The 121,135-nt window shown below is 40.4% G+C and overlaps 3 protein-coding genes and 3 pseudogenes across 4 annotated transcripts; 2 read left to right on the top strand and 4 right to left on the bottom strand.

Annotated features, from left to right (window-relative positions):
* The first annotated feature begins 713 nt into the window (after positions 1 to 713).
* On the top strand, positions 714 to 47,594 carry LOC139452271 (uncharacterized). Its single transcript, XM_071233672.1, has 23 exons — positions 714 to 834; positions 3,212 to 3,301; positions 13,951 to 14,004; positions 15,092 to 15,305; positions 25,309 to 25,465; positions 26,235 to 26,298; positions 29,652 to 29,757; positions 30,250 to 30,347; positions 31,782 to 31,896; positions 32,286 to 32,417; positions 33,753 to 33,862; positions 34,789 to 34,901; positions 35,877 to 35,995; positions 37,511 to 37,646; positions 39,004 to 39,131; positions 39,839 to 39,967; positions 40,579 to 40,752; positions 42,570 to 42,692; positions 43,391 to 43,579; positions 43,786 to 43,981; positions 44,637 to 44,916; positions 46,748 to 46,789; positions 47,509 to 47,594. Exons 1-23 carry the CDS (start codon positions 751 to 753, stop codon positions 47,515 to 47,517), a joined length of 2,862 nt encoding a protein of 953 aa, XP_071089773.1. The 5' UTR covers positions 714 to 750; the 3' UTR covers positions 47,518 to 47,594.
* Positions 47,595 to 56,994: 9,400 nt separating this feature from the next.
* LOC139452519 (uncharacterized) lies at positions 56,995 to 62,234 on the bottom strand. The gene is made up of 2 exons (XM_071234027.1): positions 62,198 to 62,234; positions 56,995 to 60,581 (listed from the first exon to the last, which is right to left on the bottom strand). The coding sequence occupies exon 2, from the start codon at positions 60,538 to 60,540 to the stop codon at positions 59,317 to 59,319; it is 1,224 nt and encodes a 407-aa protein (XP_071090128.1). The 5' UTR covers positions 60,541 to 60,581; positions 62,198 to 62,234; the 3' UTR covers positions 56,995 to 59,316.
* Positions 61,197 to 71,817, top strand: LOC139451725 (uncharacterized; annotated as a pseudogene).
* Positions 71,818 to 74,650: 2,833 nt separating this feature from the next.
* On the bottom strand, positions 74,651 to 75,982 carry LOC139451726 (uncharacterized; annotated as a pseudogene).
* Positions 75,983 to 86,054: 10,072 nt separating this feature from the next.
* Positions 86,055 to 99,544, bottom strand: LOC139451727 (piggyBac transposable element-derived protein 3-like; annotated as a pseudogene).
* A 3,725-nt stretch (positions 99,545 to 103,269) lies between these two features.
* Positions 103,270 to 119,921, bottom strand: LOC139452715 (uncharacterized). Of its 2 annotated transcripts, none has more exons than XM_071234287.1 (2): positions 119,857 to 119,921; positions 103,270 to 105,281 (listed from the first exon to the last, which is right to left on the bottom strand). In XM_071234287.1, exon 2 carries the CDS (start codon positions 105,230 to 105,232, stop codon positions 104,009 to 104,011), a length of 1,224 nt encoding a protein of 407 aa, XP_071090388.1. In that variant the 5' UTR covers positions 105,233 to 105,281; positions 119,857 to 119,921; the 3' UTR covers positions 103,270 to 104,008. The 2 variants fall into 2 exon arrangements, with proteins under 2 accessions (XP_071090388.1, XP_071090389.1); XM_071234288.1 differs by lacking the exon at positions 119,857 to 119,921 and adding an exon at positions 119,615 to 119,685.
* Between the last annotated feature and the right edge of the window lie 1,214 nt (positions 119,922 to 121,135).

A 121,135-nucleotide genomic window follows, 5' to 3' on the forward strand; every position in this document is an offset into this window, starting at 1 on the left:
TAATCTTGGACGCGACGTAAAACCCAATCTCACCTCACCTTTTCAACAAGGCATGTATTGTAAAATGTATTTGATGCAGTCTGAGTGGTTTGAAAAAAGATAAATGTGATTTGATTCCGGTAATATGCGCATGAAGACCATCACGACGAGTAAAATCTGTTCTTACTCAATCCCAACTTTCCAACGAGTCATTCGGTTAACGAAGTGGACACCGCAGTAAATGCAATTGTCCAACTCGAATTTTTCTAATTCATAACCAAACTGACTGAATCAGTTGTCATCCACAAAGTCGTCGTTTTTAAAGCTGAATTAACGGGCAACACATTCTCAAGAATACAGGCAAATCTGAAATCACATAATGTGCTGATGAATGTCCTAATAAAAATATGAAATGCATATATATCTAAAAAAACAAATACATCAATACCTTAGCAGCAGTTAAAATGGAAAGACAAATACAAAAAGCTACAGATATGGGTACAATAGGTATTTTGAAAAAAAACTGGCAAAGGTCGTATGGGGGAGGTATGACAAGATGACAAATAAAATCGACAAAACCCTTTCCACGCTAAGAAATCTGACTAAAAGCATTGAACATTGTATGATTCTGACTATATCATAAGTCATTGATCGCCCCCTTTGCACGTAGGAGGCCGCAAAGTGTATTGTCATATTACACTGATTGATTGTTCAACACCTTGTATACTCGACGGGTTGTTCCCATATTGCATTCCCTCTCGTCGCGTGAAGATGTGGTTGAACGTGGCTCTGATTGCCTGTGGTATTCTGCTGGTGAAATGCGGCACACCCGTGAAGACCGTCCAACTCAAGCCGGTGAGTCACTCAATCACGACGATGTTCACTTATGATTATGTTAAAAAAATAAAATCATAACTCTAAGATAATAAGCCTTCTGCTTGTATATTACTGTCAACTGAAAATTTGTTTACTTCTGAGGGACTGGTATTTCTTTTATGGAGACTTGACATTTATTCTGCTACAGCTGACTGACAACATAAATGTTTTAGATATTATGACTGAGGGATAAGATTGGGTTTGTCAAGTTCATCGTGGCTGACAGCATTATTGTATTTCTATCATATGTTTACTAATAAAAGCATGGATATGCTTTAACTAAAATTGAATTGAAATGTCGTAAAAACTAGAGTTTGCGTTCCAAATTAATTGTGAAAGAGTGTCAATGGCTCGGTTAAAATAACGACACTGTTAAAATAGAGTTCCCTTGTAAACACCTTGTTCATTACTGAACCGCATGACACTTGTTGCTTTTGTTAGCTGCCTCTGCCACATAATTCTTTTGCAAAGATCTAACATTATAACATGACGTTTGGACAGGGGGCACGGGTGGCCCAATCGTCTAAGGCGCCGCGATTCGCTGTGCAGAGTTGCGTCCCTTGGACGCGCCACAAACCTATGATTGTGGGTTCGAATCTCGGTTCGCCCCAATTATGTTTCTAGGTTTGTCAGCACCATACCCGTTGGGTTCACCTAAGTGGGAAACGTCTGAGATCTGCATCACTTCGGGCTTTCCTCCCACATTAAGCTGACACGCCGTCATATAACTGGGATACTGTTAAAAGCGGTGTTAAACCCAACTCGCTCACTCACTTTAACGGCAAACATGGGTTGCTGAAGACAAGTTTTAACTCTGGTCTCGGGAACATATTGGTGATCATAGCATTTTGAGACGTACATTGTAGTATAGTACCGGGGCTGGATGTTTAACCCAATTTGACGTGATTGTAATGGATTGGGAAGAAAAACTATCAATCACAAGAGTCACGTGTGTAAAGAGTTATGTGTTAATTTTAATCGAACAGGATATAATATTGCTCTTTATTGCGTTAAATTCAAGGTCCCCTCTTTGAATACGAAGTTGTATAACCTTTTACGGATAGGGTGACAACAATATCGAAAAGTACACAACAGGTATGTTTACATGTCTAGTAGACCCGTGACGATCAGGGGGAGAATAGGTCTTCAGCAACCCATGCTTGCCGTAAAAGGCGACTCTGCTTGTCGTAAGAGGCGACTAACGGGATCGGGTAATCAGGCTCGGTGACTTGGTTGGTTCATGGTTACCCAATTGGGGTGAGTGAGTGAGTTGTGTTTAACGCCGCTTTTAACAGTATTCCAGTTATATCACGGCGTGTCAGCTTAATGTGGGAGGAAAGCCCGAAGTGATAAAGGTTTCAGACGTGCCCCCCGTTACCCAATTGCTTGGATCGATGTTCATGATGTCAATGACTGGACTGTCTGGTTCAGACTCGATTATTTACAGAACGCCGAAATATAGCTGGAATATTGCTGAGTGCGGCGATAAACAATAAACACACACACACACACACACACACACACACACACACACACACACACACGAACACTGTTACCATCAAGTATGCAACATGTTAATTATTAAATTTAAAATTTTCTTGTACCAAAGGCCGTAGACCTAATCCTGAAATAATATTACATGAATGAATGACAAAGGATTCACTTTAGTTGGCAATGGACTTTATGTAGACACGAAGTGGTATGGTATCTACTCCTCGAGAAAAAATATAGCACCATTCAATACGCAAGTTACATTAATCATCCAACTCAATATAATTCGAAATCCATACACGAATTAAGATACGCAGCCCATGCTTGCCGTAAAAGGCGACTATGCTATGCGACTAACGGGGTCGGGTGGTCAGGCTCGCAGACTTGATTGATGCATGTCATCGTATCCCAATTGCGTTGATCGATGCTCAAGATATAGATCCCTGACTGTCTGGTCTAGACTCGATAATTTACAGAGCGCCGTCATATAGCTGGAATATTGCTGAGTGCGGTGTTAAAACACAAACAATGCAGATTAACCAGTGAATTGGGGTCATGCGCTTTAGACCCGTGAAGGTCCGGGGTAGAACAGGTCTTCAGCAACCCATGCTTGCCGTAAAAGGCGACTAACGGGATCGGGTGGCCAGGCTTGCTGACTTGGTTGATGCATGTCATCATGTTCTAATTGATGCATGTCATTGTGTTCAGCTGTTACGAATGTTGGAAATGGACATGGATATATTACAGTTGGTGTGTTATTTTCCACGATACAAACTAACCATATTTACATTCCGGGAAATGGTTGTATAGCAAATTCATAATTTGTTTTGGAACTGTACATACACGTTATCTCTCTGTATCCCAGGTGCCTCTGAAGACTTTAAAGGATGCCACCCCTCCGAAAATGGCGCCTCATTTCATGTTCGACGGCGTTGACGATGCCTATTTCAACGCGGTAAGTTTACATATCTAGAGAATACGAGCGTCGCCATTTCCGTAATCATTAAGAAAAAGGACAAAATCCTTTCCATATTTAAAAGAAATCTCTGCTCAAAGTAGAGCCCATTGTTCTATTTCGACTGTGTCATGAGCAAACACTTCGCCGCAATTGTTTGTTCTGCAGTAAAATTGAGAATAATCCGATAAGTTGCAAATAATTCGCGAATAAGTTACAAGTAATTCGCGAATAAAAACTATTGTATTGCTTTACGGGACTAAGGGTTTTATGTGACTATCACGCCATCAACGCGTGGGGGGCCATGGCAATAGTATCCATACGTACAATGTATACAATGATGCTACACTGTGAATGAATTGCCGGCAATGTTTGATATATACATCATGATGTAAAATATTCTTGCTATAATAATGCTGTCACTAAATATCCTTCCTGACATGTATATGTGATTGCATCGTGTACCTTTTCTGGTACAAATCTACATGTATACATATATGTACTAGCATATTCTTATGTAGTGGTTTGATGACTACCACTTTAACACTGGTTGTATCACAGTTGAGTTATGAATTGTATTTTTGTTGGTTAAGCAATATTCCAGTTGTATGACGACGTTCTGTAAATAATCGAGTCTGGGCCAGACAATCCAGTGATTGCTATCACGAGCATCGATCCATGCAATTGGGATACGATTACATGCATCGACCAAGTCAGCGAGCCTGACCACCCGATCCCGTTTGTTGCCTCTTAAGACAAACACAGTCGCCATTTACGGGAAGCATGGTTTGCTGAAGACCTGTTCAATACATGTAATTGTATTTGGGTAAAACAACACATACAAAATGAATGTACATATATGGAGGATTACCTGATTAGTGTGGCCACACAGTTAACATTGATAACAAAACTGATTATCATTTACGCATTTGCATTAGACGCATATACTTGAATTCCTATGTTATTTAAATACAAAAACAACTAAACTATAACATATGGATCTGTCTGCGTGTAACGTATGCTAAGTGATATAGTGATGTAACAGTAGAGTGAGTGATGTTGGGTTTAGCGCCGCCTTTAACAGTATTGCAGTTATATCACGGCGTGTCAGCCTATTGTGGGAGGAAAGCCCGAAGTGATGCAGGTCTTAGATGTTTACCACTTTCGTGAAACCCACGAGCACGAGGATGGTGCTGACAAACCTAGAAACAAAATCGGGGCAACTGACTGGTCTACCTTGTGTTACCTAAGTATTAGAATGGAGTGATCTAAGAAAAGTAGAAAAGTAATCCTGTACTTTATTAGAATTAGGATATGAATAGTGAAAAACAGTCACCATATTGGATGTACACGTATAACTTGTCTTCCAATACCACGGTTGAGCCGACGCCCTGGGTCATAAAATTAATTGGTCCCATGAAAGGGGCAATTTGTTTCGCGTAGTGTTTGCGTAGCTACGCAAAACTTTTGCAAACATTTTACGTAAAATGTTTACAAAGATTCTGCGGAAAGTTTTTTTGCTTTTGCTTTGTAGTGTATGTCAAGGAGGCACTATCAAATAGCAATGATGCCAGGTATTCGCGATAGGGTGAGCGCATCCTGCCCCACCGATGCCACCCATCTGAAACACATGCAAAGGCAAGTCAATTCTTCTCCTGAAAAGACACGGAAGCATATGTTTCATATAAGTGAAAACAGGGAATTGCATCAGACAGTTTTGATCCGGGTGATCATGGAGGTATGATGATACTTAGCATTAAAGTAGTTTGATGTTTAACGCCGCACTCGGCAATATTCCAGCTGTATGACGGCGGTCTGTAAATAATCGAATATGAAGCAGACAAACCAGTGATGATAACACGAGCATCGATCGACGCCATTAGGATGCGATGATAGCAAAGAGCAACCAAGCCAGGGAGCCTGACCACCCGATCTCGTCACTCGCCTCTAACGACAATCATGGGTTGCTGAAGACCTATTCTAACCCGGATCTATTGCTGGGCTTTCCCTATCAACTGTGCTTCACAATGCGACATTTGAGAACGGAGCGTATCGGAATTTGAAACTCTTGTCTCTTTAAGTATCTCTAATTCCCCAGCAGGTATTGACTGGAGTTCACGAAATCAATTCCATATAAGCTGTGGCAGCCTACCTGTTTCTGGGATGTTCTTTAAAAGACCTTCCACGTGCTGATACATGTTGATGATTTCACTGACTCATCAAAATCTTCCTATCATTTGGGATTAGGATTTTGAAAACAGAGACTTCTACTTGCTCCTGCATCTGTTTGACATTAGACTGAACCTACTGTAAACGTTATTATTCACACATGAAGAGGTATCCCGTTTAATAACAATAAAGCTTTATTAAACAGTGTTTAATAACATGACATGCGGATAGGACGTTTTTTAACATTAACTGATTATTCAATTAGGGGCGCCGGTAGCACTGGCTGGTTTGTTGGTTGGTTTGTTGTTTAACGCTGCACTCAGCAATATTCCAGCTATATGATGGAAGTCTGTAAATTTTCGAGTCTGGGCCAGACAATCCAGTGATTTGTTATCATAAGCATCGATCCACGCAATTGGGATCAATGCCATGCATCAACCAAGACAGCGAGCCTGACCACCCGATCCCGTTAGTCGCCTTTAACGACAAGCATAGTCGTCTTTTTACGGCAAGCATAGGTTGCTGAAGACCTATTCAACCCCGGAATCTTCACGGGTCTCGGTAGCACTGGGCAACTGTACTCTGAAGGTCTACTCTACTCCTAGACGGATAATCTACTCCCGATTGAAACTACTTTTTTCTCAAAACAACAAAGAAGCAAAGACACTCTAAATAATTATCATGCTTTTATTTAATATATTAAAACTGTATTAATGATTTTTACTTGTATATAAACTTATAAAGTGGGTGCTGATGTTTCTAGCTGGGTGAAGTTCTGAAATATAAGGAATTCATGAATCGGCGTTTTATCGTTTCTTATAAAAGCGGCGCATTTATTGCCAGGTTGAACCTAGAGAAAACAGTCTGTAGTCGACTTAGCTACTAATGTTGTATTCGGGCGCCACACGTATACCAACAACTGATGAAGCGTTTGGTTTAGATAATGTGCGCAGTTTGAGAAATAAAAATGTTTCGGTCGCTAGATACCTTTTGAAATACAAACGCAACGTCAATAGTATTTGACGATGATTCGTTCAGTAATTCATATCACGCACTATTTGCTTTCATATTGTACTTGATACTATGCGTTATATAATCAATACTATTACGGACATCATTATCGATTCTGGTCGGTTTCATGAAAACTGTTGCCGTGTCATATCACACGTTACAGTAATATTCAAGGACAATTAGGATAGACAATGTGGTAACACCTGCATATGATTGATCTATTACTTCAGATACAAAAATATGTAAGTGTCAATAATCAATTTGTGTACTTTGTGTACAGCTACGTTCTTTTCTTCTTTTGGATAAAAAGGTTGCTGATTACGTGTCGTTTTTTGCCTGTTTAACCCACACTCAGCAATAGTTCAACTAAACTTCTGCGGCCTGTAAATAATCGAGCCTGCACCAGACAAACTCGTCATTGATATTATGATAATAGCGCAACAAAACACTTGACATAATCATAAGAAATTTCTGCTAAGAGCAGTCTATTGTACTATTCGGACTATCATAAGCATGTGTTTTTTAATCACTCGTCATGAATCCCGATTTTTCGCGAAAAGGTAGGTGTATCCTGTTCACCGGTAGTACCCGTCATAAACACTTGCAAAGGTCAAGTGTTGACATGAAACCAAACACAATAATACATGGTAAAAGTCACACGAGAGAATTGCGATGGACATAATTTTATTCACAAATGCGTCAAATTTCCTCCAAAAGAACCATGTTTAATAGTTCAATGCTTCATGTGTATCGATGATCCGATATCTTTCAGGGGGCACGGGTGGCCCAGTCGACTAAGGCGCCGCGATTCGCTGCGCAGAGTTGCGCCTCTTGGGCACGCCAGAAACCTATGATTGTGGGTTCGAATACGAGTTCGCCCCGATTATGTTTCTAGGTTTGTCAGCACCATACCCGTGCTCGTGGGTTTCACCTAAGTGGTAAACGCCTGAGACCTGCAACACTTCGGGCTTTCCTCCCACATTAAGCTGACACGCCGTGATATAACTGGAATACTGTTAAAACGGCGTTAAACCCAACTCACTCACGCTGATATCTTTCACTATTGATCAAATAGTCAATTCCTTCAACTGGTTTACCCACCTGAACTAGAAATAACAAAAGACACCAGTGAAACAAACTCATCTGTTTCATGTTTAGATTCGTGCATAAAGATTCATAGTGACAAAAAGAACCAATAAACTGTATGACAAGATGTACATGTGTGAGTAATGTCTCATGTTCACAAATAGTTCAATGAGCCTTATATGATTCTTGCTCAAAGGGTGTTTGATCAGCAGTCCAACATTCTAGGTTTTCGAAAAGCTTTCAAAACTTTTAGGAGGAAATTTGACGCATTGAATAAACTGATGTCCAATGCAATGTCCATTTTTATGTGAACAGTTGACTTAGCTTTGCAAGTGTTTATGACGGCCACTAATGAATTACTAGGCCTTAATTGTTACATCTTCTTACATGCATTGGTTATGGGGGGCACGGGTGGCCCAGTCGTCTAAGGCGCCGTGATTCGCTGTGCAGAGTTGCGTACCCTGGACACGCCAGAAACCTATGATTGTGGGTTCGAATCCCGGTTCACCCCAATTATGTTTCTAGGTTTGTCAGCACCATACCCGTGCTCGTGGGTTTCACCGAAGTGGTAAACGTCTTAGACCTGCATCACTTCGGGCTTTCCCCACACATTAAGCTGACACGCCGCGATATAACTGGAATACTGTTAAAAGCGGCGTTAAACACAACTCACTCACTCACTCACTCACTGCATTGGTTATGTTCGGTGATGCCGCCGTTAGGAGTTTTCAGCTGTTGTCATCTTACTGCTGGAGGAGCTCCCGACACGACGCATGTTGTTGATGCATCCCTAGTTGGTGAAACACTACAAAGTAACGATCATTATCAAGGCAAATCTCGGCTTCGAACAGTTTTTATAGTACAGCTAATGAGGCTTAATCCACTGGACCACCAATGTGCCCTTAGTAACACAGGCCTCTGTTCCAACAATGTACCCTTAAATTAGTGGGACAGAGAGAGGCATGTGATCAGGTAGGATGCGTTTGTTGGATGTTACAGGAGGTTAACCACTGTGAGGGCTGTTTTTATTTGTTATCCGACGTATTCATTCTCAAAACCTTGGGTGGGTGGTCTAATGAAAGAATAAATTGGATCCTGCAAATAAAGTTGGATTTATGAAAACTGAAGGATTGGGAGAAAGTAGTTTCAAAATCTGTCTCTTTCATTTTATTAGCTTTTTGGGGATTTACAGGATTGTTGAATCTATGGATTTTAAGTCAGGAAATAGGCATCACCATGGGCACAAATTGTAGAACCCTCCTTGCCGATCTGTCTTTTATGCACACGTCTCAAACTTTGCTCGGTTTGGCAAAATCAAAACAAGATGATTTGAACAAGAACCACAAAAGAAACGCAAGTTGTACAAAAGGTAAAGGCTATGAACGGTATGCAGATAATACTGAGAAATGATAACAGAGAAAACATTTTAAAACAAACGGGCGTTGATTGCTTGATGAAAATCATACGTGTTCATTGAAAAATACCCCCCAAAGAGAAAAATGACAAGTGTCAGTAATGTCCATCAATAGTGTGTGTGACTGCGATACAGGCAGCACATTGCCGTCTCATTGAGTCTTTGGAAGAGGGCTTGAGTAATCCCGTTCCCTTACCGAACCAAAAAGGCTTCCAGTTCCTGAAGTTCCTGCCTCGCAGCCCGAAGACGTCTCCCAATCTTGTCCCAGACATGATCACTTGGCGCCATGTTCGGTGCCAAAGACGGCAAGGGCATCACAGGAATGTTATTCCCTCTGAGGAATCCATAGAGACCTGGGCTGTTTTGGGGACGAGCGTTGTCCTGCTGAAAGACTTGGAGTTGAGGTTGACCCAAGAAGAGAGGTCTGACTTGATTACGAAGAACATCATCCCTGACGGGACACGTATGGAGGGGTCCTGTGACGATACAAATAGTCTCCCAATACCATGAGGCTCTCTCCTCCCCACCGGTCGGCCTGTAAGACACAGCAGTTAGCGTAACGCTCATTTCGTCGTCTCCACACTCTGAGTCGGCCTTCGGCGTGCGAAAGGTTGAATCTTGATTCGTCCGAGAAGACAACTTGTTGCCACTGCTGACGTCTCAAACACAGGTGCTGTTGGGCCCACTGCAGACGTTGTTGGCGGTGACGTGGAGTCAGTATAGGCCCGACCTATGGACGACGACATGTGATTCTCGCCGGTCTTTGACGACGACGAACTGTGTCGGCTGACACCGGATGACGTCAACTTTGAACGGTTGCAGCTGACTGTGTCGCTCGTCGCTGTCGGTCACGCAGATGTGTCACCCGGATGTAACGGTCCTGCCCTGGAGTAGTGACCCTCGGCCGCCCAGAACGAGGCCGGTCTTGGACACTGCCTGTCTGGTGATGCCTAGGTGATGGAGGTGAGGTGAAATGGGGTTTAACGTCGCGTCAAAGATTATTGCACTTATATAGCGACGTGCATGTACGTGTGTGTGTTTGTGTGGCTGCTTGCACTAGTCCGGACTGATGCCGATTTATAGTGCTAGCTCACTGAGATACCATGCCGCAGTTTAACATGAATATCCCACTCAGACACAGAATACTGACTCCGAGCCGACCAGTCCTTGATTTAGCCCCTTAATGCCGAGCGCCAGACAGGGTAACAACAAGTACCATCTTTTAACGTCTTTTGGTATGACGCGGCCGGGGATCGAACCGCGGACCTTCCGCTCTCCGGGCGGACGCTCTACCACTAGACCACGGAGACGGTCCCCAGTGGATGGAAGTCACATGACATACAAAGTGCCTCGCCACTGCAGTTGACATCGATCCGGCCTGTAGCAACGAGACGAAACGACTGTGTTCCAGCGGCGTGTTCAAAATGAATCATGTAGATAGTGAACATTGTTTTTTGAATGTTTCTCTTTACGTTTGTAAACATTTCCTTTCACAAATTACTTTTTGTGCATTTCATAAACAAAACATTGACTTACGTTTCTTTTACGGATGAGCATATTATATGCTTAGATGCCATCGAGTGAGTGAGTGAGTGAGTGAGTTGGGTTTAACGCCGCTTTTAACATTATTCCAGTTATATCACGGCGTGTCAGCTTAATGTGGGAGGAAAGCCCGAAGTGATGCAGGTCTTAGACGTTTACCACTTCGGTGAAACCCACGAGCACGGGTATGGTGCTGACAAACCTAGAAACATAATTGGGGCGAACCGGGATTCGAACCCACAATCATAGGTTTCTGGCGTGTTCAAGGGACGCAACTCTGCACAGCGAATCGCGGCGCCTTAGACGACTCGGACACCCGTGCCCCCTTGATGCCATCGAGATATCACAGTGACACGACTTGAACAAGTAAAATATGAACTTTACTCATTTAAAAACATATAAACTTGACTAGACCAACCAACAATTTAAGCTATACTTAAATACAAGTAAGTAAATACAAATACGATTTACACAAGTACAACCTTCTACATTTAATTCCCAAACAGAAATGCCAAACTTTACATCACTTCATAAACATACCTTTAAATATATGTTATGCACATTACCAAACAAATGAATGAATAAACTTCAAACCTTAAACATACCACTGACAAGTACCCTATTCAAATGTAATTAACTAATTAAAACGCAACATGTGACCACAGCAGAAACGTCTCTGGAGACTCTGACAAATGGATGTACTCAATTGGAGAGTAAAGCAGAGTGATTAAGAGGTCACAGTATCAAACTATATTTTAACTCTGCCACCCAATCAAATGAACACGTCAAAAAACCTTGTGAAAGGCGTGCTTTTTGTGTTCATGAGATACACTTCATTTCCAGAAACATTGCCAAAGTTGTGTTTATGAGATCTGTTCAACGTTAAACATTAGCAAGAAACCTGAAATACATGGATGTCTGAACATAAAAAAGAACAAAACAATTGACTGCTTTTGTGACTCCGCTACTCGTACATTAAACATTATTAATATCCAAAACTGCCTAACTAATAGTGAGTGAGTTGGGTTTAACGCCGCTTTTAACAGTATTCCAGTTATATCGCGGCGTGTCAGCTTAATGTGGGAGGAAAGCCCGAAGTGATGCAGGTCTCAGACGTTTCCAACTTCGGTGAAACCCACGAGCACGGATATGGTGCTGACAAACCGAGACACATAATCGGGGCGAACCGGGATTCGAACCCACAATCATAGGTTTCTGGCGTGCCAAAAGGGACGCAACTCTGCACAGCGAATCGCGGCGCCTCAGACAACTGGGCCACCCGTGTCCCCTTCTATCTCATGAAACCCAATAGCACAAGTAGGAAGATAAAGAAGCATCGTTGATAATAGTAAGTCAGTGAGTTGGGTTTTAACGCCGCTTTGAACAGTATTCTAGTTATATCACGGCGTGTAAGCTTAATGTGAAGGAAAGCCCAAAGTGATGCAGGTCTCAGACGTTTACCACTTTGGTAAAACCCACAAATACTGGCATGGTGCTGACAAACCTAGAAATATAACCAATGCAAATCTGCGATTCGACTCGCGATCATCGCTTTTTGACAGGTTTTTTGGACGCAACATCAGTGCGAATATGAGATTCGACCCGCGATCATCGCTTTTTGACAGGCTTCAGGGACGCAACTCCAGTGAGAATAGTCGATTCGACCCGCGATCATCGCTTTTTGACAGGCTTCAGGGACGCAACTCCAGTGCGAATATGCAATTCGACCCGCGATCATCGTTTTATGACAGTCTGTAGGGACGCAACTCTACAACACATGTACTAGGACGCGTTTCTTCATTTACCATTCCACGCCTTGTCAATGAGTGAGAAATATGTCATACAGTATAATGCCTCCAAGTCCTGTTTCTGACGTTTGTGTCTAGACGAGAGAAACAATGGATTGTGACCTTTCGCTGACAGAAAGTGTCACCAATGTACACATGAATACGCGTTCAATAGGCTCTCATCACTGTCCTCACTGCAAGCTGTTCATGTTATAACACCATTCAGTCATCGCGCTGTTTGTCTGTATACGACTATTGACGGACAACACGTGGTGTTTGAAAAGTATACATCTCTGATATGGTCTTTCGTTGGCTGTAGCACAATCAATGCATACATTTTAACACGTATTGGCATTTAAGGTCATTCATTGACCTGTGTCCATCATGGTCTTTAGAGGAAAACTTTGAAGAGCCAGGTTGCAAAATAGTGGCATCTATTATTTTCTATTAGTAGTTGTAGGATGGATTAATATAGGGACTATAATATCGATCTGAATTAAGGTTAACATCGATAAAAGCCTTTAAAGAAAGTTTGGTGCTCACAAAAACATTGCTAAAATGGTAGGAGTCATATGATTGCAAATTCATTTTCTTCTTTGAACCAATGTATTTTACTCAACAAACTGTTGCAAGAATGAGAGTTGGTTAAACAAACGTAACCAAACAAAACAGTTCTTTCAATTTTCAATTACCGTACTCGACGTAATAAGCGCCAATGGCGATATTTGCCAATGTAATGGCTTGTGAACAATCCAAATTAGCACCCCTTCCGATTGATCAATGTACACAAGACTTATTTGTTCGTGTACGATACGCACTCGTGTGTTATATGCACCCTTAATTATGGGCAATTAAATTCTGGAAAAATATATCTGTCGTATGTAAACATCTCATGCTTTCAGCATAAACCACGAGATAAACCATCTTTCAACTCTGTTTTTTTCACCAAAATAATCTTCGAATAAGAGCCCCTTGTTTCTAATTTTGAGAGCGCCCTGGGCGCTTATTACGTCGAATAAAAAACAAACTCGATGTACTATCTGTTGTCCTTCAGTCTATATGGTATGCCCGCCTCCGTGGTCTAGTGGTAAAGCGTCCACCCGAAGACTGGAAGGTCGGGGTTCGATTCCCGGCCTCTTCATACTAAAAGATTGTACTTGATGTTACCCTCTGCATAAAGGGTCTCAAACAAGGACTTGTCGGCACAGTATACAGTGTCAGAGTAGGGTTGTATCTTAAACTGCGGCATGGTATCTCAGCTAGCCTGCACAATAAGATCGACATTAATTCGGACTAGTACAAGCAACCACATTCACACGTGCGTGCACGTCGCTATATGATTTGTTTGTTTGTTTGTTGTTTAACGCCTCACTCAGCAATATTCCAACTATATGACGGTGGTCTGTAAATAATCGAGTCTGGACTAGACAATCCAGTGGTTGACATCATGAGCATCGATCCACGAATTTGGGATACGATGACATGCATCAACCAAGTCAGCATCAACCAAGTTAATCGCATCTTACGACAATCATGGTCGCCTTTTACAGCAATCATTTGGACATGAAAAGCAAACTACACGGCTATAATATACGGATCAAGACAAACAACTAAATAATGAACTTGTCTTTGTTTTGTAGATAGACGATCTTCACAAAGGCCATGGTGACGTTGAAGCTAAAATCCAGAAGGAGGTATGTAGATAGCCTTGTAACTTCCCTACAACGAACACAAAGGGACCACCAATTTTAGTTCGTAATAACCAAAGTTCGTTATAAACATATATACAGCATATATACAATAAATGGCCGGGACTAAAATTAAGTTCGTTATAGCGGTCTGTTCGTAACAAGCGTGTTCGTTATAAACGTAGTTTACTGTATATATAGTTGGATAATCAGCTAGCTAATCATTTGAACATTACATTATTAATTTGAGATAGCATTGTTTAGTCGATTGCAGCGTTCACAAAATTCGGATATATCGAAGCCATTCCACTTTAAAAACGACCCCAAAATACCGTAGCACGTAAACCTTGTCAGTCAACATTGCTTATTACGAACTCATGAAACCTAAGAATCAGTTCTTTCAATACGAAGTTTGCTATTAACGCAAGCATGTGCGTTTATTCCCACTAATTCGAGATGAGATAGTTTCAGACTATTCGCTATATCGGATTTCTATATATATTAAGGACAAGATATAATGTCCGCGTTGGTCCACATAATTGGCCTATCAGTTTTAAAAAAAATATTAAAAATTGTTATATTCACATGAATGAAAACTAGTTTTGGTACTTATAACAACACTAAATGTTCCGTATGACTTTGACCAAAAGAGATGGAGTGACTGAGTGAGTATGGTTTTGCGCCGCTTTTAGCAAAATTCCAGCAATATCACGGCGGGGGACACCAGAAAGTGGCTTCACACATTGTACCCATGTGGGGAATCAAACTCGGGTCTTCGACATTACGGGCGAATGCTTTAACCACTAGCTATAGGCTACCAAATCGCCTCATAAATATTTTCAGTTAACGATAAAATATGTGGAAAAAGAAATCATCCGAGGTCACAGATTATAATTAGTCCCTAGTTTAATTGTCTCTTGTGGAAAAATCAGCCTTTCTGTGTGTCTTCCTTACTTATAAATTTGTCATCGTACAAGATGAGATCTCGTATGAACAATACATGCTTACAATACTCATTGACATGAATAAAGAAAGTTGTAAAAATTCAATAACATTTATATAAATACTAACACCATCGTAACATCTTTCAAAGGAATTGGACGAGTTCCTGGCTAAGTTTAACTTCAGAAAGAAAGAGCGGGCCAGCCATAAACGGACCAATGAACGTGCATCGGACAGCAGCACCAAGCGGGACAAACGCTCAGCAAGCCTTGAAGTTCCCCACGGCAACATTCGTCGCAAGAGATTCTACGGGACATGGATGCTTTGGGAAAAAGGGATTGTGCCTTATACATGGGGAAACAGCAGTATGTATTTTGATAACGTTGATCCAGAGCATCAAAGTTCCCCTCCATCTGATTCCCTCAGAAATGCATAATTATGATATTCCTTAAGAATTGACTTTCACTTTGTGTGAGTTCATTGGACGTTCATACAATGTTTGGCCCTCACTCTATGAAGGTTCATACTCCAATGAACTCAAAGTGAAAGTCAATTCTTAATTCTTGTAATGTTTATCGCAAAAGATCCTCAAAAAGGTGACATGAACTTATGGATGCACAACTTGCCCTTCAGAAACATCTTGCGCAAAACATGTGTTCAAATAATATCAACATTAGATGGGAAAGGTAAGAACTACCTCAGTAAGTCAGTCACTATGAGAGCGCGTCGTAATACATTTACATCAAGTACACGACGTCAAAATGGCCGACACGATAAACGTGACGGGAGAGATTTCGGAAGTTGCTAATGAACCTATGGCGGTTACATGTTTTAGTCATCATTGATCAATTGGACGATCATTGAAAGGTGATTAAAGATTTGTCAAATAGATACTAAGGTAGATTGCTGTCGACTGTCACTGTCAGCCTGGACACGGATCGAGTCGATACTACCATAGTTTGGATAATTTCTATGCATTTCTTCGTTTTCTTCACTATGATGGGTCGTAGCGGGCATATTTGTGAACGATCGTGCAGTCAAATTATCTAACATTTATCAGTGTATAATACTAAAACGCTGCGTTCAAGATTAAAGGGTCTAAATGATCAGAAAGAACGCTTCTCTATGTATTCGTTGTAGGGAATTCCCTGGGGTTTCCCAAGGAACGTGGAAGTAGTCCGACAGTGTTTACCTCATTTTAAGAACACGGTCTCGTCGAATTTTGGCGATTTCGCGGTCAGGTGACCGACCTCTCGTCCAATTGAAAGGCCGTATATCGTGTAAACTTCAAATCAAAAAAATATTAGCAATTAAACTTTAAAGCGTGGCTAATAAAACGGGGGAAAATGTAACTTGAATATACTACACGGACTCCTTTTGCATATCAGACGTTAAAGACATGAGGCTGCTTAATTATATTGGCCACAAATGGGAGAAGGTTGGTATGCATAAAAAAATAATTAATATTACGAGTCAATACAGTTGCTCCATTTGCACAGGGTAGCTTTATTGTTCGAGTAAATGTATGAGTAAATCGTATGACATGGGAGCACAAACTCGGTAAACTTTCTTTCCCCCCTCAATTTATATCAAGCGCTCCGTGTTTCGATACAAGTGAATTGTTGATATAAGACCGTAATTTCAATAAAATATATATTGTGGGAACAAAGAAACGTCGGCTTAAAATCGAGTTGTGTAAATTGGAATTAAGTTTCTTTGTGTGTATACTCTCCAAAAAGAAACGCAAAGCTGAAAACTTCAACCGTTCATGGGCCTATACCAAAGCATGATAGGGAATGAACAACTGTTCTGTGAAACACGAAATATCACATAACCGGAGCAACAGACTTTGTCTGTGTGATATTCCGGATTTCATAACTCACGGATGTTGTGCAGATGGTCAGTGGTCAGTGGTCAAGTTCTTTATCTGTAATGACCACCACGTGCATGCACAACCGCACGGTAATGTCTCGGCATTGATTGTATCATGTCGGAAAATCTCACGTTGGACGTCAATGGCAGGAAGGTGTTGCTGCAAAATGTCGTCCCTGTAACGTAAAGCCGTTAGATTACTCTGCACGTGATTCGTACGTTGTGTGTTGGATACACATCATGCCACCTCCTCCGCCAAATTTGTCCCCTTGACGTACACAATAACGAGCAAAAAGTTCGTTAACACGTCTTTACACGAGAATTCGGCCATCACGTCTTTGTAAGAGAAAACGCTATTCATCACTAAACCATATTCGTCTCCAACATCGCAGCTTCCAGATCTGAACGTTAGTACACCAACGAACGCGTTGAAGGCGGTCATGATGTCGTAAGAAGAGCCAAAGTGAGGTCTCCTGGCTCTCAATCCAACCTGGCTGAGGCGATCCCGTGCAGTCTGGCCGAATATTCTTCGTAGTCCTGGCACGTTGGAAGCTGTGTGTTCTGCCGTGACAGTCCGATCACGTAAATGCAGACGTGGACGTGGAGGGTCATCGGCTGACCCAGAATGATGAAATCGTACAACGAGAGGTGAAATTGTACTCTGGTTGACATTTAGACGACGGGCAACTGAAATCCGAGACTCTCCAGTTTCAAGTCGTCTATGGCGATAATTCGTGATGCAGAGTCCAATCTTGGCTTTGTGAAGTTCCTGCAATATTGCAAAACCACGAAACACATTTATAGGCAGATGTTTTCTTTTTATAGCCAAGTAGAACCTGTACATTTTCCATGATTTGCGTTGTGAAACGTGTAAGGTGGCGTTTGGGCATATTTTAGAAACGTTTGAACAAGGCACCCGTAGTGAAAAATTCAAAACCAAATGGCAAAATTTCCTATACTAAATACTGACATACGTATATGCCTTGGCGTATTTCAACAATTGTGAAGCCGTTTGGGCACTTAGCCTTAATGACATCAGTTATCCAGAGAGTATTCTCCTTGTCTGTGCACGTCGCCTTAATGACATCAGTTATCCAGAGAGTATTCTCCTTGTCTGTGCACGTCACCTTAATGACATCAGTTATCCAGAGAGTATTCCCCTTGTCTGAGCACTTAGCCTTAATGACATCAGTTATCCAGACAGCATTGGTGTCCTTGTCTGCGCACTTAATCTACCGGACCTCAGCCATACAGACAATATTGCCCTTGACTATTCACTTACCCTAATGACATCAGTTATCCAGACATCACAGTCCTTATTTTGATCACTTAACCTGCCTGACATTGGTTTTCCATACAGGATCGTCCGTGTCTGAAAGTGCCCTTAGCCTGATTGACATGTTATCCATGCAGCACTGTCCTAGTCTGAGTAAACCTTAGTCGTAATGACCTCATTTATCCAGACAGTATTGTCCTCGTTCATTCACCTAACCTACCTGACCTCAGTTATCCAGATAGTAGAGCCGTTTGTCTTATACATACCTTTGTGTGCAGGTCCTTTACTGGAGTTATCCACCCCTAGTGTGCAATACAGACCTCTGTATGCAGGTCCTTTACTGGAGTTATCCACCCCTAGTGTAAAAGCTGAACAAAGTCGTTCTCTGGGTCCATGTATTTTATTAATACTGAAGATGGTAGACCTAAACAATAATATACAAACTTTTAATATACTTGGTAACATCATGTATGGCCTTTCATAGATGATAATGCTGTATTGTATCTGCATATTACACATGTATATAATAATCATATATGGCTGAAAGTATCCGTTATCATACATTTATATTTCATCATCGTAATACACACAGTGTAGTTCTTTTCAATGAACACAATGCATAAAAGTACAATATAAACATCTGCATGGTAGAAAGTATCTTTTACATACAATACACCTTTATAACAGTTTATATACTAAATAATCTAACTAATTACAAAGTAACTAACATAAAGAAAGTATAGACAAACAAATGACAATGTACCCGTTGAGGTTTATAGACTTACCCCCAACTACCTGTAACATCTGTAAACGACTGGAATGGGCTTCCAGGCCTAGTAGGACGTAACTACAATACAATATACAAAACTGACAATTCCATTCAATTACAGTCTTAGTAATTAACAACTTATCAATGCCTAATTCTAGAAACCACTCTGAGATTCGAGCCTTATTTAAGTCCCTCGCTTGCACGTGGCATTGAAACGTAAACAAAACGGAACAAAAGAAAAACAATTGAGTAGAAGTGTATAATTACAGTACAAGGGAAATTCGCGTCTCATGCAGTACAGCATGACCAACGGGAGATAACTGCTTATGGGATAGATAGCTATAACAGTAGTCACTACAACTAAAACCCGTAGTTTATTTGTTAATCTCATAACACAATTTACATATTATGCACTTTGTGCTCACACAATCATTGATACTTAACACAGTTTCTACAAAATTTAACTTTGCCACTAAAACCATCACAGACAAATGTACTTCTATAGCATCAAAAAACAATATATCAGCTAAAGGGGTGTACTTACTCATTGATAAGATAGCTACTTAGAGCTGGTCCAAAACAATGTGCTCTGTGTTGAAACAACGTGCTCGGCTGGCTGGCTAAAACAATGGAATTGGCCTGAGCGCGAGATGGAGTGATAAGCAGAGCATTTTGGGATATCCCACAGTAATTAACTAAGGCCAGATACGTATTTTTGAACTTGTAGGAAATAAACAAATCTTTAAAGGATATGGTTACATTAATGTGACATATAAAATAACTTCTTAATCAGGAATGTTTACAAACATTTCCGAGCACAGTCGGAAACTGCCGAAGATAATGTAAGCTAAAGTGCGTGTCTGATAGCTACTTTACACTCCCCTGCTTCCTAGTTGACTCCTGGCAACTAGACGCTTAACAAAACTAACTACTTTTCTACCATGATATACACAAGATGGTCCCGAGAAAAGGTATTTCGTCAAAGACATTGTGGTACTCATCTACCAGTATCAAGACCAGATACCTTATGACAACATGATACACTGCAAGGACATTGTGAATCTCAAACTAACATACAAAATAATGTTCCTTTAAAAATATACATAGAAAAAGATATTTGGATATAACAGTAATAATGTGCACCACAATTGAAATACTGTTTTGGTAAATACTGTTTGTCAACTGAAATTTCATCTCAGATGTCTTTTGTCACTTCTGGACGGAGTTTGATAGCAGTTGAACCAGAAGTAACTGGGTCCTTGTGATGTCAGCGATCACAGATGGATCCAACTGCATCGTCGTGTTTTTGGTCGCTTCTTGTTGGAGGACTGATCTCGGGAAATTAAGGGGGTTCGGGTGTTTTCCAGCTGTGCTCCTGGTGGACCTACGTGGTGGTGTTGTCTCCAACACAGAAGGTTCTGCCACTAGCTCCCCTGCTTTGGGTGAAGTTGTGCTCTTCTCCTCCCCTGCTTCATATGAAGCAGTACCCTCGGACTCATCTTGAGGTCCCACTGGTGTGTCTTCTTCACTAAGAATTTCCATAGCTGAAGCTTCATCCGGACCCACAGATTCTGCAGTATCTGTGTCCTGTGGCACTTTTCCGACCTTGGTCCCGGCTTCCACTGTTTCCACACTAGGAATTTCACCGATGATATAGAAATCATTTTCACCCCCAATATCATCGTCTTCTTCGCTGCTCAGCTCCACCCGATTAGGTAATTCAGTTAGTAACACTGTCTTCCCGAGAAGACTTTCTGTGGATGTCCTCTACTAATGTTCTTTAGTCTAGAAGCTCCTTTCTGTGTACAGTTTTCCTATTTTCCTCCCCTTGTAGTGCCTGAATGACATATTGATTCAACATTTTCTTTTCCACTACTTTGTATGGTGCCAGGCTCCATACATCTTGAATCTTGTTCCGGCCTTTGGGGTGGCTTCGTAGGAAGACTCTTGCTCCTATGGAGATTTCTTTGTCCTTGGCATCTTTGTTGACTCTATTTCTTCTCTTTAAGGCTTCATGCTCTGTTCTCTCAGATACCATGCGATAAACATCTTGCAGTTTCTTCTGGTGTTCTGCAGTCCATTCTTCTTGCTCTTCGCCACTTACACCAATCAACATGTCAATTTGAACCCTAGGTTCCCTGCCAAAGAACAAATAGTGAGGCGAGTATACAGTGGTCGCATGGGGAGTTGAGTTGTTTGCATACATGAGCTATGGTAGTAACTCAGGCCAATGGTTCTTCTTCTCTGAGGGTAGGGTTCGAAGTAAATTGTGCAGTGTTCGGTTAAATCGTTCACATGTTTCCCTCTGGATGGTAAGGCGTTGTTTTAGTTTTCAGGATGCCATAGATGTTACACAGCTCGTGAATGACTCTACTTTCAAAGTTCCTACCCTGGTCGCTTTGCAGCCGAAGTGGAACTCCATAGTGCACAAACCGTTCCTTGACCAATGTACGTGCAACCCTCTTTGCTTTCTGGTCTCTCAGGGGTATGGCTTGGGTGAACTTGGTATACACATCTGTCATGACAAGCACATTCTCAACTTTGTTGGTTCCTGGTTCGAGGACTGTGAAATCGATTGCCAGGATTTCCAATGGTTTCTTTGCAACAATGGATCCAATGGTTGGCTTGACTACCTCCCCATGTTTTCTCAACATGCACCTGGAGCATTTTGTGCAGTAGTCTTTTACATCTTTTGACATGTATGGCCACATAAACCTACTCTGCAACAAGGAAAATGTCCTTGAAGAACACTGATGTCCATGGTCATCATGTACCGACTTCAACACCTTTGTCTTCAAGCAATCTGGTAGTAAGAATTGCTTGATTACTGTTCCATTTGTCTGTATCTGTCGGTACAGGACATCTTTATCCTCCACTATCTGCTTCCAGTACTGGAACAATCGCCTGGTCCTAGGGTGTTCTCGGAGGAGTTGACGAATAGATGGCTTTTTATCCTTGTCCCACTAATTTCTAAATTTACCAATGTATGGATCCTCCATCTGTAATTTTGACATATCTTCCAATGACAGTGAGGGCATGTGAGTGACCATCATAGGAACTTGTCTCTTTGCGGTCGTCTGGAATTCTTCTACCCACACCATCTCTGTGAGAGCTTGTGCAGAGGACCTTAACTCTCCCGGAAGTTGTGAGGAGGTTTCCATTCGGAGGAATGGGGACTGAATAAATACTACCTCTAAGCGAGCAGATTCTGGGGAATGATGAGATTTTCTACTCAGGGAGTCTGCATTCTTGTTTTGTTTGCCAGAACGATGGCAGATGGTGAGGTTGAATTGTGCAAGCTCCCCAACCCATCTCATCTCTGTAGCTCCAAGTTTGGCAGTTGTCTCTATGTAGCTGAGAGGGTCATTGTCTGTTAGCACCAGGCACTCTGTTTCGAGCAAGAGATCTCTGTATTTTTCTGTAACTGCCCATTTTAGCGCCAATAATTCCAACTTCATGCTGCTGTAATTTTCCATGTTCTTTTCATTGGGCCTCAGGGATCGGCTGGCATAACTCAGTACAACTTTCCCTTGGTCTTGTTCCTGTGACAGGACTGCTCCTAATCCCATAAAGCTGGCGTCCACCTCCAAAATATATGGCTTTGTGAAGTCGGGGAATCCTAAGACTGGTGCTGTGGTGAGTTTTGTCTTCAGTTCTTGAAAGGCTTTGTCGCAGGAGGCATCCCATGTACTGATTCCAAGTCCTTTGTTCGATTTTCTCCTTCTTCCCTGTCTCTTGGGGTTGGTACCTTGCAGGAGTGCATGAAGTGGGGCAGCTATTTTTGCAAAATCCCGGACAAACCTCCTGTAATAACCTGCCAGTCCTAGGAATCCTCTCACTTCTGTTTCAGTTCTTGGAGTTTCCCAATCCAACACAGCTTTGGTTTTATCTGGGTCTGGAAGAATGCCCTCCTGGGATATCTGGTGCCCCAGGTATCTCAGCTTTTCCTTGAAGAGTTGGCACTTTTCTGGGCAAACTTTGAGATTGTAAGATGCCAGTCGGGTCAAAACCCTGTCGAGTCGTTCAAGGACCTCTTCTTCTGTTGAACCGAATACTAAGATATCATCCATGAAGACAGTGAGGGTTTGAAAATTTTGGTCCCCGAAGATCTTGTCCATGAGGCGCATGAATGTTGCTGGTGCACCGGTTAGTCCAAAGGGCATCCTGGTATATTCATAAAGTCCACCAGTACCTATCCTGAAGGCAGTCTTTTCGATGTCTCCCTCAGCAACTGGAATTTGGTTGAAGCCATGCGCCAGGTCCAGGCTGCAAAAGTACTTAGCACCCTTCAAAACATTTTAATGCTTCTTCAATCCTGGGCAGAGGATACGCATCTTTGCATGTTTTCGCATTTAAAGCACGGTAGTCACAGCAAATCCTAAGCTTTCCATTACTCTTGCGGACCAGAACCACTGGTGATGCATAAGGACTTGAAGATTCCCTTATGATGCCAGTATCTAGTGCTTTTGCGATATATTCCCGGACTTCTTCCCATTGCTGGGGTGGGATCCGTCTATGAGGGGCCTTGACTGGGACTTCATCCAGGGTTATGATCTTGTGCTGAACTGCATTACAAAATCCGATGTCTTCATCGCATGAGCTAAACGTTTTGTGGTGTTGGAAAATAACTTCAGACAACTTTTCATGACACTGGTCACTGCTGTTCTTTCCAAGATCCATCTTTTCAATGAGATTTCTGGAAATTTCCTTTGCGACCAGGTCCTCCTTGACATTCCTGACTTGAATCTCATTGTTGCTGATGTTGACAATTTCGAACTGTGGCTCCAAAGAAGCATGCTTCAGTGTGGCTATTGGGGTTCTTAGCTTGAGATACAAGTCACTGTTGCTGAAGTTGGCGACTTGCACTGGGATGCAACCTGAGCTTGATACTTTAGCAAATGATGGGCCGATTGCTAAACCTTACTGCAGTGGAAATGAGTCCGCATCAAGTTCCTCCACAATAGCTGTACAAGACTCTTTAATCTGCCAACAGCTCCCCTCGATGATGTGGATGGATTGTGCTGGAATTAGTACATGTGCTCTGTCCGCTACCCTGACTCTACCTATATCATTTTTCTTTCTCTCTGCACAGACTTCTTCGTAGAGGGCCAAAATGGTCTGCCAGTCTTTAGGGAAGTTTTCTGTAGGAGTGCTTAATTTCATATCCCTGAAGACATTAGAACCCAAAACTCCTGGAACTTCTTGCTTTCTTAATCTTGTACTTTCATCCTTTGGGTCCCTAACTACCAAAAATCCTAAGTTTTTGAATTCAAGGCCAAAAACTTGTAAAGAGAACTCCACCTAGCCCAGGATGGGGATGTCCAGTCCATTAGCCGCCTTCACATGAATGTAGCTTGAAACATCCCTCAAATCCTCTAGCAGAAAGTGTTTCTGAAAAAAGGATTCCGTGATTGTTGACACTTGTGCTCCAGTATCAACCAAGCATTTTGTTTCAATGTTATTCAATGTTACAATATTTCAATGTCTAAATAAGAATGAGCCTTTGTCGTCCTCGCCTGCTGTGAGACTCTCCACTGCAGACTCTAGGCATTTCCCTGTGGTTTGTGCTCCTTCTTGTTGTACCACCAACGTGGGCATTCCCTCTTGAAGTGATCCGGAGATCTGCAGATCCAACAACATCGATCATTTTGTGCTTGTACTTGTTGCTTTGGCTGGTACCCTTTCATCGGCCTTATTGACTGGTTTACGTCAAGAGCTTTAAGTAGGCTGTGAATTTGCATTTGTCAATTCGATACTTAACACAGTTTCTACAAAATTAAACTTTGCCACTAAAACCATCACAGACAAATGTACTTCTATAGCATCAAAAAACAATATATCATCTAAAGGGGTGTACTTACTCATTGATAAGATAGCTAATTAGAGCTGGTCCAAAACAATGTGCTCTGTGTTGAAACAACGTGCTCGGCTGGCTGGCTAAAACAATGGAATTGGCCTGAGCGCGAGATGGAGTGATAAGCAGTGCATTTTGGGATATCCCACAGTAATTAACTAAGGCCAGATACGTATTTTTGAACTTGTAGGAAATAAACAAATCTTTAAAGGATATGGTTACATTAATGTGACATATAAAATAACTTCTTAATCAGGAATGTTTACAAACATTTCCGAGCACAGTCGGAAACTGCCGAAGATAATGTAAGCAAAAGTGCGTGTCTGATAGCTACTTTACACTAGTGCGCAATACAGACCTCTGTATGCAGGTCCTTTACTCGAGTTATCCACCCCTAGTGTGCAATACAGACCTCTGTGTGCAAGTCACATACTAGAGTTGTCCACCCCTGTGCGTGTCTTACACTGGACTTCACCACCCATAATGGGATATAGGACCTGCACAAAGGGGCATGTATTGTGCGCTAGGGGTGGTGATACCCGTTAAACTGGAGTTCAAAAATAACAACACTATTATACAAGAATAATAATGTTTCAGCGGCCGAGGAGCAAAAGTCTGCAACAGGAGCTATGGATATTCTTCATAAGTATACCTGTCTTCGGTTCGTCTTGAGTGACGGTTCTCCTGATTTCAACAGAAAACTGGGACTTTCTCATACCACCACTCTAAACTTCATCCAGCAAGGAACCCAGGGGTAATTTCCTTTACGTTGAAATCTCCTCCGATCTACACATGTCACAAAGTCACAGTGAATTACTGGCTAACATGGGATCTCCATACTAATCAAGACATCATCCATACATGTACATTGTATGTGGGTTGTTTAACCCAATAGGTGAATAGGTCTTCAGCAACCCATCCTTGCTGTAAAAGACTACCATGCTTGTCGTAAGAGGCAACTAACGGGATCGGGTGCTCAGGCTCGCTGACTTGGTTGATGCATGTCATCGTATCCCAATTGCGTGGATCGATGCTCATTATGTAAATCACTATATTGTCTGGTCCAGACTCGATTATTTACAGACCACCGTCATATAGCTGGAATATTGTTGAGTGTGGCGTTAAACAACAACAGCAATGAAGTATTGACTATCATATTGTGGAATCTCCTCCGATATGCACGTTAGACAAAGAGGTTATGCAGCAAGTGTCACATTGTGTAACGTCTACGTGACGTATCATAACGTTCCGAAATTTGCCATGCACTCAGATATCCCAGACGGAGAGAAAAGGAAACAAGGTAACATTTCGGAAATATGTCGACCAAACTTAACTGTTCTAAATGCGGACAGGCAGCAATCCAAATACGCAGAGGCCTAGAAGCTATGGAAAAATGAGGTCATCTTCAGCTCAATTAAACCAATGCAGCCTACATTCTAAATTTTCTAGATTTTGAGTTATGTTTGGCTACAGATACCTTTGTCAGCCAGATGTCAAATAAACACGGTCATGTATAATTCCAGGTGCTGGTCACGTGTCGGAATGAAACCGAGCGGCGTTCAGGACATCAGTGGATGCAGTATACTTGTAAGTCTATAAGTGAGTGTGAGTGAGTGAGTTGCGTTTAACGCCGCTTTTAACATTATTCCAGTTATATCACGGCGTAGCAGCTTAATGTGGGAGGAAAGCCCGAAGTGATGCAGGTCTCAGACGTTTACCACTTCGGTGAAACCCACGAGCACGGGTATGGTGCTGACAAACCTAGAAACATAATCGGGGTGAACCGGGGTTCGAACCCACAATGATAGGTTTCTGGCGTGTCCAGGGGACGCAACTCTGCACAGCGAATCGCGGCGCCTTAGACGGCTGGGCCACCCGTGCCCCCGTAAGTCTATAGGTATTGAATAACCTATTAGTTCGCATGTGGTACGGATTATCTGCCCCGAGTGAATTGATTTTGTAACAAAAATCGGAACTTTCAACATTTGATTCTAGATTCTCCTTAATTCCTTGTTCTGGGTTGGTTATTCTTTATATTACCCTGACGGGATTGCGAGAACGACGTCACATAAACTCGTTGTGACGTCATGAATAATGGATGTCATCTTCAATTCTTTGCGACAATGCGTTCATATGACATCACGTTGCAAAGGGTTTCTTCGCAACCAATACAAACAATGGTCCAATTGGAACTAGCCAATCGATATGAAGCATAAATAAATATGCTCAGTGAGAATTACTGGAAATTATTACCCAGGTGTAGAGAGATGGGGGTAATTAAATTTTCGGTAATTTCTCGGTGAGAAAATATAACTCTATAGCAATGTGATTGGCTCAAAAACTTTGTGACAGGCTGAAAAGTTAGACGGCACTACACTTCATTCATTCGTTAATCTATACCCGGCCGCACGATCACTATTCCTACTGCAATTACAAGTTTAATGTAATGACACCAAAACACACTCTGTGTTTGATCGAATGTCTATTTATGCTTCAGCTTAGATTTGAAATGAAGCACAAACATTATTGTTTTATTCCTCGTTTTTCATACGTTCGATTACAAACTATATATATGTGTTATTGATATAGACATCGCCGGAATGTAAGTCCCGGTAATCCGAAATGGTTGGTTGCATATGATTATGTCGGATTAACGAGTATATCGGATAAACGTTATCAAGTAGTATCAACGTTCGTGGTCGAAAATCGGACAACTACACGATAGATAACGATACAAACACTAATTGTTCATGAATTGTTAATTATTAAGCAAGTTTATCTCTGCAGCCGTTGTAATATGCAGCTACCAGCCGATTCGTCTCGCATCAAAACACGGGCTGTGGAATCGCGGGCAGATGACCACGGAGTACGCTGATCGATGTGTCGGATTAATGAAACTGATTGATGAGTGATTTCGGCAATTCGTTGCAAATTAGGTGTGTCGGAGTCGGAGTGTGAGACTGTCGGATCACACAACCCAGGATAACTACACTAGTCTCCCTCATGACGTGCAAAAAGACGCCGGTTTTGACGATGCAACTGGCCGCGCAAGTGGTTTTCAGTTTTCGGAATAAAAGTTCATGCTTGGCATGTTCATATGCACATTCCTTACCATTTAATGTCCTAAAATATATATGCCATGGAAACTGGCACCATTGCAAACAAGCCACACTGCTACGAGTACCGATCAACTGTTTTCGTGACTCTTTGGGATGAAAAGAAAATTCAGATGATTGAATTGTCAAAAAATTATTGCAGCGGATAATTCAAAATGTGACGACGATCTTCGAATTATATAGAGAATCTCACCCGAGTGTCTTTTGATATCAAATATATCAACACGAGTTGATAAAAGTGGGAAAACTCCGAGGCTTGCCGAGGATTTTTTCCCACTTTTATCAACGAGTGTTGATATATTTGATATCAAAAGACACGAGGGTGAGATTTAATTTATCATCCAACATCATTCTTCCAACTTTTTCAGTTTGTAAAAAGTAACAAGCAGTGTCTTAAGTGTAAAAGGTACTGCTAACAGCTTCAGTAGCAGAGCCATTGGTGATGTCATTTGATTGTGACGTCATGGTAACCAATGACATCACAATGGTCTGCAAAGCATTGTGATGCAATTTCATTGCAGCGATATCTACAGTATAGATATCGCTTGATCTCACCCAAGCAATATCTCCTGTGGGAGCCAGTTTTGGATGATAAATTATTTTAAACAAATATTTTTTGACAAAACATACTTAATAATGCTCCAGTGCAAACATGCCGGTTGTGACTGATCAGCTGTTAGGGTGCCTAAACAAGGTCCGGCCACTTTCATGCGAAAGACGAAAATGAACCTATTCAGGTCCAAAACTCGCTACCTCGGACGAAAATTGAAGTTGAATACCACTGATATGATTACTGGTTGGTTGGTTGGTTTGTTGTTTAACACCGCACACAGCAATATTCCAGCTTTATGACGGCGGTCTGTAAATAATCGACTCTGGACCAGGCAATCCAGTGATTAATGTCATTAGCATCGATCCACGCAATTGGGATCGATGACAGTGAGCCTGACCACCCGATCCCGTTAGTCGCATTTTACGACAAGCATAGTCACCTTTTACGGCAAGCATGGGTTGCTGAAGACCTATTCTACCCCGGAATCTTCACGGGTCGATATGATTATTGATTGTTCGCCTTACTTCCTGGAGTTGACCAAATTTAGAAGATAGATTCTTCAAATTTGATATGACTTTTGAGTGACATTAAATGTCGGATATCTAGCTGGAGACAAGATAGTGTGTGTCACTTGCTTAATGACGGCGTTATTATTTGAACTGCTGTCTTAACTCGCTACTAAAACATAAGTTTTCAATGTTGCCTACGAATAAGTAGAGTTTAACTCCGCTTTTGAAAGTATTGTGCGGTTTACCATGCAATAAATTTGTTTAAAAAACTGAAGTGATGCAGATCTTAAAGGTGTACCACTTTCGCTGACCAGTAGTGAACCATATAAGGTGAGGTGAAATGGGGTTTATCGTCGCGTCCAAGATTATTTCACTTATATAGCGACATGCATGCACATGTGTGTGTGTGTGTGTGTGTGTGTGTGTGTGTGTGTGTGTGTGTGTGTTTGTGTGTGTGTGTGTGTGGCTGCTTGTACTAGTCCAGACTGATGCCACTTTATAGTGCTAGCACACTGAGATACCATGCCGCAGTTTAACATGAATACCCCGCTCAGACACAGTATACTGACTCCGAGCCGACCAGTACTTGTTTAGCCCCTATGCCGAGAGCCAGACAGGGTAACAACAGGTACTATATTTTCACGTCTTTTGGTATGACGCGGCCAGGGATCGAAAGCCGGACCTTCCGCTCTCCGTGCCGACGCTCTACCACTAGACCACGGAGGTCCATATACACTAAAGTAAATGTTTAATGTGTTTAAGCTGACATCTCTCCACGAAATATGCCACGCGTTGGGCGCCTTCCATGAACACATCAGCTACAATAGAAATGGTAACGTTGAGGAGAACCCCCAAAATATACAGAAGGGTAGGTACTCTTTGACGCCATGCACTTAAAGTGTGAGTGCCATTTTCGATCCTTACTATCCGATCAATCGATCCTTATGTTTCATTGAATAGTGAGTTAGTATGGTTTTACGCCTCTGTTAGCAATATTCCAGCAATATCACGGCGGGGGACACAAGAAATGGGCTTCACACATAGTACCCATGTCCGGAATCGAGCCCGGGTCTTCGACATGACGAGCGAAAGCTTTAACCACTACCCGACCGCCCCGTTTCACTGAAGAATGTGTTTTGGCTACCGATATAAGCGGAGTCATTTGACACATAGTCAGTCCCTTAGAAAGTTAAAGAGATAAAATATCATACATCATACAAAACTGAGATGAAAAAAACAACATTGAAATAAGTAAAATGAAAATCAATAAAATACAAGTTGAGATAAGGTGTATGTATTTGACAGCGCTGAAAGTATAAGAAATATAAAGGAGCTGCAAGATGATATTCTTCATTTCCAGGTGCGGAGAACAACTTTGAGAAACGCGATCCCGCTTACAAGAGCTTATTCAACACAGACACGTACGATCTGCAGTCGCTGATGCACTACGAACCCCACGTAAGTCGCTCTCACTACTGCAAAGCTGACATTTGGAAGGTTACACTGCACATCGAAGAGTCGATCATGCACTGACGAGTAGTCTTAAAGTGCAATTAATGCTCTGATAAGCTTGAAAACATACATGTATACCCCGTTGGCTATTGAAACAAAATCTATACCCACGCCTAGGACACAAACACCTTTACTTTTGCCATTATCAGCTGTGGACATGTCTTCGTTATAGAGTTACCCGGGCAATACAACATCTCGTGGCCATCACACCAAAGTCCGATATTACAGATAGATATTGTAGCTGGAGGCCATCAGGCCAAACTCCAGTAACGCAGACAGCTATTATAGCTGGAGGCCATCACGTCAAACCCCAGTAACGCAGACAGCTATTATAACTGGAGGCTATTACGCCAAACCCCGATAACACATATAGCTATTATAGCGGGAGGCCATCACGCCAAACTCCAGTAACACAGATACCTATTATAGCTGGAGGACATCACGCCAAACCCCAGTAACACAGATACCCTGGTAACATAGATAGCTATTGTATATCGGGGACATCACGCTAAACCCTGCTAACACAGACTACTGAATGGGCAATTTTTATCCCTGTACCCCGCTAACATCTCCTCTGGGAGATGCCGAATTTCTTACCAAGGCGAATACAATTATATGAATAGACAACTTCGAAACTGGACACTTATCAAATATAGTTTAACGAACTTATTTGAACAGGGCATGTTCATTTGTAATGTAAGGGCGATAACTCTTGATCAGTAAAACGTTTTGAGATACACGGGCGAAACTAAAGTAGGGGTGTCACGACACATCAAAATATCGATATATTGCTATTGGTAAGCACTTAAAGTCAATAAATCGATCGTTAATTCAGTTTCCGATCAATAGCATTGATTTCATTTATGAATATCGATAGTTTCGATTGTATTTACCATATCAATTGAATACATGCAATGCTGTTCAAAGTCGCAATAGTTTCTTTCAATATCAATATTTATCGCAACAGTGATTTCCAGACCAATAGTCACCCCTAATGTAAAGTACATTCTTATGTTCCCCGCTTCAATTGCCAAACTGTTGGCATTACATTTGCAAAATACCAACCGCAAGTTTGAATCTCGAATTAATAAATGCAAGACGCATTTCTCCGGATATTTACGATATTTTCCGTATGCAATAGGTCTAAGGGGAATAACTCAAAATATCTGCTATAAATGCCTAACTGTGGTATTCTTATCAATTCGGACCATATCATGCATAAAACATACCTGCAATATAATTAGTTGTGCGGTAAGACACATTCGGGGTCGGGGATCACGAAATAACAGAGAGGGTACATCAACCAAAGTCCATCGAGAAACAGTGGAGAAGTTATAATTTTTCCCCTCGAGACTGGCGACAGCTATTTTTTCGCTCTAGGACTTCTCTTCCAATGGGCTGCCGACCTTGGACCCTCTGTACCGAGACTTTGCTGAGCCTGCCGATGACTACTGGCTTCTGATGAAGGAGACCTCTAAAGTGTACAAGTGTGTAGGTAAGACCACACACATGAAAACGCTGTTCATTCGTATACACAACTGGCAACTGGTAATGATCATATAATTTGAAATGAAATTTGAAAATTAATGCTTAAAGATGTCTCAGCAGTGAAATGTCATGAATGTAATAACTTTGACTTTGCTGGGTAAAAGGAAGCGTGCACAAACATTTGATGTTGGTTATATTTGTGTGATTTTATGTAAGCTTATTGTAAACTTCTAAATATCGGACTTTCTAAGCTCACTTTGTTGTTGTTTTTGTTCAAACAAAACTTATTTCACATAATACTCCGTGAATCTCCCACCGTGGCATTGTAGAAATATTGCTAAAAGACAAAACATATTTCTGACCTAATCACGCTGTTGCGAATGTCTGTATTTTCAGAAACGAAATGTTCTTCAGTCACTCTGAATTGCGCTAACGAAGGTTATGTCGCGTACTACGAGGATAAATGCCAGTGTGTCTGCCCAGCCGGACTGGACCCCACAACCCAGTGCACAACAGTGAAACCTGGAGGTCAGTGTCCCATTAAACATTTACCCACCGCCAAAAGAAACGCGAATACCATACATGTTGGTTAATATATAAAGACTTACTCATATTCAAGAGATCTTAGATTGGTTCGATGCACAAACGCACATACTGGTGCTTGAGATGCACCATTCGTCTCGTGCAGGATTAGCCTGTAAAGTTAGGAAATCACATGCAGCGTATCGTGATAAGAAAAAAACACTCTGTGGTAACACTTGACTGATTGTTAGTTTTGACATTAATTGGCACACATCTCTTCTTAACGTACATACTTCTCTATATATTTCTATGGTTCGCGTTTCTTGTGGCGGTGAGTATATTACCCATGTTACAATGAAGCTGGAAAATGCGCCATTCCGATGGAAGTATGCGATCAGAAGTTTCGAACAACTACCTCTGATTGCAACAGCTGATGCGACGGCCTCACACGTTACGTACCAGTCATTTTTGGCATGTGATTGAACACTCGCCAGTACAGCACGGAAAGGAAGTAACGGTCTCCCAGGGATACGTAATAACAATGCCTTTGTTGCAACAGTAATTCGGCCAAACATTTACTACCTAGAAGAAATGGACGGTTACCGGATGCTCGAGAACCGGTGTAGCAGATGTCACAGTCTAACAAACTCTGTCCGACGGACATTTTATCTTAAGATCAGTAGTTCCGGACAATGAAAACCTAGTGTACTGGAGCAGTTTGCAACGTCCAAGGATTATTCTTCCAAAGGAATCAATGTTCTGGAATAAGACAAGATCTCCCATCAGAGTCGTTGTCTGCTCTATGTTCTGATACACAAGTTCCTACTCGTTACATCTCGAGGTTTGACCTATTCTCGAGTCAGCCAGTGGCATACCTGTCAGCCAAACAGCATATGGTTCCACATCTACAATCGTATTTATGAATGGTGCCTTTTTCTGAATGCACATAAAGTCCTGGGATCTTGGTGTTTTAAGCATCACATTGCATATGGTGGGATTATGCTGCAAGAATGTTTACCAATTACATTTACAGCAAACTACGGTTATAATGAACTCAAAGGGACCACTACTTTAAGTTCGTAAAAACCGTAGTTCGTTATATGCATATATTCAACAAATGACCGGGACTACAAAATAAGTTCGTTATATCGGTCAGTTCGTTATAAGCGTAGTTTACTGTACACTGAAATCATTCGTAAGTACAGTACTTTACAAAAGTCTTCTACACTGGTTACTGGTTATCCTATTACTTTTTTTTATTCCAGCATAATTACGTATTTTAATAGCCATTGCTTAAACTTAATATATAATTATGATTAATTTGTTTCTGGTGAATCTTAGATTGCGGGGGGGTCATAGAGCTATCCAGTGACAAGCCGAGGGAAACCATCCAGTCTCCAGGCTATAATTTCCCCGCCCCATCCTCGTCAGTATGTACCTGGATTATCAAGGTAAGTGGATTGTTTGTTGTTTACCTGAATTCGTGTCCAATCATATTTGTTACCTTCATCTTTGGACTCTCATCTTGTTCACATCTGGTCCTGATTTAAATGGGTAGTAGAATCTGTAGTACAAGAAAATCCGTTTAGCCCTTGTCAGTAACACGCGGTCGGTGCATTATGTGTTATCAACCGATCTCGAGGAGTAAAAATTGTGATGTACCCTGTGTGTGAGCCCATGTACCCAAGGGTACATCACACCATATGCCCCGAGGGATCGGTGGACAACGAATGTATCTCATTCATACAAACCCGGATTATACATTAATACATACTGTATGTATGTCTGAAGTTTCACTGAGTAAAACGCTTTGATTCGGCTATTTTGAAAGCGAGCAGCCGACGGAAATTAACAGAGTTACTTCCCTTTACTCGATGAATTCGCAGAAACATCCTTCATTTCACTTCAACCATTCGTGACCAACTGGTGTTATTCCGGGACAAGCCGAATAGCGACTCCTGTCCCTCTCATGGCCATTTTTGCGACCGGGTTCCGTCTTAACGCAAAGGGGCATACCTAAAACAATTGTCAACGCGTTGCGTAATGGTTCACATTTATATCCCCACATATCATATATATTTCAGATGCAAGTTAAAGCATATCTGGACATGCGGAATTATACAGTATGATTGAACACATCGATAGGAGAGGGAGTCTTTTTGCAGGTTACGGAAAGGGTCGAATGGTGACGAATGCACCTCAACGATACTAATGCGAGATAAGAAGGTATCTAAGGTGTGTTCCGATTGATCGGGGTACATGAGCGGGCTGCACGGAAAATTATTGCCCGCACCTTAACCAATAGGAAGCCAGTATTTTAATGTAAGGTGAGATGGGTATGAATGTAGATCCTTACAATAATGTCTTTCTACATCAGTCGCCCGGAAAAGTGATGCTGAAAATCCAAGACATGAACCTGGCTGGATCCACAGACAGGTGTGAAGCTACCCTGCGAATCCGCCGAAATCTTCTTGGTCAGTCGGGCACAACGTGAGTATACAGCTCAACTCGTATTGCTGTTGTCTTACAGAAAGTGTATACATTTGTGTACAGCTCATCTCAAGTTGGTGTTATCTTACAGAAAGTGTATACATCTGTGTACAGGTCGTCTCAATATGGTGTTACCTTACAGAAAGTGTAAACATCTGTTTACAGCTCATCTCAATATGGTGTTACCTTACAGAAAGTGTATACATCTGTGTACAGCTCATCTCAATATGGTGTTACCTTACAGAAAGTGTATACATCTGTGTACAGCTCATCTCAATATGGTGTTACCTTACAGAAAGTGTATACATCTGTGTACAGCTCATCTCAATATGGTGTTACCTTACAGAAAGTGTATACATCTGTGTACAGCTCATCTCAATATGGTGTTACCTTACAGAAAGTGTATACATCTGTGTACAGCTCATCTCAATATGGTGTTACCTTACAGAAAGTGTATACATCTGTGTACAGCTCATCTCAATATGGTGTTACCTTACAGAAAGTGTATACATCTGTGTACAGCTCATCTCAATTTGGTGTTACCTTACAGAAAGTGTAAACATGGGTATGAAGCTAATCTGGTCTTGATATAATCTTGCAGAAAGTGTATACATTTGTGTACAGCGAAACCCTTTAAACACCCCTAAAATACCGTTCGGCTTGAATGAGTCATAACTTATCTGGGTCTAGGAAATTACGAGTCAAGAGGATGTTGTATTTCATTCTTAACTTTCTTCCATCTCATTGATGAAACCTTTGTTCGCCGGCATGGGTAATTAAAATTTGGCTCAGAAAAAAGAAACGAATTTCACGCTTCATATATCGTCCCTGTCTGTTATCTACAAGGAAAAACTCTGAAAAAATTCAATTCTCGTAAACTTGGTGTCCCAACTTCGATACCGCAACCATTGCACTACGGACATCTTTTTAGTGTGTATGAACTTTTTATGAAATGTGTTCCCATCACCTCTGCAGGTACTGTGGCAAAGGTTTTGAGAGGTCTATTTTTTCCACCGGCAACTATATGGCAGTTACTCTATCCACTGAACAGACGTTGACCAGCCTGTTTGTAGCTGCAGCCGAGGCTCTGTTCCGTAAGTTACCTTTCAGACAAGGTTCATGTACATTGAGGTGTCATATAAGTCATACTCTGAGCGATGACGTTGTCACAGTTCCAACTTAGCCTGTATTGTGTAGTGTAACAAGATGAGGTGAGGTGGGTGAGGTGAGGTGTGTGTGTGTGTGCGTGCGTGCGTGCGTGCGTGCGTGCGTGTGTGTGTGATGCTTGTACTAGTCCGAACTGATACCGATTTATAGTGCCAGCACTGATCATTAGATACGATGCCGAAGTTTAATTCCCCACTCCGACACTGTACACTGACTCCGAGCCGACCAGTCCTTGTTTTAGCCCCTTAATGGCGAGCGCTTGACAGGGTAACACCAAGTATCATCTTTTAACGTCTTTTGGTATGACGCCGCCGGGGATCGAACCCTGGACCTTCCGAAAATTAAGGATACGAGTTAACACAACAGAACTTTGGTCTGTGATATGATATTGAATAAGCAAAATCATCGTCTATGATCTGGAATTACCAAAGTACCACCGCAATCGGTGAAATGAGGTTGTCACATTAAAACACCTTCGTCTGTAATATGACGCCACAGCTAGTTTGTGATCTCGATTGCTACATCGAGTCCGCTATATATCCTTCACTTGTACGACGACATTGAAATATATCCTTTTACTTATACGTGTCCCCTGCACCCTTCTCCTTGTTTAGCGATACCGCTATACATCCTTCTACTTGTACAACATGTTGGCTAAATATCCTTCTACTTGTACAACAGGTCCTCTATATATCCTTCTTCTTGTACGACGAGTCCGCTATATATCCTTCTTCTTGTACGACGAGTCCGCTATATATCCTTCTACTTGTACAACGGGTCCTCTATATATCCTTCTTCCTGACAACGAGTCCGCTATACATCCTTCTGCTTGTACAACGAGTCCGCTGTATACCCTTCTTGTACAAATAGTCCGCAATTCATCCTTCTACTTGTACAATGTGTCCACAATTCATCCTCCTACTTGTACAGCGATTTTGCTATGTATCCTCCTACTTGTAAATTACAACCGGTCCTCTATATATCCTTCTACTTGTACAACGTGTCCGCCATACCCTTCTGCTTGTTAACTAGTTCGCTATACATCTTTCTACTTGTACAACTATATCCGCTATATATCCTTCTAATTGTATAACTAGTCGGCTATATATCATCATAGTTGTACAACCTGTCCGCTATACCCTTCTACGTGTACAGCGAGTCCACTGTTTATCCTTCTACTTGTACAGCAAGTCAACAAAATATCCTTCTACTTGTACAACGAGTCCGCTATATATCCTTCTACTTGTAAACTAGTCTGCTATATATCCTTCTACTTGTACAACGAGTCCAATTTATATCCTTCTACTTGTACAGCGGGTCCGCTATTTATCCTTCTACTTGTACAGCGGGTCCGCTATTTATCCTTCTACTTGTACAACGGGTCCGCTATTAACCCTTCTACTTGTACAACGGGTCCGCTATATATCCTTCTCCTTCTCCAGCCGAGGACAGCTGCTACAACTGGGATGATAGGGGAGAGACCTACAACGCTGATCTCCAGTTCTCCGAGAAGTACTACAAGTGTGTTAATTGGTCAGAAGCCACGGCCTGTAACCATAGCCCGTTCACAATGACTGCGTGAGTTACATCATAATTCAATTATCAGCCTTCAATTCCGAATCAGGATGTCCATGTACATGTGCAACTAGGCCAGTGTTGTTTAATTCCACCGTCATCATTGTCCGTGCTTTCTCCATTACGACCTGAAGAAGGTCGAGTCAGGGCCAGTTTTTTAGGATCAGCGTACCACGCTGCCGGGATATGAATAAATGTAGCTCACCGAATCAGATCACCCGATCAGAAATAGTCACCTCTTCCGAAAGGATTTGTTTGTTTAACGCCGCACTCTGTTCTGTGTTCTCTGTTCTGTTCAGTTCTGTTCTGTTCCCTGTTCTGTTCTCTGTTCTGTGTTCTCTGTTCTGTTCTCTGTTCTCTGTTCTCTCTTCTGTTCTCTGTTCCGTTCTGCTCAGCCCTGTTCTAATCTGTTCTGTGTTCTCTGTTGCGTTCTTCTCAGTCCTGTTCTGTTCCCAGTTCTGATCTGTGCTCTTCTGTTCTATGTTCTTTGTTCTTTGTTCTGTTCTCTGTTCCTTTCTGCTCAGCCCTGTTCTAATCTGTTCTGTGTTCTCTGTTCCGTTCTGCTCAGCCCTGTTCTCTGTTCCGTTCTGCTCAGTCCTGTTCTGATCTGTTCTTTTCTGTTCTATGTTCTCTGTTCTGTTCTCTGTTCCCTTCTGCTCAGCCCTGTTCTAATCTGTTCTGTGTTCTCTGTTCTGTTCTGAGAGTGATGGAATCAGTTCTATCCCGGGTATAAGTGTGTGACGGTTTTATCCGAGGCATTAAGGTAACGTTTAAATTATATGTGAATATAAGGAGAATTATGGCTCACAAGATAGATACCACATGTCCCACTGAACCTGAAGCGTAACTTAAAGTAAATTTGTGAGTTGGGTTTAATAAAACTTTGACGTAGGTCTAAGACATGCATCACTTTAATATCATATTTGATAAAGTATGCGTCCCTTAGGCGTGTTAAGGTCGAAGTTTCGCATCCGAGCACCTTAGCTGCCCTCATGATTCTCACAAAAGTGGTAAACGGCTATAGCTAAAATGTGGGTCACACCCGGCTTTCCTCCCACATTAAGTCATTATAGGACTAAGATAATGTTCACAGCGACGGTATCACCCAACTCACTTACCTACCATATTCATAGACATCGGTCATATACTAAACAAAATATGTTAGGAATCATGAATATTTTTGGGATATTTATTTTGTAGCGAAGACTGAACACACGATTTCAAAAACATTCCAGTTCAAAATTTTCACGATTTCAAAAATTATGCCCCAAAATATTCATGATAACTAACAATTACTGTTCAGTATATGTGGTGATCTCCCAGCTGTCTGTGTCTCTGAGACCATGTTCCTGTGTTTCAGTGACCTGAAGGCTGACTATACCGGTAACAGCTGCCGCAATCCCGGTGGGGTCCTCCACAGACCCTGGTGCTACACCGACGTCAAGCCATCAAGCTGTACCATCAGATACTGCGAGCCGTGCCAGAAAGGTAGGGTAGACATGGAGACAGGTGTCAGCTGGAGTATTTCGAAACTGTGACAGCAACAATAATTTATTTCCAAACGGTATGGTAAGGTGAGGTGCATGAGGTGAGGTGAAAATGGGTTTAACGTCGCGTCCAAGGTCATTGCACTTACGGAGCGATGTGTATACGTGTCCGGACTGAGGCTGTTTTTATAGTGCCAGCCAATTGAGATACCATGGTGCAGTGTAACATAGATATCCCACTCAGACACATTATACAAGATCCAAACCGACCATTCCTTATTTAATCCCCATAATGAGGAACGCTAGGCAGGATAACATGTACCATCTTTTAACGTATTTTGGTATGACGCGGCCGGGATCGAACAACCGACTCTCGGCTCTCCGGGATATGGTCTATCCACTACACCATAGAGTCGGTCTCCATCAGTTAGGAGTGAGTGAGTGAGTATGGTTTTACGCCGCTTTTAGCAATATTCCAGCAATATCACGGCGGGGGACACCAGAAATGGGCTTCACACATTGTACCCATGTCGGGAATCGAACCCGGGTATTCGGCGTGACGAGCGAACGCTTTAACCACTAGGCTACCCGACCGTCCCCCATCTGTTAGGACTGACATGGTGTCACATCAATTGTTATGTTATCTGCACTTTATCATGTGCCAAATATCACATACATTGCTGGTACCAGTGATGCTTCTCTCAACAGGCGACGTCTATGACGTCTACGACAACTGCGGCGATATCTTAAGACGACATCCCAAGTTCTGTGACGACGAAGAAGCTGAACACGGCTGCAGGAAGACGTGTGGTATTCTGGCGCCAAAGATTGAGACAGGCAAGTGGATAAATGAACCGACTGTAGCATCTTCCTGATGCAAGGGAGTTAACTGACATTAAAAGTCTAGTCGCCACCCTTGCCGAACTAGGCTGGAATTCCGGAGTTAAATTGTGGCTGGACTTACATGCATGGTCCATTCAAATTCGCGTAACGAACTAGACATCCGGTTCGTAAATAGCATGCATACTCTGCAAACTGAACTGGACAGGAAGAAAGTAGCTTATTAGGGAAGTACTGACACGTGTTTTCGGTGTGTACTGACATACAAACCATGCATGCACGACGCACACAATCATTATGCGTGTATGATCGCGACGCCAATCGTTTTTACAGTCACAATCACAAACTGTCGATGACATGAAAACTGCGCCATCCCACAACAAAACAGCCAGACTCAGTCTTTGGCAGTACTTTCTCGTTTGTGTCAGTGTGGTAAGGTCTAAGAACCGAATCACTTCGAGCTTCCTTCCAACATCAGTGAATTAGAATGAAATTCGAACCAACAATTATCAGATCCCGACATGGCAAAGGGAGGCAATACTGCACAGTGAATTGAGGCTCCTCCAAATTTGTTTTAACTAAAATCACACTAAATGATTTATTTCCAGCTAAATGTGGTCCTCCCCCTCCAATCAATGGCGCTCGACTGACAGGGACACCCGGGGTCAGCTACAACACCAACGACGTCGTCATATACCAGTGCCTTGGCGACAGCTCCATGATGTCATCCAGATGGTGTCTCTCAACTGGTGTGTGGTCCGACCTTCAAGGAGTTTGTGGAGGTAAGGTTACGATGCCATTGAATCATTCTGACTTCCAAAGACTATCATTGACTCCCACCCAGTCCCTATTGTTATACCGACGGGGACCGCCTCCGTGGTCTAGTGGTAGAGCGTCCGCCCGGAGAGCGGAAGGTCCGGGGTTCGATCCCGGGCCGCGTCATACAAAAAGACGTTAAAAGATGGTACTTGTTGTTACCCTGTCTGGCGCTCGGCATTAAGGGTCTAAAACAAGGACTGGTCGGCTCGGAGTCAGTATACTGTGTCTGAGTGGTGTATTCATGTTAAACTGCGGCATGGTATCTCAGTGAGCTAGCACTATAAATCGGCATCAGTTCGGACTAGTACAAGCAGCCACACACACACATACACGTGCATGCACGTCGCTATATAAGTGCAATAATCTTGGACGCGACGTTAAACCCAATTTCACTTCACCTCACCTCACCTTATACCGACGGAAGGAAATGATGGATCATGACATGGCAACCTTAATGAACCCTTAAAATTGCGTGATAATTCAATATGTTATATTTTTGGTGTTTATACTGAATAGGTCAGTGCCATGCACTGTGCTAAATAGTCATCTATATCATTCTTTATTCAAACGAGTGTTATGACCGGGCACAATTTGATGTAAAAACTGTAAGAGCACATATGTGTTCGTGTATATGTCGCTACGGTGTTTGGAATTGGAACGTCTGTGGTTACCTGACCGAATTTACCACCAGCCCCAACAAATAACAGGTAGCATGGATTACTGACGGCCGATTATATAGCTCACACAAAATATGCTTTGTGATTTTATGTGAGCCATTAATCAATTATTTCATAGGTCAAGGTCATTTTTTAGGTCATGCCCTAGGTAGTAGATAGGTCACTTTGACCAACCTTCAACGAGTAGCATACGCAATAACTGATTTCCTATTCATCAATATACCGCTTATCTCTATCGGATATTCTTAAAATATATGAAACTGATATTTAAGGTCATAATCAAAGAAAGGTCATACGCGCTATAACTAAAATAAGGAATGATATTTTCATGTTACAGGGTGCCGTTGTACAAAGCGATCTTAGCTCCAAGGTGATCGTAACTCCCATACCTTAACATAGACGTAGCGCTAAGGTTGTTTTTAAAACGGTACCCTGGGCAATTCAGGAAGTGTTTATAGTAAAAAGATTAAACTTAGTCCATATAAACCTCAGCGTAAGTCACTGAAATACAGTAAAGTACGGTTATAACGAACTCAAAGGGACTACTAATTTTAGTTCGTTATAACCGTAGTTCGTTATAAGTATATATACAGCATAACTACAGCAAATAGTCGGGACCAAAAAAGTAAGTTCGTTATATCCGTCAGTTCGTTATAAGCGTGTTCGTTATAACCGTAGTTTACTGTAGTTAGGTTTAGACAGACCTCGATTGACGGTCAAAGTTACATCTCCTTAAAGTAGATGCATACTGAAGCAACCTTCTGGGTAGGGATGAATTAGGTTTCATGTTTGTAAATTGAATTTCTAGCACGTGATTGACCTCAATTTGAGGGTCAAGGTCAAAAGACCAGAATTACACATATTTTTCTTATTAGGACGCTGGAGCCATATGACTTTCTGATTAAAATTGGACTATTTCAGTTATGTGGGTTTTTTTCAATTCTGGAAATACATGTATGGCAGTGAAGGAGTGAATGAGTTGCTTATGATTTGATTCGCAAATTCGTTACCTTTTACTTTTTGTAGAAAACATGCTTTGTCCACGTGGGCCTTTCCAATGCAGGCAATACAGTATATGATGTGTACTCATGTGTGTTTTCCAGAGTGTGCTGATCAGAAAACCACTTGTCAAAACCTGCTGAAGAACAACCGCACAATGTGTTCCAAATCCCAAACTTACAGCAACAAATACTGTGCTGCAACCTGCGGGAAGTGCGCAGGGTCGAGTGAGTTAGGAACATCATTTGTATATTTATATTTGTCATTTGTTCTTTAAAGTAATATGTCAAGACGAAAGGGCACGGCATGATGAGGACCTTTTGGGCCCACTAAAATTGTGAATCTGAAATGTTCAGGAAACTTTGAAATATTGGTCATGAAATTGTCAGACATGGTTAAAGTACTACCACAGTGTAAAAGGCTAAAATTCCATTGTTCTTGTTTTATGTAGTACTGAAAAGTATGTCAGTTATATCACGACGTGTCAGCTTGTTGTGGGTACGTAAATGATGCAGGATTTTGACAATTATCTGTTAACTGCTCCCTTTACTTGTTTGTTATTGTTTTGTTTTTGTTTGTTTGTTTGTTGTTTAACCCCGCCGCACCCATCAATTTACCAGCCGTATGGCGGCGGTCTGTACAAAATAGAGTCTGCCCCAAACAATCCAGTGATTGACACCATGAGCATTAAATGGTATTGGTATTAAATGACCCAAGTCAGCGAGCTTAACCACCCGATCCCGTTACGACAAATATGGGTTGCTGAAGACCAATTCCAACTCGGTTCTTCACGGGGAGACTCTGATGTAGACGATGATTTTGTGGATGTTACGGTTACGGGTATAGAGAACAACCCATGGTTACAGTACGTCCCAACGTTGATGTAATTTGTGTCGATATTATTGATCTGTGTTCTCTATCTCAGAGGCTACATGCACTGTGAAATCTCCCAAGTCATCTTCAAGGGCTGTGTTGGTCACAAAAGATCCGACCGTTAGCCAAGGACAATTTGTTCAATATGAGTGCAGCACAGGATTCTTCAAAGAGTCCGGCGATACGGAACTCGCATGTTTGATGGATGGGACCTTATTCGGTGAAATGCTTGTCTGTGGAGGTAAATGAACGATAAAGTTCCTGCTCGATTGATTGGTTGGTTGTCGATAATCAAGACATGGCGATATTAATTACCCCTTTACGACACTCGCTATGTAAACATTCACTCATGAAAAAATGTAATTCAACTTCATTTGTGAAATATTACGGGAATATTCTTCCATTTTTTGTGTAGAAACACATTACAGTCCTTTACCTTTTTGACAGGTGAAAACAAGGAGACACTTCCGGTGAGTGACCTTGAAGTGAAACAGTACCAGCTCAGCTTCATGTCAGGCTGGGCGTTCATTGCTAACAACCCTAACACTAACATCACAAGGGCCGGAGCTCTGAAAACCTGGTACTTCTACTGTGTCAAGGCTGGTCCGGTCAAGTTGGCAGTGTTTCGAGATACGTCAGATGGGTAATTGGAGATATTTTGTTAACTTGGGTACCTAGTGGTAAAAGACCTGGACCCCGTTCCACAAAGTGAGTGAGTGAGTGAGTTGGATTTAACGTTGCTTTTAACAGTATTCCAGTTATCGCGGCGCCTCAGACGAATGGGCCACCCATGTCCCCCGTTCGAGTCTGGACCAGACAATCTAGTTATTGACATCATGAGCATCGATCCACGCAATTGGGACACGATGACATGCATCAACCAAGTCAGCAAGACTGACCCCTCGATCCCGTTAGTCGCCTCTTACGACAAGCATGGGTTGCATATTCTACCCCGGATCTTCATGGCACCTGTCCCTTAAGAATATGCGGGGCTTGTGGTGCATTATTGCACTGAACGATGACATCGATTTCATTCATTGTCTTTTTATGTTATTTTTTAAAGAAACAGTCTGGGTACTCAGCATTGTTTCGATGCTGTACATTGTGAGCACACCTTATTTTTCGTCTATACCCCGTAACGCAAAACACCATTGAAGTCCTGAAGTTCACTAGGAGAATATTCAGACGTATATAATTAGATTTTAATAATAAATTTATACTCATTTGTCACAAGGAGAACATGTGTGTTTCATGTATTCGAGAGGAACTTAAGTGTGATATCGTTCATTGCCTTTCAGAACCTTCGTAGTAGGGGTGACAGAAACAGAATGCGACGCGGACAGGGTCAACGTGGTGCAGCTGAGCGGCCTGAGTGAGATCTTTGTGGAGGTGAACGACTACATAGGGGCGCTTGACATCAACGGGGGAGCCCTGACCTACTCAATGTGCAATGACCAGTCGTCCATGTCTAACGTTGTCTTCCTCTTTGACAAAAGCGTGCTGAGCACAAACAATACGGTCACATTCCTTTCCTTCCCTGTATGTGCCTATGTAGCTCTAAACGCCGATGTTGGGCTGGTAAGTCCTGCCCAAATATCAGGGTGCATTCATCTATCTGCTTCTTTCTCTGTTAATGGGACATGCCAGGGATGCACACATCTGTTTTTCTCTTTCTCAGTTAATGGAACATGCCAGAAATGCACTCATCTTTCTTTTACTTTTTCTATTAACGGGACATGCCAGGGTGCACACATCTGTCTGCGTCTTTCTCTATTAATGGGACATGCCAGGGTGCACACATCTGTCTGCGTCTTTCTCTGTTAATGGGACATGCCAGGGTGCACACACCTGTCTGCGTCTTTCTCTATTAATGGGACATGCCAGGGTGCACACATCTGTCTAGTTCTTTCTCTGTTAATGGGACATGCCAGGGTGTACACATCTGTCTGCTTCTTTCTCTATTAATGGGAAATGCCAGGGTGCACACATGTGTCTGCGTCTTTCTCTATTAACGGGACATGCCAGGGTGCACACACCTATCTGCGTCTTTCTCTGTTAATGGGACATGCCAGGGTGCACACATCTGTCTGCGTCTTTCTCTGTTAATGGGACATGCCAGGGTGCACACATCTGTCTGCGTCTTTCTCTGTTAATGGGACATGCCAGGGTGCACACACCTGTCTGCGTCTTTCTCTATTAATGGGACATGCCAGGGTGCACACATCTGTCTAGTTCTTTCTCTGTTAATGGGACATGCCAGGGTGTACACATCTGTCTGCTTCTTTCTCTATTAATGGGAAATGCCAGGGTGCACACATGTGTCTGCGTCTTTCTCTATTAACGGGACATGCCAGGGTGCACACACCTATCTGCGTCTTTCTCTGTTAATGGGACATGCCAGGGTGCACACATCTGTCTGCGTCTTTCTCTGTTAATGGGACATGCCAGGGTGCACACATCTGTCTGCGTCTTTCTCTGTTACTGGGACATGCCAGGGTGCACACACCTGTCTGCGTCTTTCTCTATTAATGGGACATGTCAGGGTGCACACATCTGTCTAGTTCTTTCTCTATTAACGGGACATGCCAGGGTGCACACATCTGTCTGCGTCTTTCTCTATTAATGGGACATGTCAGGGTGCACACATCTGTCTGCGTCTTTCTCTATTAATGGGACATGCCAGGGTGCACACATCTGTCTAGTTCTTTCTCTGTTAATGGGACATGCCAGGGTGCACACACCTGTCTGCGTCTTTCTCTATTAATGGGACATGCCAGGGTGCACACATCTGTCTGCGTCTTTCTCAGTTAATTGGACATGCCAGGGTGCACACACCTATCTGCTTCTTTCTCCGTTAAGCGGACATGCCAGGGTGTACACATCTGTCTGCGTCTTTCTCTATTAATGGGACATGCCAGGGTGCACACATCTGTCTTTTTCTTTCTCTGTTAATGGAACATGCCAGAAATGCACTCATCTTTCTTTTACTTTTTCTATTAATGGGACATGTAAGGGTGCACACACCTGTCTGCGTCTTTCTCAGTTAATAGGACATGCAACAGTGCACACATCTGTCTAGTTCTTTCTCTGTTAATGGGACATGCAAGGGTGCACTCATCTGTCTGCTTCTATCTCTGTTAATGGGACATGCAAGGGTGCACTCATCTGTCTGCTTCTATCTCTGTTAATGGGACATTACAATCAAACTAATACCTTTGTTTTAGCATGTGTATGTAAACTTCATATACCAACAGTCGCCCTCGATTTCTATTCACACTTTGAGCTGTGACGTCGTGGTTCTTATAAAAAGTGTTAAACGTAACTTACTCTCTCTTATCCTGACTGCTACATTTACCTGTTACTATTTCTCTTTCCTTCGAAAGTACTTCTTGTTTTGTTTCTGTTTCAGATAACTTCGTCAGGCTACAGGATAATAAATTACAAATATCAGGTAATTTTTGTTGAAATATAGCTTCAGAGGCCAGACGTATACCGAGAACCCATGTTCTTCCAGACCCTCTAATCTGGAAACCACTTCTGACGGACGAAGGGCCGGTCGGGTAGCCTAGTGGTTAAAGCGTTCGCTCGTCACGCCGAAGACCCGGGTTCGATTCCCGACATGGGTACAATGTGTGAAGCCCATTTCTGGTGTCCCCCGCCGTGATATTGCTGGAATATTGCTAAAAGCGGCGTAAAACCACACTCACTCACTCACTCTGTCGGACGACCATGTTGAAAACATTTGTATTAAAATTAAGTGACATAATCTAAGCCAACTACCTAAAGGAGCATCCATAGGCGGTGGAAGGGACGGGGTTAGTGGTGCTGAGGTGTAAGATAACTTCTATTTATAAAATACCCAATTTATTGTGTTAATAGTGAAAATGAATAGATTGTTTGATTGTTCTCAGTAAATACATACTTTGTTGGTTACAGCTGGGAATTGTTCTCAAATCCCCATACAAATAAAAAAGAAGCCCTATTAGTCTTCTTGTACAATCAAAATCAGTGTACATTTCAATTAATGTTATTTCAATTTAACAAATAAATAAAAGCAATAGTCACCTGCACATCTTTAAATGACTAATGATAACCCCTGGACAAGGTTACTTGGTGTTCAAATTGCAATATTATTTCACTATTATGTTTGGTTTTTCTCTTTTCTTGTAGATTGGATAACCCAATCTGTGCGATGGCTGTCTGGTGGCTGATAGTTACTCCCTCAAGTTAATGTATCATCACAAGGAAATAAAACACCATTGGGTATAAACACACATTTTGTCATTTTTGATTAAAATCCATGTGAGCTTTGGCATCCCATGCTGTGGCGCACCCGTCCCTTCACTGCCTTCTAATGTCCAACACTTCTCTGAAGAGATGAGCTAGAATCTGTAGGGGGGTGTCTAGCATCATGATATATCCAAATTTGTTCGCAACGTTAAAATAAACAATGACATGAAAACAAATACATTTTTGAAAAATATTGAACAATACATGAAGCACACGAAGGAAATATACCTTGAATGTCTTCTTGAAGTGATCCAGTGCTCTCGGAATTGCTTGGCTCAATGCTCACACATGGATCACCTTGGACCCCGTAAAACCATTACAAGCAAATCAACATCTGGAACTAACTTCCACTGAACCCAACACCAGATCTGACTGCAAACCACCCCAATGGACAGGCGCACAAGGAACCCCTCCAGTACCCTCTAATAATACATCTGAGTTAGCGAAAGACAAAATGGCAGGCCGCGCTCTAGCATTAAAACCGGAGAACCTGTAGCCCTCAGAATACCAATGGGTTGTAATATTGAATTATCCCACATAAATGTTGGATAAAACATATAACTCTGAACATATAACCGGGCTGGACAACTTGTAACTAAACTGAAACGTCGACACAGCCAGGGGCGGCCGGGTAGCCTAGTGGTTAAAGCATTCGCTCGTCATGCTGAAGACCCGGGTTCGATTCCCGACATGGGTACAATATGTGAAGCCCATTTCTGGTGTCCCCCGCCGTGATATTGCTGGAATATTGCTAAAAGCGGCGTAAAACCATACTCACTCACTCACTCGACACAGCCAACCGTTCATTATCCGGATAAGATTACATGTCTTATACAGACAGGTTGCATCTGAACAGCTGCAAAAAAAGCATAAAACGGTCAACCTACCTTGATATGCCTCACTCAAATTAATATTGGAATTCAAGGAGACCAAATCAACGACACAAAACATCGTTTAGAGAAAGTAAGCCCGGAGAATGTAACTTTCAGATTATATAATCCAATGAATGAAGTATGTGTTCAGCTTTTTTTCCAATCGTACATGGGCTTGATCTGATATAGTAGTGGTGACAATTCATTATTAGTCCATCAACATCAGTATACATGAAACCATATTTGTATAAACTTACATTACAAGACGTTATTTCTTACAGCATAACTACACCAAATGAGCACAACCATACATCGCTATCACTGAGCACATTTAAGCTGTCCCACCGAGATGACAGTCTTTCAAACAACCTTCAAACGTGCCACGCAACACGATCTATATATTCAAGGGGCCGAAAGTAGAACGGGCCCCAATTTGGAACGGAAAGCAAGAGCACGTTCTTTGTGAGACTGACATATACGATGATGCGTGTATAGCGAGAACCAATTAAAACAGTATCCGATTACACGAATTACACGATACAACCAAGTCAACAAGGTAAAGTACTTTAACCGCCCGTTCTATTACGACATATAAGGGAAACGAGTCATCTATTTTGCCCTGTGAGTCCGATATTGGCATTGTTGGGTTTGGTGACACACCAATAAAATCCCTTCCCATAATCTAAAGAAAATACCAACTGGTTCTTCTGTCCGCTATGATAACAAAATATCATAGCAATGAGGCCTTATGAGTTCATATATAATCTTTTGTGCACTGAGTGGAACTCTTGTTTATGCCTTTGTCGATTCCCAAATTGAAACAATATGTTAACCCTGAAATATGTACGTAAAAGAAAACAAATATACAGTGGTGATAAAAAAAGTCAGCTATGAATTATATATATTCCCCCAGCGGCGACAGTGGTCAAGCCACCGGGATGGGATAGGCAGGGAATGATGAGCGATCCTCACACGAAGGCTGATCAAAATGCGTGAAAGATACGCAAACATGCTTTTGTGTCCTTATATAGTCTAACTAGCTTATGGAAAGTTCCTCACGGTGCCCTCACGACATAGACAATAATATAAACTTCGGTAACATCCTTTACACACCACACCAGCTTCTACATATTGCAAATTCCTGACAACTAATCACTATCCAAACACAATACAATGAGCGTCTATCGAATCTCAACAGAAACAATGTAACACAGTTACAATCATTGTTAAACATTTACATACTCCGCCATGTATCACCTTTTTTATATTTCTGCCAGTTTGATGCTGACATTGGCTTTTTGAGAACCAATTCAAAAATGTAAAGCTGGAAACGTATACTTGGGGGGATGGGGGGGGGGGGGGGGGCTGACTATGATTTATACAAAATTGTGTAAATGTTACTATTTTATTCAAAATGTCAACATAATATTTGGTCAATTGTTTGATCAATGTTTTATCATAACAAATCCATCGCCAAAACCCACACGTGGTAGCAAGGAACGGAGCGACACGCCCTAGAAATGGGGTACTTTAAAAACTCAATTAGTAATGTCAGTAACGGGTGTGACCACCATTTGCGTTGATACAGACGAGCCAGCGGCGGCGCATTGACGTCACCAGAATGTTGAAAACATTCTGAGAATGTTCTTCCAAATGTTAACCAAAGATTGGTTGACATATCTATTATTATTGGATTTAAAACTTTTCTTAAAAATTAAAAAATAAATCAATAATAAATAACCGCTGATGATTATATCAGGCATCTTATCAGTACATTTGCCTTTTTCGGCACACATTAACATTTCAACCATAGTAGAGGTCATGTGGTTAGAAATAACATTTCTTTCAGTTTATGAAATAAGAAAATCGGTACCATTTCTTTTGCCCCTATCGAGTTATCCGTGATTCGAATCAAGCGAAATGCTTATTCAAGACCATACCTTGGATAATTTAGATGTCGTGACAATGAAGACATATAGGCTTAAAATCGGTTTGAGTTAATTGAAAATACATATATATTACGTTTTCCAAGTATGTACACAGATAGAGCGGTATCGCCTTAAAGAAGGTGCCTTTGTATAAGTTGGACAATATGATTGCCTCTACCTAACCCCACTTATCCAGACAGCATAGTCCTTGTCTGGGTGTGTTCTTAGTCCAACTGACTTATATATTCAATATTGCCCTTGTCTTTGAACTGAACTTTAATGACCTCAGATATCCCGACAGCTTTGTTCTTATGCTGTGGCTTGCCTGAGTTATATCTATGGTCATTCTCAGTTCACTTACTCTGCTTGTATTTGTATGTGGTTTTTTTTACCCAAGTACATGTACAAGTATTGAATAGGTCTTCAGCAACCCATGCTTGCCGCAAAAGGCGACTATGCTTGTCGTAAGAGGCGACTATCAGGAGGATCGGGTGGTCAGACTCGCTGACTTGGTTGATACATGTCATCGTATCCCAACTGCATGGGTCGATCCTCATGTTATCGGTCACTGGATTGTCTGGTCCAGACTCAATTATTTACAGACTCAGGAATATTGCTGAGTGCGGCGTTAAACAACAAACAGACAAAGAAACAATAGTCTGCTTGTAGGTATATGTCAGTGTCCTGGCGTGCTCTATTTGGACTGTCATCGTGGTCTACTGGGCGGAGCGTCTAGCCGGAGAATGGAAGGTCGATGGGTCGATCCACTGGCTGCGTCATAACAAAAGACGTTAAAAGATGGTACTTGTTGACCCTGACTGACATGGCATAAAGATAAAACAAAGACTGTTCGTCTCGGGGTCAGTATTACGTGTCTAAGTTGATTGTCCATGTTTAACTGCGACATGGTGTCCCCGTGACCTAACGCCTTAAAGTCGGTTTTAAAGTAAAGTCGGGATTGCTAATAAAGCTTTTCTGGTTTTATTTAATAAATATGTGCCATAGAGCTATGAAAACAGTATACTGTATATCAAAATAACGCAAATCTACCCAATGTAGACTTAAACTGTGATGAGCCTAAAAGGGTACTTTCACAGTGAAAATGATTATAAATATTCGTGTGTCATCATGCATGTATGAAACGGCCTTTCACCTAAGGTAATTACCTAACATCAGTCCCGAGGTCATGACACAAATGTCACCTGAATTGGGGGTGGTCTCAAAATATTGCTGTTATTGTACCTATTTGAAATATGCGTTGACGGGGGTAGCAGTTAAGATATGTCCTGCATCACACATGTATGTACTGATTGGAAAAATGATGGAATACTGTAAACTACGGTTAAAACGAACTCAAAGGGGTGGCTAATTTTAGTTCGTTATACCCGTAGTTCGTTATAAGCATATATATACAACATATATACAGCAAATGGTCGGGACTGAAAATATATTCGTTATATCTGTCAGTTCGTAATAAGCGTGTTCGTTATAACCGTAGTTTACTGTAGTTAAAAGATGTGGAACGGGATGAGTATTGGAAGGGTTTGGGCTTTGCCGAACAGTGTCCGCAACCTGATAATTAAAGCGGGGGGAGCGGTGCAGGCACTAGATTGTGACTATAACTAGTTTTACGACCATGTGACACCCACTCTGAGTGTGTTAGATCGATGACTTTGTGTGCTCATAAAAACACATAAAAACACAACTTATGGCAACTTTAATGGCGTATGCTGCCGGGACCACATCGTTCGAGATCATGCTCGGCCCTTCTTGCTGCATCAACAATTGCAAATCGCATTAAAACTATTATGAGTACAATAAATAATGAAGATCAACAAAGTTTAATAATAAGGTAGGCATATAATGAAACTGTATGACAGGTTTGTGATAAAATGAATACTACCCAGAATAAAAATATTGTTGGGAGACCTGTGTTTTTTATATATAATACTGGTATGGATTCCACATGTCACGGGTATGGCAAGTATGATCGTGTCAAATAACCTTGATTTAAAGTGAATTATATGATTTTAACATCGTAAGATATTATCCTTCTCAATTTAGGGATGCGGGTTCCACACTCAACCACACCCTCAAACCGTGCTGTTATAGGGATGGACATTTATTGATCTGTGTAGCTAATTAGTGATAACAAACCAGAATGGTATTTTTCTCACCTACAGTCACTCATCTCACAACATGTAACAGCAGTAGATTATTGTATAATGTATGTCAGCAGTCAGTCCAGGTATCTTAAAACACTCAGCCATGTGTATAGGGTACTGTAACACGTTTGCAAGTGACACGGACATGTCGCTTCATCTTTGCAGTGCTATTTCAAGTCTACAACCGTGTATTGTGACGTGGAGAAAAAATAAAATATACTAAACAAAGGAACCAATCTGTGTTTTGCAATCACTTGTTATCCATGCGTCTAAGATTGGGATAATTGTTCTCACTATTGTCAGTCACAGGTAGGGGTTCACCCGTGCTTCTTCCGAAATCACATCCTCATCCTCCGAGAAACATTCACTCGATGATAACTCGAAAACTAGTGTCACTGTCAGGGTCGGACATATCGGCAAGTTGGGATCACGATACAGCGAAAAAGGAACGAAGTAAGTACGATCGATGCGTCATCATTTTATACACGTATCAGCAAATATTTTAAACACAGAAAATGTCTCACAACAAAATATATGCAAGTACCGAAACGCAAAAATTAAACGAAATTGTTGAAAGAAAAAGGAAAATAAAAAATTCAGTGCTTTAATCCCACTCATACATATGCCTGTTAGAGTGGGAAAGGAGGGGCGGGCTTGTTGTGCGATCAAGCGCGTAAATTCCTCCAACAAGACCATATATGGAGCTTCTGTATATAAAGGCTCCGCCTCCGCTGTATTTTCGTTCCAGACTTGGAAATTGATAGACAGGAAACAAAATGCAAATGAACAATATTCACGCGCCGCTTTCGATGTTTTGAAAACGATATTTGCATTTACGATGTTAAGATCTATCCAAATCTGCAGCATTGTATGGACCATGAGATTTGCACTACAAGTTGACAAGTTTCTGAAGCGTTGTTTCTACAATGTCAAAATATATGACATTTATGTTAAAGGACCTCAATTTAAACCTACCAATTTAGGAATATGGATCAGTGAAATTAATTGTTTGCAAATAATATGAAAATATATTTTGGGCAGATGTGCTCTTAGTGTGGAACATTTTTTAAAAGATTTAAGTTATACCGACCAACTTGATATGTATCACAAAGTTTATGGTACATTGATCAAATAATACCCCAAGAAAGGTAACGGGACCACTGAAGACATTTAGTTTGATCTTGTTGACTGAATATGAAAAGGGCTGAAAAACGTTTTATGATAAATTCATTGAAAATAAATATAGTATATCTAAATGTGAAGAAAAAAGGGCTGATGAACCAGGAACACATTTTACTGCTAAATATTGGAATGCTATATGTTTGATGCTATTTAAATATACACATAGTACCAAATGATGATGGTTTCAGTCCAGAATACAACCAAGAATTATAGCAACAAATAAATATTTGAAAATGATAATAAGAAACTGATGATTCGTGGGTTTTTTTGTCACTCTTCCGTTGAAACTATACACTTTTTTATCATGGTCATGTAATAAGTAATTTCTGGAAATACTTTCTAAGCTACATTTCTAATAAAACAATAAGTAATCGTACATAACATCTTATACTTCCTAGGGTGCCATATATATAAATTACGTACATGTACCAAATTTGATATTAATTAGCACTGACGTTTTATATATACTCATGTAAGATTAAATGACGCCCGCCAAACGTGACGCCTGTTTCAGATTATGAATGGTGGAATATTCAACAGAAAATGTAATGCTTATACAATTTATCAGGGAGTAAATTTGAAGAAACGATGGGAAACTGCTATTTTCTTTGTTCCAGGATGAATTAAAGTAATGCTGCAATGTATATGCATCTATCTAATGTAGTGCATGCCAGCTGTTTTTGCTACACTACCATGATCAGTCATACTTGGTGGACATTTGGAACAATATCACCCAGGCTGTTTTCAATCATCTGGTGTCTTCAATACACCACTGGCTGCCTCGCATGTATCAACGAAGATGGTGGTCACACCAGATATTGACATTGTTAATTGAGTTGTTACACTACCCCTCTTTTAGGGCGTGTCTCTCTATCGCCTGTAACCAGTTACTGGTTTTGTCAATGAATTTATTATAATTAAAAAAAACTTATCAAACGAATGACCAAATGATGTGCTGTTATTTTCAGTGACATAACATTTGCACCACTTTATATGAAGCACAGAAACAAAAGAAAACCAAGATGGTATGAAAGATCTGGAGTCGCATGATCATGTTCCTCCGGATAAAGTGACGTATATCAGTAACACTCTTCTACGCATTCGAGTAAAATAAGGATGCTTATTGTGAACACTTATGGTAAATGTTTGAAATAGGTCTGCAAGATATTCAACATCAATATTTTTAATGGAAAATTGTCTGATGGATCTGATGATTTTACTTATATCGGATCAAATGGTTTTGGTACACAGATTAATATGTGCGCTTTTAAATTTAGTCTTTAAAAAAAGTAGGGTCTAATCGGAAAAAGCTTTACAATTTAAAAGTTGTAAGAGATAATAGTATCAAGTAATATTTGTAGGATGATAATGAACGAATTGGGAATACATTACAACCGGTAGTGAAGTATGACAGTAGGTGTCATGGCCGCCAGCCATCTTGAAGGACAAAAGGTGTAAGATGGGAAACTTCAACGTTAACGCTTTTGAATCAGCAGTGCTTGATGCCGCCACTATTTGTCAAACATTTATTTAGTCGACGAGGCATCCTGCGTATGAGTCTCCCAATAGCGATTTGAGGGAGTCGGTTCCACTCCTCCTGCAGCGCCCGTCCATGTTCAACCAACGTGGTCAGCGACCTATGACGTTGACACCCACTTCTCCTATCAAGTTCTAGACGTATTCAGTGGGGGAAGATCTGGACTCATTGCTGACGATTGCATGCTATGGATGCTGTGCTGCTGGAGGTGAGCATTGACGATTCGTGCACGGTGAGCACGAGCGTTGTCGTCCTGAAACAAAACGTCGACTCACACGCCTTGCAAACTGGGAAAACTAAGGATGTTATCTAAGTATGTTGTCCCTATAGTACTGTTGAGTGCCCCTACCTTGCACCATATGGAGTGGGGTTCGCTCAGTTATGCTTATGCCATCCAACTACCATAAACGACCCGCAGCCAAATCTGCCATGAGGACTCAGGTTGACATTGGCTTGACGTTCATTTCAACGTCGCCTGCCACGACCACGCCTATTAAAGAAGTGCAAAGTGAAAGATGACGATTTGTAAGGGCGCAACACATGGCCGTCAAATATGGAGATAGTGAGTGAGTTGAGTTTAACGCCGCTTATAACATTATTCCAGTTATATCACGGCGTGTCAGCTTAATGTGGGAGGAAAGCCCGAAGTGATGCAGGTCTCAGACGTGTCCCACTTCGGTGAAACCCACGAGCACAGGTATGGTGCTGACAAACCTAGAAACATAATCGGGCTGAACCGGGGTGAACCGGGATTTGAAGCCACCCGTGCCAACCAAACATAGACATAAGCTGCATGTCGAGTCAAGCATATAGTAAGCAAAATCAATAAGATTGACAGAAATGTTGGTCCAGAGTGATTTATTAATCGACCTCCCTCGAAAGTGTAAAAATCAGGAATGACACCCTACGCACGTATACGGGGCTACTGAGTGCGGCTCGTGTAAACTATAGTATGTGTAATGGTATTTTACAGACATAAACGTTCCTGCACAGGATGTTTGTCATCAACACTTGTTTCTTGTAATACTTAGTATTAACATTTATATTTCATGAGGCCCTGCTTTTGTTAAGAGTATATATTAAGAAAGTCAAGATTGAATCACGTACAGGGTCGGACCATTTTCCATTTGCTATTACACTACTATGTTTGCTGAGTTTGCTGATAGTTCCATATACAGACAGCAAGAATAACCAGTGAGTGAGTGAGTTGGATTTAACGCGAACCGGGATTCGAACCCACAATCATAAGTTTCTGGCGTGGCCAAGGGCAACCGTGGCAATACAGACATATGAATGACGTTTATGAAAATGTTCATTCAGATCAGCAGTCAGCTTTAGGATTTGAAAACATGATATGATATTATATATTGTACAGATATATTTTTTAAAAACTGTGGATCCTGATATTATTACAAAATGTTAAAAATAACCATAATATTTATCTTTTACAACTGAAATGGTTTACTATTGAATGTTACTACAGAAAGAGAGAAAAATAGCATAATTGCTTTCAAAGGCTTGTCAACAAAAGAACATTTTTAAAGATATAGAAATTGTAGTCTATGCTAACAGTCTGCTTATCAATATCAAACAGGATCTATGTAGCAATTTGCAACGTGTGCAGAATTCTGCTGCCAGATTGATATGTAGACGAAATAAGCGTGCACATGTCACTCCTTTATTAAAATCTTTATACTGGCCTCCAACAAGATCTAGGATTGAATACAAAGTCGTGTGCATTGCATACCAGTGCTACTATAGTACAGCACCTTCCTATCTGAGTGAACTTCTTACCCTACACCAGCCAGCACGAGATCTCTTATCAGCACATAAACTCCATTTTAGTGTCCCTATGGTCTCACTCAAAGCATTCGGCAACAGAACTTTTGCTCACACTGCATCTGTGCTCTGGAATTCCCTTCCAAAAGAATGCACAACAGCCGCTATTGTTCCTATGAACAAGAAAGATGATACAGAAGATGTCAATAGTACATGGATATCTGTTATTGAATACAATGAGCATGAATGTTTCATCCATTCTGAATAAAAGACAAGACACCTTTGTGGAAACCGAACAAAATTTTAGGCAATATCAAAGGGTTGTTTCAGAAAGCATCACAATAGCTGATAGGTTTTATTTATTTTACACGCTCTGGTACAAAAACTATAAGAAGAAGACTGGGGACATTTTACTGGATCTTTATGGATTGTTAAAAAGTGTTCGATACGGTTGACACATTTTACACAATTTTTTTTGTTTTAATATTTTTTAATTCAGTATATGTGATTACGGAGTTATACATTGAGTAGCACGTCTTGTGGTATACTTTCTAGGTATAGGATACATACCTATACAGCAGACAGCAAGTCACCAATTGCCTACAGATGTACAGCAATGTTTACAAATGGTGAAACGGGCAGGCTACATTTGCCATGTTTATTAACTAAGTGTGAAGCTAAATCCTTACAGTACATGAGTGGAAATTGTTTAAGTTAAAAAAACAAAAAACTAGAGACGTAATAACTAAACAATTCATTTGCCAAATCTTTCCATTTTCTTATTGTATTGTTTTTGTGTGCAATTGATTTCTCTATCCGAAATATATCAATTGAAGTCTTCAGAAACTTTTCAAGTGACAATTTGTTTTTCTTAATACTTGATACATGTATATATTTTTTGCATGCAAATATAATGTGATTTAACAGAATGTTAGAGTTGTACCCAAATAAAACAGAGCATTTTGTAAATGTAAATTGTTTTGAACATTTTGCATTCAGAAAACATTCAACTTTAGCCCAAAACTCTTTAACATGCTTACAATCCCAATATACATGAAGTAAGGATTCAGTATCAGTTTCACAAAAGGAGCACAGAACATCATCGAGAATTATTTTAAACAATTCTTTCTTGGTATAGATGATGCGATATACAGAGAATATCACGCGAGTGTGTTTAGGGGATGGTAAATATCCTGCATTAGGAATAAACATTGTATTTAGCGAGCCTTGGGTTACGGAATTTCTCTGTGAGTCTTATTCAGGACTGACTCTATTGGGTTTCATTGCCACAAGACAATTCAATAATATGATACGATGCAACAAACCTGCAATAGAACATATCCAAATTGGGCTACTCTGCCTTTCTTATGGTTTGCTCAATACGTCGGGGACAAATCTGTCTATTTATATTTGCACATATGACATAGATGTAATTATCAATCTGGAAGTTGGTATAATGCATTGGACATTCAGAAACTATGGAAACGTTGAACTACTGTACATATTAAGGATACTCTTTGTATTAAATGCTCTGTTTTAGAAGATGAGGAGCATGTAATCCTGCTCTGTCCTCAATGAAATGATATACACTCTTCATATTTTCCTCTAATGTTATTCATTGTAATGACATAAGATATAATGATTATGGTATTTGAGACCTTTGCTGTGGGACCAACTGCAAACATTTCATATAGGGAGGGCAACCAGACTTTGGATGACATCTGGTTGGAACAGAATATATTACTCCAGTTCTGGTTCCCATTTTTCAATTTCATTCTCCCAGTGACAACATCACGTACTGACCTAACACACTCTGAAAGACAGGTTCCTCTGCTCTCGGCAATGATGAGTTGGCAGATTCTTTGACAGTATCCATAATTATTTAAAAGTTGTAATCCTTACGATATGTTGATTCACATTTGAATAACTGACGAAGGTTGTCAATATTAGAGAAGTCACCAGTTTGTATGCATGACCAACGTGTTGGCAGCCACAAGTAGTGGAATTACATCACAAGATGCCAAATCCATATCCTAAAGTTCCTAAAGTTAAACAACTTGGGTGAAATGGTGTTCGTGTAGGAAACTGAAACGTGCTTCTTGAAATTTCAAGTATTGTGGGACATTAAAGAATTAAAATCGATAGCACAGTATTAGTTATTATGCATATATGTATGTATGCGGACATGATACAAAGTCTTGCTTTTCTTGAGGATTGTAAGCTGGCTATTCTTTTCTGATCACAAGATATGTGTATCGCAAATCATCCTTGAATTCTTTGGGGCTGAGCTTTGAAATTCGTTTTTCAACACTGTCATACAATTCATCCACTATCTTCTTCTTCTCCTCCTGTAAGCGGGAGTCTGAGAGGCCGTTCATGAAGGTGCTATTGCTCCAGTTCCTATGTGCCGATGTGTACATCCGAGCAAACTCCTCCCTGTCATCAATCCCTTCCTTGTCTTTCTTTTCCCTCCATGTTGTGTAAAATATGTCAGGGTTGATAACCGTTTCAGCTGACAAGAGACAGAGTCCGGATTTGGAAACTGCTGACATTTTGTCATCGAATGGTTTTCTCAGCTGAGACATGCTGCGTTGGCAAAATGAAAAATTTGTATTCAAAAATTCTTCTTTTGAGATTTTCCCAGATTCTCTATATTCCTGCCAAACCTTCGTGAGTAACGTTATGAACGTCTCAAGAGCATACTTGATTTTTCCACTGTTCTTCTCTACAGTCTCACATGAGGCACCAAGAACAAGCAGGCCTCCCTTTTTCATTTCTCGACTTCTCAAAAGTAAGAAGGTCTCGAAGTCGATCTCAGACTGTTTTTCTAAAGCCATCTTCTCCTCAGCACTGCCCTCAGGGTATTTGTAAATTGAGTCCTTAAAGTTTGTTGGAGTCTTCGACAGCCAGTGAACAGCGACCATACTCATGATGAAATGCATTGAATTTGAAGGTACACATTGTTTGTAGAAGTTTGTCCCAGCAGCGAGAACATAGACGTTGTCCATTTCCAGAAAGTATGAAGGAGGTTCAGGAATGATTCCTGACATACGTTTAAAAAGGGAATTGAAATCATTCACTTCCGAGTCTTCATAGATGACCTGGAATTGTGCCTCAGGACCGTGCTGATCTTTCAGAGTTGCCAACATCTTCCCAATGATAACCATGGAAGCAGAGCCATCAGCTGCGCCATAGTCGCCTATGTTGAACACCAAGTCTTTGGCAGTGAATGGAATGGATTTGACCCAGTTAAGGATCTTGTCTCGTACCGGTTCCACGCAGCCAGCATTCTGCTTTCCGAGTGTTGATCCATAATTTCCGTCTCCTGTTTTTCCATAGGGCACATATGCTCTTAGACGACCTGCATAGTATCTCACAGATACAACTGCATGTATTTTGTGAATATGTAAATGTGTTCGTATCGCTGAAGAGAGTATATGGACGGACATCCTTGAGATGCAGGTCTTACGTCAGTCTTCTTTTGTTATATCTGTAAAAATATAGACACATATAGCGCACAATTAGCCTGTATTTATGTTACCAAACAAAGACATACAGTCCTTCATGAGTATGAATTTGAGGATAATTATTGATAAGAAGTATTATGCATATCGCCACACGACTGTCCCTTCTTAGATGAGGAATAAGCAATTACTTGTACTGAAGATCACTGGTTAGTCTTAGTGATCTCGTTAAGGACGATTGTAGATACTGAATATTGATATACATAGTACTATTTGATTGGATATTAGTTACCAAATTTAGGTGTTGCTAAATGTATTTTGATCTGATTTCATTTTCAGATTTCTGATAGTTCGACATTGACTCTACATGATTGTATACTGGCTTCCTGACGTTTTGTTCAATAATGGTCAAATACATCATTCCCTTCCACTGTTTTACCCATCTGACCTGGAAGTGAGAGAGATCTGTGTAGCAGTGACGTTTTCACGTTGTATTTCATTTTACATAAATAGTCAATAGTTTTCTTGAACTTCGGCGTTCTAGCTGTCACATCTGCATCATATTTATCATTGTAAGAAGTAACGTAAACTCCCCTCCCGACAAGACTGTATGACAAGATGGATGACTTTATCTTTCCAAAATGCCTATATTTCGACTGTTGTTCAAGAACCTCAAGATTCTCCAGCCTTTAATATTGAGGTAAAGCGTGCTCTTGTACGAAGATTTTAAAGAGCACCATACAACTCTTGCTCTTAATCATGATAACATTCAATGCCTTAGTAAGGCTTCCACAAAGTTCTATGGTAAACATAAGGAGGACATTTCCATATTTAAAGCAACCCGGATAAAAATGTCCGATCCAATTCCCTATTTTGCTTATATGCTTCCGTGTTGTTGTTTTTTCAGGTGAACAGTTCCCTTGGCTTTGCATGTGTTTGTGACGGGTGCTACCACTGGGACAGGATACGCTCCCATTTTTTGCAGACACCTGGCATCATCACTATTTAACAACAATTCATGAACACAGGTTTATGGTAAAGACGGAATCGTACAATTGACTTACACTTATGTTAAGATTTTTTTCTGATTTTGGAAAATATGTTTAGCCTATATTTATTATTAACATGTTTTCTAAAACTACAATAAAGATTCATAAACTGAAATTCGAAACTGAATTAGCAAATCAGCCAATTTGGAGAAACAAATTTGAAATGAAATTATTTGACAAGTTACACCTTGAAATGTATAACTGCGACACAACACAGCTATAATGTCTGAAATATTCCTAGTGGTACCTTTTCTAAACACTTCATGTGAAGTCTCAACATATAATTGTGCTCTATAACATGTAACTGAATTGAAACATGTATATAGGCAACCGTTCATTATAGTGATATGTCACATGAAAAAAAAGAAAGATCGCACCAGAACAGCTGCAAATGAAACATAAAGCAGGCAACACATCTTCATATGACACACTCAAATAAAAATTGGAATACAATGAGGCTTTATTAAAGATACAAGACATCGTGTTCGTGAATATGTCCGCTCGAAAATGAGTTTGATATGATAGTAGTGGTGACAATTCATCATTAGTCTATCAACATCAGTATGCATGAACACACATTCGTATACACTTACATTCAAAGGCGTTATATCTATAAGTGTAGCTCCTCCAAATGCACACAAACAGACTGAAAAAACAAGCAGTCTGACCGACTTAACAGTCTTTCAAACAACCTTCAAACGTGCGTCGTATCAATATCAAAATATTCAACGGGCCGGGACGAAAGTTGATCCGAACAGAAAGCAGGACGAGACTCGTCCTTTCGTAAAAGTGGCAATTCAACAATGGTGCAGGTATAGCGAGAAAACATCTGAGTATCACGTACAACATGCCCGCATCCGGGTCAGATAACACACCGTCAACAAGGTCAACAATTGTAAAAGCCTGTTCTATTTCGACAAGCAAGCGGTAGTATCATATCACTGAAAAGCCTGTGCGCCAGTTAGATTTCATTTTTAATCTTTCGTGTACTGTGTGAATTTCTTGTAAATACGTATTTTCTCTATTTCTACACGTTTGACGCTAACATTGTATGTCTGCGTACTAGCTTTCTGAGAATAATTCTAAACTTTAAAGCTTGAAACATATACTGGTGGAAAAAAGTAACTGTGCTTTATATAAGGTAGTGTAGATGTTATGTTATTGAAAGTAGCAACACATTATTTGGTAATTCGTCTGATCAATGTGTTATCATTTCAGATCCATTGACAAAAACCAATACCTGGTAACAGGAGACACGCCCTAAAGACACGCCCTAACGAGGGGTGGTGTAACAACTCAGTTAACCATGTCAATATCGGGGTGATGCAGGTGAGGCAGCCGCGGCACATTGAAGACTCCAGATAATTGAAAACAGGCCGTGGGTTGTTGTTCTCAAGGACAACCAACAATGGGCCAACTCAGCCCATCGTTCCCGGCTGGTTCTGGACCTGTCGTAGGCGTCTAACTATCTCATCCCAGACATGTTCTGTGGGGGAGGAGTGTGGAGATACAATCCACCGTGGCAGTACAGCAATGTTATGCTGCCTTGAAAGAGTCTGTTACAATTCTGCAACGTGTGGGCGGGCATTATCCTGCTGCAATGTGACGTTACGTCCGTGCATTAGCACAAAGGGTAGAACATGATCTCGAACGATGTCTTCTCGAAAAATTCTCTTGGACGAGTGTAGACAATTCTCCTGGACTCAAAATTAGGCGTATTACTGGACGTCATTGTCGGAAGTTGTCAACCGGTTGCTTACGGTTCTGCCACAAATTGGTCTTAACCCAGGACTTGCCCGAGATGTTAGTTAACGTGCCAGTTTGGTTTTGATTCCGTAGATGCATCAACTGAAAATGGCATTAGATGCATCAACCGAATATGGCATTTATGTAGTGGAGAAGTCTTCATGCATATGTATTAAAAGATGAATTGTTTAATTTCAGAATAACTATATGTATTTGTAGACTTCTTAATTTATGTCTTTATGCATAAAGTCAAGATATTTCCTTGTTATGTATACGTTTAACTTCATGTCCTACAGATGACTCACCAAATGTGTGATATTTTTACATTGTTATAGATTAACTTTATGTGATCATAACTGTCAGCCAAAAACACTTGGGATATACACATTTACAGCCTGCATTTTATCGGTTCAAAATAATGAGAATCGTTATGCAAATTAATTGATGTTTCCGAAACAAGTACGGTATTTAGAAAGTGGAAAAAGATGTGCTTTCGTACATATTTTAAGGCAAAGGGTGATTTTTGTTGATCCATAAACAAACCATATGTGTTACAACTGGCAAGCAATCGCTGTTACACAGTGATGACACCAGCTTTTCGCGACTCGAGCTGACCTTTATTCTCATGTCTCATTTGTACCATATCTATCGGGTGATCTCGTTCTACGTGACACTGACAAACTGGACAAATAGTATCGCAGTCAGAGACAAATATGTGCGCATATGTGAGTGTTGTTCAATGGTTTGTGGATTAACTAAAGCTATAGTAGTAATGCGTATTTTTATGTCTCTTTTGCTATTGGCGTTAATAGATTGTGATAGATCGATTCTACCATTATTATATATGATCCACTCCAAGAGCCATTGGAGATACTCCAAAATCTGGACATATCATGTAATGGACTGTCAACTCAGATGCATCAAAGTTTTCTTGTTTGTTATGGGGGCAATGGGGATGAGTAATCGTTGGAAAGTTGTAACCAAAACGTTTAAAAGAAACTATATATTTGTATCACATGTGTAAAAAGATATGCGTACATACGAAATACAAAAATAAATAATTCTGAAAATATTTTCTAAAACATTCCTAACTATAAATTATTACACGAAACATGTTTAGGTTATTCGGCAGCATTCATAACAGGGAGCCACGTCCTGTCCTCTACTGGTTTACCTGCACTAGAGCGTTTGCGATCCTCGCCTGCAGCCGCTAGAAGGCGAAATGCAGGGAACCAGCCTGGCGCATCCGACCTTTTTCCCCATACAGCATTTCGCTACTGTCAAACGTTGACCCATTTCCGTGAAGCGGGTCTAACTGTCTAGAGGAACGGGGACAGGCCAAGGGCATATCGATATGCGGGAAACGTTGATCCATTCCCATGTAGCAAGGTCTGCCTGATGAGAGAGTCATGAACAGTCCAATCGCTATGCGGGTAACGTTGAGCCAGTTTCCATGTAGCGAGATATTAGCACTTTTGTACAGTGTGAATAATTGGTGCGTCAGGCTACAGGAGTACACATATTACCATCAGGGAGGTCACTCTCATAGACAGGTATGGTCTATGGTTATAAATCACATACGAACTCACAACGTTGTGTGTTTCAATTTTAACAATATCTGCATGTCTCCATGTGCAGAGCTGCTTTATCATAAAACAATATTACAACATTGTTACTTTGAAAAGATTTATTATGAAAAACTATTAAGAACTTTACCACTGTAGACCTATCAATGTCAACAGTATCATGTATACCACTATGATTGTGTCAACTTAATTCCCCATGTTCCTTAAAAACAATAACAAACGTTTCAGGAAGTCATTGTTGTGAAAACATTTTACAAGTATTCTTTTCATAATATGTTTGTTTTCTACTTTTATATTACATACATATTTCAACTGAAATGTGCTATCTTCTCATTCCTGATTCTGAAGGTACCCGTGCAAATTACAATATATGGGGGAAAGATGGAAACTGTCATATATACTTTTTAAAAAGTATATATTTGAGATGAAACCTGACATATATCTTAGGTTTTCAGTGCTGTAATGTATTTTATAAAAGTGAATAGAACCCATTAGAATTTAGATGTGGAGATTATTTGAGGAATAAGAAGGGTGCTTTTCGTGATATCACCAAACCCTACACTGCCAACACCTTACTCACAAGGTGCACTAGATGTCTTTTACTACACACCTGTGTGTGAGAAACCCATTTGATATAACTTAAATGACCCTGCTCTTCAACAATTACGCACACTAATACACTTCTCCGCTTTGAATTTTGTATGAAATTTACTCGAAGAATTGAATTGATGGAATTAAAAATTTGTACATTACAATGATTAGGTAAGTCAACAGAAGTCGTAAACGTTTCCGTTCTCTGTGATGCCATGACTGACGCAAAATAACCCATAACGATGTTATCTGCATTTTGTACTGATTCTCTTGTTTACATTGGAAAACAAATAACCGGATGCAGATTGTCAGATTGTTTCCTATGACAATCCCTACGCCAGCGAAAATCCTCCTCTGAAAATGCCACGATAAAGCCACCTCCCCGAGGCAAAGGAGTTGTCTGACTATAAAAGGCTTGTTTTCACCCTCTCCGAACTTGGCTGCAATTTCGTGGTTCGATCGTAGCGCCACAAGTGGCGATTACGGGTTATGTTCCTTCTATGTCCCTCCTTTTGACCAATCAGATACCACCTCTCACGTCACGTCACATTTGATTCATGCAAAATGGCGGTGCCCAGTCAAGACAATCCGATCGATAATCAAGATCCTTTTTGTAATAAAATGGGTCTTACCCCGTGAAGGACATCAAATCACTTGAGCACCTAAAGAAATAACATGAAAGGCTTTTGGAAACATCTGTCGACGCCGATTTGACAGTACACATGCTCTGCAAATCCTGCAATCAACACGGCAGTCGCGATGTTGTTTATGAACCGAATGTCGATTTCGATGCGCGATTTTGATTGGACAATGCATAGACTCGTTAGTCCAGCCAAAATGTAACTCCATAATTCCCGCAAAGTTCGAAGGCCGCTTAAGAGAACATATGTTCTTGCTACTCCCCGGGGAGCCTACAGGAGATATCGTTGTCATATTCTTCCAGATCGGTCACTTAACAGGACAACAGGCGAAAACAAGTTGCCTGTCCCAGCAACCCCTACCAAGCCAGCCAAGCCCAACACCCCAACTTCAGTGGTTACTTCAGGGCTTAACCCCACTGATACCAGCTCTACTGAGACACTAACAACCAGATCATGTTGATTCATCAGTGCATCAAAGCATGTTGCTGAATGAGTGTGATATTACTGATGGACAGGGACATTATGAGGAAATACCTTTCAGTTGTTACGTTGAGTTCTAAACAACATTTGATTGTGTTGAAGTAAAATTGAGATGTGTTGGGAAAGTTCTTTACTCTTTTACAGGCAGTGATATGATAAATTGAGCGACAGTAAAAGATTTAATTCACAATTTTCATAAGTTTTAGGGATTATTTGGAATTACCTGATGATCATGTGAACATGGTGTAAGATTTAATAATCTCTAAAAAAAGGGAGATATGTTATGTACTGGCAACATTATTGAGCGCTTCTCCATTCCGAGTTATACCGCCTACCGACTGGTATGGGTTGGGAGAGCCAAGCACATGGGCATGACTGCTAAATGTGTGAACAGCCATGTACTTATTTCAAGCATAATGTTGGTTGAATGGAGGACAACGGCCTCGTTATATGACAAACCTATTTGTGTCTGGTTACATTATTATGAGTAGTACGTCGTGTGATGTTGTTCTCGGTGTTGGACAGCTTTGACCTATCGCAGCGGTCCACAACAGTAATTTGTGCTTGCACCTGAAATCATAGACTGTGACGCGAGATCGGATTTCCATTGTTAGCAGTCTCGTTGTTGTCTCTTGTCAAGTAAAGGTCTTGTGTTCGTACCTCTGTGGTGCATCTTATGTGGGCCTGAAGACCTGTGTCAGAAACCGATTACTGCATTCGTGCCTGTCAGATACAATTTCGCTCTTAATTTATTAATCGCCTTGCATCACATGCTTGTCGTAAGAGGAACGTGCGGTTACAATTAAAAATCGACCTTGTTGACTGTGTGTTGACCCATAGACTATTGTTCGTGTAATAAGACACTGTTTTGCCTTGACCTGGATGTATCCGCAACGTTGCTGATATATCACTATTACGAAAGGGCAGGTTTTATCCTGCTTTCCGTTCGACACGGGGGCTTTCGTTTGTCTCGTTGAATATTTAGAAATTGTTGTGTTTTTTTTGTGTTTTTTTGTTGTTTAACGCCGCACCAAAGGCTGGATCCGCTTGAATTTTATCCGACATAAAACGGAAGTTGACTATTAGAAAGTTGAAGATGGTTTTTTGGTTGTTTAACGCCGCACTCAGCAATATTCAAGCTATATGACGGCGGTCTGTAAATAATCGAGTCTAGACCAGACAATCCAGTGATTGACATCATGAGCATCGATCCAGGCAATTGGGATTGATGACATGAATCAATCAAGTCAGCAAGCCTGACCACCCGATCGCCTTTTACGACAAGCATAGTCGCCTTTTACGGCAAGCATGGGTTGCTGAAGACCTATTCTACCCCGGAAACTTCACAGGTCAGTGTTGTGACGCTCGTTTAAAGATTGTCAATGTCAGAATGTTATCTAGGTCAGAAAGCTTATATACATACTTTGTGCTGACCTAGTATGGCTCTGCGCATTTGGAGGTGCTACAATTATAGCAATAACGCCTTTGAATGTAAGTTTATAAGAATGTGTGTTCACACATACTGGTGTTGATAGACTAATGATGAATTGTCACCACTACTATTATATCAAGCTCATTGCGAGTGGACATATTCACGAACACGACGTCTTGTATCTTTAATATGGTCTCAGTGTATTCCAACGTTTTTTTGATTGGTCATATCAAGATGTGTTCATACATATACACAAAGAAAAAAGTTAAGCACACCCCTATTTCTTAACCATGATAAATGGCAAAAATCCTGGCATGAGATGACTGACCACAGGAGCTGGGCGATACCAATGTCATCGGATAGAACAAACATTTGACAACGAAAAAAGACGATATTTGTGAGTTGTGATTGAAATTTACTGAAAAAAAGACCTTAGACAACACCTAAAAAAATCTGGGCTCATTGCTGACCAGGGTAGAGGGGTTATTGCATTGGCCCTCATTGAATCCACGACTGCATGAAGCCTGGCATTGTAATCCATGTACTGAGGTCGAGTAGTAAGAAGGTGGTTGTCAAAAAGAGGAACGACGACTGGCCTCATCAAGTCACGGATGTACTGAGCCCCTGTTAAGTTGCCCCTTATGGTGACCAAATCCAACCTGCAATCATGAGAGATACAGACCCAAACCATTACCGAGCCCCCGCCGTATGCAACACTCGGTTTAATGTTCTTGGTGTTGTAGGCCGTGTTCCATCAGTTCTTCCATCAGTGACGTGGTGCAGAAAGCGACTTTCGTCTGACCAATTGACCCGTCTCCAAGATTCCAGTTCTGTCGCGCAATACACCATGCTAAGCGAGCAGCCTTTGGTGATCTCTCAACAAGGGACGCTTAATGACTCGTCTAGCCCTCAGTCCTGCTGCTTTCAGCAGGTTCCTGACGGTTCTGGTGCTGAAACGACGATTTGGCAACCACAGCTGTTTCAGACGAGTACTTGTTAAAAAGGCTTCTCGGCGTATGAGACGAAGAAGGTCCCTGTCTTCGCGATGTGTCGTCACAGGAGCTGTTCCGGATATGGGACGGTCCTGTACATCACCGGTCTGAGCATGTTTCTCGACTAAACGGCTTACGACAGTGTGATAATACCCAAATTCCGACCAATGGCATTACAAGACATTCCTGCGTTGTGCATGCCGATTATTTGCCATCTCGTGGCGTTTGACAATCGCCTTCGTGTCATGGTCATACAATGTCATGGAATAACTGTTTAAAACCGACCGTACGTAAGAAAGCAATTTTAACGTTTGGATATACTGCTTTTAGAGAAAATCGAGGGTAGCATGCTGCACGGGCATACCATGCATGGCACGTGACCTTTCGTCACGCATGCCTGATAACATCATCTCGAGAAAACATAATTCTTCCCATAATTATATCTTTCACGACTGTTACAAATATTGGGACCAAACAATAATGAAATATATTAGGGTGTGCTTAACTTTTTCTTTGTATAAAGAAGAGATTACATGAGTGTTTGTGCCATACTACGTTTACGACGCGAGTGTCTAAATTCCGGTATTGTGGCACGAGTGTCGTGAACATAGTATGACATGTACAAGCTGGCTACATACAGAGACGAATTTTAGTGTTTACATACATGTGTAAGGACAGCAAGTCGCAACAGCAGCGGAACCACAATTTGTCGAATGACGTCAATGTCGAATGATCTTCAGCTGTAACTTCATGTCTAGTTGACGTCATTCCCCCGCTGTAATATTGCTGGAATATTGCTAAAAGCGGTGTAAAAACACGCACTCATTCACTCATTCATTGCTTTATAAAACCTGAAATTTACATTCCCTGGGCTTTCCTTCTCCAAATGATGTTTTGTGTGGTAAGTATGGTCTCACTGTATTCCAATATATGAACCATATCAAGGTGTGTTGAAGTTTTAGGCATATGTTGACAGTTTATGATATGGCAGTAAGACATAATAGTCGTGTTGTGTCATAGTTATATATTTCAAGATTTAACTGGAAAGTTGACTGTTGGAAAGTTAAATTGTTATGTGTCAGTGTATGTTATTGTTTAACAGTGATTTGTTTTGATTTGTAAACCTAGCGATTTTTTATAATACAGTGGTTAATTGTATACCATTTGTTGGTCGTTGGTTGTTGGTTGGTTTCACACTAGGTTCTTTTACGTGCGGTCTTCTGGGTTAACATATTGTTTCAATTTGGGAATCGACACGTAAGAAAAGTCAGCCCTCTTGTCATACGGTCTTGTGGATAATATGTGTGTCACTCCTGCGGCATAGATCTAAATATGAACCAGATGAGGCTGTTTCACCGATCACTTTTATTTCTACATACATGGGGATCAGAGCAGTGGAATGGAATGGTCTATTTGACCGTTGATGAACTACATGTATACGTCAGGAAACCAGTGTAGAGTCATAGCTCACCGTCGAACCATCAGATATATGAAAATGAAATGAGATTAAAATACATTTAGCAACACTAAAATTAATATCTTATCAAATAGTAGGGTTTTTTTTATTCAAACATTAATACACATCTACAAGCGTCCTGAACAATGCTGATGTATATAATAGAACGACCATTCTTATACACCACAGCAAGACAGTAGTGGACAGCAGTGGATAGAGCGTCCCCCCGGAGAGCGGAAACTCGGGGGCTCGATCCCCGGTCGTCTCATACCAAAAGACGTTAAAAGACGGCACTTGTTGTTACCTTTCAGGGTGCTCGGCATTAAGGGGCTAAAACAAGGACTGGAGTCAGTATATTGTTTCTGAGTGTGGTATCCATATTAAACTGCAGCATGATATCTCAGTGGGCTACCACTACATGTGCGCAAAATATGTCCAAGTGAGCTCTCATTCTATGACAGGGAGCATTGTGTCGTATTATTCAATATACGCCTGTATATGTTCCTGTAGATTTCCGTCTTTGTGACAAAAGATGTGCTTTTGATTTTATTTCAACATGAAAGGATACATTATAGTTTCAACGCTGTTTGCAAATCCTCAATTCCAGTTTAACTATTTATGAGGAACTTGAAGATGTTGGTAAATATATACTTCGTAGGAGGTATTATTTGAAACTTTCTGTATTTAACAAATATACAAAACGAAGGCTGTCGTGAGACCTGTTACTCAAGGACTCAAGTGAATGATTTCAATTCCCTGTTCAAACGTATATCAGGAATCATTGTTGAACCGCCTTCATACCTTCTGGAAATGGACAACGTCTATGTTCTCGCTGCTGGGACAAACTTCTACAAACAATGTGTACCTTCAAATTCAATGCATTTCATTAAGAATATGGTCCCTGTTCACTGGCTGTCGAAGACTCCAACGAACTATAATGACTCAATTTACAAATACCCTGATAGTAGTGCTGAGGAGAAGATGGCTTTCGAAAAACAGTCTTAAATCGACTTCGAGACCTTCTTACTTTGGAGAAGTAGACAAATGAAAAAGGGAGGCCGTCTTGTCATTTCTGCCAGCTGTGAGTGTGAAGATGGAAATAGTGGAAAAAAACAAGCACTTTTCTGACACGTTGAAGTTACTTACTGGGGTGTTGAAGGCTTATAGAGAATCTGGGAACATCTCAAAAGAAGAATGTTTGAATTAAAACAAAATCATTTTCCCTTCACAGAAAGTCCAAGTTGAGAAAACCATTCGATGATAAACTGTCAGCAGTTTCAAAACCATGACTGAAAAATATCCCCAATATACTGACTTTCTTCTTAAATATATCACAACTCGCCATTTATAATTGTATCAGTTTGTCGATTCTTTTATATTTTAATGATGTAAATCACGTCAAATACGTCACTCAACTAGTTCATGTACTAGATGAAACCATTCGATGATAAACTGTCAGCATTTTCAAAACCATGACTGAAAAAGTTATCAGTCCTGACATAGTTTACACAACATGGAGGGAAGAGAAAGGCAAGTAAAGGATGGATAACAGGGAGGAGTTTGCCAGGATGTACACATCGGCCCATAGGAACTGGGGCAACAGCACCTTCATGAACGTCCTCTCAGACTCCCGCTCACAAGAGGAGAAGAAGTTAGTTGATGAGCCCCGAAGAATTTAAGGATGATTTGCGATTCATATATCTTGTGATCAGAAAAGAATAGTCAACTTACAATCCTCAAGAAGAGCAGGACTTTGAAACATGTCCACATACATGCATGATAACTGATACTATGTTATCGATTTTAATTATCTTAATTTCCCACAATACTCCAAATTTCAGGAAACACAAAAAGTTTCATTTTCTCATACTAACACCATTTCACATCCAAAGATGATGATGCAGCCATGGTCACAAGAAAGGATCAAGGCCAAATAATACCATTGATTTGGAAGAGTCATTGCCTCTTCTTCGGGAACCATTGGGACTCCACAAAGTAAGAACAAGACTATACTCTGTGTCGTTTTGAAGTCAATTTTTTAACTAATACGAATAACGTAACATTCATGTTGCTTTAATTTGATGTTATAAAGTTGTTACAGATCCATGGACTGACTAGGTTCATTACATGTCATAAAAGTGCCGGGACATTATGTGGGGGCAATACATTCCCTAATTAATACCTGTCACAAAGGGACGGCCCATTTGGGCTTGTGCTCTGGGAATGTGTTACGCAATATATGTATTCACGAAACAACATTCAACAAAGTATTTACTTAGTCCTGTAATGTTGGTGTCCTTTGGCATTAATAAACAAGTAAGTAGATACAACACGGGTGGATTGATGCATTCGTACTTGGTATGAATAGATGAATTACAATTCGTTCTTAACCGTGTGCGAAATACGCATAATGTCGGAAAGCGCAAGTTAAATCCCCAATTACTGACTTTCTTCTTAAATATATCACAACTCGCCATTTATACTTGTATCACTGTGTAGATTCATATACTATACTCATATACTATACTCTGTGTCGTTTTGAAGTCATTTTTTTATTTAATACGAATTATCCAACCAGTCGTGTGCTAAATTATACAGAGCAACGAAGCTTTTCAAAGCAGAAATTAAGCAAACCGAATATTTATCAAATTGATTATTGCTAGAGTGAGTGAGTGAGTATGGTTTTACGCCGCTTTTAGCAATATTCCAGCAATATCACGGCGGGGGACGCCAGAAATGGGCTTCACACATTGTACCCATGTTGGGAATCGAACCCAGGTCTTCGGTGTGAAGAGCGAACGCTTTAACCACTAGGCTACCCGACCACCCCCGATTATATGCATGAACAACAAGTGATATAATCGGAAATATATTTACATGTGATATATGCACCCGGATGCTGAAAATCACAATACAATGCTAATATCCTATATTTGTGTTCCAGCGAGTGAATACCAAATAGACAAGGACCAAACCAGCTCTACAGACACAGACTCTCTCAAAGGCAACAAGGTGCAGGCTATATAAACTGAGGGCAAAAAGAAACGTTACCAACATTAACTGATTTGCCACTTTGAAACAAAGATGCCAACCTGTTCAAAAACAGTAAAGAACACATCTCACGAATACAGCCTTCATGTTCTTTGTCGTTCTTTAGCACGTGCTTTGCATATTTTGGGAGATATTGGTGTTTGTCAGCAATTTTTTTAAACATTCTTTCCCAAATTATCGTGCAATTTCCGGGTATAAATTACGCACGGATCTGTTCCCTATCATTGGTTTCGATGATTAACACCAACGAACATGCCAAGACTGACCGCTGTCCAGAGGGAGAGAGCCATAGGTATGCTGCAGATGGGAGCGACACAGAGAGCGGTTGCCATTAACACGAACTGCTCCATTACCAGACTGGTGCTGACTGGTCGCACGTCTCCGACAGACTGGAAGAACCGCAGACAGACCACGGAGTGGCAGACCAAAGGTCACGACCCCGCAGGATGACCGCTTTTTACGGGTACTTCATCTGAGGAACAGATTTCTTACTCAGACGTAATCAGCTGCCAACAGCTTAGGACATCCGGTCAGCTGACAAACAATGATGAGACGACTAAGACATTATGGTCTCCGGGCTTATCGCCCTTTCAAGGGCATGACCTTGACCCGTTAACATCGACTTGCCAGATTGACGTGGTGCAGGCAAACACAGCGATGGCAACAAAGGGAATGGCGGCGAGTGCTGTTTAGTGATGAGAGCAGGTTCCAACTCTTCAAACATGTTGGGCGGACGCGAGTTTATCGACGACGTGGTGAACGTACGGCTCCTTATTGTGTCCAGGAGGTGGAACCTTACGGGGGCAGAAGTGTGATGGTCTGGGGCGGCATTTGCGGGGACGAGAAGACGGAACTTGTCATCATCGAAGACAATCTGACAGCACAACGCTACACTGACAATATCTTACGGCCAGTGGTTCTTCCTTTCATCCAACAAGATAACGCCACACCCCATAGAGCCCGTATTACTAGAGACTTCCTCAACGCCAACAACGTGACTTTCCTGCCGTGGCAAGCTCGATCACCAGATCTGTCAGTGACAACATCACGATTCTTTGACAGTATCCATAATTATTTTAAAGTTGTAATCCCAACGGACAGGAGGCTCCTTACGATATGTATGTATCTATGTGGACATGATACAAAGTCTTGCTCTTCTTGAGGATTGTAAGCTGACTTTTCTTTTCTGATCACAAGATATGTGAATCGCAAATCATCCTTGAATTCTTCGGGGCTCAGCTTTGAAATTCGTTTTTCAACACTGTCATACAACTCATCCACTATCTTCTTCTTCTCCTCCTGTGAGCAGGAGTCCGAGAGGCCGTTCATGAAGGTGCTATTGCTGCAGTTCCTATGGGCCGATGTGTACATCCGAGCAAACTCCTCCCTGTCATCAATCCCTTCCTTGTCTTTCTTTTCCCTCCATGTTGTGTAAAATATGTCAGGGTTGATAACGTCCGGATTTGGAAACTGCTGAAATTTTGTCATCGAATGGTTTTCTAGCTATGCTGTGAAGGCAAAATGAAAAAATTGTATTCAAAAATTCTTCTTTTGAGATTTTCCCAGATTCTCTATATTCCTTCCATACCTTAGTGAGTAACGTTACGAACGTCTCAAGAAAATACTTGATTTTTCCACTGCTCTTGTCTATAGTCTCACATCCTACACCAAGAACAAGCAGGCCTCCCTTTTTCAATTTTCGACTTCTCAAAAGTAAGAAGGTCTCGAAGTCGATCTCAGACTGTTTTTTCTAAAGCCATCTTCTCCTCAGCACTACTCTCAGGGTATTTGTAAATTGAGTCATTAAAGTTTGTTGGAGTCTTCGACAGCAAGTGAGCAGCGACCATATTCATGAATTTGAAGGTACACATTGTTGGTAGAAGTTTGTCCCAGCAGCGAGAACATAGACCATTTCCAGAAGGTATGAAGGAGGTTCAGGAATGATTCCTGACATACGTTTGAAAAGGGAGTTGAAATCATTTACTTCCGAGTCTTCATAGATGACTTGGAATTGTGCCTCAGGACCGTGCTGATCTTTCAGAGTTGCCAACATCTCCCCAATGATGGCCATGGAAGCAGAGCCATCAGCTGCGCCATAGTCGCCTATGTTGAACACTGAGTCTTTGGCAGTGAATGGAATAGATCGGACCCAGTTAAGGGTCTTGTCTCGTACTGGTTCCATGTAGCCAACATTCTGCTTTCTGAGTGTTGATCCATGATGTCCGTCTCCTGTTTTTTTCCATATGGCACATATGCCCTTGGACGACCTGCATAGTATCTCACAGATACAGCTGCATGTATTTTGTGAAAATGTAAATGTGTTCGTATCGCTGAAGAGAATATACGGACGTACATCCTTGAGATGCAGGTCTTGTATCAGCCTTCTTTTGTTACATCTGTAAAAATGCTGAAAGTATAAAATAGCACAACTAATTTCATGCGTAGAACAGTTCTATGTAAATGATAAAATTAGAAGTTCGGATTTAATGTAAATGCACTATCATGCGTTCTCTTTATGTTAGATTAGGTACAAAAGATTCAAATGCACATTTTTTGTCAGAACTTCGAACCTGTACAAGAAAATATAAAGGTGTTTCACTAATGCAACTCAATCATTCCTGTCATTGACTGAGGGCTTACTTGGACACATATAGCGCACAATTAGCCTGTATTTATGTTACCAAACAAAGATATACAGTCCTACATGAGTATGAATTTGAGGATGATCATTGATAACAAGTAGTATGCATATCGCCACACGACTGTCCCTTCTTAGATGAGGAATAAGCAATTACTTGTGCTGGTTAGTCTTAGTGATCTTGTTGAGGATGATTGTAGATACTGAATAATGATATACACAGTTATTACTGTACTATTTGATTGGATATTAGTTACCAAATTTAGGAGTTGCTAAATGTATTTTAAATCCGATTTCATTTTCAGGTTTCTGATTGTTCGAAGTTGACTCTACATGATTGTATACTGGCTTTCTGACGTTTTGTTCAATAATGGTCAAATACATCATTCCCTTCCACTGTTTTACCCATCTGAACTGGAAATGAAAGAGATCCGTGTAGCAGTGACGGTTTCACGTTCTATTTCATTTTACATAAACAGTCAATAAAAAGTCAATAGTTTTCTTGAACCTCGGCGTTCTAGCTGTCACATCTGCATCATATTTATCATTGTAAGGTGTGACGAAACCTTCCCTCCCCTAAAGACTGTGTGACAAGATGGATGACTTTATCTTTCCAAAAGTCAATTTTCCCTTTATGTCGACTGTTCAAAAACTTCAAGAATCTCCAGCCTTTACTATTGAGGTAAAACGTGCTCTTGTACGAAGAACTTATAGAGCGACATACAACTCTTGCTCAAAAGTCGTTCGATCATGTTAACATTCAATGCCTTAGTAAGGCTTCCACAAAGTTCTATAGTAAACATAACGAGGACATTTCCAAATTTGAAGCAACCCGGACCAAAATGATGTCCGATCCAATTCCCTATTTTGCTTATATGCTTCTGTGTTGTCCCAGTGTTTGCAGACACCTGGCATCAACACTGTTATGTGCAAGAGTTCTCATATATCGCGCGTAATATTGTTCTGTTTTCGTTCATTGGGACTGAGGGAAATGACTCTCGATAGTCGCCGGAAAGAAGAAGGTGAGATAAGTGATATTTCACTTCCTGTGTCAATTAACAGAGTAAAATAATTCCCGTTAATATCAATATTGATCAGATGACCTTCATCACCCATCTGAAAACAAGGCCTAATATTGACCTGTGTCATGTTAGGAGGTGCCTCCCCTTGATCATTAATCATAGGTTTTGGTTTTGTGGCAATATTTTGCACACAATTTTCCACCAAACCCCGACCTAAGCCCGGGTTGGTGGCTTGGCGTTTCCCGAATGGGAGACAGATCTATTCTGAGGGCATTCGGCTGCCCAGTGGCCCGGGTGTCCGGAACTATAACACACAGAGTTGGATCGTGTGCGACTTGCTGAACGAGATCGTCCAACACTGGGACTTCTTGATAGCGAGCTTTGGGTCTGCCGCAAATGAGGGCGACCTCTGTTGTATTGTTCAGCGCCTTGATTCAATTTCAGCTGAGCCAGTTGGCTGACTGTTTTCTGCAATTCTTGTAATTGAGTTGTCAGAGTATCCAACTTTGTTTCCAAATGCTCATTATTTTTACTTTCATTTTCAGAACTTAATCTGACACGACGCTCAGCAGATTGGTAAGGACTGACAGCCCCCACAGAGTGATGTGACCCCGAAGTGCCAACAACAGACTCGTACAACTGTGCTGTTTCAACTGCCTGTCGTAGAAACTCCACGGTCGACAAGTCGCAGACGAAGTTCCTTACTCACTGCTCGCTTGAAAGCATCAAGAGCCATGCGTTCTTGCAACTCATAAGGAATATCTGGATATGCCTCAAAAGACAAACGCCAAAGATCATCACTTAGATCCTCAGTTTTTTCATTTCATTTTCGGACGCGATTGAGTAACTGTTCCTTGCGCACATCAGGCAGCACAGAACAATACTGCTGTCTCAAAGCTCTACACAACCACTGGTAATTCTGACGCTCATGTTCAGGTAAACGAGCATAGAACTCCTGGGCTATACCCTCCATGACACATCCCATCATCTGGGCTGATTGAAAATCATCCCATTTGGACTGAGTGGCTAAAAGTTTAAATTGCGCTTCAAAAGCTGCAAAATCATTTTTCCATTGAACTTTGGTAAGTGCAACAAAACCCGCAGAGTTTGTGTTTGAATTGACTGGCATTGCGTTTACACGGTCCGCCAAGCTCAAAACAGAGTTAGACAATTGGGTTAAAATAGTCGCCATGAATGGTTCTGTATTTGGAGTAGTCATGTACGGATTAGACCTGCCATGCTGAATTCCTGGATGGTCATAGGACTGCCTATTAGGTACACCAATATATCCTTCACTATAGGATGTAGAGGGACCAGGCAAACCACCAACGTCATCACTTTGAAAATCCTGACTAGTAGGAATCTCCTGAGGTTCGACATTCTCAGGAGCGTTTGCTACAACTGAGCGTGACCTAAGATTGTAATTTTTATCCATGGCAGAACAAAGTAATGTATAAAGTATGAATGAGATTTCAGAAGCACTTTGCCTGCCCTCAGAGTGGTTGCCGAACAATTAAATCAACAAAAAGGGCCCTAAAATTCCATGCCGCAAATGTGCATATGAAGACAAGAATAATAAATGCGGAAGTAGAAAAGTTTTGTTCGGGGGCCGAGATAACAATGGAGACAAATGAGAACTTTATTGACCCCGGGACCTTTGCCCTGTCCTGGCAAATGTGGAGGCCACGAGGGGGTAGAGGTGGGGCCAAGCAAGTGACCAAACCGGAACAGAAAACCAACAGACCTATCAGCACTGTCACCAAAGCGCCTGTTCCAGGGACGCCAAGTTCAGCATCTCTGGAAGCGAGCCTCCGAGGTCGCATTGCTGCTCTTGAAGAACTCAATTGGGCCCTGGAGAGTGCTCTAGCAGAGGCAAGGGCGGCTACTATAGAAGTCAGCATTAGATGGCCCAAGTTCGAGGACATACCAGACAGGAAGATAGACGAGTTTCTGAGAGACGGTTGGCAGAGTATGAGGGTGTACCAGGCGACAGAGGCGAAGAGATTGAGAGGAGAGAGAGAGCAGAGACGGGCAGCAGACAATGAAATCAGGAAATTGAAATGTTCTAAGTGGTGATTGTAAAATTGATTGTATGTGATAGTGTTTTGATTTATGTGATTCTTTAGTATTCATTGTATAATAAGTGTAAGTATAAAATCAACCGTTCTCTTATATGTGTCTCATTATCGCCGTTACAATATATCTTATTCTGATAACATCAGATTATTCATGTGTGCTAGAGTCATCATCGGGTGAAACTGATAATTTCAATCTGCAGCATGTTCAGTGTTTATGACAGATATTTTGTACTTGTTTCAGATAATTCTCCTTGTAAATGATATGTCCTGATAGTATATTAGTATAAACTCGCGGACGAGTTAAGATTTAAAAAAGAAGGGATATTGTTATGTGCAAGAGTTCTCATATATCGCGCGTAACATTGTCCTGTTTTCGTTCATTGTTTATCTTCAGTTATAGGCACTATTCCAAGTTAATTTGTGTATAACATTTGTGTTTACGTGAGTAACAATTTCATTGACGGAGGGATTATATTTATTTGCCGTAAATTACCTTAAGTTTGTATTTCGATGACGGACTGCACAGAGCGACATGCCAGGCTACCGGGCCGCGCCATTTCGGGATCATGACGTCATCGATATTTGTGTTCCCTCGGTTACATTACAATTATTGCATAAAGTCCGTTATTTTAATTTCCTTTACTTCAGTCAGTTTCTTAATTTATTATATATGTCGTATGCTTTGTGTTATAAAATAATAACTAAGTTATTCGTTCAGTGACCAGCTGTGACGTCACGTTTTGTTTACCGTTAGAGCCGATCAGCTGGTTGTGACGTCCTTTGCTGTTTTTTTTACGGTTAGATGAGTGAGATTGAGAGGAGGACTGAACGGAGTCGGTCGCATGAGATTGTAAGTATATATTAACACTGCCACCAATTCATATTTGGCGCAGTTGGAGATAATACATTGTGTATGTATTAAGTAGAATAGTATATATATATATATATATATATATATATATATATATATATATATATATATATATATATTAATAATGTTTGAGTGGTTAATTCATGTAAATAAATTACAGTTGTATTGTTGAACAAAGATATCTTGTTCTGTGGTTATTTGGAAAAGGCTAACTGTGACATCATGTATAATTAAGCGAACCCCCCAGATCCGTCACAATCACTATTTAACAACAATTCATGAACACATGTTTATGGTATAGACGGAATCGTACAATTGGCTTACACTTACACTGATTTTGGAAAATATGTTTAGCCTATATTTATCATGTTTTCTCCAACTACAATAAAGGTTCATAAACTGAAAAATCGAAACTGAAATTAGCAAATCAGCCAATTTGGAGAAACAAATTTGAAATGAAATTATTTAACAAGTTACACCTTGAAACGTATAACTGCGACACAACACAGCTATAATGTCTGAAAAAATCCTAGTGGTACCTTTTCTGAACACTTCATGTGAAGTCTGAACATATAATTATGCTATATAACATGTAACTGAATTGAAACATGTACATAGGCAACCGTTCGTTATAGTGATATGTCACATGAAAAAAACTGATCGCACCAGAACAGCTGCAAATGAAGCATAAAGCAGGCAACACATCTTCATATGACACACTCAAATAAAAAATGGAATACAATGAGGCCACATCAAAGATACAAGAAGTCGTGTTAGTGAATATGTCCGCTCGCAAATGAGCTTGATATAATAGTAGTGGTGACAATTCATCATTAGTCTATCAACATCAGTTTGCATAAACACACATTCGTATACACTTACATTCAAAGTGCAGCTCCTCCAAATGCACACAACCGGCCTGCACAAACAAGCAGTCTGACCGACCTACTTAACAGTCTTTCAAACAACCTTCAAACGTGCGTCGTATCAATATCAAAATATTCAACGGGCCGGGACAAAAGTTGATCCGAACAGAAAGCAGGACGAGACTCGTCCTTTCGTAAGAGTGGCAATTCAACAATGGTGCAGGTATAGCGAGAAAACGTCTGAGTATCACGTACAACAGTGCCCGCATCCGGGTCAGATAACACACCGTCAACAAGGTCAACAATTGTAAAAGCCTGTTCTATTTCGACAAGCACGCGATTGTATCATATCACTGAAAAGCCTGTGCACCAGTTAGATTTCATATGTAATCTTTCGTGCACTGTGTGAAATTCTTGTAAATACGTATTTTCTCTATTTCTACACGTTTGACGCTAACATTGTATGTCTGCGTACTGGCTTTCTGAGAATAATTCTAAAATTTAACGCTTGAAAAAAGTAACTGTGCTTTATATAAGATAGTAGATGTTATGTTATTGAAAGTAGCAACACATTATTTGGTAATTCGTCCGATCAATGTGTTATCATTTCAGATCCACTGACAAAACCAAAACCTGGTAACAGGAGACACGCCCTAAAGACACGCCCTAAAGAGGGGTGGTGTAACAACTCAGTTAACCATGTCAATATCGGGGTGAGGCAGGTGAGGCAGCCGCGGCACATTGAAGACTCAAGATAATTGAAAACAGGCCGTGGGTTGTTGTTCTCAAGGACAACCAACAATGGGCCAACTCAGCTAGCGTTCCCGGCTGGTTCTGGACCTGTCGTAGGCGTCTAACGATCTCATCCCAGACATGTTCTGTGTGGGAGGGATGTGGAGATACAATCCACCGTGGCAGTACAGCCATGTTATGCTACCTTGAAAGAGTCTGTTACAATCCTGCTGCAATGTGACGTTACGTCCCTGCATTAGTACAAAGGGCAGAACATGATCTCGAACGAGTTGTGTTGAGTTGGGATCCCATCCCATACTGTTACACTTCCACCACAAAACTGATGAAGATGAGTAAGACAAGCTCCTCGAAAAGTTCTCCTGGACTCAAAATTAGGCGTATTACTGGACGTCGTTGTCGGAAGTTGTCAACCGGTTGCGTACGGTTCTGCCACAAATTGGTCTTAACACAGAACTTGCCCGAGATGTTAGTTAACGTTCCAGTTTGGTATCGATTCCGTAGATGCACCAACCGAATATGGCATTCATGTCGTGGAGATGTCTTCATGAATATGTATTACTTTTTTTCCGTTAGTATATTTCTAGACTTCTTAATTCATGTCTTTATACATAAAGTCAAGATATTTCCTTCTTATGTATACGTTTAACTTCATGTCCTGCAGATGACTCACCAATTGTGTGATATTTTTACATTGTTATAGATCTAATTTATGTGATCATAACTGTTAGCCAAAAACACTTGGGATATACACATTTACAGCCTGCATTTTGTTGGTTCAAAATAATGAGAATAGTTATGCAAATTAAATTATGTTTCCGAAACAAGTACGGTGTATGGAAAGTGGAAAAAGATGTGATTTTGTACATATTTTAAGGCAAAGGGTGATTTTTGTTTATCCATAAACAAACCACATGTGTTACAACTGGTAAGCAATCGGTTTTTTTTATTCTCATGTCTCATTTGTACCATATCTATCGGGTGATATCTCGTTCTACGTGACAGTGACACACTGGACAAATAGTATCGCAGTCAGAGACACATATGTGCGCATATGTGAGTGTTGTTCAATGGTTTGTGGATTAACTAAAGCTATAGTAGTAATGCGCATATTTATGTCTCTTTTGGTATTGGCGTTAATAGATTGTGATAGATCGATTCTACCATTATTATATATGATCCACTCCAAGAGCCATTGGAGATACTCCAAAATCTGGACATATCATGTAATGGACTGTCAACTCAGATGCATCAAAGTTTTCTTGTTTGTTATGGGTTTGAGAAAAGTACATGGGGGCAATGGGGATGAGTAATCTTTGGAAAGATGTAACCAAACTTTGAAAAGAAACTATATATTTGTCTCACATGTGTAAAAAGATATGCGTACATACGAAATACAAAAATAAATAATTCTGAAAATATTTTCTAACACATTCCAAACTGTAAATTATTACACTAAACATGTTTAGGTTATTCGGCAACATTCATAACAGGGAGCCACGTCCTGTCCTAGACTGGTTTACCTGCACTAGAGCGCTTGCGATCAGCGCCTGCAGCCGCTAGAAGGCGATATGCAGGCTACCAGTCCGGCGCATCCGACCTTTGTCCCCATACAGCATTATGCTACGGATTTAACGTTGACCCATTTCTGTGAAGCGGGTCTGACTGTCAAGCGGAACGGGGACAGGCCAACAGCATATCGATATGCGGGAAACTTGATCCATTTCCATGTAGCAGGGTCTACCTGATAAGAGGGTCGGGAACAGTCCAATCGCTATGCGGATAACGTTGAGCCAGTTTCCATGTAGCGAGATATTAGCACTTTTGGACAGTGTGAATAATTGGCGCGTCAGGCTACAGGAGTACACATATTACCATCAGGGAGGTCACTCTCATAGACAAGTATTGTCTATGGTTATAAATAACAAACGCACTCACAACGTTGTGGGTTTCAATTTTAACAATATCCGCATGCCTCCATGTGCAGAGCTTCTTTATTATAAAACAATATTACAACATTGTAACTTTGAAAAGATTTATTATGAAAAACTATTAAGAACTTTACCACTGTAGATGTATCAATGTCAACAGTATCTTGTATACCACTATGATTGCGTCAACTTAATTCCCCATGTTCCTTAAAAACAATAACAAACGTTTCAGGAAGTCATTGTTGTGAAAACATTTTAAAAGTAAGTTTGTTTTCTACTTTTATATAACGTTAGTCCAGCCAAAATTCCATAATTCCAGCCTAGTTCGAAAGGGTGGAAACTGGACTTGTATAGTTTTGTAAATTCCCTGGCCTCGGGAAGATGCGATGAAGCAGTCGTATGAGAAATATTATAACCCGAGATATTCTACACAGACCTTACCAGTATTAGAACAAGGAATGCCAGTACGTCTTCAGTTGGACGATCAGAAATAGGGGTCAGCTCAGGGTGTTCGTGCAGTCCGGTGACCCGCTGAAGAGAACATATGTTGTTGCTACTCCCCGGGGAGCCTACAGGAGATACCGTTGTCATATTCTTCCAGATCGGTCACTCAACAGGACAACAGGTGAAAAAATGTTGCCTGTCCCAAAACCCCTACCAAGCCAGCCAAGCCCAACACTCCAAGTTCAGTGGTTACTTCAGGGCTTAACCCCACTGATACCAGCTCTACTGAGACACTAACAACCAGATCATGTTGATTCATCAGTGCATCAAAGCATTTTGCTGAATGAGTGCAATATTACTGATGGACAGGGACATTATGAGGAAATACCTTTCAGTTGTTACGTGGAGTTCTAGTCAACATTTAACTGAGTTGAAGTTAGAATAGAGATGTGTTGTTGGGAAAGATTTTACTCTTTTACAGGCAGTGATATGAAAATTTGAACGACAGTAAAAGATTTATTTCACAATTTTCATATGTTTTAGGGATTATTTGGAATTACCTGATGATCATGTGAACATGGTGTAAGATTTAACAATCTCTATAAAAGGGGGAGATGTCATGTACTGGCAAAATTATTGAGCGCTTCTCCATTCCGATTTATACCGCCTACCGACTGGTATGGGTTGGGAGAGTCAAGCACATGGGCATGACTGCTAAACGTGTAAACAGCCATGTACTTATTTCAAGCATAAAGTTGGTAGAATGGAGACCTCGTTATATGACAAACCTATTTGTGTACGTTTACATTATTTTGAGTAGTATGCAGGTTTCATCCTGCTTGCCATTCCACATGGGGGCTTTCGTTTGTCCACTTTAGATAGTGTTGTGACGCTCGTTTGAAGATTGTCAAGTCAGAATGTCATCTAGGTCAGAAAGCTTATATATGTACTTTGTGCTGACCTAGTGTGCTTGTGCGCATTTGGAGGAGCTACAATTATAGCAATAACGCCTTTGAATGTAAGTTTATAAGAATATGTGTTCATATATATACACAAAGAAAAAGGTTAAGCACACCCCTATTTCTTAACCATGACAAATGGCAAAAATCATGGCATGAGATGACTGATCACAGGAGCTGGGCGATACCAATGTCATCGGATAGAACAAACATTTGACAACAAATAAAGACGATAATGGTAAGTTGTGATTGAAATTTACTGAAAAAACATCATGGTAACACGGGTTCTGCTTTTGACCTTAGACTACACCTCAAAAACGTATGGAGCTGGCGGATTAAGTAAACGAGTTACGTTTGATGTTTCATGACTTGACATGACACGTAAAACAGATCAGTAGCGGGTAGAACACCTAAATTAATATCTTATCAAATAGTAGGTGTTTTGTTATTCAAACACATTAATACACATCTACAAGCGTCCTTAACAATGCTGATGTATATATTAGAACGACCATTCATATACACCACAGCAAGACTGCCTCCAAGGGCCAGTGGATAGAGCGTCTGCCCGTCTGAAAAGGATACATTATAGTTTCAACGCTGTTTGCAAATCCTAACTTCCGATTTAACTATTTATGTAGAACTTGAAGATGTTGGTAAATATATACTTAGTAGGAGGTATTATTTGATACGTTCTGTATTTGCCAAATATACTAACAGAAGGCTGTCGTGAGACCTGCATCTCAAGGATGCCCATCCATTTATCCTCTTCAGTTATACGAACACATTTGCATTTGCACAAAATACATGCAGCTATAACTATGAGATAATACGGAAGTCCTCCAAAAGCATATATGCCAAATTAAAAAAGAGGAGACGGAAATTTTAGAACAACAATAGGAAAGCCGACAGTTGGCTACATGAACCAGTACGAGACAAGATTTTTAACTTGGTCAAATCCATTCAAATCCATTCCATTCACTGCCAAAGAGTTTGCTCGGATGTACACATCGGTCCATAGGAACTGGGGCGAGAACACCTCCATGACCGTCCTCTCAGACTCCCGCTCACTGGAGGTGAAGAAGTTAGTTGATGAGCCCCAAAGAATTTAAGGATGATTTGCGATTCATATATCTTGTGATCAGAAAAGATTAGTCAGCTTACAATCCTCAAGAAGAGCAGGACTATAAAACATGTCCACATGCATGCATGTTAACTGATACAATGTTATCGATTTTAATTATCTTAGTTTCCCACAATATTTCAAATTTCAGGAAACACAAACAGTTTCATTTTCTCAAACCAACACCATTTCACACCCAAAGATGATGACGCAGCCATGGTCACAAGAAAGGATCAATGCCAAATGATACCATTGGTTTTGGAGAGTCACTGCCTCTTCTCCGGGAACCATTGGGACTGCACAAAGTTAGAACAAGAGCATACGAACTATGTCCGAACTCCGCGATTTAAGACATGAGGTATCAGATATCAATGGCCATTTAGATGTCCACAGACTTGACATTGATGCTGTTAGTCACAGATGTGACGAACTGGACAGCATGTACATGTACATGCATTTAGAAGCAAGGGTTGGGGATCAAGAACGCAGAAGCAGACGGAACAACATGATGATGTATGGTGTGAGTGAGTCGCCTAATGAAACCTACACTGAGTGTAAAAATAAAGTATTAGATATTCTTAATAAGGCTAGATTCACAAAAGACATGGGTTCACTTGTTCCCAGGGATACTGAAATAGCCCATAGGATATCTAAGAAGCGAACCGACAAAATATGACCCGTAATAGTTAAAATCTGTAAAACTTAGGTCAGCGCTGAAAGAACAAGGCATTGGGCTCGCTAATGATCTTACACTGTTTCAGCGTAATGAGTAAGTAGACTTACAAATTTCAGATTTTACTCTAAGGGAAACAAATTAGTGCAAGAGAATGAGAAGGATAGAGCTGATAACCCAGCACCCAGTCAGCAGCGAGTGCCCCGGAAATCCTCCCGAGATACCAGGAGACAACTGAGATCACACTCACGACCGGCTAGCTCCGGGAGTGGACAGACTGCATAGGGGTGTGGCCAGGGCAAAGGTGTGAATGGTGTCCAGGTAAATTTTACGTTACTTCACAGTGACAGTGAAAGTAACCAGGACTGTGATGACACAGCCACTGTTAGTTTCATTTTTTGGAACGTTTCAGGACTTGTATATAGGTTAATGGACAATGACTTTATTTCATACCTACATCAGTATGATATAATTGGCCTCACAGAAACTTGGGTCACTGACCATGATTTATCAGATATATTTACTGAATATGAGTATGTTATAAAAGTGCAGACAAATTAGCAGACCATGGAAGACTCTCTGGTGGAATTACCATTTTGGTTAAAAAGATATTTTATAAGGATCTCATCTCTATTAAGATAACAGAAAATGCTATTTTCTTTGTATTTGACAAGTCTATGTTTGCTTTTTATCACAATTTCTTATATGCATGTGCTTACATGCATCCAGAGGTTCCACGTGGTACACTAGGATGTCAGCAGATTGTAAACATCGAATCGATATATTTCACAAGAATCTGTATTAAAAAAAATAACATCTGAAAATGACATGTATATTCTCTGTGGCGGAGACTATAATGCCCGCACAGGAACAAAGGCTGACTTTTTTGAAGATGTAATAGTTGAACAAACAGAAAAGCATTGCCAGTCGCGTTACGACTTTATACTAGATTATTTTAAAGAAACACGTTACTCTGTGGATAAGAACATTAATGCCTTCGGTAGATCTTTACTAGATTTGTGTTCAATTTTCAACGTACATATCATGAACAGGTGATGTGGATCAGACTCAGGGCGTGGAAATTACACATTTATTGGATCTCTCGGTGCCAGTCCTGTGGACTATATAATTGCATCATCTTTTATATTTGACTATGTAGCTGATTTCGAGATGTAGCCCATGTAGCAACAATAGTTCTCGTAGTGATAACGTTTCTGTTTATAAGTTTGCTTGGTATGTTCAGCACTGTGAAACTTTCAGAGAAAATTTACTTACAGATGAGATACAGACTGTGTTAAACATGTCACAGGAAGCAGTGTCCGTCAATGTTAATAAGAGTATCGATTGTATAGTTGAGGCAATCTCAAAAGCTGCCTGTGAAATGAAAAGAAAAGTTAAAAATTCAAACTACTCGGAAAGGGTTAATAAGTGGTTTGATAGAGAATGTGAAGAATTGAAACGACAGAAGTGTAAGTACCTAAATAGGTTTAGACAACTTAAAGACAGGGATTCATTACAACTTTAAAATGCAGCAAGAAAAAAGTACAATGCCATTTGAGACAAAAACGAAATTACTACTTCCAAAAACAAAGGATACTCTTAGCAAACAGTATAGATGACCCAACCCAGTTCTGTTCAATATTAAGAAAACTTAGAGGAACATATTCCCAAGGCAATGATATCAGCACAGGTGAATGGGTTTCTCACTTTAAAACTCTTCTCGAATCAAATAGTAATGATATGGATATGGACCATGTACATACTACAGAGTATGACCGAATTCGTGAAACCGATGATGAAATTGGGTAACAAACGTAAAAGAATTATCATTTATTACTGGTTTTAATTATGTGTGGTATAATCAGTGTGTAGAATCAGAACTGCTCTTTTTAATGTCCTTCACTCAGAGACTAAAAGATATGTATTTGCAGAAATGGTTAGAATTAATGTCCAAATCAAATAAATGTTTATGTTATAGAATCATGAAAAGTAATATTGAAATTGAGGCGTAACTCTGTAAACTTGAGTTTTAAAATTTTAGAATTGCACTAGCACGATTTAGATGTTCCTCTCACAACCTGTATATAGAGACTGGTAGATATAATCACACTGATAGAAGAGACAGAATATGCATATTGTGTAACACAAATTCAATTGAAGATGAGTTTCACTTTCTCCTGGTATGTCAAGCTTACAACCATTTACGTGATAAATATTTGCCATCTTTCTACTCTGTACACCCGAATGTCCATAAGTTTGTAGATCTTTTAACTTCATCTGATGATACTATGTTATGTAACCTGGCAACATGTGTTTATCACGCGATGTCACATAGAAACAGAATTGTTAGTTAACAAACACGTCACCTACATGTAAATACGCATTGTACTATAGGCCTGTGGCCTTTTAAGCACTGAATAAAACTGACTGACTCGTGAATAAAAAAAACAAAACAATACTATACTCTGTGTCATTGAAAGAAATCAAACAACTCGGGCAACTTTTGCTGATGAATGGGTCTACAAACAGTGAGAGCCCACAGTATCCACGGGGGTATATTTCTTGATATTGCGTTAAAATGTTTGCCCAAACCAGAAACTGACTTCACTAAATCCGAAAAAGACAGCATCCTCAAATTAAATTTGGAATAGTTTGCACGTGACGCACGCAGTAGCGCAACACATTTGTGTGGGGTGTCATTCCTGTTTGTTCGTTTGTTGGTTTGTTTGTTGTTTAAATTCTGCACTCAACAATATTCCAAATATATGACGGCGGTCTGTAAATAATCGAGTCTGGAGCAGACAATCCAGGGATTGACATCTTCATAGAAGAGCATGCACGAATGTCTGCAGTAGTTGTGAAATGTAGAAACCAAAGGCTGGATCCGCTCGAATTTTATCCGACACAAAACGGAAGTTGACTATTAGAAAGTTGAAGTTGGTTGGATTGGTGGTTGTTTAATGCCGCACTCAGCAATATTCCAGATATATGAGGGCGGTCTGTAAATAATCGAGTCTGGAGCAGACAATCCAGTGATTGACATCATGAGCATCAATTTGGGATACGATGACATGTATCAACCAATATAGCGAGCCTGACTACCCTATCCCGTTAGTCGCCTCTTACGACAAGCATGTCATTCCTGATTTTGACACGTCTGTTAGCAATATGACGATCTGTTAGGGGCGGCCCAACAAGTGGCGTCGAAGATGGTATTACATGTCGATTCCCAAATTGAAACAATATATCAACCCAGAAATCTGTACGTAAAAGATCTATGTGTTAAACCAACAAATAAACAACAAATGGTATACCATCAACAAATGTATTACAAAATTAACCCTCTAGTAACCAGAACTATTTCTAGTTGTTAAAAAAATTCTTAAAATCCTAATTTGACACACCTGTGGTCAAACTAAGACAGAGATGTGTTGATTTCCACTGTTTGTTCAATTGTTTACAAAATTTTGTTTGTATCACCTGTGATACGATGGGTATTAGTGTTTTGGGTTTGCCATGTATCACCTGTGATACGCACTGGAACTCAGCACTCAGGCCAAACATCTAAATAATAACAACTAAAACATAGATAAGAGATTATTTTGGCTTATTATTCTATCATTTTTTATTTTTATGAACACAACCATTTTTCCTCTAGAAATCCTGAGCAACATGAAAAATAAATACTGTGAAATAATTGAATGAAATACAAACTGTATAATCACTTTCAGTGATTAACGACAAATCCTAAAACACTTTGCAGAAGCACAAAGACAGTCACTGACTGACTCCAAACAGTAACAAAACTCATACAGGTTATTTCTCTCACTGAAACAGGTTCCTTTGATCAATTACAAGAGTCTATTTACAAATGTGGAAGTGTTCCTCTCTTTGACAAAGCCTGCATACTCTCTGCATTTAGAGCACATCACATATGTGAGGGGTGCACAGTTCCTGTTCTTGCATCGTTCACGTTTGACGGCCCACTCAGGAAGGTGAGACACTTGGTCCAAACAGACTTCTGCAGGCAAGAGACCACGTCTTACTGTGCGTGATGGTGGAGGACTGAAGTCAGTAGCTCGAGAACGGCCAACCGTCTGCTTCCTGGACACCAAACTGCCAGCTATGCGTCCTTGAAATGTACATAGCTTCATGTGATGAGGGACACCAAGAAGTTTGCTGTGTCTGCGGTAGCGAAGCCAGGCATTAACCAATGCAATGTGGAGGGTATGGAACCAGATGTACATGTACCATCTCCTTGATTTGACTCCAGGTTTGTACAGAAATGTCAGAGAATCCAGCAGGTCTATTCCTCCCATGAATGTGTTATATTCCTGTACTATCTTGGGACAGGTGACCATGATATTCTTCTTCTCCTTTCTGTCAAAGCGCTTCACTTCACGCACAGGTTCCTGTCCAACATAGGATGAAACCAGATCAACTGTGCGGTTGTCATACTACCTCAGTGCAATCACACCAGTGTTGAACTCTACTTTGGAGTCCATACTTCCACGACCTTCTTTCTTTAGGGTCTTCTGGTCTTTCAGTTTACACCCTTTCAGCCTGTTCATCCTCACTGTTCCAACATAGAGGATTCCTCGCTTGTTCAACTGGTCCACCAAATCTAGGGAAGTGAAAAGGTTGTCTGCAAAAACCTTGTAGTTTAGACCTTCAGGAATTGTTCATGTCATACGTATGACTACCTCACCTGTCTTGCCAAGTGGGGAGCGTTCCGTAACATTCATGGCTGCTCCTTGGTACACCTCAAATTGATACAGTATTCCTGAGGCCCCAGCTCTGCCCCACATCTTGAACCCCTACTTGTGAGGTTTGTTCCTCATGTATTGTTTCACTGAGGACTTCCCTTTGAACGGGATCATAACTTCATCCACAGCACTATGTTCTTCTTGTGGGATCTCCTTACATCTCTCTTTCAAGGCCTCCAGCCACGGACATAGCTTCCAAGCAAATAAATCTAAGATTCTTTAAATATCCAAAATGTATCACTGCTGATACAAAGAAAAATAACATGTCCCATTGTATCACTGGTGATACAGATGTTTTTTATTTGGTTGTATGTCACAAAATACAATTATTTTCACCAAATAATGACATCTACTTATAAACAAAACTATTCAAGAATCGAAAACAATACTTTATATACACATTTAAGTTGCCTTTACCTGGATGTCGATGGATTGACGACATACCCTTTTTGGCACCATGAGCACATGTCAAGAAGACCAAAACAGGAAGTGCCAAGTTAGATTTAAAATTAGGACTTCACTACAAAATGAAATATGATCTGAAAATATATCAACTTGTGAAACTACAGAAGGATTTGTTTACATATGATATGTTTATTAAGCTGACTCAGAAGAATTTAGAATCTGTGTATCACTGGTGATACGCTGGTTACTAGAGGGTTAACTACGTTTACAAATCATTACAAACTACTGCACAACAATTACAATGGCAGTTAACAATAGAATGGATGTTCAATATTCAATAACAATAAATAATATGCTGGTAGTGGTCAGTTTCAAATACGCAAATACAGTGGTAATAGCAAAAGTCAGTGATAAAAGTATATATTCATCTTACGGCGAAAGCGGTCAAGCTTCCGAGACGGGCCTAGGCAGCGATTCAGGGGTGGTGAGTGGTCCGCACATGAACGTTGGTCTTGATGTGATGAAAAGGATGAGAGATACGTAAACGTAATATTGTCCCACTATATATACAGCCCAACAAGCCACCGGAAATCCACACACAGCGTTCCCACCAGCCCAGCGGCACTGGAACATTCCACATGTTTCTATAACATACCATCAACCTCCGCGGAATACTGGACCGGAAGTTTACACACCACGCTTGCCAAGCTCCCCACAGCGATATCCCGTTCGCGGAGCTCTCTATACTATCGCTGCCACCAGTCCCCACAGTGATAGATGACCACAACCATGTTTGGAGTTGAACTCGCAGCCGATTGACCGTTATGTTCACAAACAAGTGACGACTGTCGTGACGCCGAATACACTCACCCCTACTAAATTACTTTCGATGTTTGTCAATTTGATTTTTTTATATTTCATTAAAACTATATCATGTAATTGATTAAGTAAGAAAGTAAGAGAGAAGTTGGTTGATTTTCCGTTAGTTTGCAATCTCGAAACAATCTAATTATATAAACAACAAAGTAAATTAATCTGGAAAACATGGTCAGTCGTAAACCTTTTCAAAATGAACTATGATGGCATTCCCAAACACATAAAGAAAACTATGAACGTGGCTACATTTGGGGTTAGAGGGCAAATTTCAAGATTCTTGTAATGGCCGCGCCCACACTGGTGGCAGCGATGTTAACGAGAGTGTAACGAAGGTGTCACGCGCTGGGAAGGAGCTTGTAAACTTGCATCTAAATATTGTAACTTCCTGACGACTAATCACTGTCCAAACACAATTCAATGATCATCTACCGAATCTCAACAAAAACAGTAAAAATACACCGCCATGTAACAATGAAGATGAGCTGCAAGTAGACGATATCTAACCGTCTGATATCTAACCGTCTGCATCAGCAGGGCCCGTTACCAACAAACACATAAGCAACAGCTCCAGCCCAGGTCAGATTAGTCAGAGAGTGAGTGAGTTGGGTTTAATGCCGCTTTTAACAGTATTACAGTTATATCGCGGCGTGTCAGCTTAATGTGGGAGGAAAGCCCGAAGTAATGCATGTCTAAGAGGTTTACCACTTCGGTGAAACCCACGAGCACGGGTATGGTGCTGACAAACCTAGAAACATAACTGGGGCGAACCGGGATTCGAACCCACAATCATAGGTTTCTGGCGCGCCCAAGGGACGCAACTCTGCACAGCGAATCGCGGCGCCTTAGACGATTGGGCCACCCGTGCCCCCGATTAGTCAGAGAGATGGCATTAAGATATCAGTTGCAAACTGCCACTCAGATATTAGACTGGTTGCAACAGGCAACTTGTGTGAGAGTACATGCCCAGGCGGTGCGAAATCGTCTGCACAGATGGCATTTGCTTGCACGACGTCCACAGCACGTCATTTGAATAAGAGGCGTCTGTAGTGCAGGGAACGTCAGCACTGGGATATTCGATGTTGTGCTGGTGTCATATTTTCTTAAAAATCGAGGTTCACTCTTGACTTCCATGACCGAAGAAATCGAGTTTTATGGACGTTAACGTCGGACCACATTATCGTTGTTGGGTGGGGCCACAATGGTTTTGGGTGGTATCACAATGATTGGCCGTATTGCGCTGCATATTTTCCATGACAGAGTCACTGGTCAATTCCTTTCGGGACAACATCATTGCACCACTCGTGGGGCCTTTGCACAACGTGTTGGGTTACGAATTCCTCCATCAGAAAACAAAACATACATGTCCTGCCATGGCCAGCACTTAGTCCTGACCGTTTCCCCATTTGGGACGTCATTGGAGACGTTTACGTCAACGTCAAAATCTACCCACAACTCTCAATAAACTCGGTGTTGCTTTCACTGATGAGTGGAGCAACATGGGTCAACTGACATGAGTCGACTCATTAGAAGCACACCTAGATGAATTCTAGCCAATACCTGATATTAGTGACGTTGGCAACAAATTTGGAATTTAACCCCCGATCTCTGAACGACCTCGTGCGCCACCATCTCAACGCACTAACCATTAAAACCAATTAGATCTGATCGCCTACTCTCCGGCGCATATGGTACTATACAAAAGATTTGCCTTGACGATTCTCACTATCACCTATAATACTTATAATTCCACTCTATAACCTAATAATCATAAAAAACACCTCCCTTAAGTCATCTCGCTCCGTTTCATGATCACGATATTTAAAAACCAATGAAAACTTCTCCCCAACCACGAATGAAGATAAAGGGTCAACACGACTTTGTGACTATAAAATTCCTTCCCGAGAGAAATAGGTCATACCAGGGTGCACACACCTATCTGCTTCTTTCCATGTTAATGGGACATGCCAGGGTGCATGAATCTATCTGCTTCTTTCTCCGTTAAAGGGACACGTGAAACCTCAGGTTGTAATATAAGCTGTAAATGACAAACATAACTTTGCATTAAATCGTATTCAATGTCACAGGAACTTTTGTTGTTCAGTATATATAATAACGTTTAGACATTTATAGGTTTAGCAAATTAAAGTTACAAGCAAGGTAATTCATGTGCACCTTTTGTCAGTTTCATATTTTATTGCATGTTTGCAATCAAAGTGTATGTAAATGAATGTATACTGCGTGTGTTCAATTCAATTGATTCAAACTACAATTGATGTAATTAATGTTTAAATAATGTACCTATTAAGCGAGGTAACTAATATACTCTCCACGCAAAATCGGTGCGCCCGCATTACACTTGTCGTTTAACTCAGTTGTTTATTATTGCTAAATTCTCAGTATTGTTAAGCTTCATTTATGTATAAATTGTACTCATTCAAAAACAAGCCGTTCGGCATGTTTCGTTGTAATCTATAGTAGTTTAGATATGAAAGATGTGGTCATATTATTCAACTAGCAGATTGAAATTTTATATTCATGAGTTTTAAGTAAAGGAACATATTCTCGCCCATGGGCCTGCCCATGGGCCAAACCTTTTTCTCGCCCATGGGCGAAATATTTCAATATCGCTATAAAATAGTTGAATTAAGTTCAAATGAGTTAAATTTTGTGTCATGATACTTGAATGACTACATTTAATGTATTTGCGAAACAAAACCATGGGATTTAAGTAAAGGAACATATTCTCGCCCATGGGCCAAACCTTTTTCTCGCCTATGGGCGAAATATTTCAATATCGCTATGAAATAGTTGAATTAAGTTCAAATGAGTCAAATTTTGTGTCATGATACTTGAATAAATACATTTAATATATTTGAGAAACAAAAACATGAGTTTTAAGTAAAGGAACATATTCTCGCCCATGGGCCTGTCCATGGGCCAAACCTTTTTCTCGCCCATGGGCGAAATATTTCAATATCGCTATAAAATAGTTGAATTAAGTTAAAATGAGTTAAATTTTGTGTCATGATACTTGAATGACTACATTTAATGTATTTGCGGAAAAAACCATGAGTTTTGAGTAAAGAAACATATTCTCGCCCATGGGCCTACCCATGGGCCAGTCTTCGCCCTCGTTGATAAAAATGGATTCTCTCTATTTCGTCAACTTTAAGCGACACGAATCCTTTTGAAAAAGGCAAGTACTCCGCATCCGGAACAACGGGTAGATGCACACGTCAAAAATACTTCTCGGTGTTTCTGACATCAGACATAAGCTGGGACTCTCATTGCATGGAGAGAGGTTCATGGCTGATTTTCGTCCTTGAGTTTGCTTTAATCAGAAATAAAATTACCTGGCTTCTGTTAATATCTGTATCTAGTACCAACCAAAAAACCTGAATCCTCTTTCAAACCAACTGGGGTATCGGATGTTCTGAGGAATGAACAAGCCGATTTCCTAGGATGCGAACCTGCCTCAACTCAAGTAGCTGACTTCTCCTGACCTGAATTGCCAGACTGACCTGACCTGAAATTACCCATATAGATGCATTCCTGGTAGAGTAACTGCACTGCCTGAAATAACTCTTGTGAGTAACCGAGTCATTATCTGCCAAGGCTGCAGTCCAGTGCCGCTGATCCGTCTACTGTTCACCCAAATAAGTCCGAATTTCAGCATACAAACACTGCTTGAAATCTTTAAAAAAATCAGCTGCCCAGCCTGTCAAAATTTTAACCAACATCTTTCGATAAGCGGAAACAATCAAACAAAGTCTCCTTTTCCCGTGCAAACTCGATATCAGTATCAGCACCCCTGTTGTTTGACTGCCTACATTTTCGCCATTTCAAATTTGTTGCTAACAATGGAGTGAGTGAATGCACTTTGATTTTCAAAATGGAAGAAAACAGCCGAACATGGCCACGAGATAAGAAGCAGATCAGGTTGAAAATGCCTCAAATCGCCCTCTATTTGTTGTGTAGATGTGCAGTCTGCCTTCTAGACACTGGCCCATCCAGAACTTTTCCTACTGCCAATCCTGCCATGTTCAACAAGGGTAGATAACTCTACTTCCAGTACAAATCATTTTGGAAATATCCTCCCGCCGCTGTCGACTGCTGTTCAGCGAAAACGACAAAAAAAAATCCAATATTAAAAGAAACTCGATGGTTCGAATTCCATCACGGGACTCCGAAATGGTGTGGCCTCTACGCATGCAGAAATAATATGTAGTATTTAGATTCATCTTTTCTAAATATATATGTTGTGTCCACATGGGAGGTTGAGGTTTCATGCCGAAAATTTTAAAACTGTGCAGTGAGAGAGCGAGTGTATGTCTCGGTGTTTCACTTTGGTGCTGACAAACCTAGAAACGTAATCGGGGCGAACCGGGATTCGAACCCACAATGATAGGTTTCTGGCGTGCCCAAGGGACGCAACTCTGCACAGCGAATTGCGGCGCCTTAGACGACTGGGCCACCCGTGCTCCCTAGTTTTGGTTAGAAAACATGATAGAAATTGACTAAGAGAGACTCAAAGTTTTCCTAGTTTTTTGGGGGACCACAGTGAGCATGAAATTTGGAGATTTGTCACGAAAGTTTTTGGTTCCAAATTCAATGCTGTTCAGGGGATGGAGCATCTGCCCGGAGAGCGGAAGGTCGTTCGCTGGGTCGATCCTCGGGCGCGTCATACCAAAAGACGTTAAAAGATTGTTGTTACCCTGCCCACCACACACACACACACACACACACACACACACACACACATACACACACACGTGCATAGACGTGGCTGTAGTGGCTCAGAGTGTGGTGATATTTTTGTATCTACGACGATCAACCGTGAACAAATTTTGTTCTTCCTAATTTATTGAATATAATTATTTTTAGGAGACACATCAAAGGCAAACTAGCTCTGTTACATTGTCTTTTGAACATCATGTATAACAATGGTAAATCTTCAAAAGGGTACGTATACTTTACCCTCCGACACAAACAGTTCCTACCGCATATACTGCAACCTAAAAATATACTTGAGCGATAACATCACGAAAATTCCAGAATTTATTCAGACTTCGTTTTGTTTGTTGTTTAACGCCGCTCTCAGCAATATTCCATATATATAAGTCTGAACCAGACAATTCATTGTGCACAACGATCCACTTCGTCTTGGTATCATGTGATGCAATCAGTCAAGTCAACGAATCTGACCACCCGATCCATTTACGACCAGATACATTGAAGACCCGTGAAGATCCGGGGAAGAATAGGTCTTCAGCAACCCATGCTTGCCATAAGAGGCGACTATGCTTGTCGTAAGATGCGACCTACGAGGTCGGGTGGTCAGGCTCGCTGACTTGATTGATACATGTCATCGTCTCCCCATAGCGTGCATCGATGTTCATGATGTCAATCACTGGATTGTCTGGTCCAAACTGGAATATTTACAGACAGCCGTCATATACCTGGAATATTGCTGAGTGCGGCCTTCAACAACAAACAAACAAACAAACAAAGATACATTGAAGGTTACTGGTGCCATATTCTAAATCAGCAAGCCCCAGCACCACTTGCCCTTTTGCTGCACGACAATACTCGACAAGCAGCACTTTACAGATTTCCCAAGAACTTAAAGGTACTGCCGTGGCTGTAAGGGTCACCGAATCTGAACCTTATATGACGGATGAGCTAGACAGATGTTAGACTAACATTTAGTCTCTGAAATCTTATATTACACAATATCCTTCTTGACTCTAAAAATTAAAAAATTCCCTATGCTGATGTGGAATAGAGCTAGCTTGAGCTGGCTAGACTTGCTTTTGTATGCATTTCTAGATTATTATTTTTTTATAAAATAAATATATTCCACGATCATGGTAGCTAGCTTGAGCTGGCTAGACTTGCTTTTGTATGCATTTCTAGATTATTATTTTTTCATAAAATAAATATATTCCACGGTCATGGTGCAGGACTAGACAGATGTCTACGTCTACGTCTACGTCTACGTCCACAAGCCACAGGGAATCTGCCGCAATTGCGCCAGCTCTTCGGGGTAGGTTGCCTCTTCAAGGTGACATTCTCAGGCTTCTTAAACAATCGAGTCTTGACTATACAATCCAGTAAACATTCAGTCGCTCGGTATTAAGGGGATAAAACAATGACTGATCGACTCGGAATCAGTATACTTTGTCTGAGTGAGGCATTCATGTCAAACTGACAAAATGTCCATTGAAGAACATAAATCCTAAACAGCCAAAGCAGACAAGAAGTTCCCAGCCATCAAATTGAGTTTGACAAAGGCCAAATCCTCCCTTACAAACATCAGGACTTCACATAATGAAAACTCTCGGAAGCCATATATCCTCCGTCACAAACCTTTGATCAACAGAGATCAAGTGTATTACATCAAGTCTGCCTATGACGAGCTAATCAAGGGAATTGTTGCTAAGCTTAATCGGCTGCTTATCACAACATATCATGTATTTATTATGACTCAAAGTGAGATTGACCAATCAATGAGCAGATCTACTCACCCCACATGTGTTCCGTGTTCCGTCAGTAACAGCCATCTTGGATTTTCAAACACCCACCTCACATATTTCACATGGAAATTCTGGTACCGAAAATCGTTAGTATCCCCCGCCCAACAAAGTTGGCGAGGCATATAGAAACGGGCTCCGTCCGTCCGTCCGTACGTCCGTCCATCGTACGTTTCGTTTCCGGAGCATAACTCAGAAACCGTTCAATATTTTTGATGAAACTTTGCCGGCCTGTCAAGTACATGCTGAACTGGTGCCTTTTGCTATTTAGAAATTTTGGAATTTTTTATTTTTTCGCTTCCATGGCAACAAGATGGACTTAGGTTCCAAACTCTTCTTTTTGTTACAATTTCCATGACAAGTTCCACCTCGGTTAAAAAAGGTTAGGGTTTGTTTAGATTTAATTATGTCATAAATTCTGCTACAGGGGCGGGGGATATAGCCACGGTAGTGGCAAACCCTTGTTTGACATTGTTTTGTGTTTTACTATCATTAATTGTGATCTGCAAGGACATTAATCTGTTTTTAGATGCTCAATACAGTAAACCATAGGCTGTTCTCCATAAAGTTGTGTTTTCTAATTCTCCCCAAAATGTGTTTAACAATATGAGGAAAAATGAATTTGTAAAAGGTATATTCGGTCTAAAAATATAAACATCATCACGGATGAATTAGCCGGAGTATACGCGAACATACTCAAGACATTCAATAGGCTGTCCCTTGCTAAACCTTACGTAATGACTTTGTAGATAGAGACCAGTTTGTATACACGATTTTATGCTACGACCGTAAGACATCTATTGAGTGAGTGAGTGAGTATTGTTTTACGCCGCTTTTAGCAATATTCCAGCAATATCACGGCGGGGGGGCACCAGAAATGGGCTTCCCATGTCGGGAATCGAACCCGGGTCTTCGGCGTGACGAGCGAACGCTTTAACCACTAGGCTACCCGACCGCCCCGACATCTATTGAAGCAAAGAGAGACATAATCTCCTATTCATAACTTACGACTTGAATGTTTTTTCGGCCATTAAAGAAACTATGAATAGACAATACCCTGGATAAGCCAGCAAACCCAAACCACACACACACATAACCTATCAAAACGCACCCTTGTCATACAGACCCTGAAACAAATACACCCACGACATCCCAAGTAAAATAGTTGGCAAGCCTAGATTACCTCAGGTCGTGTAAATGAAATAGTTTCTGGGCTCATTTTTATCATACTTTATTAAGATAACTTAACTGTATTTTTAGGGACTAGAAGTTACTAATAGTAAGCCACCCATAGTCAAATAGCAATAAGAACGGCCGTAACGGGCTTGCCGTGGTCTGATAGACTGACAGTTGGTAAGAAAGGTCCTTAACAGAGAAATCATCACATTCGAAGATTGTAAAGAAAAAGAATTAAGATGTTGTTGTTTTTGTCATTCCAAGATTGTACGTAACAGTGACAACAGTGATATATTAATGGTACCATCTAAACCTACATCAGTAGACATGCATGACTGTTATTTCTATCGATGTAGCAAAACCATCCGTATGCTACCACATCGCACCAGAGACGTCACACCTACATGTACATGGGACACGGTGACAATGGCAACATTGTATGTTGTCATTCTATTAGCTTCTGTGAACATTAGTTCAATGCAAAAGCCGCAGCTTGACCATAGTTTATTCCAAAATGAACAGCATAGGTGAGTGAGTGAGTATGATTTTACGCCGCTTTGAGCAATTATCCAGCAATATCACGGCGGGGGACACACGAAATGGGCTTCACACATTGTACCAATATCGGCAATCGAACCCGGGTCTTCAGCGTAAGGAGCGAACGCTTTAACTCCTAGTCTACCCGACCGTCCCGAACAGCATAGGTAGACTTTTAGAGGGAGTTTACTGTCGGTAGTAAAGCTGTTCCGAAACGTCAACAACAGAGATCATCAGTCTTGAATAACCACCGAACAGATTCCTTAGGGCGTAAAAAGCAAAATAGTGACCAAAAATATGAAGTCACTGAAAATGACACCAGAAGTTAATGAAAATATTAAACATGTCCTCTCCTACTGATGGCTCCCGTCTCCAGCACAATTCCCATGAAGAAAGTCAGTGTTTGTTGCCTTCTGGACCAAACAATCCAGTGATTGATACTATGAGCAACGATAAACGCAATTGGGATATGATGACATGCATCAACCAAGTCAACGAGCCTGACCACCCGATCCCGTACGACAAGCATGGGTCTAACCCGGATTCTTCATGGGGACTGCACAATGAGTGAGGTTTCGCTCAGTTATTCTGAAGCCACCCCACACCATAACGGATCCACTGCCATATCTGTCATCAGATGCGACCTCGCCTATCTAGGAAGTGCAAAGTAAATTGGGACCCATCTGAAAACATGACACGTGACCAGCAACGATTACCCCAGTTTCGACGTTGGGTACACCAATGACCTCTGTTGGCAATATGACAATTTGTAAGTGGCCGTGCAACATGGGGACGTTGAGCATGGAGATGATTTCCATGTAAATGATATCTAATCATCTGACCCATAACTCGTACTCTAAAAGCCAGTTTCCAGAACATTTCGGCCAGAACAGCAAAGGCATCATAAAAAAACATGATTATAAAAATTAATTAAACAACAAAATCAAATTATGAGTAGTGGTCATATAATAGAGGAGTAATTAAAGTTGTTAACGCACATAAATATTTAGGATCAATAATGACTTAAAATGATAAAAGTATTTGGACAAAGGCTTATAGTGCACTTCCGTCACACTCTCATTCTGACAAAAACTTTAATATAAAACACAATGTGACTGCCAGATATGCTTTCGAAAATTTGATCAGAGGACTTTACCAATTTTGGCTTATGGAGGTGAGATATGGGGATTTACACAGAGTAAAATTATCGAAGTTGTTCACTGAAAGTTCTGTAAATGTGTACTAAATACTAGTTTCCAGTTACCAAATCTTGCCACATATGTTGATTATTCTTCATGTGAATTGTATTCGGCATTGGCTCCGTCTGATTTCAATGCCACATGACAGATATCCATTTCAATGATATGACACGCTCAAACAAACTTGCAATAGAATACACCCAATTTGGGCTACACATATAATAAATCTGCTTTTCTTGTGGTTTGTTCAAGACGTTGGTGACAAATCTGTTTCTTGGCATCTTTAAACAAATTTTGATTGATGGTTCTAATCAAGATTGGCATTACAAACTCATAAATAGTCCATCGTTAGCATTCTATTCTACTTTGAAGAAGTGATTTTAATAGAGAAGATTGCAAATATGATACAGAATAAATCAACTATAAGAAGGTATTGCTTCAATCTGGAAGTGGGTATAATGCATTAGGCTTTCAGAAACTACGGAAACGTTGAAGTATTGTAAATATAAAGGATCTGTATTAAATGTATTAAATGCTCTGTTTTAGAAGATGAGGAGCGTGTCCTCTTGCTCTGTCCTCAATAAAATGATACACACTCTTCATATTTTCCTCTCATGTCATGACAAAAGTTTTTTAATGGTTGTGATTTGAGGCCCTTGGCATTCTGTTGCATTAAATGCTGTTTTAGAAGATGAAGAACAAGAGGTCTTGCTCTGTCCCCAATATATCATGATATACACTCTTCATTTCATTTACTTTAATATCATTAATTGTCATGACATTAGAACCATTTGTTTATCAAATAACAAGAAAACAATATTAATGCTTACTAAATTGGTGTATACTATGTTCAACACAACATCCATGGAAATATACAACAAGAAGTTAAAACCATGTTATATAAGTAAAACCATTTGTATTATGGGTATCTTGGCCTAAGAACAGTTCACGATTATCATTGTCATTAATATAGTGATGCTAACATATAATGGTAATGCTATTTGAGGCCTTGGCTTTTGGGAACAACTACAAACATTTCATATCGGGCAGCCAGGATATGTTAATTCCAATTCTGGTTCCCTTTTATTAGTTTGTGCTTCTACCAGTGAAATCACGCACTGACTTGATCCCGAGAAAGACAGGTTCCTCTTCTTTTTGTGCCCATTTTTGGCATATGGCTCGTCAACATCGATAATTATTTAAAGTTGAGAAAGCAATCGGCACAACGCTGCTCACGATATATTGGTCCATACTTGAACAACCGATGAAGGTTCTCATTCTTGTCATTGTCAACAATAGAAAAACCACGTGTTATCATGTATGACCAACGTGTTGGAAGCAGTATGATCAGTCTAGCAGCTACATGTAGTGGAATTACATCACAAGATGCCAAATCCACGTTCCTAAAGTTAAACAACTTGGGTGAAATGGTGTCAGTATGTGAAATTGTTTGTGCTTCCTGAAATTTTGAAGTCTTTAGGGACATTAAAGAATTAAAATGGATCACATGGTATCAGTTGTTATGCATGTATGTCTGTTCACATGATTCAAAGTTTTGCTCTTCTTGAGGATTGTGAGCCGACTATTCTTTTCTGATCACAAGATATATTAATCGTACATCATCCTTGAATTCTTCGGGACTCATTTTTGAAATTCGTTTTTCAACATTGTCATACAACTCATCCACTATCTTCTTCTTCTCCTCCTGTGGGCGGGAGTCTGAGAGGCCGTTCATGAAGGTGCTATTGCTCCAGTTCCTGTGGGCCGACTTGAGCATCCTGGCAAACTCCTCCCTGTCATCAATCCCTTCCTTGTCTTTCTTTTCCCTCCATGTTGTGTAAAATATGTCAGGGTGGATAACCGTTTCAGCTGACAAGAGACAGAGTCCGGATTTGGAAACTGCTGACATTTTGTCATCGAATGGTTTTCTCAGCTGAGACATGCTGTGAAGGCAAACTGACAAATTTGTATTCAAAAATTCTTCTTTTGAGATTTTCCCAGATTCTCTATATTCCTTCCATACCTCAGTGAGTACCGTTATGAACGTCTCAGAAAGATACTTGACTTTTCCACTATTTCCATCTTCATACTCACAGCCGGCATAAATGACAAGTAGGCCTCCCTTTTTCAGTTCTCGACTTCTCCAAAGTAAGAAGGTCTCGAAGTCGACCTCAGACTGTTTTTCTAAAGCCATCTTCTCCTCAGCACTACTCTCAGGGTATTTGTAAATTGAGTCCTTAAAGTTTGTTGGAGTCTTCGACAGCCAGTGAACAGCGAGCATACTCATGATGAAATGCATTGAATTTGAAGGTACACATTGTTTGTAGAAGTTTGTCCCAGCAGCGAGAACATAGACGTTGTCCATTTCCAGAAAGTATGAAGGAGGTTCGGGAATGATTCCTGACATACGTTTGAACAGGGAATTGAAATCATTTACTTCCAAGTCTTCATAGATGACCTGGAATTGTGCTTCTGGACCGTGCTGATCTTTCAGAGTTGCCAACATCTGCCCAATGATGGCCATGGAAGCAGAGCCATCAGCTGCGCCATAGTCGCCTATGTTGAACACCGAGTCTTTGGCAGTGAATGGAATGGATTTGACCCAGTTAAGGATCTTGTTTCGTACTGGTTCCATGTAGCCGGCAGTAAGTTTTCCGAGTGTGGATCCATAATTTCCGTGTCCAGTTTTTCCATATGGCATGTACGCTTTTGGAAGACCTGCATAGTATCTCACAGATACAGCTGCATGTATTTTGTGCGGCTGTAAATGTGTTCGTATCGCTGAAGAGAATACACGGATGGACATTCTTGAGGTGCAGGTCTCGTGTCTGCCTTCTTCTTATATCTGTCAAGTGCTGAAATAGGATAATTCATTTCATACATAGAAAAAGGTACCTACTAATAAGGATATATTTATCAATATGTTCCAGCTCAAGTTCAACATGAATAGTTAAGACAGATTTGCAAACAGCATTAAAATTTAATGTACTTTCTTCATTTTGAAATTAATTCAAATGCACATCTTTTGTCACAACTACATAACTCAGAAAAATATACATGTGCGTGTTAACTAATACAGCACTATGGTACCTGTCATTGAATGAAAGGTTACGAACAATTAGAATTAATTCATGTTACGAAACGAACACACACAGTTCACAAGTATGAATGTGAGGATAATTATTGATAAGAAGCATTATGCATATCGCAACAAGACTGTCCCTTCTATGGTCTTATTCATCATTGGTGAGGACGATATTGAATCATAAAATACCTACTGCTATTTGATTGGATTTTAGTTAGGTAATTTGGGTGTTGCTGAATGTATTTTGATCTTTGATATTTCAACGTTGACGCTATTACGGTAGGTTGACCGTTTTATGCTTTTTTGAAGCTGTTCAGATGCAACCTGTCTGTATAAGACATGTAATCATATCCGGATAATGAACGGTTGGCTGTGTCGACGTTTCAGTAGTAGTATAGGTAATGGGGGTTCTGGCTCACTTCCACTGGAGCTGGATTCATATACCTATACTGCTACTACAGATGGAATTTTTTATGCCAAAATGATTATGCGATTCAACGATAGTCATGAGATGTATTAAACGAAACATCAATATTAATTAATAATGAATAAAATTTACTATAGCCCACGAGGATATTGGAAAGGTGTAGGAGCAATAAAAAAATTAGCCACCGCGGCAAAGGTATCTAAAGATGTGGCCAAGGATTGATTAAAGAAACAAGCGTTGTGGCAAATATATTTACCGGCACCGCGTTATATACCGAGGAAGAAGTTTGATATTTTTACAACGAATGAAGTTCATCAGGCTGACCTCTTGTTTCTTCCCCACGATAAGATAAAACGCAAAACGTATAAATACGCTTTAACAGTGGATGTGGCTAGTCGATACAAAGCGGCTGAGCCATTAACATCGGAAGAATCAACAGAAGTAGCTAATGCACTGAGCCGCATATATAAACGCGGACCGCTAAAATGGCCTAAGCTATTTCAAGTAGATCCCGGTCGCGAGTTTATGGGATCGATAACTAAACTGTTAACAAAGCACGATGTCAAAATCGTCCGTGGTGAAAGAGAGGCCCACCATAGTCAAGCTATCGTCGAAAGATTTAACAGGACATTAGCGGAACGTTTGTTTGGCTATCAGTATGGGATCGAAATGAAATCCAAGCGATTGAGATCAACCGAATGGGTGACACGATTATCAGCCGTTGTATCAGCGCTGAATAATGAAGTACCGAGATTAATAGGGAAGAAACCATCCGATGCTATTAAAATGAAATCCGTGACTTCCGAATCTTCAGCACCGAGGAGAGGCAAAGAACAAAAACTTCCGGATAGAGTAAGGGTAAGATATTTATACCAGCCCGGTGAACTCGAAGGAGGCCTACGTCGCGCAACCGATCCCATATGGTCCCTTAAGACGTATAACATTGGTCGATTGGTTACGAAAGAAGGAGAGCCTATTCTTTATTATCTTCAAGATGGACCGGGTAGGGCATTTGTACGAGAAGAGTTGTTCATAGTTCCCGACGGTACGGTATTACCACCATAACCATAAGCATAGGTAGCTACACAATCATTATCAATCCATCTCTTTGTATCTAAGGGGGATAATTATTTCTTGTTCATTCTTAATCCATATATCCTATGATCGTAACTTCTTAAAGTGAGTGAGTGAGTGAGTGAGTTTGGTTTTAAGCCGCTTTTAGCAATATTCCAGCAATATCACGGCGGGGGACACCAGAAATGGGCTTCACACATTGTACCCATGTCGGGAATCGAACACGGGTCTTCGGCGTGACGAGCGAACGCTTTAACCACTAGGCTACCCGACCGCCCAAACTTCTTAAAGAATTCATCTCGTGTTTGAACGTTCTACCGTTGAATAATGATTCTTTATACTGTTCGTGTTTGATATGCTTTTTTACAACATACTTCTTAACACCCTTGGCTTTTCTTATCTCTCCATTATCGGACTTTTTTATAGAATACATCTTAGGTCTTAATCCCACATACTCCGCTATAGGAGTCCCAGCACATTCATCCTTCATCTTACCTAATACCTTCTTATTTACTACGCTGTGCAGTGGATTATCTTTAGGGTAATCGCTCGTGTCGTACATATCTATTTTTTCTGCCATATCTTTATACACATCCTCGGTTTGTATTTCCATCAACAAAGTATCTGTGTCGGTATATAACACCTCGCATCTATCGCCGTATTGCTTCTTAAGTTCGTTGTAATAAAAGTCATACATTAAGTGTTTTAACAAGTCGAGAATACTCATACCGACGTACACCGGTCTGTTGAATTTTATATTACTTTTCTGCATATGCAACGCGGCTAAGTCGTTATCGAATATCTTGCTTCTGTTAAAAGCCGGACTGGCTATAAGTTTCCTGAGTCTTTCTTCCTCATTAGATCTGACTAATTTAACATCAACACGCTTCCTTAGATTCTCCATAGTTTTACCGAATACTGAGTTATTCATGAGCTTATATAGATTCTTTTCGAAATCGCTGGTAGCTATCTTTCTTAAATCTGTGTTCAACCTTATATAGGGCTCCATCCAAGGACTTTGATCAAACTTTAGAACTCTGTGTATTTTCTTAATTTTCATACCTAACGATAGATACAACTGGAGATTTCTGTAGTGAACTATATATTTTGTCTTATCCATCAAATTTGGTACGAGTTTTTCTACGTTAGCTAACCTACTATTACCCATCAATGAACATTGATATTCCGACATCAAGTCTTTATTAACCATTAATCTTTCGGGAGCTAGCGGATAACTGTTATGGTCTTTATGTAAGGAACTCGGATATTCCAAGTCAACTTCTAGTATGTACCCTTTATTCTCATCATTATTATGGATATCATTGACCCACTCAAAACCACCGGTGGGTAAAGGTTGACTCATAGCCCATCCGTACAAATTGTTAGCGTCGAGATATAATATATGCGTGTCGGGTTTACTCGGATCGTATCCTTCCACTAATTTATTATTAGCCTTGGAATACCTTTTCGCTGCCATCGATATACCCCCTCTTAATCCTTTCTCAATAAACAAGTGCATATCGTAATCTGTGAGTAGTTTTAGTTCTACGCTGGTCTTCTTCAACAATGCATCCCACGATAGTCCGGGACTGGAATAGTACCATGCCGGGTCCAAGGCGTATTGTTTTAAACACGTCTTTCTAAATATCTCGAATATATCGGCGAGTAACAGTACATCGGTTTTTAAGTACAGATCGTGATAATCACCTAAATTCTTACAACCTAATTTATCCCAGACCGTCAGAGCGTGTTAATAATCGGCATGTGTTATTCTAGATTCTGTTAAGTTACTATAGAATGATTCGAGGGGTGGTAATTCAGTTTCTTCGAATCTAGACCAATCATCCATATATTCGTAAGGATATACACCTTTTCTCAGCAACAAATGACGAGTTATCTTATTGGTATATTGATTTGTTATCGCGAAGTCATCGGGATTGTTCGCATTAGCTAAATTGTCCAGGGAAGATAACAGAAACTGTACGGAGTCTATGAATCTAAGCCCATTACTTTGCTTTATTCTAGATTTCCCATCCTTGTCCCTATAATGTATAGGTTTAGTCAACGAGAACGATATGTATTTTTCCATATTGTTAGGAATGCACGTTAAACCGCCGTCGGTCTTTGAGATAGCTTGCATAATGAGATGTGAATCATATCCTCTAAGAGTATGAAACACAACGGGGATGGGTATTGTTTGAGCATTCATTTTTAGTTTCAAGTTACACTCGTTATGAGCGGCTCCCCGATAATTACCCGTGACGTGACAATGATCTCTTACGGAATCCCCATCCAGGGGTTTATTACAAACGTGACAACTCGTTGACTTCTTCTGGGCCCTCCAATCACCTATCGTTATACGCATGGGTTTCTTACACGATAATTTTTCCCTGATTATTCTCTCTTCATTTTGTAGATATTCTAGGAACTTTCCCGCTGCATCGAGACCTCTGTAAATCACGGGAGTGTTTGTTTTCCCATCATACCTTACAACTATATATCCAAACCCACAAGGAATATGTTCTTGAGTTTTGTACGTAAAACTACTATCAGCATTGCGTTCGGTATTTTCTATGGGTTTGATAAGCGCCTCTCGAAGTCGGCGTAAATTACGTACGGTACTGGCATTTGATTACAATAATGTTCAAATTTTAATATATTTTTTCCCTCTTTAGGCATATCGATCCTGATAGCATTCTGTCCAACACCTCTACAGTCTTCTTTATGCGCTTCTAATAGATCTTGTCTGCTGTACCCATGCAGGCATCTTTCGCAGAAATATTTCTTTTCCTTATGTTTTGTTTGATCGTATAGCACCCTGTTTAAACTCTTTATCCACGTATAATGATATTTACCATCTTTTTCGATCAGAAATGAATTGATTCTGGGAATATGTTCCAGAGCGGAGCTTATCCTGTGTACAACAATTCCTTTAGAATGTCCGAAAACATTTATAGCTAAATTATTTTGCTTTTCCACCTTATCAATTTGTGATATTGGTGTAGATTCGTCTATACCATCGAAGTTGAGTCCATCGTTTTGGGGATAGCTAGAAGGTCTATCCGGATTCTTGTCTACGGGGAACAATGCAGATCTTATCATCATTCTTAAACAGTCATCGGATTTATTTTTTACGTTAATTATGGCTTTTTTCTTCTTATAATACAGGGGTAAATCTATATAAGATCCACCTTTGAAAGGCATATAATTCGCTATATCTAAATATAAACTATCGATTTTATCCACACCCCAACCCGAACCTTTATTAGTCCAGTGTTCTAAAGTTTCCTGTATCCTCTGAATTGATGTATCTAATGATGCGTCTATAGTATCGGATTCGGTTATAACTTCTTGATTGCTACGGAAATATGGTTCGGTATATTCGACGCTATCGTCTGCGTTACTTTTACTCAATGACATTTTAATCGTCAGCTGGTATTTTATACTATGTAAATCATCTAACTCATTAATTTTACTCGATATGATGGGCTTAATATCGTTAACATCCATGTTGGAATTAATATCCATCTTCCAACCTCTTAGATATTTACCAACGCCGGTGGATGTGGGTACAAATATTAATTCTTGTTGTTTATTCTCATCATTATTATTATCTAGTAAAGCGATCAATTCAGCTCTTCTCATTCGAGAATAACCTCTCAGCCCACTGTTTCTCGCTCGAACTTTGAGTTCTCTAACAGTCTGTGGTCTGTTGTATTCCAAACCGAGTAAGGTAATCAATTCAGCTTTTCTCATACGAGAATATCAACGTAGACCACGTTGCTTTGCCATAGCCTTCAACTCTCTGACAAAAACCATAGTGGTTGAATGGTATATGCAAAATGAAGCAAATGTCTAATTGGTTGTTTTCATATATCTAAATACGTATTCTCCTCAACCTATTCCTCTCATTGATGTAATCTCTCTTCCTAGCATAAATAATCTGATTCCTGACCCTATTAGCACCGTGTTTCTTACATAAACAATAACGACCTTTGACCCCTATCCCGCATTCAGAACACGTATAGTTTATATGTCCACGCTTGATGTAATAATTGTGTATACCGCAGTAAATTTCAACACAGCGTCGGTTACATAGAGTCGTCTTCCCCATGAGTGTAAACTTGCAGTTATTCATGGTATATACATCTATCATATCATTTGTCTAAATGCAAATCACATCTACACTAGGCGAGATATTGATTAGGCTATTTATAGATCGCTATAACTAGGTCATGCATAGCCACAGCTGTCACTGCGTAGCTATTGTATAGCTGAAAATCAATAGAGCAGTCAATCCCATAATCACAAATGTGACCTCTCGGTCTTTCTGAGCCTCTGACGGTGTATAAAACTGACTCATTGTTGGTCTAGGTATTGGGTCGAGTTTTTTCCCATAATCGAGGTAGTATTCGTGCATGGGGGATTCAACATCCTTAAACGTTTGAATTGAATGTCCTTCCTTAAGCAGTTGTTCATGAATAAAGTCTAATCTCTTCATTCTCTGCTGCGTATATTGTAACTGGGCTGCTTGGTATTGTTCTAAAGCTTCATTATGTCGTTTACGCTCCTCTTCAACTTCTTTAGCGTTTGATTCCCTCATACTAGAAAATAAATAATTACTCCCCGAAAAAGCTAGAGCATTAACAACAGCTCCACCGACCATCATCGCAATTGTTGCCATGTTTATATGAATATAATATATTCAAATGTTTAATTACTTCATTATGTCTTCCGGGATAAGTCCTTGTTTGATGAGCATATCCTTCGTTGCCATTGCTAATCCAATATCCAGAACCATCATACCTATATCAAATCCATTAAAATCTAGCTTGGCAGGTGTGGCTTTAGTCATCATTTTAGCCATACGAGCATAGCCAATGGCCAAGCCGGTGACCACCGCTGAATGATACGTCGCGTTTACCAACATTTTACCATCTGTAACTGGAGTAGTCATGCTTCTTATAGCATTATATGAGGACTAACCTCTAATTGAACTTAATGTTGCGGCGGGCGTGACGTTTTCTCTTCTCCGGTCTTATAAAAGAACCATACAGCCGCTATACCAGCAACTCCTACTAGTGCCCATGTTTTAATCGGATTTGAATTATTTATTAATTTTGCTTTGCGCGCCAGCCCTCACGTTCTTCCTGCGGCTATTTTCAAAGGATTCTTAGTAACTCTGGGTTTTAGTATTTTCTCATTCACATGTGGTGGTTCCTCATTCACTTGTTTTTCCGTTTCCGCAATCTGTTGTGGTTGCGCAATCTGTTGTGGTGTCACCTGATGTGTCTCCATTATTTATTTGAACTTCGTTCTTTATATTATTAAGTGGGCACGTATGTTTAAATAGACAATACCTAGACCGTTATTAAAGCTGTGGTGAACGGAGCTAAGAACATTCCGAATCTATGATAAAACTCACAGCTCACTGAGCTTATAGCGTGTTCGATGAATGGGTCTTTCTCTAGAGATACGCATAAATACATGCGATGTTCTGCTGGGATGGGGAGAAACGTACTAGCTACGACTGTGTATAGTTGTAATATAGACGACCCTATAGTTTTAGTCATTGTAGCTCCCAGTCTAGACTCATAACGCGCGTACAGTTTTTTAATCTCTTCGTCGGTCATGTTATCAATTTTTTCGATGGTATAATTTTCTCCCAAATATTGGTAACATTTTACCAAAGCCGCGAGTCTTTCTCTATGTTTATCTGTAACTACTTCAGCATCAGATTCTTTGAGCATTTGATCAATGAGTTCGTCGCATTCCATAATGTAATACCTGAGGAGATATTTAAGTCTAACATAATATAATATGACATATCCAATACATCCCGTAATAATGAACTGTTGCAAAAGAATGAGGATTTCGAACCACATTTTATGTAATATTAACCGCTAATGTTCAATTTGCTACATTTTTGCTACATTTTGCTATAATTTTGCCATATTTGCTACAATTTTGCTATCTTTTTGCTAAGCAATTGCATAAGCAGCTGGTTGATCGGTTTTTAATACGAGTTTACAGTGCTTTGTTCCCGAATACTGGTTACGAATTTGTCTGGCTGATTCGGGATCCGTTATCATATCGTACTCGAGCGAGATATTATCAATGGAATAGCTAGCATCTTCAGCAGCTCTGATTACTCTACCGTAGTCGTTAAAAGTGAGTTCGTATTCTAACCTATCGCCTAGGGATGCTTGATAAAAGGGCATGTGGGAATCTAGTAATTCAAAGTCTAGGGGAATATAGAATAGGTTACCTAATGCGTCGGCAACGGCCTTATCTTTTTCGTTGGTATCAACACCATTTTCAGCGCCCACGTGCAGTCTCAATGTGTTCTTATTACAAATACCTTGGTACTGTAAGTTTTCCCGCTCTTTATCCATTCTCCAGAGATCCATGTAACAATAGTATACATCGCTATCGTCAATACTCAAAACCTCATTACCGCTAATTTTAATAGCGATTTTCTTGATGATAGCACGACCTATGTTCTGAACGGGCTCCCTGTTAACGTCGGAAGAAGTCAAACTAATCATAAACGCCTGATAGTTCCCGGAACTAACACATCGTGTGCGCCGAGATTAGGAAAGCGAACCAGAAGCGTTCGATTCTGATCGATGGTACTAGGGTTATTAGTTATAGTAACAGACTGACGAATTGCCTTGACCCCTAATGGATCTCGAAGTCTACGTTGTGGGTTTAACTTGCGTCCGTATTGCGAAGACATTGTTATATTGAAAACATGTACCCTATGTTTAATATAAAAATGACTAATTTTGAACATAATGACTTTGATCTAAGTACCTTTGATGACTTTGATAACCCAATCGAAGATACTGATGAAACCAACTTTGGTGGCACGAATCTTAACGATGAAATTTTACAATCAACCGTCAATGATTATTACGATTCCTTTAAAGATGATAACCCTATTGTTCGTGACTATTCAAAGTTTACGATAGATAGTAAAGGAATATTGCGACTACGTGGCGCTCCGGATATTGATCTTATGCATTCTCGTACTCGTAAGCCCCAAGCCTTGTCTACGATAGCTGTTAAACACGGCATCGGCACTGTTCGTGATAAATTAGGTTTTGTGGACTACTACCGACGACCAAAACTTTCCGCGAAGACTACTGAGGCTCTTCAGACTATGAGGAAAGAACTCGTTAATACAGATGATTTGGAAGCAGCCTCGATGGTGGCCTCGGACGGACTCGGAGAAATCTTAGATACCTATTACGATAATTCCACGGCCAGTGTACCACATTCAGAGTTCAGTATTAGGGAATTACGAGGTCTTGACAAGGCAATGCGAACTATGTGGGGAGAACTGATAAATAATATAGCCAAGCTATCCGAAATCGACAAGCATATAGCTTACGAGAAAACAAAACTCGAACAGGCGGGCGATGAGTTCAGTAGACGCCGCGTTGAAGAAAGATTGCGTAACCTAGAAGAGGAAAGATTGGCCCGCCTCGAAGCAGCTTCCAGTAATAGAAAGGCACTTCGTTCGCAAATCAGTCGTATTCGAGAAACTATCGATCAAGTCCTCAACGATGATACTACACTGGCCGATAAAATTAAAACATTGTTCAGAGAACAGGGACTAACAATTGCCAGTATTTTAACCGCGTTGGGATTTATTATATCGACTTTGACTCTCTCGTTAACAGGTGGTAGCGGCGGATCACCGCCTAAAGATAAAAATGGTATTAAAGAGTGGATAAAAAAGCATTTAAAAGCATTAGGTTCAGCACTGGGAAAGCTAGCTGAGAAAGCCACGGCCGCACTTCCCGGTATAATAGGGAGTATAGTTTCCTGGCTATTGAATTTATTAGCTAAGACCACCACTTGGCTTAGTCAAAACTTGTGGGGGCTGATCGTAGCAATTGCAGGGCTGTTGTACGTATTCGCTAAGAACCATTTAACCACCAAATCAAGAGTAAACCAACCAAGACTCCACCCACTACAAGCGCTGTTTTTTCATCGATATGTTGTTGATTTTTAGCCGCAATATGCGGTGACACTTGTGCATCAGTAGATGGTTGCGCGATAGTTGGTGTTTGTGGCTTGACTATTCCCTTTTCGCCCGTGATCGTTTGCGTTATTAATTCGACATTCATATCTGAATTTATACCTGGTTTTTGTTGATCGGTAGCGATAACAATTTTATTATTATAGCCTATCACTTGACCGATCTTAAGTTCCATATTACTCGGAGACATGTATAGTCCCGGTGCATAAACAAAGTCCACTTTGGATTGAGCGTACTGTAATGCATCTTGAAAACGCTTTATAGACGATGGTATGTCAACTGGTGAATTAATGGCGTCCTCCACGTTTAAGACAAACTGTTTTTGCGCATCGAGCGCCGTCCCAGAACCGATAATGGACGTTCGTGTTTGAGATTGCGCACCGAGAATTGCCCATACGTAAGTTCTTATCGATTCATCGATTAGTGAAATTATTTTCCGTTTTATCATTAAGAAATTCATTCCAAGCGTTTTCGGTATCGTTCATTTGTATAAATTTTTTAACAATATAAATTAAACCACTCTTAAAACTCATAATATCCCCTCTCCAATCGTTACTATAAAGTTCCCAGCCTTTATACCAATCACCGGTTTTATGCCAATGATCATATATTCTTGCGTAAAGTTTGCTGGTACTATACAACTTACCAAAATTAACCGGAAGTTTATTAAGTACTTTATATACATAATCGCTTTCTTCTTTGACGGATTTATTTTCCTCTGTGTAAGGTACACCTAGACCATGGTTTGCTCCTTTAATACGCCAATCTTTACTCGTAGAAACATTAAATTCCTGACAAATACGCTCATACGCGGACCTATCATAATTATTATTTGTGGAATTCCACGCTCGATCCTGCGGTAATGGAGCACTAATTTCTTTAAGTATACGTCTAATCTGATAGTACACGTGAAATGACATAACAGACTGATTCAGTTCAAATCCTGGAGCGTAAAGAGATACGCCACATCCCGTTGTGGCACACCATATGGCAAAGTTTAACGGATTCTGCCAAAATTGCATCGGATTGTGAAACCAATCGTGCACCATTTTATCGCTAGTTGCCGTGACCCTGTACTTTTCAAAGATATCGGGGAATTTAACGAAAAATTCAGCACCAGAGGCAGTTACTATAATCGATTGATTAGTAATGTATCTCGATTTCATATTTAAGTTATGATATAGTATCATTGTATATTTAATATGTATGTTACACTCCCGGGAATAACAAATGGCCAGTCTATTGAACTGCTTCATACTATCGATAACTCGGATGGACAGCTCGAAGTAGCTATCTGTGATGTAACGTATTACCCACGGTGGACCAATATAAGTGCTGCAAAAGATAATAATAAGATAATGATATTACATGACAAAAATAGAATTATTGCTATACCTGATGGGTATTACAGCGTGTGCTCACTCAATGATGAATTTTTTAAGCCTATGGGAGCTAGTCTCACACAAAATGAGGCGACTGGGATACTGAAATTATACCCTGGAGAAAATGGTGTAGTTCCTACCGGGAACTACTTTGGAATTACACTTGGATTTGCAATCGATGATATAATAATAATCGATTCATCAAATGAGGGATCTAAATTACCCGATTTAGTTCCCTATAAAGAGCTGTGCATCCATCTTGATCAAATCAGTACAACGGATAATATTCAACAAGAAAGTCCTTCAACTTTGCTCAGAAGTGTTCCAGTGAAAAATGAAAAATACAATAGCGGTAGAACGGAATCTTTCTCGTTATTACAATATAAAAAATTAAAGCGGGGTATTATTTCAGACCTCAAAATTTCTGTATTAGATGTAAAACATCAACCTGTACATATAGGATACTTAAGTGTAACACTCCATATTATAAATAATGGTTGATTCCATATTTAAGTTATGATATAGTATCATTGTATATTTGATATGTATGTTACACTCCTGGGAATAACAAATGGCCAGTCTATTCAACTGCTTCGTACTATCGATAACTCGGATGGACAACTCGAAGTCGCTCTATGCGATGTAACGTATTACCCGCGGTGGGCCAATATAAGTGCTGCAAAAGATAATAATAAGATAATGATAATATCCTCACGTGGTACTGCTAAATCCATTACTATACCTGATGGGTATTACAGCGTAAGCTCACTCAATGATGAAATTTTTAAGCCTAATGGAATTAGTCTCACACAAAATGAGGCGACTGGGACAGTGAAATTCGACCATAATGAAAATATAATTGTATTGGGCCAACCAGGTAGAGAGGAATTTAGTCGCTTAATTGACACACATCCTTGGGTTAAATTACCCGATTTAGTTCCCTATAAAGAGTTGTTCATCCATCTTGATCAAATAAGCACGACGGATAATATTCAACTAGAAAGTCCTTCAACTCTACTCAGATCTGTTCCAGTGAAAAATGAAAAATATAATAGTGGTAGAACGGAATCTTTCTCGTTATTACAATATAAAAAATTAAAGCGGGGTATCATTTCAGACCTCAAAATTTCTGTATTAGATGTAAAACACCAACCTGTATATATAGGATACTTAAGTGTAACACTCCATATTATAAATAATGGTTGATGCATCAGGCCCTGGAACGATAAGACAATGTAATACAATTGCGCTTTCCGATCTCGGAGACACAGAAGGATTCGGTAAACCCGGTACCAATGGTAAGTTATACGCTTTACACTTACACGATAATGTATACAAGCGGAAAGAAGTTACATTCACGGGTAATCTAGAAGATTTAAGCGATGTCGACGTTAGTAGACTCCTTAAAACCACTCCGTACAATATTATTTACAACAGTGAGAATAAATGGACTATGGTCGAAGCAAACATCAAGTGGCTGCTGAATATTGCCATTACCCCACCTTATGCGATGATGGGTAATGGACATAATTTAACTAAGATAATAAATAGTGGCATCGTACTCGCGGCCTATATCCCGTCAAAACGAAAAAGTGTGTTAGTCACTCCCCTGCCAGAAAAACCAGGTCATATGTTATATAGTCGTCCGGCAATCCAAAATGTTAGTTTAAATTTGGTTACAGAATTCGATGATATTAAACAGAACTTGAGTGCAATACCTAATATTTCTACGCTTATTATTGAAGTCTTGTTCGGAGATGCACCGGTAGATGCCTTCGAAATATTACCAGGTCTATCGATTAAATGGCTCAAGAAACACGAGCGTCAACGTTGCAGTATTATTCATGTTGGAGCATCACCCATTACAACCCTCGAGGGGGTTCAAATTATTAAAAGTGACAGAATTTCTCTTTCTAAGATACTCTTGCCGTATAATATACATTTGATAAGGTTGATGTATACTCTCAAAACATTTAAGCAAGACCAATTAAAGACTATTATATATTCGTAATATACACTATGAGTTTATATCCAGCGCTCGACGAAGCAATTGAAAAGATGGAAACTGTTGATGGATTTCGATTACATCAAATAAGCGACATAAAACATCGAATAGAAAAGAATAGGGAGTTGAGACTTGGATTGTATAAAAAGTATCGCAGAGCTGTGAATGCTCTGGACGGAGTTGACACCGCTCTTGTAGTAGCTGGCATGGGACTCGGTGTAGCCGGTGTCGGTTTACTATCAACTATAATCGCAGCGCCTATCGTGCTCGGCATGTAAATAACCGCCGGAGTCTCGGGACTGGCAGGAATAGCGATAAAATTCATTTCTCGTAGGTTGCAAAAGAAAGCATTAAAACACGATAGTATTCGGATACTCGCCGAAGCAAAGTTGAACAGCATTGAGGATCATATTTCGACAGCAATGGCCGATTGTAAGATATCCGAGGATGAGTTTCGTTTAGTGCTGTCGGAACTCACCAAATACAACGTAATGAAGCAGGAGATTCGATCAAAATCTCGTAAGACCAATGGTATTAGCGAAGACGAGAAAAAAAAGTTCATAGAACAAGGGAGGCAACAAGCGCGTCAATTATTCCTGCCAAAACCAAAGAACTGGTTGGAGATTAAAAATAAATTGCTTACTATCTTTTGATCACATTTAGACAAATGCTTACATAAATATATATAATAATGGAAAAAACTATTAAATGGAGAGAATTACCACAAGGTTTTTATTATATCAGTGATGTCAAACCAACCAAATACGGTTATCAATTGTTTCTTATCAATTTACAAGAAGAGTGTAGTTATATAGTCTGGTCTCCTAGTAAAATGAACGAAGAACTTAATAAAAATGTTGAATATCGCTTTATCGATAAAAATAATGAAGAATATTTTTATTACCATTTAGACTCATCTAAAGCAATGATTGGCCCCAGGTATTGGTGAGCTAGAACCAATCTCATGACTATCGTTGAATCGCATAATCATTTTTGCATAAAAAATACTACCTGTAGTAGCAGTATAGGTATATGAATCCAGCTCCAGTGGAAGTGAGCCAGAACCCCCATTACCTATACTACTTCAGTTTAGTTACAAGCTGTCCAGCCCGGTTATATGTTCAGAGTTTTTTAATATAAAAAAAGCATAAAACGGTCAACCTACCTTGATATGGCTTACTCAAATTAATATTGGAATTCAAGGAGACCAAATCAACGACACAAAACATCGTTTAGAGAAAGTAAGCCCAGAGAATGTAACTTCCAGATTATATAATCCATTGAATGAAGTATGTGTTCAGCTTTTTTTCCACTCGCACATGTGCTTGATCTGATATAGTAGTGGTGACAATTCATTATTAGTCCATCAACATCAGTATATATGAAACAATATTTGTATAAACTTACATTACAAGACGTTATCTCTTACAGCATAGCTACACCAAATGAGCACAACCATACATCGCTATCTTTCAAACAACCTTCAAACGTGCGACGCAACACGATCTATATATTCAAGGGGCCGAAAGTAGAACGGGCCCCAATTTGGAACGGAAAGCAAGAGCACGTTCTTTGTGAGACTGACATATACGATGATGCGTGTATAGCGAGAACCAGTTAAAACAGTATCCGATTACACGAATTACACGATAACACCAAGTCAACAAGGTAAAGCACTTTAACTGCCCGTTCTATTACGACATATAAGGGAAACGAGTCATCTATTTTGCCCTGTGAGTCCGATATTGGCATTGTTGGGTTTTGTGACACACCAATAAAATCCCTTCCCATAATCTAAAGAAAATACCAACTGGTTCTTCTGTCCGCTATGATAACAAAATATCATAGCAATGAGGCCTTATGAGTTCATATATAATCTTTTGTGCACTGAGTGGAACTCTTGTTTATGCCTTTGTCGATTCCCAAATTGAAACAATATGTTAACCCTGAAATATGTACGTAAAAGAAAACAAATATACAGTGGTGATAAAAAAGTCAGCTATGAATTATATATATTCACCCAGCGGCGACAGTGGTCAAGCTACCGGGATGGGATAGGCAGGGAATGATGAGCGATCCTCACACGAAGGCTGATCAAAATGCGTGAAAGATACGCAAACATGCTTTTGTGTCCTTATATAGTCTAACTAGCTTATGGAAAGTTCCTCACGGTGCCCTCACGACATAGACAATAATATAAACTTCGGTAACATCCTTTACACACCACACCAGCTTCTACATATAGCAAATTCCTGACGACTAATTACTATCCAAACACAATACAATGAGCGTCTATCGAATCTCAACAGAAACAATGTAACACAGTTACAATCATTGTTAAACATTTACATACATTGCCATGTATCACCTTTTTTATATTTCTGCCAGTTTGATGCTGACATTGGCTTTTTCAGAACCAATTCAAAAATGTAAAGCTGGAAACGTATACTTGGGGGGATGGGGGATGGGGGGGGGGGGGGGGGGCTGACTATGATTTATACAAAATTGTGTAAATGTTAATATTTTATTCAAAATGTCAACATAATATTTGGTCAATTGTTTGATCAATGTTTAATCATAACAAATCCATCGCCAAAACCCACACGTGGTAGCAAGGAACGGAGCGACACCCCCTAGAAATGGGGTACTGTAAAAACTCAATTAGCAATGTCAGTAACGGGTGTGA

Source organism: Haliotis cracherodii, unplaced genomic scaffold, assembly GCF_022045235.1.
Source record: "Haliotis cracherodii isolate W230 unplaced genomic scaffold, xgHalCrac1.p SCAF_9, whole genome shotgun sequence".
Classification (NCBI taxonomy): domain Eukaryota; kingdom Metazoa; phylum Mollusca; class Gastropoda; order Lepetellida; family Haliotidae; genus Haliotis; species Haliotis cracherodii.

Bases quoted from the DNA above. Each gene is read 5' to 3' on its own strand.
- LOC139452271 (XM_071233672.1), top strand. From the start codon at position 751: ATGTGGTTGAACGTGGCTCTGATTGCCTGTGGTATTCTGCTGGTGAAA. The intron at 30,348-31,781 runs GTAAGTCGCTCT...TTTTCGCTCTAG, and splicing joins TGATGCACTACGAACCCCAC to GACTTCTCTTCCAATGGGCT. The intron at 44,917-46,747 runs GTAAGTCCTGCC...TTTCTGTTTCAG, and splicing joins TAAACGCCGATGTTGGGCTG to ATAACTTCGTCAGGCTACAG.
- LOC139452715 (XM_071234287.1), bottom strand. From the start codon at position 105,232: ATGTCCATCCGTGTATTCTCTTCAGCGATACGAACACATTTACAGCCG.
- LOC139452519 (XM_071234027.1), bottom strand. From the start codon at position 60,540: ATGTCCGTCCATATACTCTCTTCAGCGATACGAACACATTTACATATT.